Raw genomic sequence first — 106,390 nt, 5'->3', positions numbered from 1 at the left:
GTTAGGTCGGGTCTAAGTATAACATTAATATATTTTTATGTTTGTTTAAGTTCGACTAAGTCTAAAAATTAGGACTAAAAATTTTACCTAAATCTGTCAATATTTACAAATGACTAATTTAAACCAGTCCATATTATTTCTTTTAAATATTTATATTTATATTATTTTAATAATTTAATAATTTTATATCTTTTGTATTTATTGAATTTTTTATATAATCATTTTAATATTATTTTAATGTTTATATTAGAGTAGTACTATATATTTAATATAAGTTTATTTTTTTAATTTGCTCTAAATTACAGAATATAAATTATTATAAACTTAAAACGGATCGGCTCAGGCCTTGAATATTCAAGCTCAAGCCCAATTCATATTTTAAACGAGATTAATTTTTTTTGCCCAAACCTATTTTTCAGGCTTAATATTTTTGTCCAAACCCTCTAAATTTTGCGCGAGCCTCCAGAGTTATACGAGTTTATTATTTTCATAAAATTTTATTAGATTAATTCACAATTTGGTCTATGAAGTATACTTATTTTTTCAATTTATTATTTAAACTTTTTTATCTTAATTTGATACCTAAAGTATTAAGCATTTCCCATTTTGGTACTTAAAGTATGCTTCTATTATATTTTTTAGTCCATTTTTTTTCGAACATTAAAAAAATTTTGTTAGCCAATCATAAAGTGCTACATGATTATGATTTTATGTAAAATAAATATATTGTTTTATTAAATGTATATACACATTAAAAAATATGAAAAATTAAAATAAATATATAAAAAATTTCAGAAAAGTATATATAAAATATAAAAAAATAAAATTTACAAGAAAATTACGATAATTAAAAAGAAATTAGGTGAAATTAAAAATATTATAACAAAAAATATAAAAAAATATTTTTAAAAATATTATATTAACCTTAAAAAAAATTCTTTTTTTATCCAAGCTGTTTGTTTCTTATATTTTATTTTGCTCAACGACAATGTCAGCCTCCGAGCTAGCTATCGTCTGCCTTTTTCGTCTCCCATCAACCCTTTCTCTATGGGTATCTTTTTTGTCTTCACAAGTTGTGATAGACATATAATAGTGTCTGTTGTTCATTAAAACTCTATCTGTCACCAGTAGTTTTTCTTGAAAAGTGGGTAGCTTTTCGTCAACTTCTTAATCTGTTTCTATTTTGAGAGTATTTTAGAATAATAAATGATTTCACGTGTCGATTTGGACCCGTGTTGTCTTAAGTTTTATATGTTTTTTTTCTATTATTTAATAAGTATTCAATTTTAGAAGTTTTTTGTCTGCTCTTGCAGCACGTTTTTTAATCTTGCTTATGCATGTAATCTTTGTTTTACAAGTGATTTTAGGATGATTTCGTTTTCGTCCTCTTTAGTTTGGTAAATGCTCGATTCTTTTTTCGATTTTTTCTCGTCGCTTTAGACCATTCGAGGTTGATTTATTTATTGTATTAAATGATTGCAATCACTCCAGATATGTCGTGCTTGAGTTGTGACAAAGTCAATTGTCAATCTCATAATGTTCTATTGATGCTGAGGTTAAAGTCTTTGTGGTGTTGATAGAACTTGTCATTCACCATCTACAATGAGTATTTGCTATTTTTTCTTTGAATTGTATGATTTCATTCATTAAATGAATTAATGAATTTATTATAAAATTATAAAAAGATATTTAAGTTTCAAGTTTTTTTGCAATTACATGAAATTTAAGTACTTATTAAAATTTTATAGAAATTTTCAATTTTTATATGTTATAACAATTTTCAATTTTATATATTAATTTGAATTTTTAAATTTTAAAACTATATATATTAGAATTTTATAAAAAATTAATTTTTTATATATTATATATGAAGTTTTACATTTTAATCCATATAATATATATAATATTAAAAAAAATTAAAAAAGACCCGTGGCGTATTCTAATAGCGCCATGTGGACGGTCAATGCTAGTTAATGGTTAGTTAACGGTCAGTCAAAGTCAATAGTATTTTTAATATTTAAATATTTAATATTATAATATTCTATTTTTAAATTTACATTTAATAATTTAATTTTAAATAAATCTAATTGTCTTGTGGCATTTTTTCATTGACCAAAACAAGTCACGTGGCACTATTTCATTTGCCAAATTGAGCTAAAAGAATTTTTTTTTAAGGTAGTTACAAAATAGACAAAAAATAGATGAAATTGATATTTAAGTACCAAAAAGAAAAAAATTAAATACGAAAATAGAAAAATAGATATACTTCAAGGGCTAAAGTAAATTTAGCCAATTTCATTTCGTTCTAAAAATGATACTCCATTTCTGGGTTTTTTACCTTAATAATATAAAAAATAAAATAAAATACCAAAATAGGTTGTTTTAAATATTAAATACCCAAATGGTACATTTGACTTTGTGGAGGGTAGTGCATAGGCAGCACCACCATGAATTTTTTAACCAAAAGAGTAAAAAAAATGATTTAAAAGATTTAGGGACTTGTTATGGAATTTTTTCATTTTTGAATGGCTGCTGAAAAGAAAGGGAAAGGGTGCCTCTCGCAGTGTGGCGGCACCAAACTTTAAATTTGGATAATTTCCTTGTAAACACTCCTTATTTATTATTATTTTTTTGTTCCCCTTCAACTACTGTATTGTGTTTAAACAAACTATTAACCTATTTTTGTAGTTAAATAAGCTCTTTACTTATGGTTTTTACTCATAAAAGCCCTATATTTTAATATTAAAGTAAATATATTTTACCTAAAGTAAAACTATTTAAAAAAATATAAACTAATTCACATCTTATGTTGATGTAAATTTGATGAGAATAATTTATTAAAGAAAATTATAATTTGATGGAAATAATTACTTTTTTAGAATTTATGTTGATGTTAAAGTGTATAATTTTTTATTACATTAACAAAAAATTAAGATAAGAGCTTGAAATTTAAAATATATATATTTACTTTAATATTAAAATATAGGGCCTTTATGAGTAAAAACCATAAGTAAAGGGCTTATTTAACTATAAAAATAGGTTAATGGTTTGTTTAAATATAATATAGTGAGTTGAAGGGGAATAAAAAAATAATAATAAATAAGGATGGCTGAGAGGAAAATTATCCAAATTTAAAGTTTGGTGCCGCCACACTGGCACCCTTCCCCTTCCTTTTCAGCATACATTCAAAATTTGAAAAATTACATAACAGGTCCCTAAATCTTTTAAATTATTATTATTATTTTTTACTATTTTGGGTCAGAAATTCAGAGTGATGCCACCTATGCATCACCCTCCACCAAGTTAAATGTACCATTTTAATACTTAATCTTTTAAACAACCTAATTTAGTATTTTATTTTATTTTTTATATTATTAAGGTAAAAATCCCTCCATTTCTATTCATATCCAATACTCACTCAACATCTAATATTGATTTGATAATTTGTTATCGCTTACAAAGGTTGTACTCTTTTATTCATATAAAAAATAACATTAAAAAATTATTACTAAATATTTCAATATTTTAGTGGAATTGCTACTACAAATTTCGTGGAGTCCATGAATAGCAATTTTTCCATTTTAATATAACTATTTTATTTTTTGTTGAGTAATTTGTTATGTGTTCTATTAAAAGAAACATTCGAGTATTTATACATATTATCACTGTCAATGATTTGACTTCATTATTCATGATTTAACCCCACTATTCATAGAATTGATACTCTGAGTAAGCCTCGAGCATGTTGGACATGTGTATCATTTCAAGTCGCATGCTAGAGTTCGTGGTCCCCTCCAAGTGAACTCCTTGGGTGTATAAGAGCTAATACGCGAGCTCCCTTCAACTCCCGCAACCCAATACCGTGAACTTCCCTAACTGTTACATCTCGTGTGCATCCATTAAGTGGGGTCAGATCGGGTCGCCAAGCTTATTTGGGTCTTGGGTTGATGATTATTTCTGTATGATATTTTTAAATATTAAATAAAACAATTAAATCTAAAAAAACAAAAATACTAAAATAGATGAGAACTATCTAGCTATCCTCATGTCATCAACTTCGCGTCTCTTCTTACATCTCTTTCCCCTTTTAATAGATTTTGTTTTATCCTCTCTTTTTTTACATTTTTTTATCTTCCACTTTTTTCTCTTTTCTCCTCCTCTTCTGCTTTACGTCTCTTTCATTTCTTTCTCTCTTTCTTATTTCTTATTTTCATTTTTCAACTTTTTTTTTTATATTTTCCTTTCTTTTTTCTATTTTTCATTCTTTTGGTATTCTCTTTTATTACAAGTAAGTCAATTTATCCGTCTAAACTTGAGTTCTTTTATTTTCTCTCTTTAAAATGTTCATATTCTTTCTATCTAAACCAAACAAATCCCATTAACATATTGTTTTCTAAATTCTCTTAATTTTGTCACTACTGGCCTTCGTGGTCGCTTCCATCGACTATCATATCCTTATCCAAAACAAAAAATCAAAATTTCATCTCATACTTCATCATCATCTCTTCTTTCTATTTTTTAATTCAAAAATCATTATAAAACGTAAATCCACGAAGAAAATCCCCTTTTACTTTTTCATCATTGGTTGTCACCATGAATGCTCAATTTTCTCGGTAGTGGTGAGAAGGAATGGTTTGATAGTGGTGAAGGTGACAAGAAGAAGAAGAATTAAGAATTGGAAAAGAAAAACTATTCCAAGTGAGAATTCAATCAAAATTAAAAGAAGTGACATTATTATTTCGTTAATGATTTAGCAGAGTACCAACAAAAAATTCAACATCAATAACATTAGTTACAAAATTGAAAAACTTGTAATTCCTAAGCCCTAAATAGAAGTACGTTAACACTTAAACGTTATCAGCATTACAATTTACCTTTTAAAAATAGTGAAATAGGTTTAATTTGTACATTGTGAAAAATGCAAAAGAATATTTTAATTAAAGGTGTTCATTAGTTGGGCAAAGCTTTGGTTCTTAAAAAAATTTTAAGCTCGAGCTCTACTCTAACTTAATCTATACAAACGAATCATTTTATTGCTTAAAAAATTGCTATTTAAATTTGATTATCAAAATATATAAATGCTAATATTATTTATATATATATTTTTATTGTTTTAAATCGTAAAACAGTCGGACTAGTTAACTTAAGGTTGAAAATTTTAAACTCGCACTCAACTAAATTGGCTCGAGTTACCTGAAACTTGAGCACCCATAATTCTAACTCAATTTTGTATGTATTAATTAATTTTGAAAGCATATGCATCTTATTATGGAAAAATTGTAATTGTAATTGAACATGAAATTCAATTATTTTTTCATTCTTTGGAAATAGAAAAAAACATATAAAAAATTCAAACTATTTTTTTGTGTTATTTTAAACAAAACAAAATTATCATTGAAAATATTATCATCTTTTTATATATATATTTTTTTCACTTTTTTCTTTATTTTCCTTTCCCTCTATCCTTTCTCCTCTCTTTTTTTTTCCCATTTTTCCTTTCCTATTTTTTTTTAAATTCCACTTGCATTCTTTGATTATTATTTATTCCTTTTCAAAGAAATAAAAGGCGACTCAATCCTTTTATCATAATTGCTATATGTAAGAACCTTAAGTTGTAGCCTCTTAATTGGATATTTCGTCTTCTCTAAAATTATTTTGGATTTTAATCACAATTGTGCAAAAAAAAATGGTAGATTTAAACTTTTTTTTTCATTATCTCCTTTTCACTCTGTAACACCCCATACCCGTACTCGAGACCAGTATAGGATACGAGGCATTATCGAAATTTTCAAAATAATTTCAATTAATTTATATCGTTTAGCATTCATTTTGATGTTTTATGTAACATCCTTTTTATATTATAATTCTCGTATCATATAAATATTCTATCCGTTGAATCATTGGAGTTCCGATGGATTTTTCAACAGTACACTCAAAGCGTACATTTCCATATTCCATCAATTCATATTCGGAAATAACCCTTAGGACGTTTAATCATCAAGCACTCTCTCGAGCCACATCTCATGTAACTGTAGTGAATCAGGATTACCTTTTCAGGTCAAATCCTACCCATCTTAAGTTATCATAAGGAATCATATATCGTGTAACCGTAACGAATCTGGATTACCCTTTTCAGGTCAAATCCTATCCACCTTAGGTTACCATAATGAATCATATATCATGTAACTGTAGCGAATCAGGATTACCTTTTCAGGTTAAATCCTATCCACCTTAAGTTACCATAGTGAATCAGGAATAAATCATAAATTACCATAGTGAATCATGAACGAATCCTATCCACTTTATATTCTCGAGAAGACTTTTGTCATATTAACCGTCCGGTTTATCTATTTCTGCAACACATGCAGGAACTCTTTCATTTGGAAAATCACCTATATCCATCCGGAACCCAATATTCAAACAGATTTTATCCCTTTCAAGTAGTTTCAGAACATGTATTGTTTCTTTCATTTCAACATCCATACATTTCATATATTCAATTCAAACATCATATAAAATACAATATAATATTTAAATTGACATATTTATATGCTCATTCAAGTTATACGAACCTACCTGACTAAATTGCAGAAATACCAAGATTTAGGGGCATTTTGATAATTTATCATTTTCCCAAATTTCACCCGATCTTAAATTAATAATTTCATTCAATTTATTAATTTAGATAATAAGACAATTCATTCCCTTCAATTTGGTCATTTTTGACATTTTTACAAAATTACCCCCTAAAGTTTTACTTTTATTCAATTTAGTCCTTGAGCCTAAAACATGCAAATTAACCATTCTAGCTAAATATTCATATATATTTTCCTCCCCCTCCTCTCCATTCCACATCCTTAATGCATATAACATGCTTATAAGTAACATTATCTATAATTTCACTATTTACTTATATGTATATTCAAAGCTTGTCATAGTCACTAAATTATTTTTATCTTAATATAAATAATTCCAAATTAAGATCCATTAATTTTCCCTAAAACTAGACTCACATATATTATTACCATAAAATTTTTAGAATTTTTGGTTTAGCCAATAAGTACAGTTTATTCTTTAAAGTTACCCCTGTTCTGCTATCTGACAGTTCCGACCCTTCTTCACTAAAAATTAATTATCTCCTTGTACGGGATTTGAATAATGTTTTCGTTTGTTTATATTGAAAATATACTCATTAAGGATTCTAAAAATATAAATTTAAGCCCATAATTATTTTTCTTCAATTTTTTATGATTTTCCAAAATCAAAATAGAGGAACCCGAAATCATTCTGACCTTGTCTCATAAAATTTATTATATCTAATAATTTACAATTCCATTTCTTACACGGTTTATTTTATAAGAAAATAGACTGAATAAGATTTAATTTCATATTTTTTTCATCCTCTAATTCGATTTTCATAATTTATGGTGATTTTTCAAAGTTAGCCTACTGTTGCTGTCCAAAACTGTTTTAGTGCAAGATGTTTATTTACCATGTTTATAACACCCTTATTTTCTTTCTCTACATTATTTCTCATTACTTTCTCCTATTTTCTCTTCATTAACATGTCAAGAACATAGGTCCATATATGAGAAAACTCTACATTAACATCAATTCCATGCTTTTGCAATAATATCAATCTTAAAAATATATTGAAGTCATGATGTTCTTACCTTGTTCTATTGATTTCAATCTTCATCTTGATTTTCTCTCTCCTTCAGCTTCCATTTCTTGAATCTAACTTTATATTATAACTTCCCATAGTCTCCTTAACATTTTTCTCTCTTGGTAGCTATGGAAATTCTTTTAATTTTTGGGTGAAAATGGTGAATTTTTTATAGAAGGACCAATTTGTAAAAAAAGCAAAACTTTCTTTCTTTCTCTCTTTCTCTCACGTAAGTGCATGGGAAAAATGTCCATCCTCCTCTTTCTTTCCTTACATATATATATTAAATAAAATAATAATAAAATAATAAAATATCATTTAAAAATTAATTTAAAGTATTAATAAACTAATATTTATTTAATTTATCTAAAATATCTCCAACATTATCATTGTCTCTAGATTTCTCTCTCCTTCTAATTGACCATATTACCCTTGATTATCTTTTTAAAATTCCATCATTGAGTCATCATTTAATTTGGTAAAATTACAATTTAGTCCATCATAATTCTTCACTTATTTAATTTGGTCCTAATTCCTCCATTTTCCTTAGTTTCTAGATCATTCCACCCTTAAAATATTTACACTATTGGTCCTTAAACTTTTTTATATTTACACTTTAACACCTCAAGTTTTGAGTATTTACTCTTGTACAACAAAACTTTTCACACTTTTACAATTTAGTCCTTTTCTGAATCAAGATATCATAATTTACTTCCCAATGTTGTCATAACTCAAAACTTCCCTTTTTATCACTTATTTCCTTATTTTTCTATATCAAGGATAATATATTACTATAGAAATTTTCGGGGTATTACACACTTGCTATTTACCTTCTACCTATAATTCTTTAAAACCCAAGATCAAGTTCATCTTCAAACTCAAAATATGATGGTTGACTATTACATTGATCGTTTCGAGCACCAATCATGAACATTGACCATCGATCACCTCTGGGTGGTCAAACTCAAAATCTACCAAAATATTCTCAACTTGCTCTTCCAATTTATCGAATTCGAATTGCCAAAATAGATTTTTATAGGATTTACAATGGAAGTTGTAGTCTAACTCACTTATGATCTTTCTCCTACATTGTTCCGGCGACCTCCAGTAATATGTTGCTCCTCTACCTTCACATTGAGTTTGGATAATGAATTATAAAAGTAAGGGAATATTTTTCTTATTTGAAAAGCTAAAATTAATAAAAAGAAGTGAAAGAGTTTTTGTTTGGTTAAACCATGCAAATGAAAGTAAACGATTTGCTTAAATAATTTTCCAATTATAACCTTACTTAAATAACATATAATAATTAAATTAAATTAATTTGAAAAAAATCAAAGATTTCATAAAAAAAATAATTACCGGTGTTAACCAAGAAAGTATAAATTGATTCGATAAATTTATTAATTTGATACAATTTTTAAAAATAAAAAGTTCTAATAATTCAAAATTTTAGAAAATAATTTTGATACATTGTTAATTTGATACAAAATTAAAAAGAGACCTGATATTATTGAGAGTTACAATAATCCAAAAAGTAAAAAGTTGATAATTCAAAAAATAATTACAACCATTTACAACAAATTAAAAAACTATTAAAATGAGAAAATTTTAGTAGGAGACATTTCAAATTTAAAAAAATCACTAAAATAAATCAAAGGTAAAATGACATTTTTAAAATAAAATATTATTAGATTTTCTTTCCTATAACCGCCCTCCCAATTTAAGATATTAGGAAATAAAGGAAAATAAAGAAATGTGAAGGATTCTCAACTCCTTTCGCGTTACATCCTATGTAAAAAAAATACATTGTCCAAACAAGGGAAAAAAGAATCATTTTCCTTGGGTTATTTAACTTTCATTCTCATTACCCTAATCCATATATAGTGTTAGGCTTCACTTCTAGCATAGGTATCATCCAAACAACACCCGGAACTACTCCAACCTAAGAAAATTGAAATTAAGCCATTGGTTTTTATGTTTTTATTTTTCTATTTGTGACATTTGTGTTTGGGTGAGGTTGGCGTTGAGGGTTAATTAAGGGTTCAAACGAATTAGTGGTTGTCTGGTTAAAATTTAATGTATTTTGGTGATGATGATGAGTGGTGTATTGTTGCAAGGGTGGTGTTCCCGAGTCATAAGTGGTTTGCTAGGCTCTTTGTATGGTTGTGTGAAGGGTGAAGAGTAGTTGTTGGTGGCTAATAGTGGTGATTGAATGTTGTGGGATAAGTGAGAGGTTAAGAGAGGCAAATGGTTCCTGGGAGCAAGTTAAGTCCCTCACCTTTTCTTTCATAAAATTACTCTCTTTGTAAAAAATCAGAAACCATATATCAAGATAATCCCAAAAAATCTGAGATTGAGAAAATGGTAGGTTAATGTAGCATAATTGAATATTCCATCCATACACAAATACATTTAAATGATGTTCATTTTTAAACTTATTTAATACTACTACTAGTAATAATTCTTGGCCAAGATTTAGGATTAATTTGAATACTAAGCTCAAAGTTGATTGAACCACAAATAATGTCATATTTAATACCAAAGCCCAAATTCAACTTAAAAATGAAATGTAAAGAAAAACTAGATGCTAAAACTTGGATAATATTCGAGATTAATTTGAATAAAATTATATATTTAGAATTGTGATGTGAAGTTTGGTCGGTGACCAAGTTGGTCTGTTGACCTTGTTTAGGACAAGAAGGAGTGTCGACGTATAAGTGGCTGGAGATAAAGACGAAGTGGGTTCTCCCATAGAGAAGATGGGAGAAAGAGAGTGAGAAGAGAATCAACACCTGCAGAAGGTCATTAGAACTTAGGAAGGTATATTAAAGGCCTTGGTGGGACTCGCATAATGATGCCTATTATGGTGTATGGTGGCTATAAAATAGTATTGATGTGATAGGACAAATGTTGATATTTTGTATAACAATTCCTCTCATTGTCGAAGGGAAGGTCATAAAATGACATTATTCGAGACAAAATTATGGCGAAGACTTTGAGTCATACGTTAGGTTTTTTTTATTAGGATTAATTTATACACATTTCATTTTGCTTAAAGAAGGTATTAGCTTAACACTCAGAAAGCCATACCTATAAGCTTAAATTTGCTGAGTTGTACTTGAGATGGTGTAAGCTTGAATTTTAGTGCCTAAAGAGGCGAGCAGCAATTCTTCTATTAACTTAGAGGGTAATATCCTCATAGGATGTATGCCTTAAATAAATTTCGCTAAGTGGCTTAGAAGGCTAGTAGCGATTTTGTTATTGGCTTAGTGGGCAATACCCTCGTAGGGTTTGTGCTTTAAATAAACTTAGCTAAGTGCCTTAAGAGGCTAACAATGATTTTGCTATTAACTTAACTAGCAGTACCCTCATAAGGTGTGTGCCTTAAATAAATTTTGCTAAGTGTCTTAGGAGGCTAGCAACGATTCTACTATTGACTTAGCGGGTCATACCCTTGTAGGGTGTGCGCCTTAAATAAATTTGACTAAGTGCATTGAGAGGTTAGCAGTGGTTCTGCTATTAACTTAGTGAACAATACTCTCATAGGGGGTGCTTCAAATAAATTTGGTTAAGTGCATTAAGAGGTTAGCAAAAATTCTACTATTAACTTAGCAGACAATACCCTTGAAAGGTGTGTGCTCAAATCCGCTAAGAGCTTTAAAAGTTCAACAATGATTCTGCTACTAACTTAGCGGACAATACCCTTGAAAGGTGTATGCCTGAAATAAATTTAGCGTCTCAAGAGACTAGCAGTTGATCTGCTATTAACTTAGTGAGTAGTACCCTCGAAGGGCATGTCCTCAAATATATACAATTTATGTATGTTAATTGGCAAGATGTTATAAAATCAATTATTGCATTTCGTACATTATGTGTGTGACGATAGGTCCTAGTGAATTTATTTCTAATTCTAGGTTAATTAATTGAAATTTATTTCTAATTAAAACCCTATTATCTCATTAACTCATGTTATAGATTCCCCTATTAGATTTGACTCTAATCTAATAGATTTGTGTCATCTTATTTCTAGGATTGCATGCAACTCCAATCAATTACGCAATATCTAATCTTAAACAGGGTCTATTCAACCACCGATTTAAGCACATCGAACATGGATCAATATTCTAGAACTATCAAATCAAGAATTAAACACACATAATTGAGAACAAGAAACTGAGTATTTGTAACAGTCCGATTTTGACCCTAGTCAGAATAGTAGTTTCATGACCACAAATCCAAGTCCGAAAAATATTTTAATATTATTCTCTGTGTCTGTGATATGTGAATTTACATCTATGAAAATTCTGTGATTTAATTTGTCTGTTTCTGTGCTTAATTATGAAAAATGATTAAATTGCGTAAAGTGTAAAAGTTGAGTGCTAGATGCTAAAGCACATATTTGGCCTGGCTTTTAAAATAAAATTCCTTGCATGTCAAATTTACCATTTTTTTCAATGGTGGACAAAAATGGTCATGTAGTTGGTGAATTTAATGTTATATCATTAAGGGCAAAATGGTAAAAGGTGATTATAATGCTTATTATAATAAAATGAAAACAAAAGGTGGCTTATAATCATGCATATTAGCTGAAAATTAGCCAAAGAAAGAAGGGTTTGAAGTTTTTGTACATTTGGCACTTTGGTAGCTAAATTGAGGTATGAAATTTGTTCGGTTTTTGATAATTTCTACGTTTCTGTGATCGTTACTTCGTGTTCTTCAAAACTCATGTCTAAATTTCTATTTCTGTTAAAGATTTCATGAAATGCCATTGTTGATATCATGAGTTTTGTGATGTTTTTGAATGAATTATGAAGGCTTGGTAGATGGTTCATAAGTTTTGTCTTTGAGTTTTTGATGAAATTGAGCTATTTGGGTTAAATTTTGAAAATGAGGTTTTGAAGGACTAAATTGTGAATTGAACATGTTGTATTGGCTTATATAGAAGCCATGAAAATTCAGCTAGCCCTTGTTGCAAAAAAAATTTGAATATTGGTGATTTTGTGAAAAATGGACTAAATTGTCAAAGTGTGAAAATGTAAGGGCTAAAATTTAAAGTGTCCTAAATATGTGTATATGGATTAAATTGAATGAAATGAATGATTTAATGGTTGAATTTGTATTGTATTAGATCAAGAACAAAGAAAATCAGACTTAGATCGGGGGAAGTCTAAAATAGTTGAATAGTCGACTCGTTTTATCCGAAATCCGTCCGAGGTAAGTCAAATTACTATTACGTGTTAATTGAAATAAATTCTGCACTGTAATCTGTATTGGATGGCCTTGAGTGCCTGATGAATATCTTTGGAGTAAAGTATGATAATATGTTAATATCTGAAAAGCTCTGTATGTTTCTAAGAAAAGTTGACATCTGTCTGAGACATCGTGTAAAGACTGTGTCTGGGACACAGGCCTCAATTAAGATTTACATATAAGACCATGTCTGGGACATCGGCATCGTATCTGATTTCGTGTAAGACCCTGTTTGGGACAGAGGCATCGATATTGAATTACATGTAAGACCACGTTTGGGACGTCGGCATTGTACTTGTTTATGAGCATCTGTATCGTTTCTGACCCGTCTAATGATAGCATACGAAATATGAGATTGAGTATATGAAATGTATAACCTATACAGGTACATTTGTATCGTACTAAATTTTCTGAATATGAAAAACTCTGTCTCTGTGAAATATGTATGGAAATGAAGCATGACATATATGCAAACAAATGAGCATGGTTAAGTTTATGAATTATTCTATGAAATGGTTATGAATCTATATGGTTGAATTGTACTTATATGCTTTAGTAGTTAGACCAATTGTATTTGGCTTACTAAGCTTTTTGTAGCTTACTCTGTGTGTTTACTGTCTGTTTTACAGTTATCGTAGCTACTAAAGGCTCGGGGATAGTCGAGGATTGTCACTACACTATCGATCTCATTTTGGTACTTTTGAAAGTGTAAATATTTTGAAGTATGACATGTATAGGCTAGAAGGTCTATGCATATAAGTTTTTATGTGTATATATTATGCCATAGGAGTTGGCTAGCAAATGAAATGTTGTATATAGTTTTGGTATTTGGTTGATTGTGCCAAATGATGTATGGTTGTAGTGTTTTATGAGCTAATATGTTTTTGTTATAATGAAGCATGTTTTGAGTATAGAATTGGTTGAAAATTGTTGTATGAATGTTGTTTAATATGGCTTGTAAGGATGACTTCTAAAAGGGGTGGCAAATTGGTTTAAATCAAGCCTGCATGGTGCCACACGGTCAGGGGACACGGGCGTGTCATGTGGCCGTGGGCTAGAGTCAGTAGCTAGCTAAGTATCACACGGCCATAGCACACGGGCATGCCTATTGGCCGTGGGTGAAAGTCAGTATGGTTACCCTGTTTTGGCACGGCTGGTTCACATGGGTGTGTTTGATGCCTGTGTGAGGTACATGGCCTGGTTACACGGGCGTGTGACCTCAACTGTAACACCCTTAACCCGTATCCGCTGCCAGAACAGGGTTTCAGAGCATTACTACCATTTGCAGATCACTTAAAAAAATTTTCACTTAAATACTTACCGATTCAATGCATCAATAAATATATTACCATTGAATCAATGGCTTGGCACTTGCCTAAGCATCAACAACAACACTTGTTAGTGTACTTACACTTATTTCATATAAATTCTTACTTTCTCAATATGTCATATTTGAATTTAATACTCATCTTAACTTACATATTTTTCTTATATTAACATATAAAAGATAATCTCATATGTACATGTCATGATACATATCATTCTCTTACTGTTTCTTTAATAACATATATCATTCATTTCATTATATCAATATTTCATGTACCATATACTTTCCACACCATGTGTCCATATAATATGTACAAATCATAATATAAATTCAATACAAAGATAAATGATTGATGAGCTCATTAATTCCATAATTTTCATGTTCTTCCATTTCTCATATTTATCCCGTTGAATTTCTCAGAATTTCGATGGATTTTCAGAGGTACACTTTTAGTGTACAATTTCGAGTCTGTTAATTCGTACACATATGGATATACCCTTTTTCCAGAGAGCACACTCCCGCGAACCTCATCCTTACAGCGGGATTACTAGTCCAGACTAAATCCCCTGTAATATAAACTCATAGAGTATTGTCGGGATTACCAGTCCAGGTTAAATCCCCTGCAACGATAATTACTCTAATGAGCTTGGATCTGAATTACCAGTCCAGGCTAAATTCAGACCCTAATTCAAATTTACCCATCTAGGCTAAATCCATTTTCAACATATTCTTCGGGAGGGCATATCAGGATAAGATCACCCGTCCGGGCTAGATCTTTTTTACCGTCTCGAGCTATTTAACGGGAAGCTTATAAAGAGCAATATCGGGAAGCTAATCCGGGCTATAACGGGAAGCTCAATAGAGCCGAAATTAGGTAGTTTACAAAGAACCATATCGGGAAGCTCACAAAGAGCCTATCGGAAAGCTCACGAAGAGCCTACCGGGAAGCTCCAGATAGCCATATATCGGGAAGTTCAAGCGAGCACTATCGGGAGGCTCACAAAGAGCCTATCGGGAAGCTCATAAAGAGCTATATATAGGGACGCTTTTAAGAGCTACGGTGTGTCCTCAACACATGCAGATCACAATCTATCGGGACGCTCTGAAGAGCTATAATGGGAAGCTCGCAAGAACCATATAACGGGAAGCTCGATAGGGCTAATATCGAGATGCTCTTTCGAGCTATGGTGTGTCTGCAACATATGCAGAACCACAACCAATTCGGGAAACTTACATCCATTGATTTTCCTTTATTCAACGGGATTTATCATTTTATCGGGCATTATCAAATATATCCATATCAATTTCATATGCATGACAAAAATACAATTCACAAGTATAATCATGAATTCCATTCCATTCAACCAGGATTTATTTTCAATTTATATCGAGTATTATCAATATTTCATCAATTATCATGAATTGAACATTCAAATCATATTTTCATCACATAACCACATATTTCAAGTGTTTAAAAATACAATTCAAGTTACACAAACTTACCTCATTGATTGTTTGTGTTTATAATTTCATTAATCCGATATCTTTTCTTTTCCACGATCAAGTCTCGTATTTGTGTCGTCCGGATCTTTATAAATAAATTTGAACATCATTTTCATTCATTTCATATTCTAATGCATTTATTTAATGCTCTAGGCAAAATTATCATTTTGCCTCTAAACTTTTAATTAATGATGATTTCATCCTCAAGGTCAGAAAAATAAAATTCTTGCAATTTAATTTTTATTTCCAGCTATTATTATCATACATATCGATAAAAGTCCATGAATTCTATAAAATAACAAAAAATTTTCATAATTTCAACACTTTTCAATTTAATCCCTAATACATGTTTTCCCCCGATCTTAAACTAAATTAATAATTTCATTAAATTTTGTAATTTAAATAATAAAATAATCCATTTCATGCAATTTGGTCATTTTTGACATTTTTACAAAATTACCCATAAAGTTTTACTTTTATTCAATTTAGTCACTGAGCCTAAAATATGCAAATTAGCCATGCTAGATGAATATTCATACATACTTTTCCTCCTCCTCCTCTCCATTCCACATCCTTAATGTAAATAACACACTTGTAAGTAACCTTATCCATAATTTTCACTAATTACTTATGTGAATATTCAAGCTATCCACCCGTGTCATAGTCACTAAATTATTTATATCTGAAGATAAGGAACTCCAAATTAAGATCCGATAATTTTCCCTAAAAATAGATTCACATATATTCTTATCATAAAATTTTCATAATTTTTGGTTGGGCCAATTAATACAGTTTATTCGTTGAAGTCTCCCCTATTCTGCTGTCTGACAGTTCCGACCCTTCTTCACTAAAAATTAATTATCTCCTCGTACAGGATTCGAATGATGTTCCCATTTGTTTATATTGAAAATAGACTCATTAAGTATTATAAACATATAAATTTAATCCCATAATTATTTTTATCCAATTTTTTATGATTTTACAAAGTCAGAACAGGGAAGCCCAAAATCATTCTGACCTTGTCTCACAAATTCATCATATCTCATGATTTACAATTCCATTGCTTACATCATTTCTTCTATAAGAAACTAGACTTAATAAGCTTTAATTTAATATTTTATTTATCCTATAATTAGATTTCTACAATTTTTGATGATTTTTTAAAGTTAGACTACTGCTGCTGTCCAAAACTGTTTTAGTGCAAGATATTAGTTACCATGTTATAACACCCTTATTTTCTTTTTCTACACCATTTTTTCATTATTTTCTCTTATTTTCTCTTCACTAACATGACAATAACATAAGACCATATATAAGAAAACTCTACTATAACATTATTTCCATACTTTGTCAATAATAACAAACTTAAAAACATATTGAAATCTTGATGTACTTACCTTGTTCTATTGATACCAATCTTTAACTTATTTTCTCTCTCCTCCAGCTTCTATTTCTTGAATCCAACTTGATATTATAACTCCCCAAGGTCTTCTTAACATTTTTCTCTCTTAGTAGCTATGGAAATTCTTTTGATATCTAGGTGAAAATGGTGAATTTTTAGTGGAAAGACCAAATTGTAAAGAAAAGAAAATTTCTTTCTTTTCCTTCTCTTCTAACGTTGGTTGCATGCATGAAAAGAAGATGAAAATTCTTCATCTTTCCTTCCTTTTATACTAAATAATTAATAATAAAATAATAATGAAATAATAATAAAATAATAAGACATCTCATTAAAATAATATATATCTAATTAAATAATTATAAAATATCATCAACATCATCATTACTTTCTAGATTTCTCTCTCTTCCAATTGACCATTTTGCCCTTTATTATCTTTTAAAATTCCATCCTTGAGTCATCATTTAATTTGGTAAAATTGCAATTTAGTCCCTCATAGTTCTTCACCTATTCAATTTGGTCTTAATTCATCCATTTTCCTTAGTTTCTAGATCGTTCCACTCTTAAAATATTTACACTATTGGTCCTTCAACTTTTTCATATTTACACTTTAACCCCTCAAATTTTGAGTATTTATTCTTGTGCAACAAAATTTTTCTCACTTTTACAATTTAGTCCTTTCTTGAATTAATATATCATAATATACTTCTCAATATTGACATAACTCAAAATTTCCCTTTTTGTCACTTTATTTTCTTATTTTACTATATCAATGATAATATCTTACTATAAAAATTTTCGGGGTATTACATCAACAGAATTAAAAAAAAATTCTATGTTTTGAATTTTATGATTATGTTCGGTTTAGCTCTAACCGTTCTTAAACGTATGTTTTAGGTCTCGTAGACATATTTAGAGATGATTGCTTATGAAATGATGTTAAAGAATATCTGTGATTCTGAATTGGTCCGAAATGTTCTGTTTGTCTGGTAATGCCCCTTACCTATTCCGGTGACGGATATGGGATAGGGGTGTTACAGTATTTATTAAGTAAAATAAAAATCAAATGATAGAATCCATCATAGGGTTCATCTCTTTTAGGTATTTAGAAAATTAGTTCATGCTAAAAAATAGAAACATCCAAGATACAGTATAACCGAAAGAAATAAATAAACTCATGATAACTTCCTAAATCTTGACGGAAATCTGCTTCAAAGTTGGCTTCAATGGTGTTTTTTGAGTTGTTTTCTTGAATATTTTATGACGACTTTCTCTTATCTTTTTTTTGTCATATATACGTCTTAGACAGCCCGAAAAACCTAAAATCACGATTTTTCATTGTTCGATGTGTAATTCCGTGAAATCGACATGGCCTACCACATGTCCTTGTGGGTCACATGACCATGTGGTTTGGCTGTGTGGAATGGTTCAGCCCATGTGGCTCTTGCAGCTTGCTCTAACGCTCTGGTTTTTGCTCGATTTTCGCTTCTTTTGCTCCCAAGTGCTCTAGTAAGCATTAAAAACCAAATTTAAAGGATTAGGAGCATACAATTCACTATTAAAATTGAATAATCACCCAAAAATGCATTAAAAATGAGGTTTAAATATGTTACTTTTAGCACTTATCAATTACTCAAAAATGCATTTTTTTACAACTCCTAAACTTGATCAAAACTTACTTATTTAGAGCCAAAACATACATATATCAACCTCCTAAATAACTAACCAATATGTCATAATGGCCCTAATACAATAACAAGGTTATAACAACATTACAAGTTATTCAACTAAATTGGTACCATTCTATACCATACATTCAATTCAAATATACCAATTAACATGTGTTACCATCACAATTTCATACCAAAACAACCACATTCAAATTATCCATTCAAAATGCTTCATACATAACTTACCATAAACACATTCAAAATAGGCATACTATATGGACCTTTACATCCTTGTCCAAATTCAACATGTATCACATCTAGAAACCTAAATACATGCCACATAACCGAAATTAGAATAATTTGAGATTTATCGAGACTGAAGTTGGGTAGTGTGAGCTCTGGGGTGATCCAATTTACCAAGTTCCGTAAAACATCAACTACAAAAAATAGAAAATGAAACAAAGTAAGCATTACTAATGCTTAGTAAGCTCTTAGGTACTTAAACGTTAAACTTACTTCAATTCATAATTAAGAATACTGAAACTGCCAATTTAACTAAGTTCAGTCACAACATTTCACATTCATATGGTGAGCATTTCGTATACAATCATATACCTATCAATTCACTCAGTACAATATAATTCAATATCATTTCATCAAATCTGTCAAACATTTACTCAATCCAATCATATGTAATAATTATTTGTTTAAACACATCCATTTCCATTCATAACATAGAATCTGTCAATACATTTCATTTTAAACAACTAGCCTGATGAACCAAATTAATAGATATGGATATACGAGTAACTACACCACACCAATAGGCACCAAAGTGTTGGACAGTAGGCATCGAAGTGCTAAATAGTAGACATAATAGTGAAAATCAGTTGCACCGAAGTGCGATTCCATATAAGCGTGCAACTAAACCTATTGACATGCCAGTTGTATCCTATCTTATGTTCATCCGGACACAATTTAACATATCATAACTACCTTTTACAATTCAGTCTTTTCCTCACCTTAGTATACTAAATTGTTTCATTAACAATATAATTACACAATCCAAAATTCATAATTCAAATATATACAATACATTTATACATATAAACCTGCCATATGAACTTACCAAGTAAGATTAGAAACAATTGAAGTGCTAGGGACTAATCTACAATTTTCTCTTTTCTTCGATTATTTACTGGTTGGTTCAATTCTTGATCTATATCATAATTCATTTCAAATTATCAGTGCTAATTACCTCACAACATTTTATTTAATGCATATGATATCCTATTATTATTTTTCATAATTTTTGTAAAGTTTTACAATTTATTCAATGTAATTCTTAAAACTGGAACAAACATATCTTTCACATTTAAGCACCGTTTTACAATCCCGATTTCAAATACACCTCTATACAGCTCTCAAACACCTATATTTACAGAAATTTCATTCTAATTTCGAAATCATTACACTTTAGTCTCTGTACTCAAAACTAACAAATTTCTCTTTACAAAATAGTTATATTTCATATCTAAGCTTCAAATTCTACCATTTAACATCCAAAAAACTTCAAAAGAATCAATGAAAACTTTTAAAATCTTTGACAATTTTACAATTTAGTACCCAGGTTAGTTGGATTAAGCTACAATGATATTGAAAATATAAAATTTACAAAAAACAGACTGAGATTGAACTTACATGCAAAGGCAGAATAATTTGAATGGTTGGAAGCTTTTCTTTCTGTTAACAATGGTGAAAAATCAGTGGAAGGATAATTGAAAAAGATGATAACCTTTAATTTTATGTTTTATCATATTTTATTATTAATTTAATATTATAATTAACATGTTTTCAATTAAAACACACTAGCTGTCCATCACTTTCTAGAAAGTGGTTAATTTTCCATATAAAACCCTATTCAGTTACATTTTAAGTCATTTATCTAATAAAAATCTATAGCGATTACAATTTACAATTTTTACGATTTAATTTTTGTACCCTAATTAACCACTAAATCAATAAAATTACTAGATCAAAATTTAATATAACTATGTAATAGACTAATAAATATTAATAAATAATATTTATTAACTTAATCATTAAAAATCAAGATTCCAAAATTACCATTTCTGATACTACTAAAAAACCAACTATTATGCTAACAATTTTTAGAAAAATATATCAAAAACTTAATGGGGAAAGAGGATTCACTATTTATTAGAGGCAAATTCTAGAGTTGTGAAGAATTTGCATGACTTCATCTTCGAGGCAACGTGACATAATTGAAAAACCAAAGCTCAGTTCTTTCTCTATAAAACAAAGAATAATTTAGTCTTCCAATTTCTCTATTTAACTATGATTTTGAGATTAGAAAATGTTTTTTAAATATATAAAGAAGCACATTAATTATAACAGAACTTGAAAAAAATGTATATAAAACAAAAATGGTGCAAATCAAGATAAAATTGCTGCTTGCAATAGATTTATTTATGGGTTAAGTTATTTGTCTAGGCTTAAAGGTTTGCTTAAAATTTATGAAAGTTTTAGTAAAATATTAGGCTCGAAAATTAGGTAAAAAATAAGTCTATTTAAAATATGAGTCGGGCTCGAGTTTGAACATTCAAGGCCGAAGCCTGACCAGAACCGAGTTGTTTTTAAGTTTATAATATTTTATATTATGTAATTTATAACAGTTTTATAAAAATAAACTTATATTAAATATATAATACTACTCTAATATAAACATTATTAAGATGCCTATATAAAAAATTCAATAAAAAAATTATTAAATATTAAAATAAAATAATAAAATAATTATAATTTTTTCAAATAATTATATGGACAAACCTAAAATGGGTTTAAGTTCGCCGTTTATAAATATGAACCAGTTTGGGAAAAATTTTAGGCATATAAGCATTAAACATGTTAATATAATACTTAAGTCTGACTTGATTCGACCCATGAGCACTTTGATTAAATTTTTTGAACCATCTATTAAAATTCAATTTGGGTCAGTTCCGTTTTTGGTTTTTTCATATTAATTTTTTGTTTAAGATTTTTAGACTTATTTTTGACAAAATGAACTTTGCTTCATGACTTTTGAATATTATTTGATAAAATTTCAAAGTTCTTTTCATAAATATTTCTAAAAAGCAATAATTTTTCAAGAATATTTAAATTATTTTCACCATTTTAAATATAAAATATTTATTTCTATTTAATAAAAAATAAAATCAATTGTATATTAATAAAAAATATAATTTAATTTAGTTTCGGATAATCACAATTTTTAACATTACATTTCATAAATTATCCAAACCCAATTTTTAAACTTATACTTGATAAACCGTCCAAATACTTCGGTTGAATTGATTTTCAATTTGAGCCATTAAAACTCTTTCACTTATAAGAATATTTGAATATTAATTTTTAAATGAAAATAAAATCATATTAGTATTATATTTATCAGTGGACCAGTACCAGATTCCTATAGTAAAAGTTTAAACCTACCGTAAGTGACGATTCCACTTCTTTTTTTGGTTTTTGATTATTTTTTATAAATAAAATTGAGTTTATTATATTTTTTAATTTATTTTATTTATAAACTAAAAATCGTAATAAACATTAAATACTTAATTTTTAATATTAAAAAATTGTTGTTTTTTTAATAAAAATTCTTATTAGTATTTTTTATTAGTGGCGCACTATTACGTTGCTAAAGTAAAAGGCAAAAGGCCTAAAGAGAGAATATTTTTCTACTTTTGATATTTTATGTCCTTTTTATGTTAAAGTATTTCTTTTTTTTGTTCTGAACAACTTTAATTTGCAACTAATCAAAATTTTACTAGGAAATAAATTCATTGAAATATAATAGTATAAATATATAAAGATTCTACTATTAATCCCCGTATTTTAAAAAATTAGATTTAGTCTCTATACTTTTCAAATTTTCAAATTTTAGTCATCGTCAAACGATAATTGTTTAATTCATTAAGTTATACTTTTTCCAAAATTTGATGTCGCAAATATATTATCATATGCAGGGGCGTAGCTAGGGGGAGGTCCCATCCCCTTTAAAATGGAAAATTTTTCATTTAAGCCTTTTAATTTTTTTAAAATTTTAAATTAGTAAAGGTAAAATTACACTTTACCCCCTAAAAATGATGAAAATTTGATTTAATACTTTAAAAAAATTATAAAGATATAAGCTATTAAAATAGTGAAATTGCTTTTTTACTATCGTAAAAATTACAATTTAATTTTGGCCCCTTAAAAATATTTTCAAGCTTCGCCTTTGATCATATGTGTAATGCTATGTCAGCTTATTATTTTCACATAATACTCACTAAAAATTTAAGCTAATGGATTAATGACGGCCATTTCCAACAATATTGAAAACTCAAAATTCAAAAAGTTTAGGGATTTAGAATGATCTAATTGGAGAATATAAACTAATCCTACAACTATACACATGGTACATGACTAGTAATTGAATTTAACTGCTACTGTTTAAGTCAGTACTAAAATTTCAAAATTCAAAAAAAGTATAAGGATTAAAATTGACCAATTAAAAAGTACAAGGGTTAAATTTGATCAAATAAAGTATGTAGACTAAATCCATAACTTCTGCAAAGTATAGGGGCTAGTAGCATAGTTTAACCTAAACTTTATTAACGAATTTAATACATAAATAAAATATTTCAAGTATAATTTAGTACAATAAATTATATATATATGAGTTATAATTCTTTCATGTTATTTGTTAGATAAACTATTTTTATAAAATACACACACGATTTTTTATACAATTACAAGATATTTCATGCATTTGTGTGGTGAGTGTGTATTTCATCATATTATAAAATTACAATCATGTTTAAATTATTTTATAAATTTTGATAATTTATAGTTATATAATTTAAAAAATTCAATATTCATACTAATTTTGTGTTTTATTTATATTGATATAAAATATTTGATTGGGTTGATGTCATAAATTAACTGAAAACTAACTCAATTTGAAATGTTTAAAAAGTTATTGAAGAAGAACAACAAATATTGTTGCCAAGGGTGAAGCTAGAAATTTTTTTTAAAGCAATCGAAATTTAATTGTAAATTTTACGATAGTAAAAATATAAATTTACCATTTTAATAGCTTATATCTTTATAATTTTTAAAAGATTAAATTAATTTTTTATTATTTTTAAAGGGACTAAATTTTTTTATTAATTTAAAATTTTAAAAACTTTAAAAAACCTAATTGGAATATTTTCCATTTGTCAGCCCGCGTCTGCTGTTGCAAGAATATTTATGTTTTTTTTTTAATAATTTATATAAAATCTTTAAAAAAGCTACTTAAATATACAATACGAGAAAAAGGTATGACTAAGGGCAGCCATGAGTTTTGGCTGTCTTAATTAAATGAGGTAATAACAATTTTAGTCTCTTTCAATTATAAAGTATTCAATTTAAGTCATTTTTAAATAATTTTTTCACCTTTATCCTTCCAAACTTTTAAATTTTATTTCAATCACAATACCAAAATTCCAGTTTCTTCATTGATACCAAGATTTGAACCTTAGATAAATTATAAAAAATATAAAATTTGTTTCAACTACTGATTCAATCTTTTTTAGTTTAATCCAATTGATTCGTATCAATTCATCTGTCAATCAATTTTTTGTCACTCTTTAAGTCGATATCCTGATTTATTCTAGATCGAACTAGTTTGGTTCGGTTCAAACAAGAAAGCTCAATGACTACTCGAAGGTAGCGGTGGTAATAGTTCGGTTTGATCAAAATTTTTGAATCATCTATCATAATTCGGGTCAATCGGTTCAGTTATTAGTTTTGAATTTTTAGATTTAAACAAAATGATCTTTGTTTTATGGCTTTTAAATATTATTTAAAAAATATTTTTTTTAAAAATTCATAAATATTTCTAAAAATAATAAATTTTCAAGAAGTTTTAAATTTTTTCCTTTTTAAATATATTTTTTCTTTTTTATTATAATAATTAAAATTAATTATAAATTAAATAAAAAATGAAATTTAATTCAATTTTCGAATAACCACAATTTATTTACATATTATAAAATGTTCAAATACGGTAGTTTGAGTCGATTTTTGATTTTTCTTGCTCAGAATTTCAAAGAGTTGTTAAATATTTAAATTTAATGATAAATATATTTTCTATAATTTTTTATCCACATATAAGCTGGTTTTTAAAAAAATTTCTATTATTTTTGTTGGTATTTCATTTAATATTATCGGACAGGATTTGACCGAAATATCCCTACAGAGTTCAGACAGGCGGGTTGCTTACGTGTCGTCTGATGAGGAAGCCCCGCAACCAAATATTTCTGGTTTTGCAGACCCATGCCCTACGCTTTCGATAGTGCTCTCTCTCCATATATATAGGTTTCCAGAAAAAATATTTATGCGAGAAAGGAGATTCTCGGCATCCAAGCGCTTCTCAGACCAGGAGATACACTTTTGTTCTACGAATTGGAGTAGATCTGGAGAACGAGCAAGGAGTTTTCCACGTTGCTCGAGTGAGTTCTCCGGATTCGGTGATGGTGCCGTCGCCGGAGCATCGCCGGAACTGGTCCTTCGCCTCTTCATCTTCTTCTTCCGTGGAGGTTCCAGTGAAAAGTGAGCAAGAAATATGTATCGATGCTAAACAGATGGATAGTAGCAGAGATTCCCTGGAAGCCGCTAGTGGCGATGATTCTCGCGCTGGAGTTGATCGCAGTGCAATGAACAACGGTGGCGCCGAGTCGTCCGGTGCGTTAAGTTCTCTTCATGAACTTCGTTCCGCTTTAGCAATAGGATTCAAAATCCGAGCGTTTTGTTGCACAGTTTGTTTTTGGACTTCCTCAAATTACCTTTGGTCAATTTTAACTGAAATTTAGACCTGATTTTGACTTCCTCAAATTTATTGTTCTCTTATCTTTGAATTTTTATGTTCGGCGTTCTACTTGCCTAATGCCTTTCTCGGACCTTTCATTTCATTTTTGTTAAATTTGATAGTGTATTTTGCTTTTCATTGAGTTGTATTATCTGGAAGAACGGTTCATTGCTGGCTTATGCACTAAAAGATTTAAAATTGAAGTTTATATTGGATCTTTCCTCGGGAAAATAATAGTGACTTGTGTATAGAAAAGTACATCAGGGATATGCGTTATGCCTGACCGTTGACAGGAGAGAAGTAAAAGGGTAAGAAAAGAAAGGGGAAAGGGTGTGGGAACTAGGAACGAGACGAGAAAGTTTATAGGAAGGAAATAAAAGCGAAGGGAAGGATTGAGATTGAATGTCAAATATAATATATCATTTTAATGATGTAAAATTTGTATTTCCATTTCTCTGTATTTGTGACGGATTAGATGTTCTAAGCATGGATTGAGGAAGAACACTGCCTTTCTCCCGTCTTATTTTCCAAACTTAACTTGTAAATGATAAACCCAATTATCTTGGATCGTTCTTCTTTTCCTTTTCTATTTCCTTCTATTTTAGAAGTTTGCTTTCCTTTATATGGTGAACAACATTAGTCTTGCAGTTAGACTGTACTTCCTGTTATGCAATGGATAAAAAGGAAAGCAAGTGTATTGTCAGTTTGTCACATCTGTTGCTTCATCCACATATCTGACTGGGGTATTATTAGTAAAAAAGGAGGAGGAATTTTTGGTGATGTTTAGGTAATAAAAAGAGTTGACTTTTCTATTGGATGTTTTAAATAGTCTAACTGTCAAGGACTTTTGATGGTGGCTACATCATGTAGGTCTGCCTTCATGCAAGTTTGGCTAATAGGCGTGATATCAATATTTTTTGGAGTGCCAATTTGAGATCCTGGTACTCATTTGGTGTGGCTTATTCAATAGAATCAGCTATAAAGTATGCGTTGATATCAGGTCTATTTTAGCTAAGTTTGAAGGTGATAGCAAGGTGTCAAGGTGGAGGTAAGTTAAATTTAAGACCAAGCACCTTTGTAGTTCCTTTAGAACATCTATCATTTTGGAAGATAAGAGTTCCTTTTATAGATTGGAACTCCAATGCTGATGGATATCCACATAGACACATAAAAATACACAGACAAGCACAAATGTGGATCGGTTGATATTTATGCTTCTGTTATTTATGTTCAATTTGAGAAAATGCTGCCATCAGTTAAAAATTCCGTGTTAATGAAGTTAGAAGAAACTTTTTTACTTTAGGTTACATAGAACAGATGTTCAAATGCTTCAATGTCGTTGAAACCTGAATAGGTTCGGTACATGTGAGAATTGCTGGATAAAATGTCAAAAAATGTATTTTCCCCCATTTTCCGTTTGGATATAGCAGTATACAAGGAGTTGAGTGCCTATAGTTGGTAGAATCAAGGTTAGCGGAAAACTATAGTTGGGAAAGTTTTGCAATTTCTGTTGAGGGGGCCTTATTCCTGCTTCTAAGCTTTCAGAGGAATAATACTGTAACTGAGCTTTTCTTTATTTTCTCTTTGTTATATAGAGGCTTAAATTTCTTATATATATTTCTTACTAAATTCAGGCACTATTCGTAGAAGTTACTCAGAGGTTGGAACATCGCCTGTGGGTATTTCAAACATTGAAAAATTGGATTCAAGTCAGCGTAAACTGGAAATTCCAAAAAATGAAGCGCAAAGGCATCGGAACATACTTGCTGAAGAGGCAGCTCAGATTTTTGACAATAATCTACCTGCCCAACAGAAGGTATTAAGTTCTCTGGATGAATCACCTGTATGATTTCCTAATGTCTCAATTTATATTTATAAAACAAAAAATAACTCTTTGCTGCATGAGTGTTATTTTAGTTTTAGATATTTTTGGAGAATGATTCCATGATATTGATTATTCTAAGTGAAGAACATTTAAATACCAAAATGCATATAAGTTCTTGATAGAAACATTAAATAACTAATGGTTGAACTTGAAGAGGAATGTTTAAATTGTTTTCTTCTAGATGGATGATTGCTTAAGGATTTTGAATCACAAATAGTGCTAAATTGCATTCCTCTAGTATATGATGTTGTATTTGTAAGCATGAATACGTGACATATAGTGCTCAATATGCTGGAATTTTTTTAAAAATCATTTCAAGCACCTGACAGTCGTGGGATGGATATGCTGATGACATGATAGAAACAGTCCCATCATTTACCAAAAGAATAAGATTCCCTGTTACACAAGAAGGGAGAAATTGCCATCCTTGTCAACATCAACACTATCTAAATCGCGATTTAGTTTGGGTTGGTGTGCGCAAGGATTGTTTCAACATTAAAAGGGAGACAACAGAGAGAGACTGAAAATGATGTGATGGAGTGCTTCTTGTACTCTATCATCTGATAAAAGTGGACTGCACCTTTGAAGGAGCAGAAAAGTATGACTTAATGTAGTAGTTGAGTTGGAAGTAGGTTTTAAAACCGGGCCATGTCAAGCAGGCATCTGGTTAGTTTGAAGGATTTCATCATTAACGTCTATTGACAAGAATAAAAGATGCCTCAGTTTCTTTAACGCACAAACACCTTGTCTTGCTTGCATCCTAAGCTTTTGAGAAATTTTGTGTACGTTAGCTAATTCTTACTTAACCATCCCTCCCAGTGGGGCTGCGGTTGTGTCTCTTCCTATAGTTGGTGGAAAGGGCACGTAGTCTAGTTGTGTTGCAGTACTGCTTGTGTGACCATCGCTAATTGTTGATTTTCTCAAACTATAGAGTAGGGTTTTCACTTGTTCTTGCATTTGGAGACTCATTAACTGGAGGTAGTGGTTTATATGGTTCTTCAGATCGGCACATCCACCAAGGATTTCATAGAAGCTCGCACTGTGGTAGGCTTTGATGCCAACTTGTTAAGAATACGTGAATATTATTATGTCTCTGGACGATTGATGGGGAAGTCGAAATCAATTGCCTTCCCTTTATCTCAGTTCCTAGATCGACTGTGATTGATAGCTCAGCTTGTCAAAGGGAGACCAAAACCTTAGGACTTGTTGGAGCGTAGGGTTTTTTGACCGAAATTCTGCTTAGGTTTTATTAAATAGAGAATACAATAATTAAATAAATTCCTACCAAACACAGCTTCTTTTATTTTAAGTCCTACCTAACTTCTCCCAAGAGTCCTATGTCCACAGCAGTATTCTTACATGTTGCTTGATGAGTGGTTTATTGATTACTGTGACAGCTTGATTACTTGAGGTGCACAACTGACAATGCTATAAATCTTATAAATCCGTGCAGCTTAACTTGTTGAACAGAATAGCTACTGTGAAAGATGATGGGACTGTGGAGTTTGAGGTCCCTGGAGATGTTGAACCCCATGCTCTTGGTGGTGGACAGAGAGACGTATATACTGAAGTTGCTGAAGAAGAGTCACTTGAAACGGAACTTCAGTATATTCCTCCGTTGCAAATAGTGATGCTTATAGTTGGCACACGTGGAGATGTGCAGCCATTTATTGCGATTGGAAAACGTCTCCAGGTTAGGAATATTTTGTTTTTATGTGTTTCATTTTTGCTATTTAGCTAAACTCTTGGTTTGCTTATAGCCTTTTAACTTTTCTGTAACCTTGTTTGGGCTTCTGTTAACATGCTTGTAAATAAAAAATGGAGCAATTTCAACCAAAATTACTATGTTGAAATTTGAGGACTCAATTATTGCTCTTGTTTGTTTTAATTATATCTTTCTCTATTTATATATTAAAATCGAATTCTCTATATTTAAGATTGAGCCAGGGATTGCTTCTTTCTACTCACATTGACTTAGGGTAAACTAGATTAAAAAAATCTGTTATAGTCCATAGAAAACAGGCTCTTTATGAGCAGTTTACTTATAGACTGGAAGTGTTGCACTTGGTGATGATCATTTAGGTAGTTTGCTGGCTTGATCAGGATCAAAGTGCTGCTTGCTGGGATCAGTATCATTACTTGTGAAATGGAGAGTGTTGGATGATTTTCTTTCTTTGTCAGTGTCTTAATTGCTCTGAATTAGTTTTGTCTTTTATATTAAAAATGAGATATTTAAAGGTTTTGGAGCCTTTTTTCTTAGGGTTTAGTGCAAAAGATGGTTTTTATGCAGTACCAGTTTTTCAGTTTTTCTAATAGTTATATGTTCCTTTGAAACCTTGTTGGCAACTACATGGATACTGCATTGCACCAAAAAAAAAAAAAAAAAAAAAAGGAAGTGAAACAATTTTATGGTCACGCAGGATTATTGTTTGTTTAAAATGTTACCATTCAAAAGGATGTTTTGCATGCAGGACTATGGTCATCGTGTAAGGCTGGCAACTCATTCAAATTTCAAAGACTTTGTGCTGACTGCCGGACTTGAGTTCTATCCATTAGGCGGAGATCCTAAAGTTCTTGCTGGTTGTATGTACCTAACACATTATTTGATGATTTTCTGGTGCAACCTTCTAGGGATTCTGATTAGATTGTTTTGAGATGGTTCCTATATGTAATTAAAGTTAGTGCCTTGCTAAGCATTTAACACATAAATAACTGCAAGACATTTTTCATCCGTTTTTGCAGCAGTAGCACTGATTACTGAACCTTCTTGTTATTTGTAAGTTTGTCAATAACAAAGCTTCATATAAACTATGTAGGTGTTAAGTTACTTTTCAAAAAAAAAGAATAATGTAGATGTTAAGTTGAAGATGTTCAGTATGCTCGAAGCAATATATGAATGAAATTGAATGTGATTAGTTGTTAAAAGTTCGGATGTCCTGCAGGGCTTCTTAATGATTTCCTTTTCCTTCAATTTTTTTCCCTGAGCAGATATGGTTAAAAATAAAGGCTTCTTGCCATCAGGGCCTTCTGAGATTCCTATTCAAAGAAACCAAATAAAGGAAATCATCTACTCTTTGCTTCCAGCTTGCAAAGATCCTGACCCTGATTCTGCTATCCCTTTTAAGGCAGATGCAATCATTGCAAACCCTCCAGCATATGGTTAGATGTTACTACTTCTCAAGTTATAATGGTGTTCTCTCTTCATATATGGCCATATATTCTTGAATGGACATGTACTCTTGCTTAAGTATGCATTTATGGATCTGAATAATGGAGATATTGTGGTTTTCTAAGACTTGTTGTTCTGGTTTCTACTTATTATGGATCTTTGCATTTATTTACGATACATACAATATGTAAAGGGCTTTTGGCAGTATAGATTATCATATTTAGATTTTTTCTTTTAGCACCCTGCTTTTAGCATCCTGGTGTAGTGAAAGTTTATGCATAAATCATAGCCGTGATGTGGAACAAGTAGATTCCTAATGACTTTTCGAAAAAAAAAAAAAGAAGGTAAATATCTAATGAAGCCTCCCAGTTGTCTATATTCAAGAAAAGATTCTGGTGGGAGAATGTGAAGATTTCTCTTAATGTACTGTTTATTCTTGCAGTTATGCATTGTAAATTGTTTCTGGAATATTAGTTTTATTCATGTTCAATATATTGGTTAAATATTCTGATAGAAACTTTGTCAATGCTGTTTAGGACATACCCATGTGGCAGAGGCATTGAAAGTACCAATTCATATATTTTTCACGATGCCATGGACGTAAGTCTTGTCTGGGTAATATTATCTATAGCTAAGCTAGATGTTGCTTTAACATCTCCAAAGCTAGCAGTTTACAATTGCCATTTGTTGTTTTGTATCAGTCTGTTGTTCTATTACATGGTTTAATGGGCACTCTTAGACTGCTTTGCACAATCCATTATTGTTTCCTCCAGGCCAACAAGTGAGTTTCCACACCCTTTGTCCCGTGTGAAGCAACCTGCTGGATATCGAGTGAGCTCTACAAAGTATATTCATATGTATCATTTTATTCTTTTGTTCTCCTTTTCTTATCTTGTTTGTTTGTGTTTGCTGCAGCTTTCTTATCAAATTGTTGATTCAATGATTTGGCTCGGGATAAGGGACATGATAAATGATCTTAGAAAGAAAAAGCTGAAGCTGCGACCAGTCACATATTTGAGTGGTTCCCAAGGCTCTGATTCTGATGTGCCACATGGATATATATGGAGTCCTCACCTTGTTCCTAAGCCTAAAGGTAGTGGTTGGTATAAGTCTACTTGTAGTGTGCAAAACTCAAACAGAATTAACTCTGGGCTTTTAATAATCTTGGAGTTAATTTTATTTCATTTTTCAGTTCATGTTCTCTCGATTTATGTATTAAAGCAGGAGGATGTCTTTTTAGAAGAAACAATATATTCTTATGACCATACATGCTAGCAAGAATTTCTCAAACAGAAGGATTACACTTTCATTTTTCTCCTTCAGATTGGGGACCTAAGATTGACGTGGTAGGCTTTTGCTTTCTTGATCTTGCAACAAATTATGAACCTCCTGAATCACTCGTAAAGTGGCTTGAAGCTGGTCCAAAGCCTATTTATATTGGATTTGGTAGCCTTGTGAGTTTGATTTCTTTTCTCATTATCATTTGCTATATTCTGCTGTAGTTTGTGAGTTAGTTTTCCCTATTAAGTAGCAGATATTAATAGCAGTAGCTACTTGAGAATTTAAGGTTTTCTTTGCATTGTGAGTTGTGAGCTCCAACTATAAGTGTGATATTATCTATTAATATAAATCCCAAAACATTTTTGAGTATATAATGAATGGTTACTAGTCAAATTGGTTTCCCTGTCTAGGGTTTCTCTCTCTCTCTCTCTCTTTCTCTCATATTTTATGTTTACAATAAGTTGAGACCCTTGTTGTGTGGAGGGCATGGTCCACAATTACTAGCTTGGAGACATGCTGTTAATCTATATATTTTGTTCTTAATTATCAGTGCCCTTCTAGTGCTACCATATAAAACTTATAGGGAACTGTAATGGAAAATGCCTGAATTTATTTCCAGAAACAATAGAAGTTGGTGGTCTGTGGAGGTACCTTACTGTGAAAAATATTTTCGGATAAAATTGCAAAGGACCAAAATGTGTTTTACTTATGATGTGCTTAGTAAACCTAATCTGCAAAGAACAAAATGATTGCTCATTTTATACAATAAAAACATATTGGGGACCACTAATTACATGAAATCTAGGATTTATCTAAGGGGTTTTATGTTAGAGTTGAAATACAATGCTAGCTGGCCTTGGGCAAAGATTACATATTAAGTTTGGTCTCTAGAGATGGGTTCCTCTCCTTTTACAGGTTAATATATCTATCAAGATATTAAGTAACATGTTGTCATGGTGAGATAGATTAAGAATTTTAGGTTGCATAATTTTTTTCACAACTGTTTTAATCAAAGCTAAGGACTTGGTTTTCAATGTTGATTAAATTGTTAAGGAGTTTTTGGCTTTACAAAAGCATTTCTCTTGAAATCTAAACCTTAAATCTACCGTGCTTGGTCATTTCCTGCTTGTTTTCTTTTTCTATCTTCTTCATACAGAAAGGTTTTTTTTTTAAATTTCTTATGTTGAGGTTTTCTAAACTGTATTCTTCCAGACATCTGAAGTATGTTAGTTAGGGAAGCTGCTGAAATTCATAAATAGTAGTAGAATTTTGTATCATAACTTATGTACTGAAATTGCCAGCACCTTTATGTTGCAACCAGAAATTGCATTGCTTCTTTGTTTACTGAGTAAGCTATAATGTTGTGAGTCCTAAACATTCATTGACCACCTTGTGTAATCCTTTGAAGTAGCTCTTCTCCGATGAATGTGTCAAAAGTTCCTGACACAACTATATTTTGTTTGTTGTGGGCTGAGATCCAATTTTTTTGAAGTTTTTTGTTTATATTTCTGCTTTAATATGGTTGCTACTTATTCTCATCAATTATACCATTTTGATGGAGCAAAGTAAAATCCTTAGAGCAAGAATACTAGGGTTAAAATAGAAGTCAAATCCTTAGAGCAAGAATACTAGGGTTGAAATAGAAGTAAAATTCTTAGAGCAAGAATACTAGGGTTGAAATAGAAAAGTGCGACAGAATTTAGAACCCTTTGTTGGTGTTCCTAGGGAATTGGCATTTTTGTCCATTTTGTTAAGCATAGGATTTGATAAAGATCTGTTTTCCAGCAAGTTTTGTATGACTTATTTGTGTTGCCATTATAAAGCCAAGGCTAATGAATGTGATAAATGACTGCATCATTTGATTCTTTTCCCTCGTTTCGAATAGAGATCCATCACATTGACCCTAAAAATAGATTTTTACCCTAATTATAGTGAATTAATATCACAGTTAAGTTGGTTGGTTGCTCTCGGATACTGTTCTCACTTGTTTGATCTTATTTATGCTTTTTACTTTTTGCTATGTATATGATCTTTTTTGTACTATTCCTTCTACTCATGTCAGCCTGTTCAAGAACCAGAAAAAATGACCCAAATAATTGTCGATGCATTGGAACAAACTGGGCAGAGGGGTATCATTAATAAAGGCTGGGGTGGCCTTGGTAGCTGTAAGTTTTTTTCTTTTTACTTATTATTATTATCCTAGTGCTCCTGTGCAATACTTTCTTAGCTTTTTATCCATTTATTCTCAGTGGCAGAACCCAAGGACTCTGTTTACTTATTGGACAACGTCCCTCATGATTGGCTGTTCTTGCAATGCATGGCTGTGGTGAGTCCATTACTAGAGTACTGCTTTTATGGGGATTCTTTCTCATTATATCTGTTTAGCATCTTTGCTTTTTTTGTTCAACCTGTTTAGCATCTTTATTCATAATCATATTCTATATAGTGGTTATAATGCATGGTTTGACTTCTTTTCACTCAGAATGGGCATGGAATGCTGCTTATAGTAAAAGTTTCTTTGAGAGCTATTGTCGGAATGTTTTCTGTCTTGTATTCCTGTCCTAGTTGTCTGAATTGATTACAAGTTCAACATTGAAAGTTTGCAAAGTTGCAGCCCTCCCCCTTTTCTTGTCTTGTAAAAAGGGAAAAAAGTTTCTAAATATTTTGAAACTACTATCACTTTGGTTAGCTCCTCAAACTTCACATATCAGCTCTTTTCATCATAACATGACTGTTATTATTTTTGGAAAAACACTTTTCTTTTTCGTGATGGACGCCAGCTGAGGCAACCTTTTTTCATCCTAGAGGAAATGTGTGCAAAGATTAGGGTTTCTGGGTGAGGTCAAATTGGTGGTGTTTAATAAATTTTTTTAAGAACTTTGAACAAATATCTGCCTATACTTTACACTTTTAGATATTTTGGTGGTATTTAAATACATTGATGGATATCTAAGGTATGGTGGGTGCTCAATAACATAATGGTATGTCAACTAAGCTTGGCATTCAAGGGTAGTGCAGGTCATGATACAAGATTAGAGCAGAAGCTGAGTGGTGCTAGTAACACATAATGTAGAAACTAAATTACCGGAGTATAACCTGCTTATGTGTAATATGAGGCTATGCAAGTATTTGATCATGCTGATTAGTCAAATTTTTAATTGGATCTCTTACAATTTTTGATGTCGATGTGCTTCTATGTTCATTTTCTTGAAGTACCAACACCTGTCTCTGACATGTATGAGAATATGGAAATGAGGATGTCACCCTTCAAGGATCCTCCAAATACATGGAAAAACTTCAAAAAATTTGAACATATTCGTATGCATATTTATATCTAACATTCGCCCCTAAGTCTGAATAATATAGTATGATATTACTTTGTTTTTCCCCTTCAAGTTGTTTCCCTCCTCTTTCTCTCCTATTTGGTTTTGAATGGCAAAACCTTATTTTTTTTTCCCTGCTTTCAGGTTCACCATGGTGGTGCTGGAACAACAGCTGCTGGTCTTAAAGCTGCGGTAAGAACAAACATTTACATCTTTGCTGTTAGTTTATCTACTTCTTGTTCCATGACTAGGTGCATACATTGTCTTGTATGTCTGGTTTGATGATGATGTGCGTTTGGTTTCATTTGATGTCCTCTCGTATCTTGATCCATACTTTTTTCACCTCAAATTTAGTGCCCAACGACCATTGTGCCATTTTTTGGTGATCAACCTTTCTGGGGAGATCGAGTGCATGCTAGAGGAGTGGGACCTGCACCAATTCCGATTGATGAATTCTCACTTCCCAAGCTGATTGATGCAATAAAATTCATGCTAGACCCAAAGGTAATTATGAATTTGAGATGCCAAATTTATTTGTTCAATCTACATTTGCTTTGCCATTTTAGATTTTAGCCATTTAGTCTTGCCCCTTCCTTTTTTTTTTTAATAATCCATAATCCGTTGGCGGTTTTTCTTTTCATTTTTCTATTGAGTTGAGGGTTACTTTACTTAGGAAATATGCTTGAGATAGGTATGTTTAAGTTGTCCAGGATTTTTTCCATGCTTCTTTGGAAGGTCATATTAGTAAAAGAGACTTTAAAAGAATGAGGACTCCGAGTATTTAGGTTGAGGGGCTGTAGTTAGGATCTATTGCTATCATGTTCTAGTAAAGATCGATTGTAGGGAGTTTCTACAAGCAGCTATACGTTTGTATCTATTTTTGGTTGTTTGTTTGATGCCGAACATCATTTTGGATTTGAGTAACTCAAAAGAGAGTTCAATGTCTCTCTTCTTGATAATACCTATCTCCACCAAGCTGGGATTGTATAAATCAAATTTCAAGAAACATCGAGTTAGATTTCGTTTAAGTGATATAAGTGAACTGAAGCACAGATGAAAACTGATTCAACAATTAATGCCTTGTTTCTTTTTAGAAGACAAGGTTAAAAATATATATATTTTAAATTTTCCACAATCTCACTCATGAGATATCTCAGGTTAAAGAGAAAGCTGTTGAACTTGCCAAGGCAATGGAGAATGAGGATGGGGTGAGTGGAGCGGTAAAAGCATTTTTTAAGCATCTTCCTCGCAAGAAGCCAGAACTGGAGCCATCACCGGAGCCACCATCTAGTCTGTTCTCCATTAGTCGGTGTTTTGGTTGTTCGTGAATCTGGTATGCCTGTTTGTTTCTTCTTTTTAAGTTGTTTTAAGTTAAATGTGTTCTGCAGCACTTGTTGTTGTCTTATCACCGAGTCTATCTAAACATCATGAATTCTCATCCCTACTTCCAGAAATCTACTTAAATAACAGTCAAAGCCACATTTTAGCGTACAACATAAATTTGCATTCATCTCAAAGGTTAAAAAAAATAAAGAAAAAGAAAAAAAGAAAAAGCCCTTTATTTTTACTTTTTTTTTGAGCTAATTATATTTGCTAAATTATTCGAGTTACCATCATTGGTGCGAAATCTAGAAGTGTAGTGTCATAAAATTACTGTGTCAAACATTCTCTTTTAGAGTCCCCTTCAACGGATTAGATGTGTGTAAACTGTGAATAACACATATAGATGAATTTGGCGGTGAATTATTATTTTTAATTGTGTTATTGGATAATTGCAGGATGGTAAGCTTGTGGTAAAAACGAGTTTCTGTTTAGTCCTCGAAAATAATATCTTAAAGCTTTTGTATGTTCTTCGATAAGGTCTGTTTTACAGAATATTAGGATTATCAATTTCTAATCCCATAGCTTCGTTATAATAATGTAAAGCCCATGTGTTTTTTGCCCCTTGTTCCCGAGGGGAATTGTCTGATTAAGAAATCGGCCTTCCTCTCTTCGAAGGGGTGTGCATAATTTAGTCAAAAATTGAATTAATTTTGGTTAACTAATCCTACTTTTGGTCAGCTTTCGGTATGAGTTCTAAATTTTCTTTTATCAATTATTTAGATATGAAAAAAGAAATTTATCAGATGTAAATAACAGTATGCTTATAATCTTTATATTTTTGAAGTTTCTTTTTGTTCTAGAAGTTTAGATTTATTATAGACATCTTTTATTTGGTTGACATCTGAATAATTTAATAGCTAAACGGATTGAGGGTTTAATAAATATATTATAAGGTTTAGTAAAAAAAAATTAATTATATAAATAAATTTCATACTAGTTATATTCCGTTGTGGAGTCTATTAACCTAAAAGCTTAATACTAAAAAAATTATTTTTAAAAGAGTAATTAAGATTTGATTAATTAATTGGTTTGAATCCAAATGTTCTGCGCGGTAGTAGATTTTGTAATAAGTATTCACATGTCACTATTATTATTATTTTTTGGATAAGTTTTGTAATCCAATGAAACAGCAAAAGCCGTAAAACTGTCAACACAGACTATTTTGTATGTGTAGAAAATAAAATTACCTATTCCAAAATGTTTCAAGCCAAACACAAATTATCTACAGTCTGTTCTTGCCTTGAAACCTTAAGCTAAATCATTCCTTTAATGCTTTTAAGAATCTCCTCCTTTTGTTTCTCCCCCGCAAAAGCACTCCCGGTCAATTTTAGAAGGATTGGAGCTTTACCTTTGTGTCTGTTAAAAATCCAACCAAATTCAAGTTGCCAGTTTAACATAGTCCTCTGCACAGCACAAAAGCTAAACATGTTCCACACTTTTTTTTTTTTCGAATGTGCATTCTGCGATGTTTCTTATTTTGGGTTTCATAATGACAATAAAAGCAGTGACCACACCGCCGTATCATCCTCTTATTGGTTGGAATCTAGAATCGCCATCCAAGTGGTGAAAGAATGTGTTGGAATATGTATATCAAACAAATCCTATGTTATACAATCTTAACTTTAGGCTTGACCATTTCCCAAATTTTGGACATAGCAATATTCCCCTTATTTAACTTAGAATTTCTTAATATGATTGTTGCTTCCTTTCTAAGTTCTACAGTTTTCTTCCAACTCCAATTGGTGTTACCTTTTAATGGAACCTTCTTAAAGTATAATTTGTGAGCAAATACTCTTTGATCCAAGCAATCCAAAGAAATCCATATCCTATCAAAATGTTTGTTATATGTTGGATAATACAAGTTCTATTTCAATGATGATGGTCCTTCGTTTTATGGCCACCTTCACCTTTAGGAGGACAGTTCTTTTTCCAACTTACCCTTGCTCCTTGAGTCGAGTCTTAATTATCATCCGCCCTCAAAAAAAAAAAAGTACGCATTTGGTTGAGCTTTTAAGAAATTGTTTTAGGTAAAATGGAGTGTTGGCACAAAAGATACTGAATCAATTGTATTCTCCCACCTAAGCCTACGTAGTCATCTTAGGCCTGATTCTCTCCAACAAAGGCAAGCAATCCTTCACTGAAACTCTCCTTGTAACTAGAAAACTAACAAGATATTTCATTGGCGACTGACTACCTTTGAAATCAATGGAACTCTGAATTAGAAATTCATTTTTTTCAACGTTTAACTGAAGCCCGGAAAGTTGAAAAAAATTAGAAAGAATACGCCAAATGCCCACCACAGAGTCTGTTTTATCCTTGTAAAAAGATAAGCAAACCATCGGCAAAGACAGATGGGTCACTTAAATTCGATGAAATTTTGGATGAAAACTGAACACTCTTTCTTTTGCTCTCAAAGTCCTACAATTTTGGGAGGATGGTTACCGAAAGTGACAGGATCACCTTGCGTAATACCTCTTGTCCCTTTAAAGTAACCAACCAAACCACCATTTAAAGCAATTGAAAATCTTGTGGTAGTCTTGCAGGCCTTAATCCGTTGAATAGATTGTTGTGGCAGTTCAATAGCAGCAAGAATAAACCTTCAACTCAGTGAATAACTTTCAAGTCAACTCCTAAGACGCATCTAGTAGTAATTTTACCTCTTTCATACCCTCGCTAAAAGAGAATTATCCGATATGCTTCTCCCTTTTATAGAAACACTCTAGTTTGGTGAGATTAAATTAGGCAGAAGAGGTGTCAACCTTCTCACAAGGATCTTAGTTACACACTTGTATATAACTGAGGAGCAAGAAATAAGCCTGAGATCAGCAATATGAGTAGGTTTCTGTCCCTTAGGAATAAGCACAGCACCAATGTTGCTGTACTGAAAGTAGCAAAAACATCCTCTCCAATTACAGACCATGCCTGGTATAACCATTAGATGGGCTGAAAAATATTTTTAACTTTTTCCATGGTCACTAGTTTCACCAAATGCAATTTACCTTCTTCACCCATAGGACAATGCAGAAGGTCCCTAAATAGTTCTACTGAACCACCATATACCTTCTTATCCTCAGCACCAATAATTCGTTATAAAGCCCTATAATCTCCTCAGTTATATAACCTGGTCCCATTATCATAAAAAAGGACTTCGATGGATTATCTTTTATTCTTCACATGGTGGATAAAATCAGAGTTTTGATCTTCATCTCATCTATTTCATCTTGGCTTTTTGTTTGTAACAGCTTCTATCAACATCCTCTAAAATGAGTGAGTTAGCTAAGGAGTTTACCAAATCAAATGTCTCCTCATCAAGATAATTCAAAGCTACTAACTGCCTTGCTTCCAGTACTTCTAGTCTCGTGCTTTAGCCTTTTGAGTTTAACAAACGAACAATACATGGTATTACCACGCACTGGTAAATCCCACGAATCCCTAACAGTCTTCATGAAATCCTTGTGCCTAGTCCAAAAGTTGAAAAACTCGAAAGGCTAAGGAGGAGAAAACTACAATTTCTGCAAACAATGGTTAGATACCCCAGGTGCAAGAAACTGTACACTAGGTTGAGGGAAAAAAGTCAACCAGCTTGGACTGATTAGTACCCTACCTAGCTAACCAGCTTGGACTGATTAGTACCCTACCTAGCTAATAAACTCCTAGCTTGAAGGTTAGTCCGATTAAAAGTTGGACCATTGAATGGAAAATTAAACAACATCCAGATAATCCAAGCAATCTCTAAACTCTTTCATATCAGGAATGATGGCAGGACCCCATAGTTATTAGAACTCTCTTGTGGCATAAAAGTGACATTAAAGTCACCTAAAAGAATCCATAGACTATCTAATATCTCCTTTTTGAATTCCTTCGTAGAGTTTGTCCCATACTATTACTTGAATAGTACCATTTTTTTCTTAAAAGTAGTTTTTATCCCTCGCAAGACATGATAGTATATATATACTATTATTTAAGGGAAAAATTAAAATATCAATAATTCTAATTATTACAATAAGGGAAAAATTAAAATGTTTGGGCTTCCAATTCCGAACTTTCTATATTCCTTCTTAGGCTAGCTATAATGCTATTCAATATTACTTAAATCACATGCACGTACGTTAAATCTCCAATCTCTCAAGAACTCTTCAATTCCTTGCATAAAAACATAAATTGCATCTATAAAATTTCCCCACGCCATGATTAATTAGCTATAAATTCAAAGGCAAAAAACCAAGTGTTCTTTAGCTGAAAAATATTGAGAAACTATCTTGAAACCATGAGCTCCTTTAATGGTTTCATTCTCCTCCTCCTTGTTTTTGCATTTACCGTTGTTTCTGTTGAACCACGGCAGGGTTTGCCTACAGAATTCACAAGGTGGCATGTCTACGTCGTTAACGGATTGAGCGATGGTCGGATGTTATTCGTCCATTGCAAGTCTAAAGACAATGATTTAGGGGGTCGAAATCTTGATGTCGGAACCAATTTCACTTGGAGTTTTCAACAACATATTTTTCGAAGAACCCTTTTTTGGTGCTACGTGAGTAAAGATGACAACGACTACGATGGCGGCGGTGCTCATGCTTTGTTCAAGGTGTTCTGGCAAGATGTGCTTTTGTTTCACAAATGTTCATGGAAGGATTGCATTTGGATTGCAAAGGATGATGGCATTTATATAAAAAATGTTCCTAGAAACGCCGATGAGTTTCGTTGGCAATGGAAACCTGGATTGCTCCAACACTGAGTTCAACTATTTTAACCAGCTTAAATTTAGGGTTTCTTTTTGTTGTTGCCTCAATCAAATGTTGCTAGTAAACTCTGTCAGTCAAAATGTTCCTTATTATCTTTTTTATTTACCATAAAATTTTATGATCATTAGCGACTGTTCACTAAACAAATGTCACCAATAATAACATGGACAAGTTTTTACTCGCCTCAACTTTCATCCCGGATGAAGCCAAAAAAAAATTTAAGAAGGTTAAAAATTAAATTATATATTTTTATGATGATAAAAATATAATTTTACTATTTTAATAGCATGTATCTTTATAATTTTAAAATGATTAAATTAAAATTTTTTCATTTTCGGAGTCAAAATATAATTTATCATTACAAAGGGGTTTAATTGAAAACTTTTCATTTTAAGAGAGGTCAAGCCCCTGCTGACCCCCTTAAATTCGCCATTTGCTTTCATTTGATTTTTATACTTTTTGTCTTATTTTCTTTAGAATATGATTTTATTTTAAAATTTAATACTCAAACTTATCCTTGAAAATATAGAAATCAAATATTGTTAATAAACCATAGATGTTAGGTAAATAAAAATGTCTTTTATCTTTTTTATTTAGGGTAAACTATACAACTGATCACTAATTATGCCCGTGTACTTTTTTTGGTAATCAACTTTAAAAATTTTTAATTTAGTCATTAACGTTCGAATTCGTTCATGTTTTGGTCACCCACAGTTAATTGATAGTGGAAAGCCTTTTTTTTAATTGGTATAATAACACATTTAGTCCACAATACTTACTTATTCTATCAATTTAATCTTAATTCTAAGTAATTCAATTAATTTAACCATTCACATTTACAAATTCTATCAATTTGATTCTCAAACTACCTAGCTAAGCTTTCAGCTTTTAAAACATAGGTATTCCACATATATTAATTGTTTTATTTATGGGTTGAAATTATCTAATTCTATACCTAACCCTTTTTGTTTATATTTTTAAGAAGTTAGATTTATAAATTAACTAAACACCATTAAAAATAATAAAAAATACAAATCATAAAAATATAATATATAATAATATTTTATAAATAATTTAATATTTGTAAAAAAAATGATTTTTCACTCTTGCTAGCATAATTTCAGTTTTTAATTAATTTGACAAATGATTTCACACTAAATCAGATTATTAGCGTTACATATTGCTTATCGTGGATTTAAAATTAAAAATAAATAGAACACATAAGAATCTCTTAACCGGTTTTATAAAAGTAAAAAAAATAATTATCAATGTAACAAAAGGAAATTAATTAATTCTTTCACTTTTTTTCTTATGAAAAATTAAATGTTCATATTTTTTATTTTATAATTATTGATTGAACAATTGGATTTTTCAAAACCATATATATTTTTTTAATTCTGGATTTAATTTCCAATTTCAAAGACTAGTTTTAAGGACTATTTCTAAGTACGTTGAAGGAAATATCATACTGTTAACAACAAGAGTAAATCTAAAGTGTCTTTTTGTAAGGTTTTTCTATTTTCTCTAACTAAAATTTTATCAATTAAAGGGTTATAAAATATTATAATTAGAAGAAAACCTAATGAAAAATGAAAAGAAAATAAAGTTTCAAGAAAAATTCATTGGTATCAAGAGTTGGCTCGGAAAATGGCTCATTAATTGAGAGAAATTTTTTTCTTTTTCTTTTTTGGGTTTTACAAATTTATAGATGTGGAATGCCTTTGTTTTAAAAGCTGAAAACTTTAATTGGGAAGTTTCAGGATCAAATTGATAGAATTTATAAATGTGAATAGTTAAATTTAATGAATTATTTAGAATTAAGATCGAATTGATAAAATATGTAAGCATTGAGAACTAAATGTATTATTATCCTAGTTAGAAAAATGCTTTTCGTTATCAATTTAACGATGGGTGATCAAAACATGAACGAATTCAAACGTTAGTGTCTAAATTGAAAATATTTAAAGTTGGATGACCAAAACAAGAACGCAAGTATAGTTGGGTGATCATTTGTATAATTTATCTTTTTATTTATATATTTTTACGATTTTTGGCGACGATCTCACTAAAAACGTCACCAGTAATAGCATTTCCTTAATAGGAAAACAACCTTAAAATTTTTATGATTTTGTTAATTGTAAGGATGGCAACGAGACGAGTTAGATATTTTTTTGCTCGCTTCAATCTTGACTTGATTCTTAGACCTTCTCAAAGGTGGAGAGAGGGGGCATGCAAGGGCTCTGGCCTCCTAAAGCGAAAAATTACAATTTTTAGGCCCTGAATTAATATGTGATAAAATTATAATTTAGTCTATCAAAAATGTTAAATTTTTTATTTAATTATTTCGAAAATCATAAAAATATAAGTCAATACAACGATAAAATTACATTCTAACTCTTATAGCAATATATAACTTAATCTTGACCCATCTAATTATCTTTTCTTTTAATGTAATTTTATTTTAAATTTTAATATTCGAAATCGACCTTGAAAAAAATGAAAATTCTCCGATCTTTTTTCCAACCATATTATATGGATATTCATATACTAATGTGGGATATGCTTGTTTTTTATTTTTTATATTCGACATGTATGGTTTTTTTAACATTAATCTTATTATAGTTCTTATTGTATTTATTCTTTTACTTATACAATGCCTAGAATTACCCATAACCCTTCCTCAATTCTTAAATAAGAAGATGATGCGTTTCACTGGACTTGAACCCACGGCTTTCTATACTGACAACAATGATGATACTAATCGAATTAAGACTCAGTCGACAAAATGCACGTTGAACATGATATAATTTTAAAAAAAAAAATTGAACGTAGCATATGGTATGTATAACAATATATTTGGTTTACATTTGTAAGAAATAATAAACTGATGCCTTTTTGAAATTACACCTTAAGGCTCCTGTTGTGCCATTAGCATCTATATATCCAAATATCAGAAAAAGAAAAAGAAAAACCTTATATACATTAATGTAGTTTCGTAAGGTGGAAGCTCGTTTGTCCATGGTTCCACTGTTTGAATGTTTATTATGAGCTTTGGTTTTTTGCTTTAATGGCTGCTCTTCAACTCATCGAAGTATATTATTGAGTGATGAAAAGCGTACTGTTTCATTTTGTTATAATAAAATTTAGGCATAATACTACCAAATCATTTTAGTAATTTATTTAATTTTTCATTTTTTATCTTTAAATTTATATTATGTTAAATTAGGAAAAAATTATCATCATTCCACTTTGCTGATATGACATATACAAATTATCACGTGGATGTGCAATTAATTATTTTTAAAATTTTAAAAATTATAGTAAAAATTTAAAATTTATTAAAAAGTATAAAAATATATAAAAATATATTTTAATTTTTTTGAAAAAATTAATTAATTGTTAATGTGGCATATACATTGATTGCCACCTAAGCAAAGTTAACATACATTAGTTTTTCCATCCATTGCGGGGTGATTTGACAAACTATAAAAGTTTAAAGGCTAAAAAAGATAAAAAAAATTAATGAAAGGTTAAAATGACTTTTTTTTTGTAAAGTTAGAGAATCAAATAACTCATTATGCTTAAAATTAACATCTTTTAATTAATTCCTTATTTAAGAGAGCAGGGGCTCGGTTGAATTGGTTTGGTCAAAAAAACTCAAAAGCTGACTTAATCGATTTTCTGAAGATATTTACCTATAACTAAGTGTGATAATTGAAATGACCAAACTGATTTAAAGTGAGATTTTGAATTTAAATATTTATCTATTATATATTATTAGAGTATAGCACATCCACGATGTGGATGGTAAACAAAAATATGTAACAAACGTATTTATGAAAAATTTATATAAAAATAAAATAAAGATTTAGTCAAATGATAAAATACAAATGTAAAAAACTAAAGAGGTATGAATTTAAATCCTATTATGTATGTGTATTTATTTTTCTATTTTTTTATATAAAAGATATAAAATGACAAAAACACCCTCAAAATAATATAATTTACTTTGTAAATTAAGGTATTTTTGTCTTTTTCCAACTAAGTTAGTATCTAATTAACTTGTGACACCAATTCAGTAAATGGCTTTATATTTATAAAGCCTCTGGTTGAGTGGGTGTCACACATCAACTGGGTCTCAACTCAGTTAGAGAAATTACTTAATGTCGCTACGTATTTAAAATAAATTATATTATTTGAGGATAGTTTAATCTTTTTATTTAAAGTAAAAATAAAATTATGCATACGATGATATTCATTCTAATTTCATGCATCACACTCTATTAGTTAGGATGCAAGCAATCCTGGGTTACAAGCACATATATACAAAATGAGTGAGCATACCATTATACCACTAGTTTAGTAGCTACACTTATAATCAAACATACAAGGTCACATCCATATTTTAAACCTTCCTATCATGTGTACCAAAACCTCAAAATAAACCTAAAGACCAACTCAAGACACTAGGTACATGCTATTTGCTATACACGTAATAAAAACTATACAAACTTTTTTAAGTTGAAAGTTGAAATTTGGATGCCGTCATACTCTTTTAGCCCTCGAGATTTAATGGTGTCTGTGCACAGAAATAAACAAAACCATATGTTAAGCAATAGAGATAAATGGTGATAACATGATTTAAAGCATTAATCAAATATAACAAAAAAAAACCAAATACATATATGAAATCCAAATATAATCTAAATCATTGTTGCATCTCTTGTCTCATGAACTTAACATCATGCTTTAAGCTATTAAACATGTCATATAACAACATTTAATCCTTATTCCATTACATTTCAATTACATGCAAACATGACATTTCACAATGATCATTTCACTTTCTCATTACATTCTCGAATCTACTGATTCATTTTATAACTGTATCGGCCCTCAGGGCTCGTTTAACTAGAGCAAATGTGAAAGATCTTTTATTGCTTAAACATCAAGATACAATTACACATTTCAATATACAATATCAATAGGCAAAATACATGTTTTCATAATCTCTATTAACCAGATCACATGGCCTCAAGACGGATACATGGATCATGTAGGCATCATACCAATATATTCGGCACCTAGTGCCTCATCGGTACGTCCAAGTAAAATATGCTTTCTATGCCTCATCGACATAAACCGAATTAAACATATAAATGTGCCTAGCACCTCATCGGTACTGTTGTAGGCCAATTTTGGCCTGTTTACAATCAAAACCAAATGGCCCATTTAAATTGCCTAGGCCCAAATACAAATACCCAAAACCCATTTACAACCCAAAACCCAAACTAACCTAAACACTTAAACCCAACACCAACCCAAAACAGTGAAGCCCGATAGGCCCAAAACTCTAAAAAAATTTGGAAAGCCAGAAACCCTAGGGTTTCTGGCGCCGTTGCCCCATGTGCGCCTGACACTGCTCCACCATGTCGGCCACCACGCCCCACGCGTGCTGAGCCATCACACACCCCACCGTCCGTGCCCATTCCCTGCAATCAGACAAGACAGAAGCAATAAAAAAAATAGGTGAAAAAGGGTTATAAAAACCCAAATCAAAAACTGCACAGGGGGCTCTTTTTTCTTTTTTTTTTCAGCTAGATCAATTCGGCTATTGCTATCAATACAAAAACAGTGTGTTTCCAGAATATAGAAAGAATAATCTCCACAATATTAAAAATCAGATTCAGCAACAAATCGCAGACACGAAAGGTTTATTATTTCTTTCTTTTCTTTGAAATCACGCATATATTGATAAGTGTTTCATTTTTCTTATAGATACACATAAAATATATTACCAAATACCAAAAAACTAAAAAGCAAAAAAAATAAAACAAAAAAATATAATTTTTACCTTTTCCGGCCACCGCATGGCGCCGGCGACGGTCCGGTGATCGGCCCCCTGGCCGGAGTCCTCCCTTCCCCCTCTTCTCTCTTTCTCTCTCTTCTTCTCTCCCTTTTTTTTCTTTCTCCCCTCACAAATGAATTTTTTTCTGAAATTGGGCTTATTTATAGCCCTCTGAAACGGCGTCGTTTTGGGGGCTGTACTTAAACCCCAAAACGACGCCGTTTTGAGCCTCCGACCTGATTGCCCGACCCGCTCCAAAGAGGATTCGCGTGTTTTCTACGGAAGGGCTAATTGCACCTTTAGGTCTTCCGCTTTTTTACGAATTGCAATCAAGTTTTCTTTTAATTATAATTCGGGCCTGTTGTTTTGTTCCGAGTTCATTCTGGTCCCCCACGCTGCGCAGCGTTTTAATAGCTGGAAAATTGTGTTTTGGACCCCCTTAGTTTAGCGCGTGTTCAAATAAGTCCCTTTCATTTGTTTTTGTTTCTTTAAAATTTGTCTCAAACTTTCTATTTGCTTTCAATTTAATCCTTGCTTATCATTTTAGTATTTTGTTTATTAATTATGTTATCCTTTTACATATATATTTATTATTATACTACCTGTTATTATTAGTATTATCTTTAGGAATATTTTATTATTTTTATCATTATTATTACACTTATTTCTATTATATATATAATTATTATTTTTCATCCTTTTATAATACATTTATCATTACTGTTTATTATTGATCTTATTATTTTCATTATTATTACTTATTTTTAATAATGTTATTACTTATTTACATATGTGTATATACGTATTTTATGTACATATTATTTTATTACTTATTTTTGTATATATACTATCTTATGTTTATATTCTTAATACTATTATATATATATTTCTTGTATATTACATATATATATTTTTAATGTTATATTTTTGTATATTATGTATATATTATTATATCTATTTTTTATCCCTATTATTTTATTGTTAACATTAGTACATACATTTTATTATATGAATATATATATACTTTTATATATAGTATTATTTTCATACATCCTTATATTTATTATTAAACCTATTATTTTCATTATTTTTACTTATCATTTTATTTTAATATTATTATGTATATATTTTTCATATATGTTACGTACATGTATTTTTCAATATTTATTTTATATATATGTATATATCACGTATATATTTTAACATTATTAGTCATATTCTTACTATCTTAGGTATATATTTCGAACACTGTATATATTATATTTCTAACACTATTACTATTCATATATATATATATTCTTAATATTATATATTATATGTATTTTTGTATTATATGTGTATGTATAGTATGTACGTATTCTTTAATATTATTATGTATTTTTTTAAATATATGTATATAGATATATATATACACATATATTAGTACTTATATTTAGTATTATTATGTAAACGTCTTTCATATGTATATACTTTAACACTAATAGTTATGTATATTTTTATCACTTCATGTATATTTCAAATATTATATGTAGTATATTTCCAACATTATTACTAATTATACATATATATGCATAAGTATATATTATGTACATACTCTTAATGTCATTTTTTTTACATATGTATATTCATTGTGTTCTCGTATTTGATACTATTGTTACATTTAATATCGTGTGCATTGTTATTGTTTTTAATATTATTGTCGTACGTATTATGTGCATTGATGTATTTCCAACTATTTTCTTTCATTTCCCGCCCATTTTTATATATTACCTCGTTGTTCATTATTTTAAAATGTTTATTCGTGTTTTTATTTATTTCAATAAGCAAGGCAACGTACCGATTTAAACCCTATGTCATTGATTTCATCGCTATGTTGGGTGAATATCAAGTGACTCGTGTTAAAACGGTATGTCCTTCTCAAAAATCGAAAAAATTGAAAAAAGTGAAAATTCTTGTGTTTCAACTGGATTACGACTAAATGTAACATTGAACTCGTATTTTTGAAAGTCAAGACAACACGTGTTTTATAAGATACCAATTTTGGGCGTCGCGAGAGTGCTAATACCTTCCTCGTGCGTAACCGACTCCCGAACCCTAATTCTTTCTCTGGCTTTTCACGTAGACCTAAATTTAGCCTTCGTTTTTGTTCGAGAATAAATTTTCTTTTCAAAGAAGACGATTTATTAGGTGTCCGATCACATCTACAAAAAGGATCGGTGGCGACTCCCTGTTTATTTCGAAATCAAACTTCGGTTTTCAAGTTTTTAATAAATCACCACAATTAGCGACCGAAAACAAATTTTACGTTGCTACAGGTACGTCCAAAGTATAATATCTGTAGTCATCGTTTTGATAAATGTTTACTTATTAAGTTAGAAGACAAAATCATTATATTGTTTATGTAGTTAAATAATCTTGTACTCTGTCAACTAGTTAAATAATCGGTCCACGTAAAAGCAACATTGAGTATAAATAATTCGATTCGTTAACTCGACTCGACTTGACTCAAAATTTTTTGACTCGATTCGATTCTATTTCAAAAAAAATTCAAATTAAGTTTGGTTACTAAAATAGGATTTGTCAACTCAACTAACTTGAAATTTTTTGACTCGATTCGACTCGACTCGATCGAATACTCACCCTTACCCATATGAACATTCTTTTAACAGTAAAACAAAAAATATTAACAAATATGAATTCCGCCCAAACTGTTGTTACAAAGAAGATGATTCTGGTTATGGCGCTTTGCCTGACTCAGTCGCTCCTCACTCAATCGATCCTGAACAAGTGTCACATTATATCAATGTTAAAATTCTATCAAAATATCACATCAACACAACAGAATTCTATCAATGTTAACAAATAAACCTAAATTTTTAAATTTATGAAAAGAGAAATATAGAGATTAAATTTCAAATATATAAAAAATACAAAAAATTTGAACAACTTATAACCTTTAAATTTTTATACTATAATTTAATCAATAAATAAATAATCAGCTCGATATAAAATGGTATTATTTTAAGTAATTTTAGTATACAATCTATTAATAAATTAAATTAAATTATTAATATAAAAGGAAAAAAATCACTATTCTAATTATTCTAATAATTTAGTTAGAAACATTGAATTACTCCTACTTAATTAGTCTAAATTGAAAAATATAATATTATAAAGGGATAATGTCACATTTGATACTTATACTTTCATAAAATGTTCAATGTGGTACCTATACTTTGAAAATGTCTAATGTGGTACTTGAACTATCAATTTGTGTATTATTTGGTACATGTACTTTCATAATATGTCTAATGTGATATCTATACTTTGAAAATCTCTAATGTGGTACTTGAACTATCAATTTGTGTCTTATTTGATACATGTACTTTCATAAATTGTCCAACTAGGTACTTATACTTTGAAAATGTTCAATGTGATACTTGAACTATCAATCAATATATTATTATGGTACTTGTAGTTAATACCCTTAGTAAATGCTAAACCAATCAATGAAAATTTGACACTTGGATTTTTTTTTCCAAACCATGAATTCCACGTGGATAATATAATATTATATGAAAAGATGAATAAAATAAAAATTTAAATTAAATTAAAAAATAAATAACTAAACCTAAAAAATATAAGTTTAGCTTTAAAAAAATCAAAATTTAACTCAAAATTTTATTCGATTTTTAAAAATCCTAAATTTTCTGAAATTTATACAAGTCAAAATTTCCCCAAATTTATATATTTTGCTTGAATGAGAGGTTGAATAACTTGATTTCAACTACCATTTCATATTTTTTTTTATTTATCTTTTCACATAATATTATATTATCTATGTGGAATCAATGATTTGGAAAAAAAAATCCACATGTTGAATTTTCATTGGCTGGTTTAGCTTTTACTATAGGTATTAACTCCAAGTACCATAATAATACACAGATTGATAGTTTAAGTCCTACATTGAATATATTCAAAGGAAAAGTACCACATTGGATATTTTATGAAAGTACAAATACCAAATATAAAACTAAAATATAATAAAAAATTAAAAAAAATCTCCTCACTATTGTAAATGTGTAATAATAAGGGCGAAGTTAGAAAATTGTTTTAGGAAGGGATAGAGATAAATTATAGATTTTAGAGGGAGTTAAAATGTAATTTTACTATTATATTAATTTATAATTTTATATACTTCAAAAGGGACTAAAAGGGATATTTATCATTTTAGGGGACCCTATCCCCTATTTACGCCCACTAAAATTATTATTCTAATTAAAACCAATATAATTAAAGATTTAAAGAGATTAAATTAAAACTGATATAATTAAAGATTTTAAAGGGATTAAATGGAAATCTTCAATTTTTGAAAAGTACATTAATTGAGATTGTAACAGTAAATACAATAAAATTAATATATTAATTGGAATGATGGGTTATGTATTAAATTTATAGTTAATTGCCTAGAATTTATTAAGAAATAAAATCTTGGAGGTTACGGATAATGTTTAATATAATAATTATAATTATGATATTAAAAAAATAAAATAAAAACTTTTTAACATTATTATCAAGCTTATGAAATTTATGATTTCATAATTTAAGTAATTAGATATAAAATATAAATAATTTTCAAATAGCTTGTATTATCTAGTGGTATTTAAACGGTTAACTGAACCGAACTAGTATTAATTAAATTGATCAAACTTTTTAATCTTTTAATTATTAATTGAACTGAAATTTTTTCAAAAAAAATTAACTAAACTGAAATATTTCAGTTAATTCGGTCAATTAACCGAAATTTATATATTTTTGTTTTTTGTTAAAACAAGTATAAAACATATAAAAAATTTTGATAATGTTCATTTGACCGAATTAACCGAATTAAAACTACATATAATTTGTATTATTAATTATTAAGTTTGATTAATTCAGTTAAATTACCTGATTTTAAGCAGAATTAACTGATAATTAAATTTCTAAAAAATCATTAACTGACCTCCGACTAAGTTAGATCGATTAACCGACCAATTAACCGAATTAAATCGATCCGATCGATTAATTTGATTTTAACCAAAATTCTATTATCCCATCCTCGTCAAATCATTTTTATTTTTTATTTTAATAACTTTTTATACACTTTTAGAAACATTTAACTTTTATAATTTCAATTATAAAAAAGATTAATATATGGAAAGATTTAATCAAAATCATAAAATTAGACAAATTTAATTATTTTTTTAAATACTTAAATTGTGCTATTAAATCTTTTGAAATACATTTTAAGATATTTTATCATTATCCAAATATATATATATTTTTCTTTGTAGGAGACCCTCCTCTTTCGCTATAAAAGGATACAAGGGGAAAGCAAATTAACCATATCAACAAACTTTAAACAACCTTTAAATATGAGTTCCGCCCAAAATGTTATTACGAAGAAGATGATGCTGGTTATTGTGCTTTGCCTGACTCAGTCACTCGTTACTCACTCCATTCTAAACAAGTGTCACGTTCACGTCATCAACGGGTTCAGCCACGGAGAGTTTCTGGAAGCTCACTGCAGATCCAAGGACGACGATCTCGGCGTCCGCCACGTCGCGCCCTACAACGAGTTCAATTGGACGTTCCGTACCAATTTCTTCTCAACGACCAAGTTCAGCTGCCACATGTGGTGGACCGGTGGCGAAAAGTACCTTGATGTCTTCTGGACGGACGACAAGTTCCTTGACAACGAATGTGGCGGGAATAATTGCCGGTGGAGATCGCAAGATGACGGCGTATATTTGTTCAGCTATAAGCATAAAGAATATCGTTTGAAATATAGCTGGGATCCTTGGAATAAGACTAAAAATCTTTCATATTTAGACAAGAAGATGTTGAGTTAAAACCATTGATTACGTTATCTTTGAATGTTATTTTTGGAATAAAATTGATTAGTGAATAGAGGTTAAAAAAATGGCATCTCCTTTTCTTTTCTTTTTTCTTTTAAATTTTCTATATATCTACGGAAGCGAACTTAATAACTAATTCTCCGCATTTTGTAGGCCTAATAAAGGGTAGATGCTAATCACGAGTTTTAAAGCTGTTCCATACCAAGGGCAAATATCGAACCCTCAGTAACTGATTAAGATAAGAAAGACAAATGAAATCGGTTTTTAAATCCAAATTAAAATTTTGATTATTTTTAATCTTAGGAGTTTCTAAACTTTTTAATTAATTTTATCATGTTTATGAAGTTAAAAATTTTAAAAAAAATTAATATAAATCATGAGACAAATAATTAATTTTACCTATGTTTAGGTCTAGTAATGAACAGTTTAATGTCCTTTTCAAAAGGATTGATCTTTATAAACAATAAAATGGATATGAAAAATACATTAATTATACTAAAAAAAATTTGATAACCTTTAAATAAATTTCGGGTTCAAATTTTATCAACGAAAAAAATATTGGAAGCCAAACTCGAATTCAAATTTAGTTAGAGCAAAATGCAATTTAAAGGAAGGAAATGCTAAAAGATCTTAATAAAACTAATTAAGGTTTTTTTGTTATTTGATTGTCTCTTTCTCTCTCTCTCTCTCTCTTTTTTAACTCGTGGTTAATGGAAAAATGATATTGCAGCTTTTGAAATTCACATGTTATCAATTTTAATCCTCAATATTTTATATTGGGTCAATTTAGTTTTGATTTTAAAAAATTTAATCTTTTAATATTTACGCATTGTGTAATTTAGACTTTTTTGTGTTTATTTCCTTTTGACTTTTTCACCTAAAAAGCTAAAAAAAGTATCAGTTAAATTTGATAAATATATACATATATCAAAAATAGAAACACCAAAAAATTCAAGATAATAAAACTTAATCTTTTCTTATTCTTTTAAAATTAGCCCTCAATGTCACAAAAGAAAAGCCAAAAAAAATTATACAAAGTGTAAATGTCGAGGGTTAAATCTTTTATAATCAAAGATTAAATTGATACAATGTATAAATGTTGAGGGCTAAATCGTCATTATCATTGTTAATTTAATGGATAGTAACCAAAAAATAAAAAAATTAAATAATTAAATCACTATTTTATAACTTTCCGTAATTGAATGATAAAAAATACTTATAATTAAGTTAGAGTAAAAAATTAGAACTATCCTTTTGATCCTATTTATGGCTATAAGTAATTGCAATAAAAACGTTAAGTAGTATTAATTACTCACCATATATACAAATTATAACCGTTGATTCTTCATGATAATTTTCTTGCTTATTTTTTTATCTTTATTAATTAATTTTAAGAAACAAGAAACAAGAAACAAGGAAAAACGACTTTTATTGTACCTACTAACACAAGAAACAAGGAGGTGTTAGAATGCGCTAATGAACAACAAAAAGGCTCAACAAATGAAATCTAAAAGCTAGAATCAAAGAAAATTGCAACTACCCAATAGAAAGATTGTACTCTCATACTCGTATCATATACGCATGTATATTAAAAATTAAAAAAGAAAATATTTTATTTTTAAATTATATATTAGATGATTAGGTTAATACATTTATTTACTGATAGAAATCATATTTATTTTTTTTACCCAATTCGTAATAGGAAAAGTTAAATATTTTATTTTATTTTTAAATAATATCTTTAAAATGATTTATTTGCATATTTACTTGTATGAACTTAACAACTCCCTTTGGCTCTAAATAATTAACACAAATTTAATTTTAATATTTAACGAAATATGATTTATTAATATTATTACAATTTGAACATAAAATTTTAATATATTTTACTATTTAATAATATTTAGTTTAAAATTAAATTTCATTGTTAATTAATTAATTTTTTTATTAAAAAAATTAAAATCCCCCAACAATAATATAATTCAAAATTCACTGGATATTAGATAATACAATTTAGCACGTTTTTATTATATTATTTAGGGCTGATTTGGATTTGCAGTTAGATTTGTTCCAATAAAATGAAAAGGTAAATTATAAGAATAGTCATCTAAATATGCTTTTAGTTTTAGTTTGGTCATCTAATTATTATTTATTTTTCATTTAGTCACTCAAATTTTCAAAATTATATATTTTAGTCACTCTTTCTTTAGTTACATCATCTTAGTGACGAAAAGCTAATGTAGACATTTATTTATTGGTCTAATAACAAATTTAGCCCCCTAATGTTTACACATTTTATAAATCTTATCTTAAATCTAAAAAATCAACAAATTTAGCCCTTAATGTTTACAAAAATTTTCATTTTAATTCTAATTGTATTTTAATTATATACCTAACTGTACCTCCAACGAGTTCAATTGGATGTTCCGTACTGATTTCTTCTCAACGACCAAATTCAGCTGCCACATATGGTGGACCGGCGACGAAAAGTACCTTGATGTCATCCGGGTGGACGACAAGTCCCTGCTAAACGACTGTGGTGGGAATAACTGCCGATGGAGATCGTAAGACGACGGAGTATATTTGTTCAGCTATCAGCATAAAGAATATCGTTTGCAATATAAATGGAAACCTTGGAATAAGACTGAAACTAATATATAGAGAGAGAAGAAAATGATGGGTTAAAACTAGTAACAATGTCATCTTTGAATATTATTTGTGGAATAAAAATGGTCAGTCACAAAAGGTTAAGACATCCCATATTTTCCATTTTCCATTCAATTACTATTTATTTAAATAAAATTTTGCATCTAATTACATTTTATATTAATTATTTTGTGAAAAAAAAGTTGAATAATTGATTAAGGTTGAAGTTTCAAATATTGAAGACTCGAGTTTGAGTTTTATCATTTGTAATTGTGTTGTGTGTGTATTTTTCTCATTAGGTGTGTGTGCTTTGTGTCCGTTGTCTGGGTCTTTTCGGATTAGCCAACTTTTGTTCTCTTCTTGGTCCATTGTGCATTGTATTAGTTGGGTCGGACATAAATTTATATCTATTTTCATGGTTGTTTGAATAGGAACCAATTAGTTAGTTGAATCGAGAATCGATCGGGGTATTGATAGTGACTATTGATGCGATAATGGCTACCTTTTCTCTGATTAAAGGTATAATATCATTTATGTTCATTTAAAATTTTATTATCCAATTTAATTTATTTAACTTTGTTTTTCTAAAAAAATTAATATTTCAATTTCAATCATTTTAATATAAAAAAATAATGAGCTCAAGCTCATGGGCCGTAAGTTAACGAAGCCCAAAATATCATAACCGTCGTTAACAGTAGACATTTCCGTCTCTTCCCAGATTCGAAGTCTAATTCTCCGAGAACAAAAAGAAGGGCTAATAAACGCAGCTTCGATCACATTCCCTCCCCTCCACAGAAAGGAAAAAAAGTTCATCAAAATCGATTGAAAATCTGAGGGAATGAGAACGAATTGCTGCCACGTTTCGTTTGCTTTTGTTCTCAAGTTATTGAATTCTCTCCAAGGTTTCGTTGGAGTATCCATTATTCTCTATTCAATATGGATGTTGGATCAGTGGAACCATCACGTCCCAATATCTCCTCCTCCTTCAGCGCCGTCTCCGGTTTCTTCTGTTTCCAATTCGATCCTCTTCAACTCGGGACCGGAGATGGGAGATCAAGCAGCTAGGGTTTTCGACGATTTTGCTGTCGGTTTGGTTTCCGGTTTGGACAATGATGTCGGGTTTAATTTGAGCTCAGTTGAACTACCTGCTCCCTGGTACTTGCTCTATTTAGTTCTTTTTTTTTAAATTAATTGATTGTTTTATAAGGAATTTTGAAGTGGAGACTGCATTAAATGCTGTCAAATTTTTGAAAAAAAAGGGGGACGAACTTTAATTGTTTGGGAAGGGGGTTCGATAGAACAGGTTAATAATCTCATTTTGAGATTTATACACGTTGAATCTTTGATCATGCAATTTAATGATCTGTACTTAGGTAAGAAGTTATTGTATATCGGAGAAAAACCTTGGATAAAGAGTTGGTTACGTGAGATCCTTATGTTCTTCAACAAAACATGCCATGCAACAAAATTGCTAGCTCAATTCTAATTTTGTTTTTTTGTTTTGTTACTTTTGCCTCTTAATATGTAGTCAGTAATTTAAATCACCATATTTATTGACTAAGTTGATCCAGCTCTTCATTTTTATTCAAGTACCCATGTTTGGTATCTGTTTTGGACACATTTCATGACATGAGTATGGGATATATCTCTTCAAAGACCTTCCAAATACATGGAAAATCTTATAAAAAATTGAACATACCTGTATCAATTATATTCCCATATCCGACAATCACACCCAAGTTCAAGTAACAGAGGATTTGAGAAAACAAACTTACAAGTCTTACCTTTAGGATGGAATATGCTTAATGTAAATTGCGGAGACTTTTATCTTTAACAAGTTTAAAGTTTGTCGTGACTATTTCTGTAGATGTTATTTTAGAACTTGGTTGTCACTGGTTGCTAACTGGGTTGTGTCTCTTTCAAATTGTTATTTCACTGGATTGGCGATACAATGCTTGCTTTTTGTGGTGGTTTTGATTGGACGTTTTGGATTGCAAGTGCTTACATGTGTGTCAACTTGATGATTTCTCCTTTGTTTCAGGTTCATATACTCTTTTATGGGAATAGGAATTACGATATGTTGTGTTGCTCTCATTGGTTGCATAGCTGCTGAATCTATTAATGGATGCTGCCTTTGTTTTGTATCCTACCAGATGAGTCTTTATATTTCTTTTCAAAAGAAGTTGGCTTAATGATAAGTTAAACTGCAGTGATTCTGAACATCTCTACAATAGAGATTAGTATGATTTTTAATGAAAGTCGTGAATTTCAGGCAATGGTATTATGTGTTGAAGCTTTAAGTTCTTTAACTTTTTCTTATGCTTTGTATTCTGAGTAGTGGCAGTAGCAGGAGAAGATGAAGTGCTAATATAGGACTAAAACTTTAAGCACAAAATTCAATTTTAATCTTCTACTTTTCACTGTTAAGTGTCTCTAAAACTAAGTACTTGACGGTTTTAAGCTCTTGCAGGCAGTTACCCAGTGGACTGCATTCTATTATTTGGTTTTCCTTAACTTGATAAAACTGCCAGTATACACTTCTCAAAATTATTCTCGTTCTAATAGAAGCTGCTTTAGTAGCATTTATTGCAATTGACCGTAGCTGGGAGAAGGTATATACTTTTTCTTGGTGCATTGTGTTTATCATGAGATGCCATGGTTTTGATCATGTGCAGATTATCATCTACAAGATTGCAACTAAATACTGCATTCTATGACAGGATCTTCCATTTGACCCAACTGGAGAAATTGATAGCTTCCGGTCCTTTGTCGAAGACAACGTTGATATATGTAAATGGGTTGGCATCAGTGTGGTCATTATTCAAGTAAACTTTTTAGCCCGTCTCTTCATGCAGTTTATAACATCCTAAATTAATTGATTGCAATTATTATGCACATTTAAAGAAAATGAAGTAACTAAACGAACACGTACTTTATGGTCATAATTGTTGCACTTCATCAGTCAAGTTCTACTAAAGTTCATTTTATGGTCGTAAGGTTTTATGAATTTTGTCATAATGGCACTTTACAGTGATCTTACCATGTTTTGCAGTTTCTCCATTGTGAAAGAAGTATTTTGTTTAGGTTTCCCCTTTGTTTTTTTAATGCCAGCACTGAACTGTTTATTTTTCTAGTTAGTAAATATTATATATGTATATGGTAACTAAATTCAAGGGCTAGATGAAAAGAATATTGTTTTCCACTAGCAAATAAAAGATGTATGCATATAGCGTCCGGTGAATCTGCTGATTTCTTTACTGTGATAGATTTGTTCCTTCAATGTTTCAGGCATTAGCAATGCTAGTGGCAATAATTTTGCGGGCAATGGTTTCTGCTAGAAGAAGAGACATCGATGATGAAGATGAAGATGATTATGAAAGCATTAGAGGTAGAACTTGGGAGCCATTGCTAAACCCTCAGTCTAGCCACTCATCTACCTCATCCAAGGGTGATGGAAGGGGAACTCGCTCTGACGTCTGGGGCTCACAAATAAGAGAAAAGGTATCCTGAACTTTATTGCTTATAGCTTGTCTTCAGTGGAGAAAATGATGAGCATCTCCATTGTTCCACCCTGTTTTGCGCCATGAAATCAATTTCAAAATATTCTTTTCATTTATGCCGAGTTATTTTACCCCTAGCATCTTTCTATGCATAGTTGTTTCCTAAATCATGCCACTGAATTTTGCATTGCAGTTTGGGTTGCAAAGCAGTGATAAATATAATTCACTGAAGTAGAACGCATCTGCAAGTAAGAAGACGAAGTAGAACGATGGCAATATCTTTCGTATTTCAAATTGATCAAGTACATATCATTGCACTCTAGTCCTTTAAATTCTTTCCTTTTGTGGACAAAGTTTGATGTTGTGATTTGTATATAGGTCATCGGACTCGATTTCGCTGTATTACTTTGTAATGGTGTTCATGATTGAATCTGGTGTATAACTGATAAAGCTTGTTTGTTGGGTCTAATATTGTAATTCTCATTTGTCATTTAAAATGATTTTGATTTGAGTGAATATTGAAATGTCTTTCCACAATTAATAGAATTGTAAGAATATAGAATTAAAGACTTAGGAAACTCAACAAAAAGGAATGTAAAAACTTTAGGAACTTGAATCGTTTTGAGTTGCGAGAGGAACCTATTTATAGTATTTAGGGGCTCTATACATTTAGTGTTCGTACATGAATCTACATTATTCCATGAATGTTAAATTCATAGTGAAAAAAGTGAATCTAAAATTTTTTTGTTTAAGTCCGACTCAAGTCAGGTTGGGCAGGCTATCCGACCATTGGACAGAACTACTTAATTCAAAAGTGACCCATTAAACATGTTTTGTACATTACGTTACAATCATTAGAAAAGTTATAATCATAAATGCACACTAAAGTTATTTTTTTTTAAAGCTAAATTTATTTATTCATTCAAAAAATCGAATTATACAATTTAGAGAAAAAAAAAACATAGCAAACACTATTTGTAAATGATGAAGGACAAGCTCCATCGACATGATAAAAGTTTTAGTCTCAGCATCAATAGAATATTATAACACGTTGATAATTGGCTTTTTACAACTCAAGTACAACATATCTGGAGTGATTGCAAGCACTTAATATGATAAGAAAATCAGCCCTAGATGGTCTAAAACGGCAAGTAAAAATCGATAAAATAATTGAGCTTTTACCAAACTAGAGAGAGGATTATAGCAAAATCATCTCTAAAATCACTTGTAAAACTAAGATTACATGTATAAGTAAGACTAAAAACGTGCTACAAGAGCAGAAAAAACTTTTAAAATTGAAGACTTATTAAATAATAATAAAACAAGCAAAAAAATATAAAAAACTTAAAACAACACGGGTTCAAATTGACATGAGAAATCATTTATTATTTTGAAATACTCTCAAAACAGAAGCAGGTTAAGAAGTTGACGAAGAGCCACTCACTTTTCAAGAAAAACTACTGGTGGCCGGTGGAGTTTTAACGAACAACAAATACCATCATTTATCCATCACAACTTGTGAAGACAACAAAGATATCACAAAATATATCTGCAAACTGAAAAGAGAGAATTCATGTGTAGTGAATGAGAAGAAGAAAGAAGAAAAGGTTGATGAAAGAAGAAAAAAACGGGCGATAGCCATCTCAAAAGTTGACACTACTGCTGAGCAAAACAAAAGATAAAAAACAAACAACTTACCACATAAAAATTATTTGTTATAAAAATACAAAATATATCCGGGGAACTCATTAAAATAAATCTAAATCAAACTCACACATAATGAGATTTAAATCAATAACTCATAATTTCTAAAGTCTTTTATTTCACTTCCTTTTTTTTTTCTTTCTTTGTGAGTTTCGGGAATATCCCGTTCATAGATCTAAAATTCAGATCTAGTCTAAATAGTTAACTTTACAACTAATTGTTACAATTAATAGGTATTTAAATCGCTTTTTTTATTATTAAATAAAAACTTCAAATATTTAATTAAATAAGTTTATAAATAAGTCATGAATTTAGCTTTAAATTTCTATTTTTTCCCCTTTTTGGACTGTTTGAACTCTTAAGTTTTGTTTATCGTTGAGTTACAAAATTGTTTTTCAAGTCAAAAGCTTCAAACCAAATTAGCTTTTCAAATTGTCTTTTCAAGCGAAATAAAAAAGATAAAATTTTTAACTTTCGGTTTTTCAAAAGTGGATTTAAATGGCAAATTATAATTTTACCCCCCATTTATGTTAACTATAAAAAATAAATATGATTTGTGCATGCAAATTAAATTTTACAACTAATTTATATTAAGTATTTAAAAGTATTTAAATTTTACATTTCAAATATTATTTATTTTACTATCTTTATAATATAATCTAAATTGAATATTTGTAAACACCATAATAATAATAATAATAATAATAATAATAATAATTTGGCATTCTCCAAATAATAATACTTTGAATTTAAGTCTATAATTTTTTATTATAATTTAAGTGTATATATTTCATATCCATGATGAATTTGAGTTTATATATTATGTGTATTTCATATACTATAATATTAATTACTTAATAGATTAAAGTTTAATTTTTTATTATAATTTAAGTTTAATATTAATGTATTTAAATACATATTTTTTACTTTACAACATAAAATAAATATTTTATTTTCTCAAAAATACATTTTAATAATAAATAATAATAATAATAATAATTTTTTCATAACATTTTTCAATTTTAATAATAAAATAAACAGAGATATAAAGCAGTTCCGAAAAGATGCGATTTTAAAATTATAATCACATTATCCAAAGAAAAGAGATGTGGTGCATAGGTGTCAGCTTCCTAGTGGATGAAAAGGAGTCCACTTTCTCAATATCAGATAAAATTCATTGATAATTTTTTTTAAAAAAACTTCCAAATAATTCAAGGCCTCTCAATCATTCCTGTTCTTTTTCTTTTTCATTTGCTTAAAACTATAGAGCCACGGTTTAGCAGAGAGAGAGAGATGGGTAGCTGCAGCGGCATGGCATCGGCTGCCTCGGGGTTCTTGTTAATGCCCAGTCTCACCGGCACTGCTGCTTCTAAGACCAATAACATCAGCATGCTCTTTTCCCCTTCCAGAAACAACTACTACAATGGCTCAAGGCTCGTCGTAAGGGCGGCTGAGGAGGAGGCTTCGCCACCAGCACCACCACCAGCAGCCACCACTGCGCCACCAGAAGGTGGTGAAGCCCCTAAGCCTAAGCCACCACCGATTGGACCAAAAAGAGGAACCAAGGTTAGCTGCAATTATTATAATCTATGTTAGCTGGATTTTATGGTAAATACTAGGGTTTTTTTTTTTATCCCTCGCACGGCTTAGTTATATTTATTAATCACAAAAATATTAAATTTTTTTAATTTTTTTTTTACATTTTCCCTTATGCTATTAAAAATATATTTTAATACTGTAAAAATAATATATATTATACACATTATAATTTCAAATTGTAATAAAATTAACATTTACTCTATAAAATTATTTGAAAAAAAATTCATTTACAAAACAATAAACACTTACAAATATTAACTCTTTTAATCAATAAATGATATATTTACAATTTAACATAATTTTTAATAATACAAGTCTAAATTATTCTATTTAATAATAGAAAGATTAATTTGATGAAGTAGATTTTTCAAGTACATTCACCTAAGAAAAAGTGTATTGATGTAATTAATATAGAACAATATTATTAATTTTTCAAAATTTATTTTAATTTTTTGTATTATTAATAGTTTAATAATTCGATTTAGGGTTAGCTATATGATTGCAGGTAAAATTTATTAAGGATAAGATATATTTATATGGAATTGGTGTTAGGTGGACAAGGACGCTACATAATATATATATTTGGAATTGGTGGTAAACAGGGGCGTAACCTCCTGCCAAATTTAAAATGAAAAATTTTTTATTTAAATTTTTTAAATTTTAAATTAATAAAATTAAAATTATATTTTAATCCTTCTAAAAATAATGGAATTGTATTTTTATTATAGTAGAAATTATAATTTAATTTTGGTATGCTTTTCTGACTTTATCCTGTAGGTGAAGATCCTTAGAAGGGAGTCGTATTGGTACAATGGCTATGGATCCGTTGTTACAGTTGACCAGGTTTATTTTTATTTTTAAATATTCTTTAGACATTTCTTTACAAGTGATGGCTGAGTGAGTTAAAACATTCACTTTACGAGTTGCAGGACCCCAAGACTCGGTACCCAGTGGTGGTTCGATTCAACAAAGTGAACCATGCCAATGTATCTACTAACAACTATGCATTGGATGAGATTGAAGAAGTTAAATGAGATTAGTCCATCAAGTCTTTGTAATTTTATGTTGTATTTTGTATCATATTACAACCTCACAATTCAAATCTATATAAATTTAATCCTTTCCTTCTTATTCCAAGCATTGTGGTAAATTTGAAATGCTTATAGATATTTGTGAATATATTTTTATATTGCAAATGAAATGTAATTCCAACAAATGGGGGTAGGATTGATGGTTGCTGTCTAAGACCATAACATCCCCCACTCCAATGACACCTCACTATCACTAATAACCCAAACCCAATTTCAATACAAGATGTTAAAAAGCTTTCACACCAAATTACAAGCAATTATCTGATTCGGTCATTTAAGCCTCACAATTTTGTTCACATTAAGTGTCTCACACTTTGTGAGTCTTCAATCAAACTCTAGTACACTGTCAATGTGAGATTCATAACTCCTCTCTGGGACCCTGACCTGTAATATTAAGTGTAACATAAGTGAATTAAGACCAGAAGTCTAATGTAGGCAAAGAAGGTTGTGTTTCTATATATATATATATAATCCTTTACTCTATATAAAAGGATGTCTTAGCTTGTACTAGGGACCATGTTATGATGTTGATGAAAGTAAAGCTTACAGAAGTCTGTCATGGCAATATCAATGCTCTTGGTTGTAGGGCAAAGTTTCAATTTACTTAACCTCTAACATAGTTGACATGTCACAAGAAGGTCGCCAAGCGTGGATCTGTTCTGTGTGGAAGACCAGTTCGGGCTCCCAAAGCCCTACAGCCAGATGCAGCCTGCATTGAAGCCTCGAAAATAGGTAAGGAAACTAAAAACATCTCCTGGCAATTAGAAATTTTAGCAGCTAATTAACAAAGAGTAAATCCACTTACCACTTGAGCAGCAAATGGTAACATCTTCTCTGGTGGCATGCCCGCACAGAGAGCTAAAAACAAAAAATGGGTTGTCATCAACCTCGAAAATGGCTTAATCAATAAATAGAAAATGACCCATCTGGCCAGGTTACGAATTGCAAAATGTTGCAGACTTAATTAGTCTAAGAAAATGTAAGATGAATGAAATGATGTCGTATGATTCCCCATAAAATGATACTAGTTCAGCTGTGAGGACACGAAGTTTCTAGTAAGGCTATAAGTTGTGCATAGATTAATAGAAGAAACCTCACTAACTGATGAAACTGTTGATGAAGGGTTCATCTTATATACGCATACAATCACCTTCACCTTAATCGAGTGCTATACAGAAGAATCTGACATTTCTGCCAGGTTTATTGCTAATTAATAGTTATGCACTTTTGGAACAAAGGATGGTTGAGATCAAGGCAAATATGAGAACCTTTAAAGCAAAAAAAAAAAAAAAACCTTAGCTACCTATTTGTAGCAACTTTCAAATTAAACATAAATATGTTTAATCTCTCGGAAAACAAAAGTTGGAGACTAATGAGGTCTGAAGGGATAAATGTACCGTAAACTACTGCTCCAATAAATGCGTCTCCGGCACCGGTTGTGTCAACAAGTTCTGATGGTGGAATCTTTTCAGCTGTTCCGATAAATAACCGACCAAATACTGTTCCTATCCCATTTGCACTCAAATTGGTAACCACCTACAAGGGGAGCCATCTTGCAAATAAAAATCTGGAAGATGAAACAGAAGATCATAATTGCCACTTATAAGAGAATAGAATTTTAGAAGCCAGAAGTAGCTCCAGAGAACTCTTGCAAACTAGATTTAGGAAGAGATAACTTTGAACTCAGATTCAAGCAACATTAGATCACGGCAGAGATTAAATGGGTTCCATTGAAAACTTAAAATACTAAATTATCAGAAATATGAACTACCTGTAGCAGCAATCCTATAAGATGAGCTGTATATAAAAAATGCAATATAATAGAGAAAATTTTAAAGAGCCGTTGGTGTGGCATATCCCCATACGCACATCTAAAAGTGTGTCAGACACAAGTGTGGACACGAGTATTTCAAGAGAAATGAAGAGTAAGAGTAATATAGTGTAAAATAGCAACATGAATCAGAGGCATGCTCCTGAATTGAGAACACAAATCTAGAAAAAGATTTAAGATAGTGAAGTTCATATCGTGCAACTATATTCCTGATGAGATATAATATGTAAGCCAATAAAGTCCTTGCTTTGTATATTACCGATGAGATACATGTTGGTATGGTCTTGCTTTCATCTTTTCTCTGCTTCAGTGATTCCAATAAACCGTGAATATCAATTTCTTCAGCATCGGAACCACCTGCAAACATAGTAGAGAATACCTGTAAAAAATGCAAATTCAAATGAATCAAGCAAGTATCGATTTTTTTTACGGTTCCAACAAGATTACAGTTCCATTTCATATGATATTTTACCATTTACACTTCTTTCGAGCATTATGCATCCATCTTCACCCAGTGTCACAATCACAAATTTTAAGTTTGGCAATCTCAGAAGCATGGAAAGAAGTGCACTTGGAAGAGATGGAGCCTTTGTCCACGCCTTTTTCATCAGAAGTTCATAATACGTGCCAAAAGAAAATCAACTAAGTTAACAAATATCAGTGGCAATACACATGTATATCATCTTTGTAACTAAAGATTAAAGAACCAGGCCAAAATTAAATATCCAAATAACCAATTAAGTGAGAAACTAAAATAGATTTAACTAATAATGACAAAATAAGTTCCTAAAGATAAGGATAGATTACATCACTTATACAAGATTATGGAAGAAGGATTCTATGGAGATTGGATAAGAGTTGTAGGGCATTTCATCAATTTTTTACATATGTTTGCAAAACCAAGTTACCTGTGGGGAACTTCAGTGTAAAAGAAACATATAGTGATCCATCAAAAGATCAACTTACCTGCGGAAATCTTGCTGAGCATATAGCATAACTAGCAAAATTCAGAAGATCATCTAAACCTTCCCTTTCCCTTTCTGCATCGACTAATATTGGAATATTTTTGCAAGCTGCCTGTACTGGAAACATACAAAAGAGTGCTATTGACTTGCTATCAGTTGATATTAATGATGAAGAATGTAGAGGAACGACTTAATATTCTAGCAATCACGGAAAAACTGCCAGCATCGAATATGCCATAAGTTGAAGGCAAAGCTAATCAAAGAAGCTAAAATAAGGAAAATCCAATAGTTACCGAATATCCAATGGTTACCGAATAAGAAGAATAATCTTTAAGTATCCAACAAGGATTTGTTCATTTTTTTCCAAGTTTTTCCATTTATGTAGAGGGTACTTGGTAGTTTCATATCCTCATATCTCATGTCCCAATAAATGTCAAACACATAAACTCCAAGCAAAATGAAGGAGGAGCAACACATCCCCTAGCCATATGATAGCTCTTAATTTCATCTGCCTTGATACTATAAGTAGAAGAAGAAAAAGAAAATGTACCTCTTTTGCAATAATTAAAGCAGTTTCGTACAGTCTTCCATCAAAATAGACCATATTGGCTCCATCCAAAGCAGATAATAATTGGGACTGTGAGAGTTCATCTGGTATCAAGGGTGGATAACCAGGGGTGTGAATACAGGTGCGAGTTTTCCTGAAAGTTTAGTGTCAACTGGTTGGATACATATGCTTTCTATTTTCATTTTTTAACATAAGCAACACTTGTTTTTTTTCTTTGGGTTCTTGGCACAAGTGTTAAGAGTTGCGGCTTATATCTACACCCAAAGAAAATGTAAATAAATACTATTTTAAATAAAGGATGGAAAGAGCTGGTCGAAGGTGACCTTAAGCCATCTAAGCCACTCTGAAGAAGATAATTTTCCATGCTTTAAACCTGCTATAGGCAGATCTCAAATGCCTATATACAGAATCGGAGAGAAAAGAAGGATTTTTCAAGGAAATACACTTCTTACTGAAAGGATAACTGATTATATAATGCATGGAATAAGGCAACAAGTGCTCACGTTTCGTTGTCAACAATTATATAAGTAAATGGCGAATTCCCCTCCTCAGAAACCTGAAATCCACACAATTAGTTCAGAGAGAGGGAGTCCAGGTTGTAATGAGACATTTAATGGCAGTAAAATATGTCTTATATGAAAAAAAAAGGCTGCCCAGTGCACAAAGCTCATCTAGCCATCTATGATGTGATATATGATAAAATATATTCCTTCCCATGTCAGTCTCTGCTATATGACAGTCCAAGTTCCTAGGTTCTTTTCTTGGCTTCTAACTTCTAGAGTCTGGACAAGTCATAATCGACAAACGCAAATGACCTAACTATATTGCATAAATCCGGGTGGAGCATTATTTCTAGAATCGAATATCCAAACATTCAAAAATACCAATGGAATAAATCTTCGAGGCAAAAAACCTTCTTATATCAATCAAGATAAAAGCAATGATAATAGTAGGCTATGGATCTTTCCCATAAGTAAGAGCCATAAAATATCTCAAAGCCTTACAATAAAGAATGAAGTGTTGACTCCATCAGACTCAAGCTCCTCCAATATACTCTTGCCTTGGGCATCATTGGCAACCTAATGATTTATATGATGCAATAAAAGTGTTATCTCATTCAACAGTCAAATTTCACGGTGGAATTGAAGTAGATAGAGAAAATAAAGAAGAACAAAGATATGTAAGACCTTAGAAATTAGTCGCGGATTTAATCCTAAACGAGCAACACAAGTTAAGGCATTTCCAGCATTCCCACCTCCCTGAACCTGTGAAAATAAATGCTAAATTAATCAATTAAACCTACTAGTTATATAGCTCAAGCTCTTACAATTTTCCTTAAGTATCCTTCTCTTACAACAAGTGTGCCCAATGCATATCTAAACTTGGATATGAAAACATGACCCTCCAAGGATTCTCAAACTATTAAGGAAAAAACTTAGAAAAAAAAGTGAAAATACTCATGTTGGAGACATATCCATACTTAACACTTACAAACTACTGGGAGGTTCTACAAAGAAATGGAAGACGGAAGAGCAAATTGAAACATTGATAAACAAAAATATTCGTATTGGACACATGTACATACCCAACACTCATGAGCCCGAGTAACATAACCTACTACGAGGTTCTACAACGAAACTGAACAGAGAAGGGCAAATTGAAACATTGATCAAATAAGAACTACATTGCTCACTTAAAATACACTAAAAAAAGGTCCGAATAAGATAATCGTGTCGAACCAAAATACCCATGTCAGACACATACTCTATACCCCAAAGCTTTACAAAGAAAATCATCATTAGATTAAGTAAATAAAAGTAGGAAGCAAGGATTTTTAGAAAATAACAACCTTTAAGCTAGTGCTTCGGATTTTGTCATCAGGTTTAGGATAAGAAGCGACGGAGGCCAAGAAATCCACTCCGACCGACCCACACCCTAGCTGTCGGTCATGTTAACAAAATTGAAAACATTAATCAATTTTATGATAATGCTTTAACAAAAACAAAGAGGGGGTATGAATATACGATAGAGACAATAATGCAATTTAAAAATAAAAAAAGCGTACGACGATGCGATGTTCAGGAAGTGGTGGAAGCGATTCGGATGACATTTGGGCCCTGAAATTTGAAAAAAAAATCTCTAGAAATGAAGCATTGACCATTGAGCAAACCACAGTACCACACACAAAATTAGTTTTAACAACTATAATTTTTCATGCAAGTAACAAAAATTTAATATATATATTTATTAGTTCTTAATTTTTGAAATGTAAAATTCATAGATGAATTGGTATCAAACTCATTCATCATCTCTCTCCATTGCAATCTTGCATCAAAAGAATGGGATTGTTATGGATATAGTGCTTGAATCCATGTCGACACAATAAAGATTTCTTTGTGGGGTTTATTTGAATTTGGATTTCCTCAAAATTAATAAAGGACAGGAACGAGACCTGGTAAAGAAAGGAGGAGAGGCGCGAGAGACGAGGTTGGGCTGTGAAATGACGTTGGGGAAAGGCGAAAGTAAGGATGACACCATTGTTTTTTCTTCTTCCTCCTCGTAATAAAGCTTTCTTTAGGGATAGATAGTGGAGTATCGTTGGTAAGAGCTACGGGCGTTGAAACATGGATAAAGAGGTGGAACTTTGGAGCCAACCAATTCTTTTCCTTCATGCCTGAGAGGCTGATATTCGGATTTTTTATAATAAGAAAATTAAATATTTCGGGTATTTGCTGTTTTGCAGAAATTCGAGTCAATTTAACATTAATTTTTAAAAATACTTCAAAATCAAAAAACACCTTTGAACAAAAATTAACATTTTCTGCTTTTACTTTTACTTTTGGCCAAAGAAGTGCTTTTGTAAAACATTTTACATTTTTTTTATCTCGGAACAAATTTGAAAAGCTCAAAAGTATCTTATTTAACATTACTTTTATCTCAAAAATACTTTTAATCCCAAAAATACTTCTAAGAGGTAATACCAAACTAGCCCTTCCTCAAGTGAATCTGAATTTGAGTATAAATAATTATGTAATGAGCAATATTTTTTTAACTTAATTAAAAATTTACAACATAAATAACAAATCTAGGATTGACTATTGCATATGATAGATTTGACTCCCAAGGAAAAAACACTGAATTGCAATTTGGTTCACAAGTCCTAAATAGAAACACAATTCAGCCATAGTCTCTCATAACCATTTCGATTTCGCCATCCACTTCGTTGGGTTCCACCATTTATACCTCACACTGCTTAACACAACCAAACCACTTAAAACAAAACAATCATCAGTTATCACCTAGGCACTTGACCCATATTCAGGTTAATACCTCTCTCTCGTCCCCTACTCCAAACTTCTTCCTCCTTTCTTCGCCTTCTCTAACCATCTTAATCTCCACCTCACCAACATTCTCGCCACATTTAGCATCAACAAACCCTGTCCATCTTGCAAAAACATTATTTTAAGGCAAAAACATCAAGAAAGGAATGAATTCTGGACATTGTTCAATAAGCTAAAACCATTGGATTCTTAAATATCTCTGTACAACATCATTCGGCCTCTTAGTTTTTTTCCCACACAAAGGAAACCATAGCTTGAGAAATAAAAAAAAAGTTGCATATTTCAAGATTTTAACTCCGATGTCGGTTTTTAAAGATGACTGTACAAATCAATTAAGCTAAGCTCTGTGCTCCGAGTTCCCTCCCGCGGAACAGCATCCTAACTATGACTTCTTCAAGGTCTGTGGAGCAAGGTAGCTAATCCGCTATACACAAGCTAAATGACGATCCCACCAGGTCTCAATATCAAAGAAAAGCATACAAGAATACACAAGCAAATGCTAATCTGCTCTATGCACGAGTTAGACGATCCCAAGAGCTTTCGATATCAAAGAAAAGCATACCAGTTTCGAGAGGTATATGATCAGGAGATGGTGCATTAAGTCCTGCAGTAAGAGACCCTCCAGGAGCACACTGGTTATCCAAAAGGAGGCTCTCAAGCTCATTGTAATACGACTTATCTCCCCCATTTACCTTGAATGGTCCTTCCCCATTTGTGGATCCTGAGGTTTGAAACTGTAAATAATCAGCAGAAGATTGTTGATTGCTTTGGCCAATGTTATTGACCCAATTAATGTCAAAATCGGAAAAACCATTATATGTTGCAGGATGATTTTGATTCTGAACAAGACTGGTATCGTTGTATACATTAGACTGAGGAACACACAGATTGTATGGTGGGTATAGGGAAGGTGCTGAGTTTGCAAAAATGGGGTCCATTCTTGGTTGTAAGGAGCTATGATATGTATGTGTTCCTAGACTTGTATCAGAATTGTTTGGGCAGACAATGAGGTTCGGGTTCCTTTCGTTTGATGTTGTAACTGAAGCAGGATTTCGTTGATACTGTGATGCATGAGCAGAAGTAATGTTCTCAATGTTCTCTGGTTGATACTGTGATGCATGAGCAGAAGTGATGTTCTCAATGTTCTCTGGTGGAACATATGCACTGTGGGTCACTGTTGCAGGAACTTCAGTATCTAGTCTTTTGGACATTGTGTTGGAAGAGACAAATTGGCAACTCATGTTCCTAGTCTTAGTACCTCGATCCCTTTGAATTACAGAATTACGCACACCTAGCAACTCCTGTGAACCCGAGCGCAACTGAATCGTGCTTCTATTTAGAACATGTCGGCTACCAACAGTTGGGTTATATGGAACTCCATGTCTGGTAGAGGACGAACAAGCACGAATTATGGATGGCCTTGGGACATTATTTTGTGGTATGCAGTTCCCAGAAGGTCGAACTGGAGTTGGTCTGGAAACGTGATTTTGTGTCGTCAACCGAATAATGTCGCGATGCAGCGCTTGGTTATGTTGGGGCACTATTGTAGAATGAGATGTGACAGGAGGCATGGAAACATTTCTCCCATGCCTGAAATTCTTCCGCAGAGTACTCCAAATTTCCTCTTTATTAGTGGCATGACAATGATCAGTATTAGAGATACCTAAGCCCCAATAACAACATGGTGCTCGCACGTCACAAACAAAGCAATGGCACTGCAATTTCAAAAAGAATAATCATAGTACAATCAAGAATATCAAAATTAAAAAGTTCCAAAAGTTACCAGTTCACAGTGCTGATCATGAGAAGTTGAACTAAATGGAAATTTAGCACAATCATGTCGTGGGTGGGGGAAATCTCTGCAAGCAATCTGCAAACAGATGATATAGAAAAATGAGACGGCTATTCAAAATTTCATGCTATGTGTAAAGCAAAACAAAAAGTGTAGGTTCAACATTAAATATAAAAAAACTAAGTAATGCAACCAGCATCTAAATGCCCCTAATATCACATCAGCTCCTAGATATCTCGCATAAGAAAACTCTGAGACTTCATTCATACTTTCACTCTTTTGACATTTCAAGGGCTCATCTGGAAACTTAGCATCAATGAAACATATTTATTGTGCCCTTAAGATCATCTGAGCACAAAGATTGATACTTTTTGGTTCTCCATCGAAGTAGTTTCCATCGCAGCAAGTTCAATCCTTGAATATTAGCAGGAAAACTAGTGATCAGCTTATTTCTCCAAAAATTACTGATCTAGTTGCAAATAGAAAGGACTAAGATGCAATTCCTCACTGCAACAGATGATTACAGTTTTTCAATGGCTCAATTCTCACCTTTCATGTCATCCAAGATGACACTTACGGCACAACATACTGATGATCCAATAATGATGGTGCTTCAGCTGGTTGAAAGGGCATCTCTAAACGCCATGAACATTCAAAATTGCAGGAGCTAGAAGACAAATTACTAAAAGAACAATCTAGAACCCCAACAAAATACACAAAAAAAAATTCAAGAAATGCTGAAAAAATAGCAAAACTGAATTTTAACATTCACCTTTAAGAACCCAGATATCAGAATAACCATATTCCCAATTGTAAAATTCAACACTGCACAAAGCCGTGCTCATTGGAAGGACATAAAGATATAATAGAAGTAATATAAAAAATAATGCTTAAGAATCAAGTCAATCAACTATTTCTATACCTCTATATTCCCTTCCTTAGCATACATCGTAGACAAATTTCACTAGGAACTACTGGAAACCACATAGAGATTGATTTGTTCAAATTTTCTCAGCAACCAAACATATAAAATGAAACTCCATCAATGTACTTAATCACAAAAACCACTCAACAAAAAGTTCAAACAACAAAATAGTGATTAAAATTTCAATATTTTACCTGCCCTTTGTGGCCGACAACAAGCAACTCATCAGAATCATCATGGTAATCATTAACATCGGACACCGCCTTTTCGGGGTCACCTTCCAAAACGATACAATCATCGTCTTCTAAAGTAACATCCTTCCTCACCGATGAGCTCCGTGTCTTCGACTTCTTATTAGGGTTGACCTCCCCGATAACCACCACCTCGTCGGAATCGTCGAACCCCTTACTAACGGCTTCCAGAACTTCCGAAAACCAGTCGTAGTCGTCCCCTTTGGACTCTTCCAAACCCGACGCCACCTCATCGTCGTCGTCGGAGCTTATATCGAAAACCACTGGATTTGACTCCATCACCAAAAAAAAAAACCGATGAAAATAATAATAATTTAGGATTTCTATATATTAAAAGGAACTAAATTATAGTAAGTTTTCATATGGAGGAATTTGAGGATTCTGTAATCTGAATTTAAAAAAGAAAAAGAGTACAAATCAAAAGCGAAAACATGGTGGGAACCACGAAGAATTGATAATGACCTGTGAATTTTGGCTTTCGGTAAAAAGAAATTGGAAAATTTTCAGGGTTTAGGATCCGTCGATTTAGAATGTTAGGGTTTTTACGGCTGTTGATTGTATTGAGGGTTTTCTTGTTTCTTTTCTTTCCCCCTGGTTGAGAATTTTGGGGAAAGTGAAATACTGAAACGTACTTAAAACATAAAAGCGAAATATAGTAGGGTGGAAGGAAAATTACAAAAAATGAAAAAGTAAATGGTTAGAAATATATATATATATTACATAAATATATATATAGAGGAAAATGAGAGTTGTTAAAAAATTATTATTAGTAAGAAAATCGGAAAATTGATTTTTTTTCAACACCTTCTTCAGAATGAGTAAATTTCGATTTAATTTAAAAAATTGATAAAAAATTAAATTTTTCAACTTAACTCGAATATGCATTACACAAATTGAGTTATCTAAAAATTCGAAGAAAAAATACAAAACTTCGTCGTTTTGATAAATGTTTACTTTTTCTAAAGTTAAAAAGTCAAAACTATTAAGTTAAAAGTCAAACTACTTTTTTATAAATGTTTACAGTTAAAAAGCAAAACAATTATATTGTTTATGTTGTTAAAAAATCGGTCCATATAAACACAATATTGAGTATAAAAAATAGGATTTGTTAACTTCACTTGACTTGACTCGAAATTTTTTTACTTGATTCGATTCGAAAAATTTTCAAATTGAGTTTAATTGCTAAAATAAGATTCGTCATCTCGACTAACTCAAAATATTTTTACTTGATTCAACTCAAATCAATCAAATACTCACCCCTAAACATGATTGTGTCACATTATTACTTAAATCTATATCATTATTTAAGCTCCTAATTGATTTTGTGTCAGGAGTCAATCAGACATCAATTGATTATAGAAATTACGAAAATATATTTTCGTAATCAAAATAAATTATTTTATTCGAGTCTATTTTAATATTTTTACTTTAAAAAACAAATAAAAATATGCAAATTGTGAAATTTGAACCTACCCGTAAAATATTTAATTTAGCCCATGACTGTGGGTTGGTGTCACGAGTTAATTGGGTACCACTCAAAATGTCCTTTCGTAATTAAAATAAGTTATATTACTTGAGTGTATTTTAATCTTTTTACTTGAAGAAAACAAATAAAAATATGCATATGGTGAAATTTGAACCCACCCTAATCGCATTAGTAAGACATTTTTGTAATTATACTATTCAAGCGTATTTTAATCTTTTTACTTGAAATTTGAAACCACCCCAATTGCATTAGTAAGACATTTAATTTAACTCTGACTGTGATTGGTGTCACGGGTTAATCAAGTACCAACTCGGTTAGAAAATAACTAATATAACCTTTTATTAAATGATTACTACTATTATTTTGATGATCTTTTTATATTTTCATACTTTTATATAGTTTTTAAATAAAAGAACTAAAATTAAAGTGTTTAGGGATTGAATTCATGTTTAATGAATTTATAAACAAATTATTTACCACTACATCAATAATAATTTATGATTAAACTTAAAAAAATTAACTTTTAACATAAAATGTTTTCTCTCACCAAATTTGTATATCTATATTTACTAGTAATAAAACCTCGAGTTCGTGTTACGGATTAATCAGGTGCCAACTCGGTGAGAAAATGACTAATATACCTTTTTATTAAATAAAATAACTAAAATTAATATATCTAGAGATTAAACTAATGTTTAATAGATTTACAAATAATTTTTTACCACTACACCAATAAAATTTATTGAGCAAATGTAACAGTCCGGTTTTTGACTAAATTGGAACAGTGATTTCGGAACTACAAATCCGAGGTTAGAAAATTATTTTTATATTATTTTTGGTGTTTACAGCATGATAGTATGTACGTGTAAAAATTTTGTGAGCTAATTTTATCGTTTAATAGCTCAATTTGAGAAAAATGACTAAATCGCGTAAAATGCAAAAGTTACATACTATTTGTTTAAAGTGCTTAATTGCTATGGTTGATTAAATTAAAAGTCCTTATGATGATATTATACCATTGGTTGTGTTAATGGACATTAATGTATGTGCATTATAAAATTTTATGTTTATTCATTAAGGTTAAACTTGTAATTTAGATAATAAAGGTTAATAAACAAAACAAAATTCATAATTTGTGTTCATCTTCCTCTTGGTGACCGAATATCAAAGAAAAAAAGAGAGGTTGGAAGCTTGTTACGGTTCGGTACTTGCAAGGCTTGATTGGTAAGTGTTTTGAGCTCAGTTTTTGATGATTTCTACGTTTTTGAGAATGTTGCTTTGTATTCTAGCTAGCCCATGCCTTAATTTTTGAAGTTGTTAATGATTTTGTGAAGTGGAATTGATTAATGCTTGAGCTTATGAATGTTTTATGATGAAAAATGAATAATTGTTGATAGTTATACAAGTTTTGTTAAATGATTTTGAGTAAAAATGCCTATTAGGAATTTAATTGTGAAAAATGTAAATTGAGGGGTTGAAATGTGAAATAAATGAAATTATTGGCTGCTAGGGACCTATATAAAATTCAGATAGGCTTGGGTTTAATGAAATTTCATGAATTTTGTGTATTTGTGAAATAGGGACTAAATTGTAAAAATGTATAACTTTAGGGGCTAAAGTGTAAAAATGCCTAAATAGGTGTTTGTGGACTGAATTGAATGATTAAATGAATAAATGAGTTAATTTTGAATGTATACAGATCAAGAACGAAAGAAATCAGATTTAGATCAGTGAAAATCAAAGGTTATCGAATAGTTGATCCAGTCTGTTTATCTCGAATACAAGGTAAGTTCATATACAAATAAATATCTTTAAATTAAAGTATATATGTTTAATTGTCATTGAACTGCTATGAATGTTGAATGATCAAATATGAACAAGAATCGACAGGGTTACAATATCCAAAAGTCCCTTACGAACCTTAGGAATAGTATAGGATACGAATGTCATGACATTAGGATTAACGAGATGTGATTATGTGTAAGATCATGTCTGGGACATCGGCATCATTATGTGATTACATGTAAGACCATGTCTGGGACATTGACATCGTTATTTGATTTTGTGTAAGATTATAGCAAGGCTATCGGCATCGATATGTGATAATATGTAAGACTATATCTGAGATATGGCATTGTAAGAGCTATATGTGATTTCCGAGTATCCTTAACAATTCCAAAAGGTTCAACAGGCAAAGTCAAGTCGAGAAAGAATGTGTGAATGAGTTAAGTGACTTAGGTACATATGAGATTCATACAAGTATTGAAAAGGGAAGTATTTGATTAATTCACTTATGATATTGTATATGTATACATTGAGAAAGGTTTGTGAGCTTATATGTGCTTACTCATAGTTTGCCTATGGATGAAAATGATGTTGATTCATGTGGTAAATTTATTTGTATATTGCTTGCTAAGCTTTTAAAGCTTACTTTGAGTGTTCTTTCCCTGTTTTATAGATCATTGAAGTTAGCTCGGACTCGGGGATCATCAGGAACATCGTCACACTATCGATCAACTTTTTGGTACTTTTGATGCTTTGTAAATATGGTGTATGGCATGTATAGGCTAGTGTTATTGTGATATGTGAGAGTTGGCTTATAAATTATGTAAATGTTTGGTATATTTTTAGCCATGTAAGGTGGTTTACAATGCCTTATGATTTGGTAAGCTTGGTATGGTTTTCATGATGGCTAGATGGTTAAATTATTTTGGTTAATTATCAATGATATTTCATGGTTGAAAGGGATTTGACATATTTTTATATTGGTTGATGAACTTTAGCTGCATTTTTGTGACTAAAAATGGTACCATAAGAGCTTGTTTTGGTATGTGCAAAAAGGGTGGCAAATTGGCTTTGCAAATGGCCTATTTTTGTCCACACGGATAGAGACACGAGCGTGTGTCTCAGCCGTATGCGACACACGGTCATGCTACACAATCGTGTGTCCCCTGGTGTTGAAATTGAATTGAAGTCAGTATGCTCCACACGAGCTGGACACACGCCCGTGTCTCTACCCGTGTGATCCAAGTCAGAATACCCTCTAGTTTTCACACAGACTGGCATACAGGCGTGTCCTCGGCCATGTGATGTAAGTCAGTATGTATGCCCTATTTTTACACGGCCTAAGACACGGACGTGACTACTAGTCGTGTGAGGCACACAGCCTGTTTACACGAGCGTGTGATCTCTGTATGCATGAAAATTTTCTAAGTTTTCTAAAGTTTACAAATGTTATCAATTTAGTCCCAAACTAAAGCATGTTTAAGGCCTCGTAGGCCCTGATTAGGGACAATATCATTATATTGAAAGATATATGTACATGAATGTATGAATGCTTGAGATTTGGATATTAAATGATGTGTATTGTTCAGTAATACTTCATAATCCTACACCGGCAATGGATACAAGTAAGGGTTAGTACAGCAAACTTAAATAAAATTAACTTTTAATGAAAAATATTTTCTCTCACCGAACTTGTATATTATCACTGTCACTTAATTGCATTGTTATTCTGAGTCAACTTGATATTTAATTTTTAAAGAATAGAATTTCAATATTAAATTGTCTTTTCACTAACTTTATCTCTTTTTGACGTGCTATAATAAAATGATAATACTATTATAAACAATAAGAGTGAATTTAATATTATTAATATAATGTATTTATCTATAACAATTTTTTTCCTCACAAGATAAACTACTTTTTTTTTAATTTCGTACATATTGCATCTGTTGTTATTTTTATTAGTTTCAACCTTACATTTCATTATTTATTATATGTTATTTTATGATGCATCCATGTGTTCTAAATACGTAGTTTCCACACACATAATGTATTTGATTGAGTTAGTATCACAAATTAACTTCATCTATGTTCTAAATTCGTGTTTTTCACATAGATATGCATATGATAAGATTTCTAGTTTATTTATAAGAATATTTTAATTTTTCAGGTGATAATGCGAGAGTGGCATGTCATCCCATATACAAAATTAGGAAATTTTGTCAAATTTCAAGATTAAAGTGTACAAAAAATTTAGGGATTAAATTGAAAATTCTTATCAAATTGAAGTCTAAATGTTGCTTTATCCTAAAATAATAAAACAAGGGTATCTAAACCAGACTAAAAACTAGACGAATGAAAGGGTATAATTGGAATTTGATAATTGTTGTTCGCTAGCACGTAATCTCATTATAAGTTCTAATTATATCTGCTCTTTTTGATATAATGTCTAGAGCTACTTATAATCTCTCCCCGACTCATAAATAGGAAGATAATGCACATGAGCATACTCGAACCCACATAATGCTCATGCCAATTGAGTTAAAACTCAATCGAAAATTAAAACTATGTTTTTTATATAATGGTTAACACTTATCATTTATTTGATAATTCATTGAAAATATTCATCTATTAAAAAAATAATATTTAAATTTTAAATGTGTTCTATAATCAAGATAAATGTTCATTTAATTTAATTTTTTTGACAAAAAAATTATTAAGTAAAATAAGTAGATAAATAACTATTTATCACTTAATTTTAAAATTGTTTAATTAATTTTATTTTTAAAATTATATTTAAAACAAGTTATCTCTTTACTTTTATTAAAATAAAAAAATAAAACATTCAAATGGTTATATTTAATTTTATATTAACTTATTCAAAATAATATTAAAAATTATATCATTAAGATTAAAATTATAAAACAAGTAATTTCCAAAAATCAAAATTTATTCATTACCAAAAAAAAAATTAACAAATAATTTTTATAATATAAATTTAACACTTATAAAATTTTGTGTTTAATTTTTTATATTATCAAACAACCTTTTAATCGATCATACACAACCTAATTAAGCAAACAAACAAACAAAAAAATTATCAAAATAAAATATAGACCGAGAATCCATACAAGCTTGCAATTATTTAGATTTTGTTTTTTAGTATTTGGTTTAATTAGGCTTTATTTTTTATTCGAATTCGAATATAGAGAAGTTAAATTTATAAAAATAAAAATAGAGAGACTAAATTTTAAATATACGGAAAGTACAAATATTTTTAACGTATTTAATCCACTAATATATTAGTATTTTTATATTTTTATAATAAATCATTAACGTATTAAATTTTATATAAATATAAAATATCCTTTCTACAAACATAATTTATAGGTTTTGATCATATTTGCTCTTTTTGATACAACGCCTAAAACTATCCATAACCTCTCCCTAACCCGTAAATTGAAGGATAATGTGCTTTAGCACACTCGAACCTATATCCTCCTGCATTGGCAACAATGCTTATGCCAATTAAGATAAGACTCAATCGGCAAATTCTTGTTTTATTTTTAAATATGAATGCTGCAAACTTGTTAATTCAAATGAAAAGGAGATACGTATGTTTAAATTTATGCAACACAAAATATTAATATATCAAAATTTATTTTAAAATATATAACATTTTAAAACATGATACTAAAAGCTGATTAAGCCTTAATTCAGTTGGTATAGTTGTTATTGTAACAATTAAGAATATGTAGGTTCAAGTGTCCTTAAGTGCATTAATAGAGTAATATTTTATTGAACTATCTTAAAATAATTATCAAGGTTGTTTGAACAGGACCGTTCGGTTGAATCGGGAACCAACTAAGATATCAGTTCAGAGAGGGTTTTGAATCGAATTTTTTAATATTTTAATTGTTATAATTTTATTTAATTGGGTTGATCGAATTGGTCGGACCAACAAACTAGTGACTAGACCTATCCATGTGTTGGGTCACCTGGCTCGCCTAAAAAGTGGAAAGGTTTGGGCAAAAATATAGGCCTGAAAAATGGGATTGGATAAAAAAATAAGGCCTATTTAAAAAATGGGTCAGACCTCGAGTAAGGTTCTTTTGGCCTAGGCCCAACCCATATTTGCAAAAAAAAAAACTATTATTTTCCTGTTGTTTTGTTGGTGTTTTCTCACAATTTTGTTATTGTTTTGCTGCCAATTTTTTAATAAAAAAATTATACGGGTTGAGCCTAGATTTAACATCAATAATACAGACCGGCCCAAGCTTGGATCTATCAAACGGGCCTAGAAATTGATTAAAGCTCGGCCCGAATCCGACCTAGCCTGGCCATGAATAGGTTTACCGGTGACCTAACCGATTAAAACTTTCACAATTATTACTAATAAGGTAGTAAAAATAAGTATATCCATGGATTAAAATAACATAACAGTAGTTGTTTTTAAAATAGATTGCTATTTTTATTAATTAAAAAAAACTAATTTAAAATATAAAAGTAAATTTGAGTGAATAGTTAATTATTTATATTGATTTTTTTAATGTTAGCAACAAAAATGACGTGTTATTTGAACATGATTGTATCATATATGACTAGATGATATAAATATATTTTATGTATTTTAAAGATTCGTAAAAGATCATATCTCATGTCTATATTTAAACGTACTCAAAGCATTATTCCATAAAAAAAATGTCTATGGAGCACTGAGGCTTTTGTCAAACAGTGTACAAATGTCATATTTTCAAAGATTTTTTTTATATATTTAGAGAATTTTTGAAGAACTATATCTCTATACTCAGTATCAAAATATGCACTCCACACAAACATCGGATATAGACACTTCAAGAAAATTGAAAAGCCGAAACAACGGATATGATAAATATACAAATCATTAGACCGGGTATGAACATGTAATTCAACAACAGTTGTACTATGAACACAAGGACGGCAGCCTAGGAAGCACATACACTCCCACCGGGGCAATGTCCGGTACTTGCTGGGCAGCAGATGAGAACCAGCAAGATGCTATTAAGATCAGAGGCTAACCCACAAAACTAGCCTCTTTCATCGCCAACCCAATTATTCTTCTCCTTAGGACCAGTAGGGCCTTCCTCTCCATAAAGCTCAACCGGAAGCTTATAAAAAAAGTTCTTCACCGAAGATTGAAGCATCACCGGTAAAACATGAACAATTTTATCCAATTCAGTTCTCGAATCATAGACAATAGTTGGACCCCATTTTCGCATAAACTGCAACCAACCAGGCTCAGCTACGATCCCATCTCCAAGATACTCAGCTGCAACAAGTTCGTAATGAGTACTTGAATTTACGTAGAAGTTACTACTAGCGCAATCGTTTCGAATACCGATTCCTAGTTTTGCAGAACCCTGAATGTAAGTCCCAGGGTGAGGAAAGCTAGCGTGTCCATTTCTTGACGAGTAGATGATCGCTTTATTTCCTTGTATGTATTCCAATTCATATGCATTCACCCATACACCACCACTGTGCTGAGAGAAGTATATGCTCCAAAGCTCTCCTGCAAAGTTGCATATGCGGAGTGTAACATGCTCCCAATCACATACATGCTGTCCGATCTTGTTAAGTGCAATGTTCATAATACCGACTTTAAGAGTTGCTGGTCCGTTGAAGGGGCAGAAAATCCACAGAGCAATATCAGTGAAAGTCCCACCAAGTGCTGGTTTCACATGTAGATAAAGTTTAGCACTTGCCAAATTTCCTAGTTTGATAGTTTTCCTCTGATCACCACTTGGCAAATCAATCCAAAATTCTCCGTCATTGCAGCCACCACTAGGTAGATTCGAGCCACCGACATCAATTGGTTCACCTACTGAGTCCCCCTTTCTGAACAGAAGTGCTCCATTCTCGAAAAACCATGAAACTGAAGAAGGCAAGTAGATTTCATCAGGATGAAAGAAGAATGTAGGTCCATAGTGGTTTATTAGTGCATGAATCTGATCACAGTTTGGCATTCCATGTAGTGAAGGATCTAAATTCTTCAAGCATGAGAGAGGCAGTTCTAGTCCAGGTATCGAATCACTAATGCAAGAAAAAGTCCCAACGGAGACACCTCTCCTCAGCATCCCTCGATGATACGGTCTTGTGCTCCAAACTCGAAACGAAAATTCCGAATGCATAACTCGATACTTTTCGCATCTATCAGTTAGGTCAGCTCGAACACATCTCACTTTATCTAATTTTGGTTTTTTAGAACTTGTGACCAAAAAACCTACGGACTTGTAACCCTCGGGAGGCTGTGGCAACCAGAAGAAACCGCAACCTTCAAGACTTCCCTCTCTCCCATCATTCGATTTCCAAGCTAGTGTATAATCGAGAGGCTCCCTAAGGGCTGGTGAAGTAACACGAGTTGAGAAATCAGTGGCTTCAGATTTGGAAGGTGCCTCTCGAGCAACAAGAACAAAACCTCTTAAAGGTTGGTCATTAGATTGACAATAGTGACCAAGGATATAAAATCCATCAGGTATTCCAACTGGTTTATAAAACGTGACACCTTTTTTCTTGTCCTCCAAGTTACTGCTCCAGATGAACTTAAATCTCGAGATTTTAACGACTTCGAGTTCTCCGAGATTTAATTTTCCAGAAGAAAATCCCTGACCTGAAAATGCAGGCAGGTCAATAAAAGAAATTTCAAGATAAGTCATATACAAAATGATAAAACCACATCAGCTCAAGTGAACCTTTTGACTTGAACTTGCATTGTATTTTACCAGCCTCCGCTATGGACTATGCTGCATTTAAACATCACATGACATCAAAACTTATGTTGTTCCGACTATTCATTTTTCTTGAAATATTAGTGTCCAACAGACGTGTCCAAATATGGGAACAGAGATATGGCATACAAGGATCCTCCAAATACATAGAAAAATTTTAAAAATCTGACCTTGCTGTGTCAGACACATACACATCTGACACTCACATCCCAGTTCAAGAATTCAATAATGGACCCTATAGATTGTTTTAGCTGACATATGACGAAGAAGAATGATGAAACAAAGAGATGCTACTCAAACATAAGAGAAAAGCTCAAAAATAAGTGCTGAAAAACTTTTATTTGGGAATGGGGGATTTGGCTTATGTTGCTCTGACTTATTATTTTCTTGAAGAACCTATGTCCTACACAATATCCGGATATAACTACAAGGATACAATCCTCCAAGGACCCTCCGACTAGATGGAAATCTTGAAAAAAAAATTGAGTATACCCATGTCAGACAAATATCCACGCCTACCATTCACACTCAAGGTATTTATGCAACAACAGTGGGCCACATCTCGAGTTCATGGAAAAAACAATTTGATGTATCATATTTGTTTTTTGAAAGGAATACAAAATTAACAAATGAAACAGTTCTAGGAAAAAAGATTTGCTCTTGTTCACCCACAATTAAAAAAATAATCAAAGTAGAACATAGTGGCCTTGTCAGCATAAGCTACAAAGAATTAATTGGAGTAAACGGATTCGTATCCAGCACCTATATTATCTGGACTCAGAAGCAAGTATAGGACATGCATACATGTATATCGTGTCTCCACACCGATTTCCAAATATGTGTGAAAAAACCAAGGGTGTCAAATATGAATACTTTAAAAAAAAAATGAAGAGTCAGTGTAACATACCACCAAATCATATAACATTTCATTACTTCTTGGATAATTGTATAACCATGTTAGATAGATTTTCTACACTACCTCAGTTTCATATATCTGGATTTCATCTATCAGTAGAAGTGCTTACTTTCTCTGCAGGAAGTCTAAGGACATAACAATTCGGCCTCTCAAACACAAAGATCTGTAGGGGATTGAGAAGGCTAAAATTCTTTCAAAAGCGGGATCTTTCAAAGCTGTGTTTCTCAAGATTTGTTGGTCTCAAAAGCTTACATCATTTGAAAGGAAAACTGAAGAAGCATAAGAACGTATATACCTATATGGAAAGACTACATCTCTGATATCATTAGATCAAAACTCAATTGCCTATTCAAATGCAGTAAATTAGTTTTTAAACAGAACCCTCTGTTCTTAGCCTGCTAATTTTTTTGTTCTTCAAGAATTTCCCAGATTTTATTGTTTGTTTCATCATTTCAATCTTGTATTAAGAACAAAAACTATAACTGAGAACTACACTGCACTCAAAAAATCCCAACTACAAACTAAATTTTTGCATTCATTGTAGAAGTGGAAACTACAACTCATATTACTGATCAATAAGCCGATCTAAACCCGGAAAATTTAGAAACAAGACGAAAACATAACACGAACATGATATGTTTAATAAACATGATACCATACTCAACATCCCCAAGTTCAAGCTATATATATATTTGCATTCATCATAGATGTGAAAACAAAATCTCATATTTGCAGCTACCTAACTGATCCATAATTCGATATAACAAAGAGGTAAACATATTGTTGCAAACTTTCCAAAACAAGGTTGAAAAATAACATCAGTTCATACAATAAGTAAAATAGTAGCTCATGAAATCACCCCCATCAATCAGAAAATAACAATGAAAAGGACAAATCGAGGCTAAAAAAATCCAATCAAAAAAGAAGAAGAAGCAAACCCATTAACGAAACACACAATGCGAAGAAAACCCAAAAAATCAAAATTGTAATACCATGAGGCCATTGAGGGAGAGGTGCTGGAAGGGAGAAGGGTTCAGGGTCTGAAAGAGGCAACAAATCCATTTTCTTCCTGTAGAAACATTCGCACCCGAACATTTTTTCTCGTAAAGTGAAAATTTGAATGCAACTTTGCTGCTGATCTTTAAACCTGTCCGCATTATTTTGATATATTCCCAATCTCTTTGAATAAATGGATCAAAATGTCAAATTTCGTGGGTCCGATGTATACGTATATAGATTATATATACATGTATGCATGCAAATAACTTCCTTTTTGTTCTATACAAAACATAAAAAGGATAAATTGCACTCATTGTCACTAAATTATTAGTAAAATTATATTGTATTCACTTAATTTCAAAATATTACAAAATAATCACTGAATTATAAGGAAGTCTTCATTTACTTTTATTCTTTTTGTAAATTACAATAATAGGGCAAAGCCCAAACAACAAATATGATTAACGCGACTTGAACTGTAACACTCCCTATCCGTATTTCGAGCCTAGAATAGGGTACGAGGCATTACCGAACTTAATATGATCAATCATGTAAAAATCATCCATAAAATTTCTTCTAAATTAATAACTTTCATGCATATGTTTAACGTCCCTTATATGGGCCTATGGGGCCCAAAACATACATTCAGGGTGGTTCGGGACCAAACCGTAAACATATGAAACTTTTGCAACACTTAGAAAATTTTCACACTTTGGAGAGTCACACGCCCGTGTTTTCAACCCGTGTAACTCTCTGTTTATAACTTCATCACCCTTGTCAGTCGTACACTTCATATAAATAACAAGAAACGTGTATGGGCTCATTTCTCATTAAATTTCTCATATATATACACAATTTCAAGTTATGTAATTATACAACATATATCAGCCATATCTCTGTAATCTAAATATATTTTTATAACAACTTATCTTGATTTCATACTGTTTCATATTTAAGCTTAAATAACCAAAGTATTTGAAATATCATCTTTATGCAAATAGTACATATGAGGTATATAATTCGATAATTATGAATAAACACATTTATCAAACATTTTCCATATTCATATACCAATGTCTCATGTCTCCATATATCAATAACCATCATTTTCATGAATTCCGAGTTCAATTTCATAATTATTTGTCTCGTATTCAATTTATTCCATGTCGGAACTTTATTCATTAATACGTTTGAATTATCAATACATATAGACAATACATTCAAGATGAACAATTATAATATCACAAATGAATTCATTTATCAGCCAAGTTCTATACTCATATCTTATCAACTCGTACTTCCTGTATCACATAATTATATGTAACACTTACCAAACTTTGTCAAATTAATGAATGTCTTACGGAATTGAGTACTTCGTTTACTCGATGTCATAGTTCAACTATGGTCTTACACATCTTCATATATCAATGTCATAGCCCAGCTATGGTCTTACACGTAATCACATATCACATATCGATGCCATAGCCCAGCTATGGTCTTACACGAATCACATATCTCACTGATGCCATATCCCAGATATGGTCTTATACAGTAGCATATATCACACGGATGTCATATCCCAGATATGGTCTTATACGGAAATCACTTGTCACTTGTAGCCGAAGCTACCACTATTAACTGATTAGGTAGCAGAAGCTACCACTTTTCACTGATCAGGTAGCCGAAGCTACCACTTTTCTGTAATAGCCTGAATTTCAACGATGTCGAAAATAGTGGTTTGAGACCATCAAATCTGAAAACTGAACTCGTAGATTATATTATTTAATATTTACGAGCCAAATGTAGTTTTTAAAAGATTTTTGGAATAGTAAATTGTGTTTTATAAAAATTTAGTTGGTCAAGAAATTGAGAAAAAGAGGTATCGAGATCTCGATGTTATAAACCGAGCCATAAATATTTTTATAAATATTTACGGAATGTCAATAAGGTAGTATTAAAATTTCGTTAGAAAATTTTGACGTTTGGGTGGCCAATTAAATAAAAAGGATTAAATTGGAAAATGTGTAAAAGTTGCTAAAAGGATTAAATAGCTCAATTGTCAAATGAGGAAGGACCTAAAGTGAAAATAAGCCCAAAGGAGATATTTTGGGCGGCAATAGCTGAGAAAAATCAGGAAATGGGTGAAATAAGGGCAAAATTGGAAAATTTCCAAAATTAGCTAAATAAAAATGGGACTAAATTGGAATATCTAGAATTCTCTTCATTTCTCTTCATATTCATCAGCTGAAAAACAGCCATGGAAGGGGGTTCAAGCTGGTTTTCATGCTCTAGCTTCATGTAAGTTTAATTCTTGCTTTCTCCTTGAAATTTCTATGTTTTTGGAATTTTACATTTGGGTCCAACTTACTATTTCATTAGTTTTTGATTCCATGGCTAATTTTTAAAGTTTTTATGGATGAGTGCTGAAATAATATGATGAATAATCATAGAATTGAAGCTTTACTTTTGGTATATGATGATTTTATCAAGTAAAATTGATGGAAATTCATTTTAGGACCTAATTAAGAAAGAGTTTGGAATTAATGTCTAATGCTAAAGTTCTGATTTTTAGGGGTTATGAAGAAGTTTAAAATGATAGACTAAAGTATTAATTTATAAAAATTAGCTCAATTGAGGGGTTAATTGAGCAAGGACTGAATTGTATAAACTGTGAAATTTGGGGCAAAGTGGAAATCAACATTTTTCACTAAAACTGTTTTGGACAGCAGCAGTAGTGTAAATTTGAAAAATCACCAAAAATTTCATAAATCGAATTAGTGGATGAATAAAATATAAAATTAAAGCTTATTGAGTCTAGCTTCTTATAAAAGAAAAGATGTAAGCAATGGAATTGTGAATCATGAGATATAATAAATTTTATGAGACAAGGTCAGAATGATTTTGGGTTCCCCTGTTTTGACTTTGGAAAATCATAAAAAATTAGAGAAAAATAATTAATGAGCTTAAATTTATATGTTTAGAATCCTTAATAAGCCTATTTTCCATAGAAACAAACGACAACATCATTTGAATCTTGTACGAGGATATAATTAATTTTTAGTGAAGAAGAGTCGGAACTGTTAGACAGCAAAACAGGGGTAACTTTAAAGAATAAACTGTACTTATTGGATAAACAAAAAATTCTGAAAATTTTATGGTAAGAAGATATATGAGTCTAGTTTCAGGGAAAATTATCGGATCTTAATTTGGAGTTATATAGCTCCAGATATAAATAATTTAGTGAGTATGACACAGATGACCAGCTTGAATATTCATAAAAGTAAATAATAAAGATTATAGATAATGTTACTTACAAGTGTGTTATATACATTAAGGATGTGGAATGGAGAGGAGGAGGAGGAAAATATATATGAATATCCAGCTAGCATGGCTAATTTGCATGTTTTAGGCTTAAGGACTGAATTGAATAAAAGTAAAACTTCAGGGGTAATTTTGTAAAAATGTCAAAAATGACCAAATTGAAAGGAATGAATTTTTTTATTATCTAAATTAATAAATTGAATGAAATTTTCAATTTAAGATAGGGTGAAAATTGGGAAAATGGTAAATTACCAAAATGCCCATTAATCTTGATATTTCTGCAATTTTGCCAAGTAAGTTCATGTAACTTGAATTATATTCTTAAATGCTTGAAATGCATGTTTTTTTATGAATATGATTTGAATGTTCATTATATGGAAATTTATGAAACATTGATATATTTGAAAAAAAAAAGGGAAAAAAATCCCGGTTGAATGGAAGGAAAATTCGATGGATCTCTGAAAAGGAATTGACGGTAAAAATGATCTATCCCGAACGGGTGATCCTATCCTGATATAGCCCTCCAGAAGGATATGTGGAAAATGGATTTAGCCCGGACGGGTAATTCGAATTAGGTTCTGAATTTAGCCTGGACTGGTAATTTAGATCCAAGCTCATTAGAGTAATTGTCGTTCCAGGGGATTTAGCCTGGACTGGTAATCCCGACAATACTCTATGAGTTTATATTACAGGGATTTAGCCTGGACTGGTAATCCCACTGTAAGGATGAGGTTCGCGGGAGTGTGCTCTCTGATATGGAATGTGTAAGACCATGGTTGAAAGATACCATGACAACTTGATATGAAATGTGTAAGACCATGGTTGAAAGATACCATGGCAACATGATATGAAATGTGTAAGACCATGGTTGAAAGATACCATGGCAACCTGATATGAAATGAGTAAGACCATGGTTGAAAGATACCATGGCAACATGACGGGAAAATGAATAAGACCATGGTTGAAAGATACCATGGCAACGTGATATGAAATGTGTAAGACCATGGTTGAAAGATACCATGGCAACGTGATATGAAATGAATAAGACCATGGTTGAAAGATACCATGGCAACCGGACATGAAATGAGTAAGACCATGGTTGAAAGATACCATGGCAACATGACGGGAAAATGAATAAGACTATGGTTGAAAGATACCACGGCAACATGACAGAAAACGAGTAAAACCATAGTTGAAAGATACTATGACATCATGTCGAAGATAAATAAGATCGAGGAAGAGAAACGCCAAGATATCTATTGAACAATCGATATTCAGGTAATATGTATCAGATGGAATGGTTATATGAAATGGTTGTGTGAAATGTTTACAGGAATTGGTCATATGGAAATATATGTACAAAATAGTTGTATGAAATAATTAAGAAGATAGATAAATGAAATAAGTATAGGTACATGGAATTTAATTTATGTTAAGTTTAATACGAACTATTACCGAAATAAATATAAACAAGATATAAGGAAATGATGGTTCATGAAATATTGATATAACGAAATGAATGATATATGCTTATGAAGAAACAGTAAGAGAATAATATATTTTGTGACATGTACATATATAATTATCTTTGATATGTTGATACAAAGAAATTATGTAAGTTGAGACTATTATTAAACTCAAGTGTGATATGTTGAGAAAATAGGTATATCAATGTTGAATTTATATGAATTATGTGCAAGTATACTAACAATGTTGTTGTTTGACGCTTAGACAAGTGTCAAGCTATTGATTGAATGGTAACATGTTTAATTATAATGAGCATTGAAATGGTAAGTACTTAGATGAAAATATAATTTAAGATTTTGCGAATTTTTTTTTATGATCTCGATTTTATTCCAGTTGGTTTCTAATGTATGTTTTGGGCTTCGAGGGCCCAATAGAGAGACGTTATGATTATTTCAAAATATGAATAATAAATGACTCAAAATTATCTGAAAATGTTCAGTAAACTCCGGTAATGCCTCGTACCCTATTCCGGCAATGAATACGGGTAGGGGTGTTGCATTTTCACTTGTCATTTGTCCTTGATCAGATAAGTGTAGCCGAAGCTATTACTTATCACTTTCACTTATCCTTGATCAGATAAGTGTAGCCGAAGCTATCACTTATCACTTGTTGCCATGGTCCAACCATGGTCTTTTCCTTCAATTCATCTTGTCACTGAGCTGAAATGCTCAATTTGATCATTTATTCAATTTTCATGCTTTTACATTATTCACGATTTTATCATCAATACATATGAAATAACACATCATGAAATTCATAAAATTAACAAATAATCACTAAAATTTAGCCATATAAACTCACAAGTTCAATTAACTATCAGAACTTTAAAATTTCTTGACGAAACTTTAATACTGACTTATTAACACTCTATAAATATTTATAAAAATATTTATGGCTCGATTTAAAATTCTCGAGGTCTCGATACCTCGTTTTCGATTCTAATTATTTTAATATTTATTTTTAGTACACTATTCACTACTTCCAAATTTTTCCTAACTTCACATTTAACTTATACTCACTAAATTAATAATATTTCCTACTCATTTGTCCGATTTAGTGATCTCGAATCACTGTTCCGACACCACTAAAAATTAGGCTGTTACATGAACCCAGGCCACACCTGGGGCGGTGAACACCTTTGACCATCAAGCCATGTGTTGAGGTTCAAAGTCTTTGTTTAAGTTACTAGACTATTAAAATGATTATTAAATGGCATTATTTGTTCGCATCACTTGCACTAATTAGAAATTTTCTTTTTCTCCTTCTCTCCTATGGTTCAATTTTTTGTATGATACAAGTTTGAGCGTCACGAATTCACAAATCGAAATCCAAACAACTTTCTTTTCCGATCTCTGACACTGACCATCAAATCAACTTGAAATTAAGATATATTCTACTCCTTGATGAGTACTAATCCATTATACTGATTGTTGAGTTATTACTTGAAGCTCATGAGACAGATTTTTTAAAAATAACTTAACAATGCATGATTTAAATAAAAAATTTTAATTAGTTCAATGATCACTTTTATAATTTTTAAAGTTGAATGACCAAAATATAAATTTATTAATAATTTAATGACTTTTGGTGTAAAAAATATGTCAATGTTGGTGTTAGATTCTTCAATCCACTTACATTTTCTAGACCAGGGACAAAGCCAGGGAGGTGGCATGGGCCCCGGCCCCCCTAAAATGTAAAATTACTCTTTTAGCCTTTAAATTTTTTTAAAAAATTTAAATTAGTAAAGGTTAAATTGTACTTTGGTCCCCCTAAAATTATAAAAATTTGATTTAATCCTTTACAAATTATAAAGATATAAACTATAAAAAATTAAAATTTTATCCGACCCCCCCTAAAATTTTGTTCTGACTTCGCCCCTGCTCTAGACCCCTCCATCCATTTAATTAATTATTTATTTACGATTTTGGATTGGATTTATTTTTAATATATAAGTTATTGTATATATTAATTAAATTATATATCAATTATTCAAATTTTTTTATTAAAAGTAATAATATGTTACATTAATCATCATTATTTGCATCCATCTAATAATTTTATAATTACTCTAACAAATAATTATTCAACATTCGCTTTAATATTTAGAATAAAAAGTTGATCATGCGAGTGTTAGATCTTAAAACGTGATTGTTGATTATACGATAAAGCTTACGGTATCTGGGCTTTTAATTTCGACCTAAGGACTTCTGTTAGCTGATAAAATGAGCTTTTATAGTTCTTAAAATGTGTGGTTTTTCGTAATCGTTTTATGCTTTTTTTTCTACTAAAAAAAGTTGATAATATATTGTAATTTTTATTATACTAATGTGATATACATAATTATTTTTTTTTTACTCGTGCGATGCATAAATTGATTATAATGTATCAATTAAAATATATTAAATATATATTTTTTTATAATTTTCTGCTTGACCTTAGAAGAAAAAGTACAAACTGATTATTGAAAAAGAATTAAAACTAATAAATCAAACAATAATTAAAACTAATTATTGACCAAATTGCATAAACCCATAACTGCATCCATGAAATGAACAAATAAAAAACATTTAAGACTCAATTATAACATGGTGTGAGGGATTAAATTGAATAAATTAAAACTTAAAATTATGGATTAAATTGAAAAAATAAAACTGAGAGACTTGAAATAAAATTATCTTCTCTCTCCATCTTTCACTGCCCATATAAATACGTCTTTTTCATATATTTAAAATTGGAGATGAATTTAATTTATTTTTTTTAAAACATCCTTTAAAAAATGATACATGGGTTTTAAATTTATAGTAATATCTAATAGTATAATGTAAATATTTAAAAAATTAAGATAATTATTTAAAAATAATAATAAATAAAAATATAAAAAAATTAAGATCATTGTTTTTGGGGTTTACATATGTGGTGAATTTTGGAATTAAATTTTAGGGGTTAATTAAAATTTTTAAAAGTTTTGAGAATTTTAGTGAAAATTTCCAAAATTTTGGTAGGTCTAATTAAAAGCTCCAAAATTTTAGAGATTTATGAAAATTTACAAAAAAAAAAGAAAAAAAAAAGAAAGTGAAAGAGTCTATTTGAAGTTTTTAAAAAATTCAAAGGTTTAATAATAATTTTTAAAAATTTTAGGAGGCATAATTAAAACTTTCAAAAATTTTAGAAGGCGAAATCCCCTTAAGCCCTATCCTAATGAGGATCCATCTCTGGTTTAAATTAACAAATGTTCGAAAGATTAAAGACGTCTGAATGATGAAAAATTCCGATAGCAATTTAAAAATGCTAGTTTGGTTTTGTTGGTAGAGATAAAGTAGGATGGTTTTTCTTCTTGCTTAATCATGATCTCATTTTCAAGCTTGACCCTTTTGAATATTTTTTATTGTATATTATACTTGACAAAGATTAAATTAACTTTTGTTATTGATAGATATTTTTTAAAGGATCAATTTGCTTAAATTTGAAATTGAAACAAATTTAACATGATATTTTTTCTTCTTCCTATCAAAATCTGTTGATACAGGTTACTAACAGAGAGGAGAGGATGATGGAGGGAAGTGTTGGTTCACATATGACAGGTGGAGAGTGGGTGGCAAGAAGAGAGAGAAGTAGGAGATGGAAGGGGAGAAGAAGAAAAAGAGTTTGTTAAGGGAGAGAGTCGATCTTTGATTACTCGTGCACTCAAGCTTGTACTTGCATAGTTGTGCAAGTCAACTGTCAACGTGGAGTGTACTATGTGGTTATGCTTTGACACTCTCCCTTAGGGTCGTACGAGGCGATTATATTTTGGTGGTTCTCACGAAAGGTGCTTAGGATTGTGGAAGGTCGTTTATGGACCGTATCATATGAAGGGTTGACACGAACTATTCTTTGTGAAAAATTTTATACAAACTACTCCTAACGAAAAATTATATATGAACTACCGAACAACTTAGCACATATCATGCCAAGATGAATATGTAAAAAATCTAATATGACCAAGATAAAATATTGCGGTAATAGAACTTAACTAAGCGATGACAAAGTGTGTCCGTCAAAGACGAAATTAAAATCTTGAGATATTGCGACCAAGGCTAAATCTTTAACAGGAAGAGATGGTATCATATCTTTCAAATTCAAGCAGGAATAGGATATTTGACCTAATGTTTTGCTTTAATTATGACTGAATAACTAGCTCTGCCTTGTAAGAAAAATGACAACACATCCACCAAACCTTATGTGCTATACATTACCAAAATACATTCCAACCCAAAATCCATATAAAGGCAGCTAAATTTTTGGAATTTTAAGAATGGTAAAGGGACGTATTGGTTTAATAAAAAATGAGAATAAATTATCATATAATAGAGTTAATTTGTGTTCTTTTGATAAATTGTATAAATATAAATACAATATAAATAATTCTAATTATAAAATATGTATCTATTAAACGTGTTATACTAAATACTTAAAACATTTTACATCATTTCAAAAAAAAAAGTTACTGCTTTTTTTTACTCAATTGGGTACTTAAATTTTTAAAATACATAAAAAAAAGCTCTCAAACTTTTAAAAAAAAATAATAATAAATAAGCTCCTATTTTTTTCATTCAATTGAGTACTTGAACTACCAAAATGCATCAAAAAGGCCCTCAAAATTTTTCACAAAACGCAATTAAGCCCCTACTTTTTTTTTGCACTCAATTTCCAAAATGCATCAAAAGATCATTTCACTGTTAAAGCTAATCACCTCTAATTTTTTCAAATAAAACCACCACGTTTCATAACTATGGCCCTGACATGTGCCAAAAAAATAAATAATAAAAAACATAAAAATATTAAATATTAAAAAATATATAAAAATATTTAATTTTATTAAATATTAGAAAAAAATATAAAATTTTATAAAAATCATAAAAAAAATTTATAAAATGCATAAAAAAAGGCCCTTTAACCGTTGACTATTAAAGTTAACAACCCCATTTTTTTCAGTTAAGGCCGTCGCATGCAGCAACATAAAGTGACATGTGACAAAAAATAAAAAAAATAAAAATCAATAAAAGTTATAGAAAAATTATAAAATGCTTCTTTCGGTACGATAACTTTTATAATTTTTTTTACGAATTTTATTTTTCTTTACATTTTTTATAATTTTCTTACGACTTTATAAAATTTTATAATTTTTTCCTATATTTCTATATAATTTATAATTTTTTATATTTTTTTCTAATTTTTAATAAAAAATAAATATTTTTTATTATTTATTAAAATTTAATCATTTTTATAATTTTAATTGATTTTTATTTTTATCATTTTTTGCATGTCACGTCGTGGTTGTAGCATGTGGTTTCTTTAACTGAAAAACATTAGGGGCCGTTAGCTTTAACGATTAACTGTTAAAGTTAACAGTCAAAGGGTCTTTTGATGCATTTTGAAAATTGAGTGTAAAAAAAAAAACAGGGGCTTAATTGCTTTTTTTTTTAATTTTTGAGGGCTTTTTTGGTGTATTTTGATAGTTCAAGTATCCAATTGAGTGCAAAAAAAAAGCAGGGGCTTAATTACTTTTTTTTTTAAAGTTTGAGGGTCTTTTTAATACATTTTAAAAGTTTAAGTACTCAATTGAGTGTAAAAAATAAAATAGGGGCTTAATTGCTTTTCTTGAAAAACTTTGAGGGCTTTTTACACCGTTAAGCCTATTTTCATAACTCCTCTCTGATTCTTAAATAGGAGGATAATATATTTCAGCGTACTCAAACCTACATCTTCTTTCATTAGTAATAATATCAATGTCAATCGAATTAAGACTCAATCGATAATATTTATTTCTATTATTTAACATTTTCTTCCTTTATCAAAACAATAATTTAAAATAAATAAAAAAACCAATGCTTGGTTTATTGGTGTGTTAGGGTATATAACACATGCAAGATAAATGTATACCCTTTTGTTATACCTTGCACCATTGAACACACGACATGAATATATATATATATATATATATATAATATAAAATTTTGGTTAAATTGTGATTTTGGTCCTTATTCAAAATTGAGATTTAATATATATTTTAATTTATTATAATTTGATCCTTTAATTTTTATATTGTTAGTAGTTAGTCCAAATAAATAACACCATTAACTATTTTCATTAAAATTGTAATTATGTGGAATTTTTTTTGAAAAACACAACTTTCATCATAAAAAAGTCCACGTCAGCACGAGAATGTGTTTTTTTAAAATCCATATTAATATAGTAATTAATGATATTATCTATTTGAACTAACACATGATATATATTTTTAAATAGTGAGACTAGAACTACAATTCAACCATTGAAATTTAAATGGATAAAGTAAAAATTACTCAATAAATATGGTTAATTTTTTTGATCCATGTTAGTCACGCTTTAAAATTGTATCATGTCATCTTTTAAGTTTTTCGTATTTTTAATTTATGTAATATAAAAAAAAATTAGGTGAACATCACACCATCATACTTTAATAAAATCCAAGCTCAGGGATCAAATTGGAAAAAAGTCACCAAATTCCAGAATTAATGTGGACCAAGAAAAAGTTTAGGGACCAAATTGAAAACTATTAACAATGTCAGGGAGTAAATATTGCTTTATCCCAAATTTTAAAAATCGTTGTTAGGCATGGCAAGGTGAGACGATGTCCCTCCCTTTGAATCGAAGCTAGCTATTCAAAAAAAAAAAAAAAAAAACGCACCTTACTGCTCTCACCGGTAACGTCTCTTAGACTCAAACCTACGACTTCCCAACTTACAGTTTGGTACACACTGCCACCTTATAATACCCTTCTTCTCCCTTTCTCTCCCTTCAATCTTCACCTTCTCTTTTTCTTTCGTTCTTTTGGTTTTGCCATGGCTTCAACCACCATGGCCGCTGGCTTTGGTTCACTTGCTGTTGACGAGGTATTTTCTTCTTCTTCTTCTTTCTCTGTTTTATAATTATTAGTGTGTGGAATTATGTGTTTGTTGATTATGATGATGGCAGAATCGGGGATCATCGACACATCAATCATCAACGAAGATATGCAGGGTGTGTGGGGATAAGATCGGGCAAAAGGAAAACGGACAACCGTTCGTGGCTTGTCATGTCTGTGCTTTCCCGGTTTGCCGTCCTTGTTATGAATATGAAAGGAGTGAAGGAAACCAGTGCTGTCCTCAGTGCAATACTCGCTATAAGCGTCACAAAGGTTTTATATTTTAATTCATAGACGTCTCCAAATTATTGTTGATTTCTAAACTTTTTGGATTATTTTAATTTTAGGTCCTTTAGTTAACTTAACCATTAATTTAGATATTAGATGTAAGTTCGGATGTAACGTAAAACATATTCAAAATACATGAATTAAATTGTAAATAAGTGTATATCTATTACATAAATAACTTAGATCTTACGTGTTAATAAAGAGAAAAAAAAAGAGACAACGGTAATAAAATTTAAGAGAGTTATTCCTTCTCGAACAAAGGGATTGAACTGGTCGTCGAGTGAGTCACTCGAAACGGGTAAAAAACCAAAAATCAGGATAAAAAATCAGCGATTGAAACAATTTATAATTTCTTAATTTTTTTTAATTTTTATTAATTAATTATTTCTATATCAATAGTTGAATTGATTGAACCGAAAACTAGTGATTTGATTTAAAACATTACATGCTAGATCTAAGTTGTCTATATGGTAGGTGTATACATGTTTATAATTTGATCCATGTGTTTTAAATATGCTTCACTTCTAATTTAAGTTGATGTGTAAGTTAGGTTGATAATTTGATATATTTTGAAGATTCAATTAAGACGTTTTAAAATTCAGAGACCAATTTAGAATCTAGACAATAGTCAGAGGAATACAGTGCAATTAACCCAAATTTATTTTAAGCCCTCTCACAAATACGTACATATATATAATATTGCTTCGTGTTTTGTTGTTCCGCAGGTAGTCCAAGAATTTCAGGAGATGAAGAAGATGATTCAGATCAAGATGATTTTGATGATGAATTTCAGATTAAGAACCGCAAGGATGACTCGCATCCACAACATGTACGTATTTGAAAAAAAAAAGTTGAAAAAAGAACAATACGATCGATCAGATAGTTTCTAAAAAAAAAAATGGTTAATATTTGCAGGAAAATGAGGAGTATAATAATAATAATCATCAATGGCATCCCAATGGTCAAGCTTTCTCAGTTGCCGGAAGCAGTAAGTAGCGCAACTCAAGCAATCTCGATTTGAATAATTTTTAAATTGGATTTGAATAAGATTGCAAAGTATGAGCGTTTAAATTGATGTGGGCAGCGGCGGGGAAGGATTTGGAAGGGGATAAAGAGATTTACGGAAGCGAAGAATGGAAAGAAAGAGTTGAGAAATGGAAAGTCAGGCAAGAAAAAAGAGGTTTGGTAAGCAACGATAATGGCGGAAATGATCCTCCTGAAGAAGATGATTATCTGTAAGTCAATATTTTATTTTATTTTTTTAAAAAAAAAAGCATATTTAATTTTTTTTAAAAATGCTCTTTATTTTTATTTTTAAAAATTTAATCTCTTAATTTAAAAATTTTTTAAATTGCGAATTATAAAAACTCAACGTTACTAAAATATTAGACAAAGATAATTTATTTCGAATAATTATGGTAATATAATCACTTTTTGCAGCTTGGCTGAAGCTCGCCAGCCTCTATGGCGAAAAGTGCCAATTTCGTCAAGTCTGATAAGCCCTTACCGGATAGTCATCGTCCTCCGATTCTTCATCCTCGCATTTTTCCTCCGGTTCCGTATTCTAACACCCGCCTACGACGCTTACCCGTTATGGCTAATCTCTGTCATCTGCGAAGTTTGGTTCGCCTTCTCCTGGATTCTCGATCAGTTCCCTAAATGGTTCCCTATTACTCGCGAAACTTACCTCGATCGCCTCTCCTTGAGGTTCGAACGTGAAGGAGAGCCCAATCAACTTGGCGCCGTCGACGTCTTCGTCAGTACCGTTGACCCTCTCAAGGAACCCCCCATCATAACCGCCAACACGGTTCTATCGATCTTGGCCGTCGATTACCCGGTCGAGAAAGTGTGTTGTTATGTGTCGGACGATGGTGCTTCCATGCTTCTTTTCGATTCGTTGTCTGAAACGGCTGAGTTCGCGAGGAGATGGGTTCCGTTTTGTAAGAAGCATAATGTTGAGCCCAGGGCGCCGGAGTTTTATTTCAATGAGAAGATTGATTATTTGAAGGACAAGGTCCATCCTAGCTTTGTTAAAGAACGGAGAGCCATGAAAGTAAGTTGCCTATCTCGCTGTGTTTCTGTGTGTGCTCGGGTACAGTTGCATCTAACTCAAGGAGTTAGAGCTTACGTCTCGAATTGAAATTAGATTTGAGTTTGGTAAAGTATAACAAAGATCGAATTGATCGATTAGGCTTATTTATATCTAATTTTAATTTTAAAGTTTGAGCTAAATTCGAGCTATAAATTGAATGGTTGGACTCGTTCGAGTTCAATTGATTAGACTCGTTCACCTAGTGAAATTTGAGCTTATTCTTATGCTCAACTTTAAATTCGATTATTTGTGTTTGAGCCTGAGTTCAGTTTTAATACTAATTAGAAGCTTGCTAGTTGCTAAAGCCAAGCATTAGAATATTGAATTCAAATTTGACTTATTTGATAGCCTGAGCTGCTTGAGCTTGAGCTCAACTTGATAACAGAATTCGAATTTTGTTATCGAGCTCGGGCAACTTGTAACTTCATAGTTCTTGTTAACAAGTTAACAAGGGTTTAATATATATTTCCTATGTTACTGCAGAGGGAATATGAAGAATTTAAAGTAAGGATCAATGCATTAGTAGCAAAAGCTCAGAAGAAACCAGAAGAAGGATGGGTGATGCAAGATGGCACCCCATGGCCCGGAAATAACACTCGTGATCATCCTGGAATGATTCAGGTAATATAGAGATTACGATATGATTCATAATATCTACAATGTAAACCTTTTGGATCTTTTCTCATAGGCATCCGAACCGAACCACGTAATTCTTTATTTTCACAGGTCTATCTAGGAAGTGCCGGTGCACTCGATGTGGATGGCAAAGAGCTGCCTCGACTTGTCTATGTTTCTCGTGAGAAACGACCTGGTTATCAGCACCATAAGAAAGCCGGTGCTGAGAATGCTCTGGTGATTTACTCATTTTCTGGTCTAATTTTCGTTTGGCTTTTGAAAAGTGAAACTACTGAATATGAATCGTAACTGTTTACCATTTTATCATATTCATTATTGATCTTGTTTGGGTCATGTATGCCATCGGCAGGTTCGAGTTTCTGCAGTGCTTACTAATGCACCCTTCATATTGAATCTGGATTGTGATCATTACATCAACAATAGCAAGGCCATGAGGGAAGCGATGTGCTTTTTAATGGATCCTCAGTTTGGAAAGAAGCTTTGTTATGTTCAATTTCCACAGAGATTTGATGGTATTGATCGTCATGATCGATATGCTAATCGAAATGTTGTCTTCTTTGATGTACGACTTACTTTCATTCATCATTTTTAAAAATTTGGTTTAAAAAAATTTAGTGCCTAAAACATCATATTCGATTTATATAGATCAACATGTTGGGATTAGATGGACTTCAAGGCCCTGTATATGTAGGCACAGGGTGTGTTTTCAACAGGCAGGCATTGTATGGCTACGATCCACCAGTCTCTGAGAAACGACCAAAGATGACATGTGATTGCTGGCCTTCTTGGTGTTGCTGTTGTTGCGGAGGTTCTAGGAAGAAATCAAAGAAGAAAGGTGAAAAGAAGGGCTTACTCGGAGGTCTTTTATACGGAAAAAAGAAGAAGATGATGGGCAAAAACTATGTGAAAAAAGGGTCTGCACCAGTCTTTGATCTCGAAGAAATCGAAGAAGGGCTTGAAGGATACGAAGAATTGGAGAAATCGACATTAATGTCGCAGAAGAATTTCGAGAAACGATTCGGACAATCACCGGTTTTCATTGCCTCAACTTTGATGGAAAATGGTGGCCTTCCTGAAGGAACTAATTCCACATCACTGATTAAAGAGGCCATTCACGTAATTAGCTGTGGTTATGAAGAAAAAACTGAGTGGGGCAAAGAGGTTAGTAATATTATATATTTCAACGGATTACTTCAATTGACTAATGCCATTTGCAACTGTTATGTTTCAATACATTTCAAATAGGTCAGGAGTCAATTTGCGCATTAACGAGCCTGTATTATTGGCATTACAGATCGGATGGATTTATGGGTCGGTGACGGAAGATATATTAACAGGTTTCAAGATGCATTGTAGAGGGTGGAAATCGGTTTATTGTGTACCGAAAAGACCGGCATTCAAAGGGTCCGCTCCAATCAATCTCTCGGATCGGTTGCACCAAGTTTTGAGATGGGCACTTGGTTCTGTAGAAATTTTCCTTAGTCGTCACTGTCCACTTTGGTATGGTTATGGTGGAAAACTGAAATGGCTCGAGAGGCTTGCTTATATCAACACCATTGTTTACCCTTTCACCTCGATCCCTTTACTCGCCTATTGTACTATTCCAGCTGTTTGTCTTCTCACCGGCAAATTCATCATTCCAACTGTAAGTATTTACTGTCATTATTTTATGAATTTGGCCAAGGATGGCAATGCAATGGGTCGGTTTTTTTTTTTTGCTTGATTCTGTAAGCTTGACAAGTAGTGTTTTTCTTGCAGCTAAGCAACCTTACAAGTGTGTGGTTCTTGGCACTTTTCCTCTCCATCATTGCAACTGGAGTGCTTGAACTTCGATGGAGCGGGGTTAGCATCCAAGACTGGTGGCGCAATGAACAATTCTGGGTGATCGGAGGTGTCTCCGCCCATCTTTTTGCTGTCTTCCAGGGCCTCCTCAAAGTCCTAGCTGGAGTAGACACCAACTTCACCGTAACAGCAAAAGCAGCAGACGATACAGAATTCGGTGAACTTTATCTCTTCAAATGGACAACTCTCTTAATCCCTCCCACAACTCTGATAATACTGAACATGGTCGGAGTCGTGGCCGGAGTTTCAGACGCAATCAACAACGGCTATGGTTCATGGGGTCCATTGTTCGGCAAACTGTTCTTCGCATTCTGGGTCATTCTTCATCTTTACCCATTCCTCAAAGGTTTGATGGGGAGACAAAACAGGACGCCCACCATTGTTGTGCTTTGGTCCATACTTTTGGCATCGATTTTCTCACTGGTTTGGGTACGGATCGATCCCTTCTTGCCCAAACAAACAGGTCCAGTTCTTAAACAATGTGGCGTGGAGTGCTAAATGGTGTTTTACAAACCTTTCTTATTATTTTATTTTCCCTTTTTGCCACTACTGTTGATTTGCTGTGATTCTAAAAGGGATTTATCTTGTTTGTAAAAAGTCTCCTATGATTTTGTTGGTTCAATTTAATTTCTATATGGTAAAAAAATATTTCTTTAAATTAACTATAAAAAAATAAATATTAATGTAAAAATAATTTTATATTATTTTAAATTTTAGGGTAAACTATTAAAGATATATAAATAAAGTGGTATCCACAAGTATACGGTCTAGTTGTGTTCGTAACTAAGGGAGGCTAATGTTAGATTAATTTTAATCTAAACACCAAAAGATATAATTAGTACTCGAAATAGGTTATATTACACAAATGTAAATAAAAGATATTTTTGGGATTTTTATGATAATAAGCTATAGCAAATAAATAAATATCAACAAATTGAAAAGTGGAATTAATCATATCTGATTATGGGTGATTAGCTCGCTTCGGTAATCTTCATCAACTGTCGTTTCGGGTTCCTTGTCAATCAATTGGTCGATATCCTAGTAGGATCTTCCGATACGTCCACTAGAATAACAAGTCAAAAAGGACTATTTATCTTTTGACCTCACAGTCCAGACTGGCTTAGGGTGAAGATGTTCACGAATATGCTATACCAATTTTGGGTTAATTCCTACCTTGATGACTTCCTAGGGTCGTCAAGCCTAGGGTTTAGGTTCTTCCTTTCCCAAACAGTTGATCCGTTGAGTAACCCTGTAAAACAGTTAATATATCATACCTCCACTCACTAATCCTCCATAGAGGGATTATGTAACATCCCGATTTTGGGCTTAGTCAGAACAGTGGTTTCGGGACCACAAATTCGATGAGGAAAATTTTATTTTTATTATATTTTTATGGTCTACGATTTCACAGAATGATTTCGTGAAAATTTTGTTCGAAAATTTCGACGTTTGGGCGCTCAATTTAGTAAAAGGACTAAATTGTAAAAAGTGTAAAATTTTAGTTTTACATTTTAGAGGTGTCTAATTGTCATGAAATTTTAAATGGGAGGTCCTTAAATAATAATTAAACTATTGTATAACTTTTTGGACAAAAATGGCCTTGGTTGGGTAAAATTTGAAAGAATAGTAAAAAGGGCATTTTGGTCATTTAGGGGTAAAATGAATTAAAAGACAAATTTTAAACCCCAAATGTGTCCCTTTCTTCTTGATACAGCAGAATGTACCAAGAGCAGCCATGGTTAGGGTTTGGCCAAGCTTCCAAGCTTAATAGTAAGTGATTCCGAGCTCTGTTTTTAATGTTCTATGTATTTTTGAAATCTCGGTAACATGATTTGCTTATTTCTACCATTATTTTGAGTTAGGATTTATGTTTAAAAATTTACCCATGAATGATATGCATGTATTTTTATGTTTAATGGTAGAATATGAAGCTTGAAATTGTGTTAAACAACTTTTGCTAAGCAATTTTACGTGAAAACGAGTAAAACGACATAATCGATAAAAATACCTAATGTTCATAAGTACATGTTAGAGTGAGAATTTGATGTTTCCATAGAAGGGAAAAATGATAAGAATGTCATAAAACATAAGAAAATAGGAAGAAGTTTAATTTTTGAGCCTTGGGGCAAAAGTGAAAATATGCAAAAGTTTAGGGGTCAAAATGCAAATTTGTAAAAATGTGATTTTTAGACCCATATGAATAGTGTGACTAATTAGTAGGCTAAATGTGATTTTATAGATCAAGGAAATCGAGATTTGGGCTTAAATCAGGAAAATACAAGGTTATAGACTAGAATGGTAAATTGCCATTTCTGGATCCGGGGTAAGTTCGTACGGTTAAATTATTAAATTTCAATATTATTTTATGAATAGTGATTAATATTTATGTACGTTAATTGTTGAAAATAAGTAAATTATGTACAAAAGTTACGAAATTGAACTGAGTATTTCGGAGGAAAGGAATACAGGAAATGAGTACGATCGTTCAGTGAAAAAGATGAATTGACGGTAAATTATCCAAGTAAACCAAGATTTATAATTTTTTGCGAATTCTCATGTTTTCTTTCCGTTTAGCTCTTACAAGCTTCCATTAACTCATATGAGTTTCAGTTAACCCTTTTGGGGTTTCAGTTCAGCTCTGATGAGCTTCAGTTAGCCTTCGGGCTTCCGTTTAGCACTTGTGTGCTTCAGTTAGCCTTCGGGCTTCCGTTTAGCACTTATGTGCTGCAGCTAGACTTCGGGTTTCAGATCACGATGTACTCAAATCCGTAAGCCCTTCCTTGAATGGACAAGTTGGTAAGTCGTAAATGTAACGTGTGGAAAAAGAAATGTAAGTAATATTATCATTATTATTATTGAGCTCCATTGTGAAAAATGAGTAAGGGGTCCATGAAATGGTAAGTTCATGATAGTTGGGAAATGATCTTATGATAGTGATCATTATATTGTACCAAAATAGATTTGGACAGTAGCATTGGTCCGACTTTGAAAATCCACTAAAAATAATGGAAATTGAGTTAAAAGCTTAATAAAATATGAAATTAAATCTTAATGAGTCTAGTTTCACATAAAAGAAACGGTGAAAGCAAAATAATTCTGTATCATGAGATATTTGAATTCTTGTGAGACAGAGTCGGAGTGATTCCAGACTCCCCTGTCTCAAATTTGGAAAATCACTAGAAAATGTAAAAAAATAATTATGAGTTAAAATTCATATGACTAAAATAATTAATGAGTCTAATTTTAGGAGAAAGAGACAGGAACATTATCCGAGTCTCGTACTATGAGATAATTAAATTTTAGTGAAGAAAGGTCGAAGCTGTCAAATAGAAAAATAGGGGATACTTTAAATAATAAAATGTACTTATTGGCTGGACCAAAAATTCTGAAATTTTATGGTGGAAATATATATGAGTTTAGTTTCTTGGAAAATTTATGGATCTTAATTTGAAGTTCCGTAGCTCCATATATAAATAATTTAGTGACTGTGACTCAAGAAAACGCTTAACCAGAACATGTGTAAATGTACAATTGGGATAGTTTTACTATGGAAAGCCTGTTAGTAAATTGCTTATTATTTTCATGCGAGCTTACTAGGCGTAAAACTTACCCCCTCTTTTCCATTTCTTTTAATGTTGTCAGGTTAGCTCGGGGTTGGAGATCGTCGGAGGCAGCATCACATTATCAAGCCAACACCTTGAGAGTATAAACAAATATGCTAGAATTATCAAGTGAGTGACATGTATAGGGACCTAGTTTTATAACATGTGTTATTATAATTTGGCCAAATATATTGGTCTTTAGTGAGATAATGATTCTGACTTATAAATCTAGCTATTCATGTTATGTCTGATATTGGTGATGTGCATATGCTTGTTTGCCATGCATGGTTAGTAATATGTTATGTGTTGTTATGAGAATGCCATGCTTTTATCTTGATTGTGGATATATATAATTACTCAAATATGCCATGTTAATTGCTATGAAATGTATAAGTGTATGTAGGTAATTAAGGGTGACAATTGGCTTGGAAAATAGCCTTGAAAATGTCCACACAGATAGATACACGAGCGTGTGTCTAGGCCGTGTGTGACACACGGCTTAAGCACATGGGCGTGTGCCTTGGCCATGTGACCCTAACTTGTTCATGACCAAATGGACAGAGAGCTCCATGGGCACAGGACACGGGCGTGTCCCAAGCCACACGGACGTATGTGACCACACGGCCCAATCCACACGGGTGTGTGACTTCCGAAGTAAAGAAAATTTAGTTAAGTTGCCCAAAGATTTTCAAAGTTCTTGGTTTAGTCCCGAACCACCTCAATATATGTTATAGGTTTCGA

At 31.1% G+C, this 106,390-nt stretch overlaps 9 protein-coding genes and 1 long non-coding RNA gene across 17 annotated transcripts; 7 read left to right on the top strand and 3 right to left on the bottom strand.

Annotated features, from left to right (window-relative positions):
- The first annotated feature begins 25,193 nt into the window (after nt 1-25,193).
- Nucleotides 25,194-41,631, top strand: LOC107961238 (sterol 3-beta-glucosyltransferase UGT80A2). 3 transcript variants are annotated; one of them, XM_016897439.2, is made up of 15 exons: nt 25,194-25,604; nt 27,363-27,544; nt 29,067-29,306; nt 30,085-30,196; nt 30,602-30,772; nt 31,319-31,382; nt 31,556-31,613; nt 31,698-31,875; nt 32,106-32,236; nt 34,126-34,228; nt 34,313-34,389; nt 35,531-35,578; nt 35,741-35,890; nt 36,544-36,719; nt 41,112-41,631. In XM_016897439.2, exons 1-14 carry the CDS (start codon nt 25,394-25,396, stop codon nt 36,712-36,714), a joined length of 1,896 nt encoding a protein of 631 aa, XP_016752928.2. In that variant the 5' UTR covers nt 25,194-25,393; the 3' UTR covers nt 36,715-36,719; nt 41,112-41,631. The 3 variants fall into 3 exon arrangements, with proteins under 3 accessions (XP_016752928.2, XP_016752927.2, XP_016752920.2); XM_016897438.2 differs by lacking the exon at nt 41,112-41,631 and adding an exon at nt 37,165-37,555; XM_016897431.2 differs by lacking the exon at nt 41,112-41,631 and having other exon boundaries at nt 36,544-37,555.
- Nucleotides 41,037-41,501, top strand: LOC107954152 (S-protein homolog 74). Its single transcript, XM_016889633.1, has one exon. The coding sequence runs from the start codon at nt 41,037-41,039 to the stop codon at nt 41,499-41,501; it is 465 nt and encodes a 154-aa protein (XP_016745122.1).
- An 11,139-nt stretch (nt 41,632-52,770) lies between the features above and the next one.
- Nucleotides 52,771-53,247, top strand: LOC107954144 (S-protein homolog 1). Its single transcript, XM_016889620.1, has one exon. The coding sequence runs from the start codon at nt 52,771-52,773 to the stop codon at nt 53,245-53,247; it is 477 nt and encodes a 158-aa protein (XP_016745109.1).
- A 3,307-nt stretch (nt 53,248-56,554) lies between these two features.
- Nucleotides 56,555-59,915, top strand: LOC107961222 (tetraspanin-18). Of its 2 annotated transcripts, XR_001701226.2 has the most exons (7): nt 56,602-57,054; nt 57,941-58,040; nt 58,431-58,511; nt 58,620-58,724; nt 59,188-59,400; nt 59,593-59,701; nt 59,778-59,915. XR_001701226.2 is itself a non-coding variant. In XM_016897421.2 (6 exons), the coding sequence occupies exons 1-6, from the start codon at nt 56,738-56,740 to the stop codon at nt 59,632-59,634; spliced, it is 858 nt and encodes a 285-aa protein (XP_016752910.1). In that variant the 5' UTR covers nt 56,555-56,737; the 3' UTR covers nt 59,635-59,915. The 2 variants fall into 2 exon arrangements, 1 of the variants encoding a protein (XP_016752910.1); XM_016897421.2 differs by having other exon boundaries at nt 56,555-57,054; nt 59,593-59,915.
- Nucleotides 59,916-62,161: 2,246 nt separating this feature from the next.
- Nucleotides 62,162-63,833, top strand: LOC107961211 (photosystem I reaction center subunit IV A, chloroplastic). The gene is made up of 3 exons (XM_016897413.2): nt 62,162-62,669; nt 63,480-63,545; nt 63,632-63,833. The coding sequence occupies exons 1-3, from the start codon at nt 62,397-62,399 to the stop codon at nt 63,734-63,736; spliced, it is 444 nt and encodes a 147-aa protein (XP_016752902.1). The 5' UTR covers nt 62,162-62,396; the 3' UTR covers nt 63,737-63,833.
- A 36-nt stretch (nt 63,834-63,869) lies between these two features.
- On the bottom strand, nt 63,870-69,829 carry LOC107961190 (ribokinase). Of its 3 annotated transcripts, none has more exons than XR_001701212.2 (14): nt 69,610-69,817; nt 69,223-69,274; nt 69,007-69,096; nt 68,345-68,422; nt 68,162-68,236; nt 67,661-67,713; nt 67,140-67,290; nt 66,591-66,701; nt 66,097-66,223; nt 65,884-65,981; nt 65,191-65,329; nt 64,599-64,651; nt 64,341-64,502; nt 63,870-64,177 (listed from the first exon to the last, which is right to left on the bottom strand). XR_001701212.2 is itself a non-coding variant. In XM_016897402.2 (14 exons), exons 1-13 carry the CDS (start codon nt 69,693-69,695, stop codon nt 64,422-64,424), a joined length of 1,194 nt encoding a protein of 397 aa, XP_016752891.2. In that variant the 5' UTR covers nt 69,696-69,829; the 3' UTR covers nt 63,870-64,177; nt 64,403-64,421. The 3 variants fall into 3 exon arrangements, 1 of the variants encoding a protein (XP_016752891.2); XM_016897402.2 differs by having other exon boundaries at nt 64,403-64,502; nt 69,610-69,829; XR_001701215.2 differs by lacking the exon at nt 63,870-64,177 and having other exon boundaries at nt 64,184-64,502; nt 65,191-65,360.
- LOC107961164 (uncharacterized) lies at nt 69,702-74,165 on the bottom strand. 3 transcript variants are annotated; one of them, XM_041075746.1, is made up of 4 exons: nt 73,410-74,119; nt 72,282-72,368; nt 71,061-72,213; nt 69,702-69,839 (listed from the first exon to the last, which is right to left on the bottom strand). In XM_041075746.1, the coding sequence occupies exons 1-4, from the start codon at nt 73,743-73,745 to the stop codon at nt 69,826-69,828; spliced, it is 1,590 nt and encodes a 529-aa protein (XP_040931680.1). In that variant the 5' UTR covers nt 73,746-74,119; the 3' UTR covers nt 69,702-69,825. The 3 variants fall into 3 exon arrangements, with proteins under 3 accessions (XP_040931680.1, XP_016752873.2, XP_016752878.2); XM_016897384.2 differs by lacking the exon at nt 69,702-69,839 and adding an exon at nt 70,154-70,594 and having other exon boundaries at nt 73,410-74,165; XM_016897389.2 differs by lacking the exon at nt 69,702-69,839 and adding an exon at nt 70,154-70,602.
- Nucleotides 74,166-76,072: 1,907 nt separating this feature from the next.
- Nucleotides 76,073-77,702, top strand: LOC107904131 (uncharacterized). The gene is made up of 3 exons (XR_001686130.2): nt 76,073-76,176; nt 76,652-76,737; nt 77,411-77,702. It is a non-coding gene; the product is annotated as an uncharacterized lncRNA (long non-coding RNA).
- Nucleotides 77,703-81,480: 3,778 nt separating this feature from the next.
- LOC107961144 (uncharacterized) lies at nt 81,481-85,588 on the bottom strand. The gene is made up of 2 exons (XM_016897378.2): nt 85,410-85,588; nt 81,481-83,383 (listed from the first exon to the last, which is right to left on the bottom strand). Exons 1-2 carry the CDS (start codon nt 85,510-85,512, stop codon nt 81,804-81,806), a joined length of 1,683 nt encoding a protein of 560 aa, XP_016752867.2. The 5' UTR covers nt 85,513-85,588; the 3' UTR covers nt 81,481-81,803.
- An 11,528-nt stretch (nt 85,589-97,116) lies between these two features.
- On the top strand, nt 97,117-102,678 carry LOC107961131 (cellulose synthase A catalytic subunit 4 [UDP-forming]-like). Its single transcript, NM_001327709.1, has 12 exons — nt 97,117-97,178; nt 97,261-97,462; nt 98,203-98,306; nt 98,393-98,465; nt 98,562-98,712; nt 98,918-99,530; nt 100,053-100,190; nt 100,296-100,421; nt 100,555-100,767; nt 100,851-101,366; nt 101,500-101,850; nt 101,964-102,678. Exons 1-12 carry the CDS (start codon nt 97,128-97,130, stop codon nt 102,543-102,545), a joined length of 3,120 nt encoding a protein of 1,039 aa, NP_001314638.1. The 5' UTR covers nt 97,117-97,127; the 3' UTR covers nt 102,546-102,678.
- The last annotated feature ends 3,712 nt before the right edge of the window (nt 102,679-106,390 follow it).

This window comes from Gossypium hirsutum, chromosome A08 (genome assembly GCF_007990345.1).
Source record: "Gossypium hirsutum isolate 1008001.06 chromosome A08, Gossypium_hirsutum_v2.1, whole genome shotgun sequence".
Taxonomy (NCBI): domain Eukaryota; kingdom Viridiplantae; phylum Streptophyta; class Magnoliopsida; order Malvales; family Malvaceae; genus Gossypium; species Gossypium hirsutum.
This window is presented reverse-complemented; position numbering and strand designations above follow the sequence as displayed.

What these genes read in the sequence shown, in the direction of transcription:
- LOC107961131 (NM_001327709.1), top strand. Translation starts at nt 97,128, where the DNA reads ATGGCTTCAACCACCATGGCCGCTGGCTTTGGTTCACTTGCTGTTGAC. An exon ending in TCGCTATAAGCGTCACAAAG is followed by an intron (nt 97,463 to 98,202) that starts GTTTTATATTTT and finishes GTTGTTCCGCAG; the next exon opens with GTAGTCCAAGAATTTCAGGA. An exon ending in CCGGTGCTGAGAATGCTCTG is followed by an intron (nt 100,422 to 100,554) that starts GTGATTTACTCA and finishes TGCCATCGGCAG; the next exon opens with GTTCGAGTTTCTGCAGTGCT.
- LOC107961222 (XM_016897421.2), top strand. Translation starts at nt 56,738, where the DNA reads ATGAGAACGAATTGCTGCCACGTTTCGTTTGCTTTTGTTCTCAAGTTA. An exon ending in TCAGTGTGGTCATTATTCAA is followed by an intron (nt 58,725 to 59,187) that starts GTAAACTTTTTA and finishes TCAATGTTTCAG; the next exon opens with GCATTAGCAATGCTAGTGGC. An exon ending in GCTCACAAATAAGAGAAAAG is followed by an intron (nt 59,401 to 59,592) that starts GTATCCTGAACT and finishes TTTGCATTGCAG; the next exon opens with TTTGGGTTGCAAAGCAGTGA.
- LOC107961144 (XM_016897378.2), bottom strand. Translation starts at nt 85,512, where the DNA reads ATGTTCGGGTGCGAATGTTTCTACAGGAAGAAAATGGATTTGTTGCCT. An exon ending in TCTCCCTCAATGGCCTCATG is followed by an intron (nt 83,384 to 85,409) that starts GTATTACAATTT and finishes CTGCATTTTCAG; the next exon opens with GTCAGGGATTTTCTTCTGGA.
- LOC107961164 (XM_016897384.2), bottom strand. Translation starts at nt 73,745, where the DNA reads ATGGAGTCAAATCCAGTGGTTTTCGATATAAGCTCCGACGACGACGAT. An exon ending in ATGATCAGCACTGTGAACTG is followed by an intron (nt 72,214 to 72,281) that starts GTAACTTTTGGA and finishes TTGAAATTGCAG; the next exon opens with TGCCATTGCTTTGTTTGTGA. An exon ending in TCATATACCTCTCGAAACTG is followed by an intron (nt 70,595 to 71,060) that starts GTATGCTTTTCT and finishes CAAGATGGACAG; the next exon opens with GGTTTGTTGATGCTAAATGT.
- LOC107954144 (XM_016889620.1), top strand. Translation starts at nt 52,771, where the DNA reads ATGAGTTCCGCCCAAAATGTTATTACGAAGAAGATGATGCTGGTTATT.
- LOC107954152 (XM_016889633.1), top strand. Translation starts at nt 41,037, where the DNA reads ATGAGCTCCTTTAATGGTTTCATTCTCCTCCTCCTTGTTTTTGCATTT.
- LOC107961238 (XM_016897439.2), top strand. Translation starts at nt 25,394, where the DNA reads ATGGTGCCGTCGCCGGAGCATCGCCGGAACTGGTCCTTCGCCTCTTCA. An exon ending in ATCTACCTGCCCAACAGAAG is followed by an intron (nt 27,545 to 29,066) that starts GTATTAAGTTCT and finishes AAATCCGTGCAG; the next exon opens with CTTAACTTGTTGAACAGAAT. An exon ending in CTGCTGGTCTTAAAGCTGCG is followed by an intron (nt 35,579 to 35,740) that starts GTAAGAACAAAC and finishes CCTCAAATTTAG; the next exon opens with TGCCCAACGACCATTGTGCC.
- LOC107961211 (XM_016897413.2), top strand. Translation starts at nt 62,397, where the DNA reads ATGGGTAGCTGCAGCGGCATGGCATCGGCTGCCTCGGGGTTCTTGTTA. An exon ending in GACCAAAAAGAGGAACCAAG is followed by an intron (nt 62,670 to 63,479) that starts GTTAGCTGCAAT and finishes TTTATCCTGTAG; the next exon opens with GTGAAGATCCTTAGAAGGGA. An exon ending in CCGTTGTTACAGTTGACCAG is followed by an intron (nt 63,546 to 63,631) that starts GTTTATTTTTAT and finishes TACGAGTTGCAG; the next exon opens with GACCCCAAGACTCGGTACCC.
- LOC107961190 (XM_016897402.2), bottom strand. Translation starts at nt 69,695, where the DNA reads ATGGTGTCATCCTTACTTTCGCCTTTCCCCAACGTCATTTCACAGCCC. An exon ending in GCTCGAAAGAAGTGTAAATG is followed by an intron (nt 65,982 to 66,096) that starts GTAAAATATCAT and finishes CTATGTTTGCAG; the next exon opens with GTGGTTCCGATGCTGAAGAA. An exon ending in TATTGGAGCAGTAGTTTACG is followed by an intron (nt 64,652 to 65,190) that starts GTACATTTATCC and finishes TTTTGTTTTTAG; the next exon opens with CTCTCTGTGCGGGCATGCCA.